General features: G+C 39.4%; 1 protein-coding gene across 1 annotated transcript; it reads right to left on the bottom strand.

Moving 5' to 3' along the window:
• Nucleotides 1-2,879: 2,879 nt before the first annotated feature.
• DMXL1 (Dmx like 1) lies at nt 2,880-93,411 on the bottom strand. Its single transcript, XM_054178766.1, has 46 exons — nt 93,252-93,411; nt 82,459-82,584; nt 74,615-74,692; nt 72,298-72,376; nt 71,171-71,303; nt 68,839-68,905; nt 66,072-66,247; nt 64,470-64,659; nt 59,143-59,311; nt 55,340-55,552; nt 54,425-54,678; nt 53,640-54,324; nt 53,007-53,128; nt 52,351-52,440; nt 51,951-52,050; nt 49,719-49,835; nt 47,602-47,826; nt 45,275-46,975; nt 44,610-44,720; nt 42,404-42,573; nt 41,332-41,429; nt 40,503-40,668; nt 39,531-39,780; nt 36,861-37,933; nt 36,400-36,591; nt 34,757-34,833; nt 34,439-34,566; nt 32,544-32,792; nt 32,072-32,185; nt 24,900-25,063; nt 23,792-23,931; nt 23,378-23,463; nt 21,695-21,896; nt 20,312-20,429; nt 19,014-19,076; nt 17,209-17,295; nt 16,435-16,556; nt 16,181-16,322; nt 11,180-11,230; nt 10,873-10,933; nt 10,174-10,301; nt 9,923-10,015; nt 9,371-9,462; nt 8,386-8,438; nt 4,383-4,600; nt 2,880-3,998 (listed from the first exon to the last, which is right to left on the bottom strand). Exons 1-46 carry the CDS (start codon nt 93,336-93,338, stop codon nt 3,774-3,776), a joined length of 9,285 nt encoding a protein of 3,094 aa, XP_054034741.1. The 5' UTR covers nt 93,339-93,411; the 3' UTR covers nt 2,880-3,773.
• Between the last annotated feature and the right edge of the window lie 24,749 nt (nt 93,412-118,160).

The following is a 118,160-nucleotide window of genomic DNA, read 5'->3' as shown; positions in this document are numbered from 1 at the left end:
CCATCTTCACGCCACTTCTAAAGGTTAAAAGGTTCAGAGCTCCAAGAACGTCACAGGCTTCAAGATAAAATTTACCTCCTGCGTGTTTCAAGGCAGTTGTGGAAGAAAATGACAGCACCAGCAACAGATGAGGCTCATTCCCCTCACAGATTACAACGATTACAAAGATTAAAAAAACCCAAACATATACACAAACCATCAAAAAGCTAGTATAAGAAAACCTAAGGCATGAACACTCAGGCTTGAGAAAAAAAAATAAAAAGGGGGGGCGGGGAAAGTAGTCAGGAAAAGAGAAAGATCAAACCCATGTAGATTTTGGAGCTAGAAATGGAGAGGAATAAGAAACACCAATAAATATGGTAAATCAATCTTTATTTTAGAGAAAGCAGTTTGATCAGTGTGCTGAACCTGCCATTAGAAGTGGGTTTGTTATTTTTAGTAAAAATAAACATTTGAAAAAGTTACCTTAGAGAACATATGGTCTCCAAGTTTTTTTTCCTTTAAATCACTGTTGCTTTTTTTCATATCTGCTGCAACTTATTTAACATTGGGTGCTCTTAACAGGAAGGGAGTGGTACCTAATGTAGGAGATCTCGACAGTTTATTTCCTGTAACTGGTAGTAAGGTTCCTAAAATGCAATAGAACATGTGTAAGCTCGCCTTGTGCCACAGCAGTGTGGTACAAAATCTGCATCTTTCTCCATAAACATCCTGCAACAAAAGCTGTCAGCTGAGAATCTTCTGGCTAGAAGTCACATAGCATTCAAGTTTAAGTACCCTGATGGCCAGAGTTCTAATTCTCACTACTTACTAAAGTAATAGTAAAGAACTTGGATGATACATCTGAGGTAACGGGATCAATCAGCAACACAAGAATGACATTCTCTGATTGCATTACGTATTCCTACACAAACAAATACCAGCCACAACTGCTAGTCTGTGATATTTAAAAGGGACATTGTCAACTACAAGCTAAGTTGTCTTGCCTGGACATGAAATTATTATTTGTTGTGGTAAATGGAAATGTTAAGTTCTATTTGTGCACACGGCTACTTCAAGCCCAGAACTCCAGAACACTGGACAGCCACTATTACCCTTCTCTTTGAATGACTTGCATAGAGACAGGGAGAGAGCTTTACTTGCTGGAGGGTAGAAGTTTGTAGAAGGTGAGAACAACAGCCAGAAGAATTTCAAGTCCTGTTCTTCCCCCAAGGACTAGATTTAAAGTTGAGAGTGCCCCTTTAAAAGTTTCAGACTCAACAGAAGTTGACTCATTTTGATTCCATCATTACAAGAAAGCTACCAATAATCTGATTTACAAAAATTGTTCAATGAACATTCTACAAGTAAACAACTGATTTATAAATGAAGTAGCAGCAGCAGCAACATAGAATTCTAGAAGGTTAAGATTCTGCAGGATTTATTGGGAGGATTACGAGAGTGGAAAATACATTGTGAAGTTACATAATTTAGTTTTGAGAGTAGCTTATGGTCACTTATAAACATTATTGAAAATGCCTGATCACAGTCAGTACTTCTCTGCTATAAGCGTAAGTTTGCCAGAATTATTCATAGTGCAGCTCTACTCAGAAAAATGACAACAGTGTATGTCTTGGCAAATGACCTACAAAATCTGCTCAGTTTGCAGATAAGACACCTTTTTGTGATTGCCAATACAAGAAACTGAGCTTGAAATAAAGCTAATGAGATACAAATACTTAAGGACAAAACATCAGGAACATAATCACGTAATGTTGCCATGATGTTTTTGCACATTCTCCTTTTCTGAATGTAACTGTTAGTTCAGTGGGTGCATAAAACTAATACATGTATATAAACAGCTACAAAGTCAGGAATTCAACTAATTCTCAAGGATTGTGCTACTGTTAACTCCACTTCCCTCCTTTCATAAAAATAAGGAAAACTATAAACTCTGCCTCTGAGCAGCTCACATATGCACTGGGCAACTATTTTAGAAGGTGCTGTCACTTTTAGTCACTCTTCTGGTCCACCACTGCACTTAAACTGTTCTGATATCAATCCCTGTTTCAGTGTGTGTTGTGGAAGAACAACTACAACTGAAACACTGAACAGCTGTTATCTATCTGAAATGCTGTCACATGTTTCTTCATGGCAAAATATTCACATTCTTTTTATTGCACAATTTGAAAATTCAGGTTCTGTGCATAAAAACCTTCATAGTGTTTGCACTGCAACTTGCAAAACATACATTTAAAATGACCTCAAAACATTTTACAAAATCTTTTTTAAACAATTTTATATTCTTAAGATAGAAGCATCCTGAGAATGTTACAAAGTTCATTGTACAAGCCCTTCATATCTGCAATGCTTTATTTATCCCCATAGTTCCTAATTTGACAAGTTGTGTTACAGTTAATATCTTGGTGCTATATTTCACAAAATATCTTTTAGCAAAAAGTACACCATTGGCATTCAAGTAATCCAGCCTTGCATCTAATTTACAAATTAAATCTTTATCAAGCTCTCAAGACAGGAAAACAAACTGAAATACTTACAGAAAAAGAAAAAAAGACATAAAGGCTTTGTGCATTAGTCATTTGGTCAACAATGCAGTTTTTAACATTTTGGCAAAAAAATAATAATCCATCTTTCCAAGTTTTTTTCCTTTCATTTTACATCAAACTTAAACATACAGTACAAAGATTGAGAGTCTTAAAGTACTTTCCTGTTGAACTCTCTTCCTTTTTCCTTCTTAAAAGTACTTAGGAAAAGCAGACAAACAAGAACATAAGTGCTAAGAATGAACTGAATGTCTTTGGGCTAAATAAAAGTCTTACTGGAAAAAAAAAAGTAAAAATAAATTAGGTTGGGGTTTGTTGGTATTTTTCTTCTTTTTTTTTTCCCCACTACAGACATGTAAATAAATAGTCTTTGAAGAAATTCTAGTGCCATATCCTAAAGAGGTATCTTCCTGTATCTTTCTGATCAAGACTAAAGCTTCACACATAATTTTGACTATTTTTCTAGGAAGATATCCATTAATATTTACATATTCTGTAAAGGGAGTGTCCAGGGTCAAAAATATATTTCTTTTTCAAAGGTAAGCCTGCCATCCTGATGGCAGTGAATCAAACCATGAACAGAAGACAAGTTACAGAACATCCTTCAGTTTCTTAATACCCTAGATGAGAGAAAAGAGATCAGGCAACTTAGAGAGGTAAACAGCCTGGATGCCAGGAAAGGAGACAGACAGTGGCTCGTTACATGAATGCTTGCATGGACAGGAGTATCTACTTGTACAGGCTTTGTTTCTCCTCTACACATAGGTATAAATTTTATTGTTGACTGATTAAACAAGTGGAGAAGAGAGACAGTTATGGTTGCTACAGTGAAAGAGTAGTATGATCTAAGGTTTCCATCTGGACTGACCTGCTTTTTAGAAAGCATCCGGGAGTTGAATAAAAGCAGAGGTCATGCCCAGATGGCATGCTCCAGGTGTAACTACCTCAAAACGAAGAGTAAACCACTTCAGCAACATCTTAATAGTACTCTAAGTATATAATTCAGAGTCATGTTTAGCTTTTATTTTAGGCAATGGTCAAAATCTGAAGGATCCTGTTAATCTTTAAGGCATCAGGGACTAAAAGTCCAGGTAATAAATACAGGAGGTGACAAGCAAGCATCTTTATGGCACAAGCTATCATTGTGTATCTGCTTTGTTGGCTAGCTCCAGGAAAAATATTTTCAGGGATGGCAGAAGGGGAACATTATACACTATACTAAGAAAAATATTAGATCATAAGTTTCACATCATTTCTTAACACATCATTTAAAGGACTGAATCTATCAGGCAAAATTCTCATCTTTACTGTTCCATCAGCGCCACAGGACAATATGTGATTTGCTGGTCCTGTCTCAATTTGCATGACTCCTGTCCCAATGTTTCTGAAGAGAGACTGTCGAGCATGCTCATTGATGAAAGTGTGAAGAAGACTGAATGTAGACAGACTCCATACCTGAAAAAGCATTAAACCATGAATCTCTTGTAAAGATAATTGCCATGATTTCAGAATTGACCAGTAACTGGACTGGAGAAATATGACTACAGTTTGCATTCATTTTTCTGACTAACTGCCAAAGAAAAGATATGTGGCAATCTGTAATGAGTTATAGAATATTAACATCAATTTCCTGTAATAAAGGTTACATACAAGGACTAAGGTAAGACTAACTACAAGGAGAACTGCAAGTTAAGACTGACATTTCACAACTAAATTGGCAGTGTTGAGAACAAATGCAGAATGTATGACACATCTGATTATTCCACGCCTATGCACCATTCTTTCTGAATTTACATATCATCACCATATTCACCACTCTTCCCATCCCTTTGTTAATACCTTTATGTTGCCTTCAGCAGATCCTGTGACAAAATACTCTTCTGTAGGATCGACAGCGATGGCTTTGACTGGAGAATCATGACTTTGGAGTAATTGTTGTTGCTGTTTCTGGCGAAGGTCAATTATACCTGTAAAGCCTTTTCTGCCTCCAGATATTAACAGCTGATGTTTTGGAGCATATGCTAGCACAGTTGCTCCACTGTCATGACAGATAAAAGCTGAAAGCCAAAGAAAAGTAATTTAAATAAACATGCAGTACAACCTTCAATTTCATAGTATTAGCTTTAATTTTCCATCAACCTCAAATGGTTCAAGACAAGAGCAACAGTGACTAGGATGTTGCAATCCAACTGACCACTACCAGTGGCCATTTATTGCAGTATCATATACAAGTAAAGTAAACCCAGGTTCATATCACACATCCTTAAGTTGCAGTGTGTTCATATTAAGCAGCTATGATCTGTATGTTCTCTCCCTGTGTAATCATAGAATTGTTAGGGTTGGAAGGGACCTCAAGGATCACCTAGTTCCAAAGCCCCCACCATGGGCAGGGACACCTCATACTAGATCAGGCTTCTCAGAGCCACATCCAGCATGGCCTTAAAAGCCTCCAGGGATGAGGCTTCCACCACCTCCCTGGGCAACCTATTCCAGCATCTCACCACCCTCATGGGGAAGAACTTCTTCCTCACATCCAGTCTGAATCTACCCAGTTCTATTTTTTTTTCCATTCTCCCTAGTCCTATAATTACCTGCCATCCTAAAAAGTCCCTCCCAGCTTTCTTGTAGGCCCCCTTAAGATACTGGAAGGCCACAAGAAAGTCTCCTTGGAGCCTTCTCTTCTCCAGACTGAACAGCCCCAACTCTCTCAGTCTGTCCTCATAGGAGAGGTGCTCCAGCCCTCTAATCATCCTTGTGGCCCTTCTCTGGACACTCCAGCATGTCCAGATCCGTCCTGTAACAGGGGTTCCAGAACTGGATGCAGTACTCCAGGTGGGGTCTCACCAGAGCAGAGTAGAGGGGAAGAATCACCTCTCTCGACCTGCTGGCTATGCTTCTCTTGATACAACTCAGTATGTGATTGGCTTTCTGTGCTGCAAATGCACACTGGTGACTCATGCTGAGCTTCTCATACACCAGCACCCCAAGTCCTTTTCTTCAGGGCTACTCTCAAGCCAGTTGCTGCCCAGCTTATATTGGTGCTTGGGATTGTCCTGACCCTTGCACTTGGTCTTGTTGAACCTCATGCGGTGGCTTGGGCCCACTTTTCCAGCCTGTCAAGGCTGCTCTGGATGCCCTCCCTTCCCTCCAGCATGTCAGCTGTACCACACAGCTTGGTGTCGCCAGCAAACCTGCTGAGGGTGCACTCAATGTCACTGTCCATGTCACCAACAAAAATGTTATACAAGACTGGTCCCAGTACTGATCCCTGAGGGACTTCACTTGTCACTGGCCTCCACTTGGACATGGACCCATTGACAGCCACCCTTTGGATGTGCCCATCAAGCCAGTTCTTTATCTACTGAATGGTCCATCCATCAAACCCATACTGCACCAGCTTGGAGACCAGGATGTCATGCGGGACAGTGTCAAAGGCTTTGCTCAGGTCCGGGTAAATTATGTCAGTTGCTCAGCCTTCATCTATCAATGTTGTGACCTTGTCATAGAAGGCCACCACCTGGCAGGATTTGTCAGGCAGGATTTGCCCTTGGCGAAGCTGTGCTGATTGTGCCCAGTCACCTCTTCATTATTCTTCCACCTCAGCAGTGCCTCCAGGAGGATCTGCTCCATGATCTTACCAGGCACAGAGGTGAGACTGACTGGCCTATAGTTACCTGGGTCATCCTTCTTTCCCTTTTTGAAAATGGGGTTATGTTTCCCCTTTTCCAGTCACTGGGGACCTCCCCAGACTGCTATGACATTTGGAATATAATAGACAGTGGTTAACCACCTCATCCGCCAGTTCCCTGAGCACCCATGGGTGTAACGGATGTCCCATGGACTTTCAGGTTCTTCAGATGGTCATGAACCTGATCTTCACTTACAATGGGAAGTTCCTTCTTCCATTCCCCGACATAATCACAAACTATTAAGCTTTGACCAGAAACAGATTCTTTCAAACTCCCTAATGTCTGTTATTTCAAGGCATGTTTTGCAAAAGAAATGTCCTCCTAAAACCGTTGCCCATGTATCTTTTAAGTTCCCACTGGTTATTTTACTTTTAATGTGCTGATTTGCACATTAGTTTGAGTATGTCTATTTCCCTAAATGAGTGGAAGAAGTGAATGAAGCTTGCAGTTACCAGAACACAGCTATGTCTAAGGCTAGACACTATGAATCCTAACACATGGCATGCAGTATAGGAGTTTAGAGTTCACAGGGTTCTCTAAATTATGTTTAGGAATTCCATATATCTTGCACAATATGCATAAGCATTTGCCATATTTCAGTTACAAGTTCACAAGTCTCTCTGGGCCTATACCTGTATTTCAGACATTGAAATGCATTTCTTTTCCACTGCAACAAAATAAGTTAATGTAATATAGTTAATGAAGCATACTTATGGAAATAAATCCTCTAAAGTGTTTTTGTAATACTGTATGTAGCTATCTGTATATGCACACACAGAGAGAAATAATTTAAAACATTCCACATTATTTGGCACAATAGGCTACACAACTGGTTAATCTTTGGAAGCAAAAAAAGCACTCCTTTGCAAATATAGCATGTAAGTTCATCTTTTAGTTCACCTCTGAAAATCACACAATCATGAGATCTTATTTGTGCATCTGCTTGTTCAATAAGGTAATTTAAAACCCCCAGTATTTTCTAGGAATTTGGTGCATTTATTCATGTATGTATTTTCAGACAACTGCTGTATAACCATGGCTTCCTGAAGAAAAGGATTTTTATCAAGGCAATGAAATACTTAACAGTCCTAAAAAAGCATGTCCTCTTATACTCTCCAAGCAGATAACGTATATGTGAGTGCCTAATGCTGTCTCTATAGTACCACCATTTGGTTAACATTTATGTCCTGGTTTCAGCTAGGACACAGTTAATTTTCTTCCTAGTAGCTGGCACAGTGCTGTATTTTGGATTTAGTGTGAGATAATGTTGATAACACACTGATGTTTTAGTTGTAGCTAAGTAGTGCTTATCCCAAGTGAAAGATTTTTCAGTTTGCCATGTTCTGCCAGCACAGGAGTTTGCAAGGAAGAGTGGTCACGACAGCTAATCCAAACTAGCTAATGTCATGCTCAGTATCCAAGTAGGGGGTGCTGACTGAGAAGGGGGATCCATGACTGCTCCATACTCCTGCTGGACATCATCCAGCAGCTGGTTAGCAATTTAATTGCACATCGCTTGTCTTTTCTTGGCTTTTATCTATTTCTCTCCTCTTGTAATATTCCCTTTTATAACTATTATTATAATCATATTTTATCATTATTATAAACTGTTCTTGTTACCTCTTTCCCCCCGTCCCCAACTGTGAGTTTTGAAGTTACTGCCTTTGAAGTTACCACAACTTACCCTATCAATTTTGGGTGAAGCCTCTGATTTATGAGTTCACAGTCACACAGTGGCTGAGACACAGCCACAAGTACCTTCAAATGAAGGCTGAGGATACACATCCTGCAAACATGTATTTCATAGCTGTGCTAAAAATTTTAGTTCTGACAGTGTTATAGATTCTGTCATTTTAAGACATGACAGTCAACACAAGCAGGAATTGCTCAAAATCTTAAAAAGGAACAGAAATCACAATGTTTGGCTGTCAGGGGTTGCACTTAGGAGTGCTAATCTAGAAGGCACTTATGTCCAAGAAACCAATCATTTATATATGTATCACTACATGATTTCACAAAAACTTATTCCTCTATTTCTGCTGGTGCACTCACACAGAACAGTCAAATACATTTTAATGCTAATATTAAAACAACTTCCCACAATAACTTTCCATGATGACTGACACATGTTTTGCTGGTTGTGTTTTACTTACCATGGACCAAGCTATTTGTAGGTGAAACCAAAGTATCCCAAAGACAAATATTTCTGTAGGAAAAAGAAAAAAAAAAGCTGTTTTAATTCAACAATAAATATTCTAAAGTATTGTGAACACTTAAAAAGTCATCTGAACTTCAAGGAGATCATTTTAGGCATAAAAATGGCACTAAAAACAGAACTTCAGTGATTACTTTTGAGCAGATCCCAAATTACTTTCACAATTACACATATGCTCCAAAAACATGCCCTCTACGTAATTAGTCTACAACTATTTATTATCATACAGGATTTATAATGAGTTACAATCTTCTGTATCTGAATTTATCTGAATATTAAGTTTTTGCTATTTCTTGATCAAAACATAAGAAATAAGTGTGAAATGAAGAACTATGCAAAATTCCTTACATCTCAAAGAACAATTTAAGACAGGCGCATGTGAATAGAATAGACATTAGTTTAGTTGGTAAGGGCATACAAAGATCTTCTAGTACAACTGCATGACTCCTTCAAGGGTCACCAAAAGTTAAAGCTTGTTACTAAGGGCATTGTCCAAATGCCTCTTCAAGAGTGACAGGCGAGGGGCATTGACAGCCTCTCTAGCAAGCCTGTTCCAGTGTTTGGCCAGCCTCACAGTAAAGACGTCCACACATCCACACCTCTCCTGATACATCTTTGAACCATTCCCACACATCCTACCAACGGATACCAGACAAGAGAGATCAGCACCTCCCTCTTCACTTCCCCTTCTCATATGGGACACAAACAGAGGATTTGTGCTTCTCTCTGGAATCCCCTTTAATAGACACATGGAATTTCGCTGCAAGAATTGCCTTTCTCTGCCTCCCAGAAAGAAAAAAGAAAGCAGAAATACATGTTGCTTCTAAACTGCTTAAGGCGAATTATCTAAACAGGGGAGAGAAGGGGAAGAGGGAAAAGCATGGCACCGCTTCCTATTTATGCATTACCACAGCAGTTCTTACCTGTTGTCAGAAGACAATCCTGCTGTGGCTATCAAAGATGATGAACTGATGAAAACAAAGTCATTGGCTGTTTTGTTATGGCACTGCCATGTCTGAAAATTTGCAGTTGAAAAATTATTAATTAAAACAGAAATGCATTTTGTGTAAGCATGAAATCTTAAACTTTCTCAATGAAATAAGCTGTGTCAAAAAAAAATTCAAGGAACACAGGATGCAAAGGCATGTGTGTACCTTCTGATGCATTTAATTTTTCATGGAAATACACTTCCCAGTCCTGCATTATTGACTATTAATCAGCAGTTAATTACTGACAAGTCTCAAAGAACTTTTAAAAATATGTCATACCTTACACTGCATTTTCCAGTGTCAGCTTAGTAAGTATGACTAGCATTTTAGAATTTGTCTGTCACAGAATGGTAACAACATATTATTAAATCTTGGTTAATACTGGTTACAGGCACAATCACTACCTTCTCCTTACTTTTCTGAAACAGGAAGGAAATAAGAGAGCATAACGCAAGTTTATGGAAGTAAATTTAGTTTTCATCTTACCAAATATGGTTTAGGTGAAGTTCCAGTAAGTGGACAACATTTCCAATTTGTTTGGTATAAACTTATATATCCATCAGCATCAACAATTCCAAACTGAAGGAAAAAAAAAGAAAAGTTTAGTTTTAAAAACATCTGCATGTATTGCAGAGAAACTATCCCTAATTCAGAGTAACAGCTTTGGATTTGAAGACTGAAGTTTCTGCTAATTTACAATTCCAGAAATGTAAATACAGAGGCATTCTGTCAGTTACCTTATTTCCTTGGTAATTGAATCTCATTCGAGTTACCCTTGAGTTGCCACCAGACCGAAAACATGTGATTTGCTGCGCATGACCCCACTCAAACATTCTCACACTACCATCTTGCGCACCTGTCAGGTCTGCAACACAAAATATTTACATGACTTTTCACAGGTTCTGTAGCACTGAAGCAGGAAGGTTGCCTGCAAAATTTTAAGCAATCTCACACCAGCTCAAAACACTCTCAGAATAAGTAGTGCCGCCGTATGTGCTATAGAACTTCAGACAGTGCAGGAGTAGTGGGTACCACAGAAATGTAAACCTGTGCTATCCATACTTTAAGGTACTCTTTATTTAAGAGCTGTATTCAGATGGTATTGAAATATGAAGGTATTTACTTGGAGATAGTAATTTATCTATTTCCTACTATCTTTCATCTAAGTTGCAAAAAAAACCAGAAAAAAAATACATACAGTACTTTCTTGCTATCAAAAATAACAAACCACTGTTTCTAAATGCCATTCTATACCCCCCAGTATTACTTTTTTAAAAATGAAAAATAGATTCATCAAAACAGAGCTTATAAGCAACTTTTAAAGCATATACAGATTATTGTGCTAGTACAAAATAGCAGCATATTAAGAAAAAGGACCAATAAGTAAATGCATAATTAGATAACTTTTTGGGGTTTTTTTATGAAACCAAACTTACAATATGGTAATGTTGGATGAGAAGCCATTCTTCTGACATTATTAATAGCCTTCTTGAGCATCTGTACAATATACAAAGTAATATAAAATAATTAACAATGCTACTGAACAAAAAGTTACTGAACTAGAATAATCAGTGATTGCAGAGAGTTGATTCCCATCAAAATTCCTTCTGGGTTTTGAAATTTATTTCCAGATCAGTTCAGATGTTAATACTTTTGCAGCTTTATACATCTAGGCAAATATTAACTTTTTGCTCCAGAGATTTATGGGTCCAAATACAAACACTCCTTAGACTGCAGTCTTACCTCTTTTCTTGCCAATTCCTTTCTGATTCCATTAAATTTATTGGAATATTCCTGAATATTGTAAGATAAGCAAGACAGAGGCAGAAGCATGTAAAGAAAGAGGTAAACAAACTTTAACAGAAGTCAAAGTTAGGAAAGACTATATTTTCAAGTCCAGTTATTCATTGTCATTGATTGAAAATTAATTATTTGTGGCTGTCCAGAACACGCAATATGCCTAGCAACTGGGAAATAAAAGTCTTCCAAAGCATTGATTGTTTTGCAAATACAGATCCAACAGATTTTCAGTAGCACTTTCATTCCTAAATTCCAAACTTTGCTTTGAGCTAGGTACTTTATGAAGGATGCTGTTTTTCTCAGTTGATTAATTCCTAACTGAGAAGAGTTCCATGTAGGAAGGAGACTAGACACATTAAGCAGTTGAGATAAAAACCCCTTATAATTAAATCCACAAGTCCAACCCACAATAGGAAGGGAATTTTTCATTGGGGAAATGCATCTGTACTGTCCTTGCATGTTTCTTCCCTTCTTTTCTATTACTGTGCCTCAAAAAGTAAGTTTTTATTCTTATATCTCCTGTTAGTTTTTCTGAAAAGCATCTGCCTACTTTGGGGACTGTCCTTCCTCAGCCAGTTGTTGGACTCAGTTTGCTCATAGCTGAACATTTGAGAGAAAAGAGGGCCTAAGTTTACTTTACCAGTTTACTTTGCCACTTTGCTCTGGAGTACTGCAGGAAGGACACGGGTCTGAAGGTGCAGGTCCAGAGAAGGGCCATGAAAATGATCAGGGAGTTGGAGCACTTCTGCTACAAAGACAGGCTGAGGGAGCCGGCATTCTTCAGCCTGGAAAACAGAAGGCTCCGGGGAGCCTAACAGTGGTCTTCCAGTACCTGAATGGGGCCTACAAGAAGGATGGAGAGGGACTATTTACAAAGGCCTGTAGGATGAGGCCAATGGCTTGGGGGTGGTGGAACACTGGAATAGGTTGCCCGGGGAGGTGGTTGGGGTCCCATCCCTGGAGATAAGCAAAGTGAGGCTTGACAGTGCTCTGGGCAATCTGATCTAGTTGAGAATGTCCCTGCTTACCGCAGAGGGGGTTGGACTGGATGACCTTCAGAGGTCTTTTCCCACCCAGGCCATTCTGTGATTCTATATCCATGACAGGTGTTGACTTCATACCTTCATGAAGTTTGTTTGGGGTAACATAAACAAAAGTTTGTTGCCAGAGCACTCTCAACACAGCAGTTTACCACTCAGTACACATCAGTAGCAAGCTGGCACTTTCACAGAATCCATTATTGGAAAAGACCTTTAAGATCATCAAGTTAAAACGGGACTTTCAACTGCTGTCATTTTGTACAGTATTTTGCCACTGCTGAAACAGTAGATAGCAAATCAAATGTTTTGACTCTACTCTGCTCTTCTCCTCGGCTTCCAATCATGCCAGGGTGTCAAACTGAAGGAGACATGAATCACAAATACTAACTTGATTCATATTACTAAATATGATCTGAAGAGTTGAAAAGCAAAGTTCTCCACATTTCAGTTTGCAAACAAAAAGGAAGAAAAAATACTTAGAAGGGGAATAATTTCTTTTCTTGATGAAACTTCCTGTAGATTGTGTTAATGGAGTTACTACTTGTAATCCTCTTGATTATATTTTGAAAGTAGTTTACATCTTCCAACTCTCAAAGCTTTATCTGTTGAGAAGGCTTTATGCCTCTCAGTTACCAAGTTTATTTCAAAACACTTTCCTGAAGATAACAAATAAGATATTCAGACACCCTTTTTTCCACCTCCCTCCCTCCAGTTACTTTAATGAGGGGCTGTGTTGAATTTTACAGCTAACTTTTCCCTGAAATCAACAGAAATCACCTTCCTTCATTCAACAGATAAGCATGCATCATGACCTCCTTGCACCTATTGGATTGTCCTTTGTAAAAATGAAAGCTTACAGAAACATGCCTTTGAAATGCTACACTAACATAATCTCTGGTGCTGCATCTGTGATTTAGAAGCCAAGTATCATCATCAAATGCAAATATTTCCACTATCAGTTTCACTGATATTTGACAGTTCTAGTCCTATTTCCTCTTAACAACTGCTGACGCCTAGAACACAAAATTGCTTTGTTGGAGAGTTGAGAGTGCTTTGGGCCTAATGCACAGTAAAGACTGAAGAACAGAAAAAAAATTAAAATCCAACCCACCAACTATTAAGCTGGTGAATATTGGTGTCAGTTCTGCTGGTTTGGAAGACAAGCTGTTATCTGAGTTTCAATGCTGAGAGCATGTGCCGGAACTCTCTTAGAAAGTAAGAACTGTGTCAACACACAGTATGGAAGGATGTGGTGGTAAGCCTCCTTACTTACCTTGTACGAACTCCCTAACAGGAAACAGTGAAGAAGAGTAACAGAAAAACCTTAGAGCTAATAAAACATCATTAACTGCCTGAGTCCAATAGTTTCCCTTGATGAAAGTGAGGCAAAGACAGGGAAGACTGAAAAGCTGGTAATGGTGAACTATATCTACCAAATGGGCTGAAAATTATGGAAAAGCAAAGATGGGAACAAGGATCAAAAACATTATCTGAAGGAACAAAGTAATAAATACTAGCAACAAAATTATTTTTTGTGAAGCTGTTTTTCCTCAAGATTTGAGTCCCTCTAGAGTAACACTGTTTCCTCCCAAGAGTCCCTGTGTGTTCCCTTATTTACTTTGTCCTTCATTCAATACCTTTGTCTCCCCTCTCTGGTGGGCAGGTGTCATTGTGTGCTGTGGGCTGGTTCTCTACTCTGTCACAGTCAAACAGTATGTCAAGAAAAATTTAGGTCCAAAAGTGTAACAGCAAATGTATTCAACACAGGCACAGCTGTCAATCTTTAGGAAACAAAGTATTACTACATATAAACCAGAAGAACTTTAGGTAAGAATAGTTTATATTAATAGACTCTGTAATTACTTAGTTGAGAAATACACAACCACACAAATTTTATACCTACACACACAGATATATATGTATGTATTTACATGAGTACGTATCTCTCTCCAAGGAGGTGAGGCAAAATTGGCAAAGGCATACTCAGAATACTTGCAGAAGAGACCTGAATGTGAGACCAGTTTCAAAACTGGTCACTAGGATCAGTAGTTCCTAAACAGAAGGGAGTGCTGTAGGTACTGACAAAATACCCACTTATATGTGGGGGTAATATTGTTGTTCTTAAAATACTCATTCCTTAATTGGTTATTAGGAAGAATGAATCTTTTCAAACATCAACTACATAGAATGAAAATAACCCTATGTTAATTCACTGTCCTCCGACTTGCTCTGAGCTGTTAAATGCCACAAAGTGCAGCCAAGTCACAAGACTTAATGCATTCAGTTATCCAGGAAAACTGCACATGGATGTGGAGACTGGGAAATACAGGTATCTTATATGATCATTTCAGCCCAGTTAAGTGGCTCCAAATAAGCATCTCCTAGCTAACTAATCAACAGATATGCATTATTAGAGGGGATCTATTTTGCATAGGAACATAGTGTGTCAAGAGACAAACTAGAATTACCATTTTATCTGAATTCAATCTGAGCTAATAGCTTTTTGCTCATGGCCCAGCTTCACTCCAGACACAGAATCTCCTTCTAAGAGATTCTCCTTCTAAGAATCTCCTTCTAAGAGATTCTCCTTCTAAGAATCTCCTTCTAAGAATCTCCTTCTAAGAATCTCCTTCTAAGAATCTCCTTCTAAGAATCTCCTTCTAAGAATCTCCTTCTAAGAATCTCCTTCTAAGAATCTCCTTCTAAGAATCTCCTTCTAAGAATCTCCTTCTAAGAATCTCCTTCTAAGAATCTCCTTCTAAGAATCTCCTTCTAAGAATCTCCTTCTAAGAATCTCCTTCTAAGAATCTCCTTCTAAGAATCTCCTTCTAAGAATCTCCTTCTAAGAATCTCCTTCTAAGAATCTCCTTCTAAGAATCTCCTTCTAAGAATCTCCTTCTAAGAATCTCCTTCTAAGAATCTCCTTCTAAGAATCTCCTTCTAAGAATCTCCTTCTAAGAATCTCCTTCTAAGAATCTCCTTCTAAGAATCTCCTTCTAAGAATCTCCTTCTAAGAATCTCCTTCTAAGAATCTCCTTCTAAGAATCTCCTTCTAAGAATCTCCTTCTAAGAATCTCCTTCTAAGAGATTCTTCTCTTGTGCAGCTGGCACCTCTGTGATACAAAGGATCAATTCGCACATACGGACATAGTCACACTTTATTGGGTGTTCCTCACTCTAGTGTATTTCACAGATGCTGAGGAAGACTGATTATCTCCTCTAATACAGGATCTTCAGAAGTGAGATATTTAATAAGCTACTAGGCAGAGTTAGGGAGACCTTTTACAGTGCTTTAAAGAAGATACAGCTGACAATGGCTTTGCAGCTAAAGTCATACAAGAGTATGAGTAGTAGTTCAAGCTACACATGATATGTGTAGATGGTCTTATTTCTGCAGTCCTGCCTTCCTCATTTTTGTTATGAAACCAAGAAGCCCCATTTTTCCCAGACGGAAGTAGTGTGAAGCTCAGAATGAAACTTGAGATTACACCTAAAATAAAAGCTACATCAGTGTTTCACACAAACATTTCTACCCAATCTTTACAAATTTATGTTCTAAAATCTCCTGAACATAATGCTTTTAAGATACAGTGTGTGGCTTCAAGTCATTCAAGAATGATTTAATCTGCAATTTCTTACCCAAACCCTGGTTCTTTGTTTTTAAATTATGTAGCTTAAGTAAACAAAGCATATATGGCTTGACTAAAAACTTTGCTTGCTTAGTTGGTGCATCTTAAATTCTCTACAGTATTTTAATCTAGTAACCAGATTCCAGCTCATCTTTAAAACACCAAAGTCTACATTTACTTATATGCTAATTGCAAAACATAACCAATTACACTGAATAGAGAAAAGGAGAGAAGCAGACAGAGTACATAAGGCTAATCTTTGACAAGTGACTTACCACAGATGCACCCCTGCCAGTTTGTGTACTGCCAAGCCAAGGCATATTGATAGGTGTGCCGGGATTACTGTGAGTATAAGGAGTTGTTCCCTGAACGTTTACCAGATCATCACGAGCATGTATAACCAAGAAATCATCAGCCCTACAAATGAAACAACATTATGAGTTAGGTTCCAAACAACAGTAAATACCATGTTTTGTTACACTGATTCATACACAGTCCAGCTGTAATATTGGAAATACAGAATATATACCCTTTATTTTCCATTTCCATGTCATCATCAACCCAGGTGTAGATCTGTGTAGCTAAAATCGACGAAACATCTAACTCTTGAATATCATGACTCGACGCTATGGCAATGCAGTTCCGATTCGCCTGGGAAAAAGTAACACAGACAAAGGCATACTCAAACAGGTGCTTTCATTGAATTTACTCTGGTTATAGTACAGCTGTTCACAGAAACATACACTTCTTCAGTTCCAAGACCCAAACATTTACGTCTACAAATCTATATATATCAGCTGACTAAGGCTGCATTTCTCTTTTAAAAGTTTATTTGCATGTGAGGTAGCATTACACACTATTTGTATTTTATCACCCTCGCAAGCAGCTCTAGTTTCTCCTTGCTTTCCTTGGAGGATAAGCAAGAGGTAAGTACACTACAATGTTTGCAACCAAGCTCCTCTCCTCTACCTTTTAAGGCTTAGATACAGAAGAAGTAAAGATGGTTTCTTGGTTGTCTTTGACAGAGAAGGAAAAATACTCCTACACACAAGCTTGTAGAAACAGTAGAGGCCACCTCTCCATTCCCTCAATCCATTACACAATATAAAACTAAGACAATTTGTAGCATAAATGTGTAATTACAAATAAAAATTATGAACTGCTTCAGAGAAGGGAGCCCTAAGTTCAAGCTGTAGCAGGATGGCTGGCAAAGAATACCTTGTTCATTTCACAATGGGACTGCCGCCTATTTATCATGTGGGAGTACAACACAATGAGATTATCCTACCTCCTTTGTACTTACCTTATTGACTGCAAAAGCAGTAATGATGTCAGACTCTTTATGGATTATTCTTGCCTTGCCTCCTGGGTATCCCAGATCTGTTTCTACCTGTATTTAAAAAATAAAGCATATTTAAATGCAAGCTTCTATGCAACACTGCTTTTTGCTGGAAGTACAGAGACCAACACTGGATCGTAACAAATTTCATCTGTTTTTTTCCTCAATTTTAGTTCTACCAAAATTAGACACATATAACCTACAATAATTATAATAGGCCTGTTTTGTGTCTAATAATCTATTTTCCCCATGCCATGTGGAGACTATCACAGCAACACAGAAAGTGTAATTTGTCACAGAAGTCACAGTACTGTTTTTATTCTGAAGTTTTTCAGGGACACTGAAAACCAGTGAGGATATATGAACTCGTAAGGGTGTTTGTTCTTTAAAAAAAAAAAAATCACTGTGTTTCCATGCTCTTAGCATCACTTTTCATCACTGAAACTCATGAAACAGTTCAAAAGAAGATGCAAACAGATACCGAGCAGGAAAAAAACCCTGAACTTTGTCATCATATCTATACGCCACAGTACCACAAAATTTTACTACGACGTTTTCTTTTTTTTTTTTTTCCCTCCTCTTGACATTGTAGGTGAATCTTGTCCACACTTTTGCATTTTAGAAATGCATTCAGGTATCTGCCAGCACCACAATGTTCCTGTTCAAAATTAAAGCGCTCAGAACTGCAAGTATTAAAGGATATATTACAGACTCTGGTTTGGTCTTCCCAAACAAATGCTGACATAAAAATTCAAAGCTGAACTACAAATGTAAAATTTTTTTGTTTTCTTAAAACCACAAAAAAAAAAACCCTATTCCAGAACTACCACTTCCCAGCCTCACCCCTTCAACTTCTTAATTCTCTGGTTTTCACAAGACACAAGTGAGGATATCTTAGCTGAATACCAGTAAGAGAGTGCTGTCAAAGAACTGCAGTTTTTTCAATATCTGAAATAAGTCAGTAGCTATTATATGAAGAGACTATGGTTTTTACAATCAAAATTAAAAACCTGATGATCTGGAGAGCTTATGTATAAAAAAACTGCATAAAACTGCATGTTTTTACCCCAGTCAGTTCATATAACCTACTTGCTAATACCACTTTATCACATTATTAACAATGCAGCCCGAGAACAACACAAGTTGTACTGTTCTCTCACTAGTTTTGTTAAAAAAGGCTGAAGTATATAGTATTTGTTTGCATTTCTAGGCATAGTATTACTTTTTTGGTTTTTTAGTCTCACACCAATCATTCTTGAAAGTTGCTATGAAGTTATAGGTGATAATTTACGTAGCTGTTGTATAGGTGCACTTGAGACTATCTTAAAACCAAGGTTCAGTGGAAACTTTCAGTAGCAAACTAGCATCATGCTAACAAGCTGCTTCTAACTTCAGTTAAACACCTTCACTTAGAGGCAGCTATTCTACCTCGCACTGGTGAAAAGTCCTGTATGTAGTATGTCCCCATAGTACTACTGAATTTTTGTCAGTTGGGCAAATCTCTAACTCAGTTCTTCACTTGGCATAGCTACGAAATTTGATAATGTTGTTCTTATCTGGGTGTTTAATTCAGCTTTTGAAGATCCATTTAATCTCACATAGGCTCTATAACAAGACTAGTTTAACTCAATCTTTTGCAAAACTAGACTTTAGAGTTTATTTGATATGTCAGGGAAAAAAAATAATCAGGGAGATCAGCACTGTATCAAAACAGAGAGAATTTCATGACAATGTAAGATCTAATCAATTTGAGCATTACTGCTGTGTACCTTATTGATGATGTGTGGCTCCCCCATAGAATTTTTCATGGTTTCATTGTGCTCCTCTAGTGACTTCACCAAGAGAAAAAACAACCACAGAACAAAGAGTATAAATACAACGTAACAGGGCAAGGTATCAAGGAAATCCTTAATTCCTGGTTGTTTACTGCAACACAGAACAACTGAGAAACAACATGTTTGCATGCACACAAATATTTTACATAGTAATTACCAATTTTTAAACTCTGTGTTCATTATGGAAGACACTGATATACCTATTCTGTACTGTTAACAGCATCTTGCCCATCTCAAAAGTTACATTTCTTGGAAAATAAACATCTCCACTGACATTTTGTCAGTCACAAGAGGACACAAATTAAAGCCAACACACCCACACTATGTAAGGCTCTCAGTGATTTTATCTGGAAACATATAAAGCTATCTAAAATTGAGCCAAATAGCTTTCAATACAACATAGCAACACAGCTGTATTAACATAAGGCATGGTCCAAAATGGTGCATATTCAAAGTACATGACAAAAAGAATATTTTTTCCTGTTAACTGCAGTCTGTATTAAACACAATTAGGCACAAATCCCCCAACAAGCTAATTTTCTAGTTGTAACAAGACAAAGATTAGCTCATACAGAGCTCTTTACTACCATGGCTTTACTAGTTGTGAATACTCTTTCTGCAACTTTTGTTTGTTTGAATTGCCACACTACTCCATAGTTTTACTAAGCAATTCTTTCAAATTACTGAGAGTAGGGGTAAGAAAGAAAAGGAGCAACTGAACAAGGGGAAAAAAAACCACACCAAAGCTCCATTAGAGAACCACAACTTTAAGATATTTACATGAATTTGGAACCTGGAATCCAGCTAGACACTAAGAATATTAACAGCAGTACAACTGTTGTTCATATTAAAATTGAATCGTAACATGACAGAAACCAGTGGATAAACCCAGGATGATTATGGCAGGGGCAAACTCAAACTCTCAGAACTCTGACCAATTAGGATACTGGTTTTAATCTTCAAAATTTTAAGTTAGTTATTCTTTTGAGGCAGTTTTTATACTAATCTCAACAAAGAGGATGACTGTAGCTAGGTGGTGCTAGTTGTCACCCTGCACTAAGATAGCAATTATTTTTGTTCTCAATGGAACCATGGGCAAAGATTTTTAATAAGAAATACTGTAGATTTGGAATTATTGTGTATTATTCACTCATGCTCTATAAAGTAAAAAAGCCAGCCAAATAAGCAAAAGTTCACAGCCTGATCTGCAACATTTTATGCACCATACCAACCTCATTTAGGCATCGTTTCTTGGTAAAAATATTTCTGATAAAGGTTTCCTGGACTTCATCCTGTTTAACCAAGTACTGCCAGAGTCTCTTCACAGATAGTGCAACATGACTGTTAGATCTACAAAGTTAAAATAAATATTTTCATCATGCTCATACTTACAAGAGACTGCATCATCTCATATTCTGCTCAAACTATAGTCAGAAGAAGTGCTGAAGCAAAACTACATCTCCTTAAACACCAGACAAGATTTATTGGGAATCATTCTGGTATCATCTTTCTGACAAAACCACATGTGAGAAGAAGTGCAAAAGAAGGAAGGAAAAGTCCATGCAGCACTTTCACTTCCCATCTTGGGATAAGTGAGAAAAATCTCTTTAGAAGATTACACAACAATAAGGTCAGCAAACAGAGTATTTACTAGCCCAGTTCACTCTTTACAGCACAGATGACTTCTGTTTATGCTAATGGGTACTTCTACCACATGGGCAATGCATGACTGACACTTATTGCTAGGAACACATCACTTGAGTAACATCTCTGGAATAACCATGACTTTTCAAGAAAACTGGAAGAATTGTAGCATCAGATGATACCTCAAATGTTTATGCTTATGCCTACAAACTCTATGCTCAAGCAAAACTTGCAAAAACAAAGCTGCTGAAGGCAGGCCAAACCCCATCAAATCCTGCGTCACTTTAAATCACAATTTAAAAACAACGTCAGGCAGTAGATACATGTTAAACTGTTGCTTTTAAATAAAGTCATGCTCCTAAAATTAAGTGCAACAATCATGAGATACTTTACAATAAAAAGACAGGCTTTCTGGCGATTCTGCATCCACAGGAGGCAGTAAGATTAAAAGGTGAGAAATCTATTTCAAAAGTGACAATTGAAAAAAAAACCAACAAAGGAACAGCACAATTCTCTGCCTAAACAGAAAATTATGTGAAGTCACAAATAGGTAAATATCATGAACATTAATTATTTCGTCCCTGGTTTAGGAAAAGATACTGGTAAGAACGTATTATTATTGCCCATAAAGGTGGCGTAATTATTTACTTCACTGTCACTCTTCCTTAATTACCTATTCAGGGAAAAATAGTTACTATTTTATTGTCCAACATAGTTGTTTTTTTCTCCAGAGACATGCAACATCAGTATGGTAAGCTTAGAAATTTAAAAATTAGAACCTTTAGACTGTTTTTCCTGATCTTTCTTTGGACCAGAGATGCATGAATGTTTGTACCCACAATTTTACAACAGATTAGAACAAACCTAGAAACTGGCATTATGTAGTTACCAAAGTTATGGTCTATCACATGCACTAACAACATAATGCTTGATGTATATTATGGACAGTATTTATAGAAATTAAGACTTACCTGAATGGAGTGTTTGTAGGCTCAAGTAAAGTTTTATGGCGAAGCAATGCAGGACCAGCAGCTAGGGCATCTTCAGAGGTATGAACTGAAATGTAATGTTGAGGTGGACCTCCATATAGCTCAAGACGTCGAAGAAGAACTTGTTCCCAGCGCTGTAGTGTTTTCAAGACTGCATGGCATATTGGGGAGCTAACTGGAAGCTCTAGAAAGACAAGTGAACATTAAAGCCCTCTTCCTACTCCATTATCACCTCAATGAAAATAATTCCACATGTGGAACCTGAAGTGTATTTCAAATATGTCCAAAAGTGACCTTTGTTCAAACCACAATTTGATAATTGCAAGTATTAAAAGATCAACTGCTTTGTGCTACCCTTGCTAATTACAAAAATGGTCTTCTCCAATACTAACAAAAATTAATTATCGTGGAAGAGATCCTCTTAGAAGCTATGTGAAGGCATATAGATGACAGGCAGGTGATGAGAGAAAGCCAAGATGGCTTCACAAAGGGCAAGTCATGCCTCAGTAATCTGGTGACATTCTATGATAGACTGGTACACTGGTAGGCAAGCGAAGAGCAACTGATGACATCTATTTTTGACTCCTGTAAGGTCTTTGACGCAGTTCCACTCAACACCCTTACCTCTAAATTGGAGTGATATGGATTTAATGGATGGACTATTCTGTGGATAAGGATTTGGCCAAATGACTGCATTCAAAGAGTTGTAGTCAATGGTTCCATGTCTACATGGAGATCAGTAACAAACAGTGTCCCCTAGGGGTACATACTGTCCAAGGTCTTTGATAATGACATAGGGCAGTGGCAGTGAGTGCACAGTCAGCAAGTTTTCAGATGACAACAAGCTGAGTGGTGCAGCTTACTTGGTAGAGAGACAGGATGCAATTCAGAGGAATTTGGACATGCTTGAGGAGTGGGCCCATGCAAATCTACTAGTTATTGTTGAATTTCATGAGAAGGTCTTGCACATGGGTCAGGGCAAACACCAGTATTAATACAAACTGAGGGATGAAGGGATTGAGAGCATCCCTGGGGATAAGAACTTGCAGGTACTGGTGTACAAAAGAATGAACATGAAATGTAATCTTTTGACATTTAAAGTGGACTTATAAGAAAGATGGAGGAAGTATTTTTATCAAGAGTAATGGTTTTGAGCTAAAAGAAATTAGATTTAGATTAGATACAAGGAAGAAACTGTTTACAATGAGGATGATGAGCAATAGAAAAGGTTGCCAGAGCAATTGAGGATGTCCCATCCTTAGAAATATTCAAGATCAGGTTGGATGAGGCTTTGAGCAAAGGATGTCCCTGCCCATGACACGGAGGGGTTTGGACTTGATCATCTTGGAAGGGACCTTCCAACACTAATTATTTCATGTTTCTCTGAAACAAGGAGTAGGAATGATGCAATTTGAATTACAAAAAACTAAATTCTGCCATGAGAGGGAGATATTGTAAACATTCAAACTTCTGCTGACTACTGAGCACTCCTCATCCTGCTTGTTTGCAAATGTACAATAAACAGTATCAGAAAAATTATTTTCAAATTGTGGAAAAATTAAGAACTTTTGAACTAAAAATAAAGCTACTATATATTTTATTTAATACATTACTGATCTTAAATGTGGTTATTAGGTATGAAAAGATAACTCTGCTGCTTATTACCTGAAAGATCATGTCCAGCCAAAGGGTAGAAAATCTTCAAGTTGTGAAGTACCAGCTGAACCATTGCCAATCTCATCAGTGACCAACTAACAAGAAAGCACTAGTAAGTCATTTACTGATATCAATTGTTTTTTTATATTCACAATTAGGATTTAAACTTACAAGTTGTAAATCCTCATTAAAAACTGAAAACTACAAATAGCGTTTTAGAATATTTAAAATACTTTGTATTCAAGAATCACAATACCATGTATTAACAAAATGAGTAAAATAATCATTGTGAAAAATTAAGTCAGTCTAGATAATGCACTGCCTTGAAGTATCAAGTAACCAGTGTATTGTCTGAATAGTAAAAGGCCAGAAATACAAGTCTAGCCAATGCAGAACACCTTTGCATTCTGAAGGGTTACTGACCTGTACGAATTTGAATTGGAATGCTCTTGGTTATGGGAATTCGGTGCAAACACATCTCCATCAATATCTTCATCATCTTCACCACTTTCCTGACTCTCTTCTGAATCATACTCTACTCTACTTTGCGGTGGAAGAAAAGGCTAAAAATTTAAACAACAGTCCTTCAGTATCATCTACCCAACATGTAGTTTTCAATTATCTTTCAGAAAATACATAATTAATGTTTTTTTCAATTAAAAAGTGGGCATACCACCTTTTGCAGTTTAGCACCATTTGGAGTTTGCACCTCACGAAACGGGTAAGAACACTGCACATTTTATTACCTTGTTTTTTACATTATTAGAGTTATGACTCTAATGCTGAAAGTGAAAATATTAACAGTTTTCCAGTTCTTATTTTGCTTGATTTTCATGTCAGATATGTTAAGCCACACACAGGACACTCATGCTTGTTCTGTGCAAGACAGAAGCCAAAACCACCAGCATGTTTTTCACTCTAGTTCTTCCACAGGCTCAAATGACTAAATAAGAAGAAATTCCTGTCATCTGCCTACAGAGCCATCATCTGCCATTAGTGCCCCACTGTGTTATTCAGTATTTGCAAATTTCTTTTTTGTCCTAAAATACTGCTTATGTGTTTCTTTTGCTGGTATGGCTAATATTTGGTACATAAATAAGCCACAAAACTTCATAAAATTATGCAACTTTCTACAAAGACCTGCCACGTCACACTTCACAGAAAGGCACATAATCTGATTTCCAGTAACACACATTAATTTCACCCATTTGAAATTGATGGTAAAAAGCTGTTCGTGGTTCCCTGTTCACCTAAATAGCTGATCCATAAACACCTATATCTTCATATGCTGCAACTGTAAAAAGCAACTGGTTTCATTCACATCTTTATCTCATAATAACAGTTTTCTTAAACTATTACAAATATACCTATAGGCAGTATTTTAGAAAAAGCTAAATATGAATAATAAAAACAGAGAGCTTCTATCATACATCTACATCTATACCTAGAATAAAGACCAAGAGAAAAAGAAAACTACCATTCCAGTGATTTAAAAAAAAAAAATTAGTCAAAATTTTTAGCCAAAAATTACCTTTGCAATGAAATAATCCCAGATGCTAAGCTCAGGAGAAATAAATCTTTCCTTGTAAGATGGAGATCCTTGGTCTACCAATGGCAATGCAGGCAACTGAGAACTGTCTTTTGGAGTGGATTTTGATGAAAGTGTGTAATGTTTATGCTGTTTCTCTCCATCATCTACAGAGGAAGAAAATACAGTATGTTGCTTTAAATTGCTCCACCTCCCTGCTGCTTTTAATACAGGAGTTCCTAACAAAGTAAAAATCTTCATCACTACAGTTTCAGAATTTGATCTTAACATTTCTGTAGCAAATATGCAGAGAATGTTATATCTCAAATAGGCAAAACTAGGCATAACTAGGATGTCAGTACAGAGAACCCCCAGCACAAATAATATTGAACAGTATATACAGCCATAAGCTTTCTTCCTGCAAAGGCAACAACCACTGTTGCTCAAGCGAAAGATACTGTAATAAGCACTACTGAATAATATGCTTGTTTTAAAGACAAGCCAAGACTGTTGTCTTTCAGAATACGTAATGCAATGTTTAAACTTGCCATTCCTGCTCCCAGTAATGGCATACTTAAGAGGAGCCTCACATAAACCACTGATAGCCTGAAATCATTCTAGTTCTTGGTAGCTGAATTGTATTCCCATACAGCCTTTCCACTAGTATTACTGTTTGACGCTATCCCTGAGCAGGAAGTTCTGACTCTCCAGAACACTTGATTCCCTTTCTCCCTTCATCTTCAGATTTGGAGATTTTACACAACACAGTGGTCTTCATTCATTTTCCATTATGGACAAAACAGACTAGAATTCATTTATTACTTGATACTAAAATGTGTTCTTTACTTTCAAGTAGATGTATGTAACGCATGGAGATTAGTTTGTATAGTGGAACAACTGAGTAGGTTCAAGACTTAATCAAAACAAAGCAAGCTAAAACATTAAGCTAAAAAGGAAGCTAATTTTTTGATCTGCATTTTGTAATTACCAAAACTCAAAACATTTTTAACCAAGAACTGAACATTAACATTTTTCTCAAGCATTTTCAAATCTCTCTTTCCCAGTTAAGGTTTGAAAAATGTGACATCATCCAAAGGAATCACAGAACACACTTAAACTCTACCCCACACCTCACTCTCTTTCTTAGACTGGAGGGAAGAAGAGTACAGGAAGAAAAACCAGGTTTTCTGTTTTGCATGGAGCAGTAATGAAATCAGGCAGTGAGTTATAAAAGACAAAAAAGATCTCATCTAAACACCTCTCTAAGAGGAATAATGGGTTGTCTTATTATTTGAGTCTTTGGCTGATGTAACAACAGTAATAGATAGCTCCAAGAAAGCAAATGTGTATGGTAAAAGAGTTGCTCTGTAGACTAGTTATCCCTACTATTGAGTTCAAGCATCAAAATGCTGGACCATACTGAAGGCAAGGATGAACTAATATGAATATCACAAAAGGGTGCTTTATTAACTTTCTTTAGTCTCTTCTGCTATGAGGGGCCCATGAAAATAACTTCAACTGAAGGTTCTGAAATTACTTTCTCCTGTAAATAGTGCTGGGGGTGGCACATAAAGAGCCAGCATGAGACTTTTGAGTCTTGATAGACGCTTGAAAGACTATATCCTTCAAAACTCTTCCAGGTACTCTAAGAACTTGAAAACAGAAAGTCTAACACTGGACAAAAAAAAAACAGCACTGACTTAAGAGCAGTTAAGTTCCATATATAGGAATTACATGCTGAGACAACTGTGAATCCTAAGGGTCTTAAGATTTGACTTTTTCTTTTGTTTTGTTTTTAATTATTTATTTTTTAAACCTCCCAACTATGATTATTTTTTTTTTTAATTACTTTTCTTTTTTTTAATAGGCAAATTCTCTGTATTCACCATGGCTGGTAAATTTTAAGAATAGTTTCTGGTAATTTCTGGACCAGAAAAAAAAAAAGTTTTTCTAAGGATTTTCATAAGCATTTTTACCATATATGAAGACAACCACTGCCACAACAAACAGTCGAACTACAAACCCATTTATATAGATAAGCTAATAAAAGATGAAGGAAACATCTCATCTTACATCCTGAAACTGGGATGTTTCAAAAAATTCTGTTACATTATTAAATCTTTTTTTTTTTTTTTTCCCTCCTCCTGTTATGGATAATATTTGAAATCCACTTACCTGTGCTAAAAGTTGCAAATATAATAGCTGCAGTACAACACATTTTCATTTAATTATTTAAAGCCCATCAGTTAAGTAAGTGCATGCACATGCATCATTATGAATTTTTAGCAATTGCTTAAAAAATAAATTTAATAAGCATGAAATAAGGAGCAAGTGTTGCATGATACAAAAATAAGCAAGTATATGCTTGCAGGTTGTTTTTGTAAGCAGAATTCAAAAAGCAAATGCTTTACTCTAAGACAGAACTTTTTTATTTCCATTCTATTGGATCATTCTTTGTATTTTTAAGAATGCTGCAAGCTAGCTATCGGGGAAAAAAAAATAAATCAATATTTAAGATGAATGAAAGTACCACCATCTTAAACCAGACTGCAACACATACTACTAATGTAAATTTCTTTTTGGCATTCTAAAAATCTTCTAACAAATTAAATTCACTGAAAATCTGACTGTCATTTGGGACTTCAGAGTAGCAATTACATTCACTTTCAAATTTCTCATACATTTCTAGTTAAAACTCATATGCATCTTTTTTTACACAGGAGGTTTCATCTGAAGTGAAGGGAAAACTTCTTTACTTTGAGGGTGAATCACACCTCAAATCATTTCAGTAAGTGTAAAGCCCTATACAGATTTCTGTGATTCTTTAAGAAGCTATGGAAGGCAATCATAATAGTAGCCTAGGGAAAGTATACACTGCTGTGTGTTTCAACTTCATTTGCCTTTTGCAAAGTTACAAATCCTAAAATTTTCAACATGATACTCATGGGCAATAGCTCATGTGGCCAAGGTGATGAATTTTATAAGGGCTCAACAGAGGCAACTGCAATTAAGTTCCACAAGCTGCAGTTTGATTTACTATGTGTGTAGAAGACTGTAAATTCTCTTTTGTATCTGTGCACCATTTATTGGGTAGTGAGTCACTGAAATCCTCAAATTAAGTATATATTAAACTCTCAAATGTTTTTGGAGACACTACTTACATTCTGTGTGTTTCAATAAACAGTGAATGGAAACCCCTCAAAACCTAGGTAAGAACACAAACTTTGCTGACATTTCCTGTTCTGATCATTTCAGACTTCTACTGAGCCATAACTCCCCCATTCACAGTGCAAACACTTCAACACAAACTTGTAATATCTTTTAATGGCTGACTGGACTAAGAATAACATAGTAACAGTGAGGAGACAAAAACTTTAATATGGAATAGAGAGTAATGTAATTACATCACAAGTAATGAAGCCCTCAGCACCCCAGAGTACCATAACAAAGTGCATGCAACATTGCAGTCTCTAACTTCCAGCTGAAACCACACTGATGTCAAAGTTTCCATTACTAACAATATTGCAGAGAACTCTCATTTAAAAAGGTGCAGTTTAACACAGCTGTTGTAGGACCTAACACAAGCTGGAAGGCTTTAAAACTTTCAGAATTTGTGTCCTTTCATCTGCTCTGAGATCAAGTCATTCCTAGACATTCCTCATCCTTGATCACTACATTTCCTCCTGCATCCAGCAAAGAATAGAGATTCCCCTTAGTACTCCTTTGGTTGCTAAAACACTTGTAGAAGCATTTCTTGTTGTCTTGTAACAGCTGAAGCCACAGTAATTGCCAGTTGTGCTTTGGCACTTCTAATTTTCTCCCTGCACAGCCTCATAAAAACTTCATAGTCCTCCTGAGTGTTCTGCCCCTTCTTCCAACAACCATAATCTCTCACTTCTTTCCCTCAGTTGCAACCAAATCTCTCTATTTAGCCAGGCTGGTCTTCTTCCCCAGGGCACATGGGGACAGCCTGCTCCTGCACCTTTAAGACTTCCTTCCTGAAGAATGTCCAGCCTTCCTGGACTCCTTTATCCCTCAAGACTGCCTCCCAAGGGACTCTGTTGATACCAGTCTCCAAAACAGGCCAAAGTCTCCTCAGTGGAAATCCCACGTGGCAGTTCCGCTGTTCTGCTGACCTCCCTCTTTACTTCAACAACTGAGAACTCCATCATATCATAAGCATTGGGCCCAAGACAGTCTTAAAGTGTTACATCACCCACAAGTCCTTCTCTGTTTATGAACAGCAGGTCCAGCAGAGCCCCTTCCCCAGTTGGCTCTCTCACCAGCTGTGTTAGGAAGTTAGCCTCACACACTCTAGGAACCTTCGGGACTGTTCCTTCTCTGCTGAGTTACATTTCCAGCAGACATCAGGGAAGTTGAATTCCCCCAAGAGAACATGGGCTAGCAATTGTGAGACTTCTCCCAGATGCCTAAAGAATATTTCACATATTTTTTTATCCTGATTGGGCGGTCTACAACAGACTGCCACCAGGATATCTGCCTTGTTGGCCTTCCTCCTGATTGTGACCCATAAGCATGCAACCCCTATTGTGATACTGATTAAGCTCAAGGCAAAACTCTCTGCAATATGCAGGGCCACACCACAATCTCTCCTTCCTTGTCTATCACTTCTCTCTGTCCAAGTACACAGAAATAATATTTGCATTAGAAGATCTCTAATTGCTTGGAAAATCAGCAGGAAAAAAAATAACTCATCTTAATGAAATCCAAAATCACAATTTTGAGTCTATAATGTATACTTGTAAAATATTCAAGTTTAGGAAGGAAATTTACTCTTGCAGTATTAACTGGATATATTGAACTAAATTATGGATTTAGAACTGTTCAAACAAGATTCAAACTCTTTGTTAACAATCCTCTAGTTTACCATCTCTTTATAGGCTTAGGTTACACAATAGTTTTCTTGGGCAGTTTTGAAGAGTAGCTGTATCATAAACACAATTCTGAAAAGATTTATTATAATCAACAATAGGGTTATATTTCAGATGTTAATTGCCTCTTTGAAACCAAAACATTCACAATTTTAGGACATAATATAAATACTGCATTGCTAAAACAGTTTGTCATTTGCTTGAACTGTAAAAACAAGAAACATGTCTGGAAAGTATAACATGTCAGGCAGCCGTAAGTAAGTATTCAAACTGCTATGCTTTGTCTGATCTTTATTGTGAAAGTGGCAATAAAATAATAGTTTTTCATAAAATCTGGTTTCTAACAGGTTAGGATTTCACAGGACTACCAAGGACTATTTTATGGTTCCTGTTTTTCAAGTTGTGCTTGAAAGAAAGATCACATTATAGAATGTTATTATCATATGCTCAATTCAACTAAAACACAGAACAGAAAGCACTACCACCTCTAAAAAAATTTTGAAAACTTCAACATTTAGGTTATGTGCTAATGAATTGAGGGGGTAGGGAGGGGCAAGGAGGAGAAGGCATTTTTAGAAGAATTTTTAGTATTAAGAGCTTTTGGCTTTTGATCCCCACCTGAAAACAAAAGCATGTCATAAAAATCTGTGAGTAAATTCAAAGGTATAGTTATGCATAACTAGATGGGAAGCTACACAAAATCTAAATCTTATTATGAATGAACATACCATAGGTGACTTGAACAAGCACTTCAGTCACTTTTCAGTGTTTGTTTACAGATGTCAGAAGAAAATGTAAACGATTACAGTAAAGGCACAAAAATAGTTGATTTTACTACCTCTGCTTCACTAGGAGTCTGGTTTTTTCCATTCCTTTCTCTCTTGTTTGGTAAAAATAAATAAATTTCAAGTAACAGGTAAAGTTGTTTCTCCTATTTTTTTCCCTAGATTTGCTCTAGATAAACATATATTAAAAACAAGCAACGGTCCTATAGAATTCTAGAACTATACAGCCTAGAAGGGAGCTGCCCCAACTCCTCCTTCAGAACAGGGCTGAACCAGGTGACAGCTTAGGAATGATTCAAAAGATGGAGACTACACATCCCCTCTAGATCCCTTATCCAGCGTATTATTATCCCTACAAATGACTATTTCAAAAAGCCGTTGTCCCTTAAATTTTCACTTTCACCTTCTTGATGCTTCCAGCAATAGTTGCCAATCCTACAGGAAGACAGCTACATTCATTTCTACCAGAAATGTGCAGTAGAAAAGTATTACGTGTACATGTCAGAATACATTTCTATGGACAAATTATTTCATAACAGTAGTAGTGGCAGCATTAACACACCTCTGTATACAGTTACCAACACCTGGGAAACAGACCCACCAACAAAAGCCAGCTGTGCCCTTCAAAAATTCGTATTTGCCTTTAGAAAATTATAATAGGAGCTATATATACAATATCACAGAAAAACAATGTCAGATATAGAACAAAAGAACACTTTGATTAAAGATCTCTAGTCTGAAAATACTTTTCATAATGCCTGACAGTTTGTATTTAAATAGAGAATGTCTTCAGCTTTCCTTACATGCAAGGAAAGACATTTTCATATGCAACATACATCGAATATCATTAATATACTATAATAATAAAAAGTATATATCAAAGTTATATTTGTTAATATATATTCATATGTGAAGCACAAAGACACCGTAAGATAATAGGTAGGACTGTTGCTCTTTGCTTTATAGAAGTCCAGTTAAATTACAAAGCATAAATCTGTACCAAAAATAAAAGCATGAGAATTAATTTGGACATCAGGGTAGCCTATGGTCATCTTAATGTAAAATTTGCATGGTGTTTTCTTTCCTAAATGTTCTTAGACTATCAAAATTATGTATAAACAAGACATCTTTACTTTGTAATGTCTAGAAGGCACGCTTAAAAATCCACATGCATAATTATGCTCATATTCAAACAGCAAAACAAGCAGCTCTGCAACAAAGATATGAAACACTTCTGATCCTTTCAAACCATGGTCAAAGTAATTTTTTTACTTGATTTCAAGAGAAGTGTATCAAAAATATAATAGCATTGACATTTATTATATCTTTAAAAGGCCCAATTGAACTGCTTCCTTAATTACAAAACTTAGTTTTACACTTTTGATGTCATGGCTTGCAAACAGAAGTTTTTCTGTCTTTCTACAGATGAAAAAATAAAAATAAAAACCACACATAGCAAACTGCATGTAGAGGCCTAGTACTAAATCTAGTGTCTTGCCTGAATATTTAGTAGGACTATGAGTACTGAAGGCTGTAAGGGATTTGGAAAACCCCACGCATTCCATGGAGAACACAACTACCTGATGTGGGCTAGGCATTGGAAAGTGCCTACCTGCCAAAGAGAAAAAAAAAACAACTGTATTTGTAAAATGGGAAGATATTTCTGTTATGAGAAAACTGGACAGATTTAAAAATAACATTAAAAGCTAGGTTGGAACAGTATCAAAAATCTTCTCCATAAAATGAACTTAACCCAGTTGTGCTACATGGAAACCTCATTTTAGTAACATTCACTTTTGCTTCCCATTCTCTTCTACATAGTATCTATGGCAATAATTTTAGATCCTTGTGTTTCTCTGCAGATCTAAAAACATAGTAGGAAATCAATATTTAAAACAGTTACTCATAAGCTTTCAGCTTTTTTCTGTAAAAGCCTGGAAGGAAAACATAAGTGAAACAATAGCACTAACCAGTTTTTGTCTTTAATTGCTGTTGTCCTCTGCTTGGTATATGAGCTCCTCCTCCAAAGATAGCAGACCACATTGTGTTGTTAAGTGGATGAGCCATAATTCTGTACAACTCATTGCTAGAATGTGTTGCTAGGCCGTGGATGAACAGACTTAGATAGACTGCAGTTAGAATTTCACAAAGTAAAACTGTGAGACCTGGCTGGGCCTCCTCACCAGCAGAATTCAATAGACGTATTAGAGCTGTTATTCCTGTTTATAATGGAAAAAGAGAAAGAAAACACATGTTATGTGTGTGCAAACATATTCTGGATTATCATGGGTATTTTGACTAGCAACCTACTTTATTTAGTACCTTTTAAGTGGAGAAAAATTTTAAGTTATAGAGGAAATTGAAAACTCAAGGAGAAAATGGAATGCTATTTATTTTTAATGGCTTTCTGGTTCATGTTTTGGACTCACACCTAAGGAAATACAAAGCAAGTTTTCAAGAATAAGAGAAAAAATAATCAAAAAAACCCACTTGAATTTTGGGATATATCTTCAATAAAACACTTGCAGGTTCAATTCAGCTCCCTCGTACTGAAACCCTATCATTCAACTTTTAGCAAAATCACTTACATTAATCTTTCTTCCCTCCATGTCTCAAACTCTCTTTTCTCACCTGTCAATTCTTTCAGCAAAGGGTTCTCTCTTTATTCTCTACTTTTAATCTAGTACCTCACAGTATATTCAATACACATCATTCAAATCTTCATATAAAAATTACTAATCTGCTCATTGACTTTCCTGTGGTGCTTGTTTCAACAGTTAGACTTGCAACTCCAGAGTAACATTAAATTGAAAAGCTGTGTTCTCACTTTCCAGTGTTAAAACCAACCAAAACTCATGGGACTCAACCTGAACTATGCACAATGTCACAAGTGTTCTCTTATTCAAGTACTAAATATCTTGTGGGGGTTTTATGCTCCCACAAAAAGTTGTAGCATTTTAGAGGTGGCTCCCACGGTGCCACTTTATGCACGTAGGTGAAAATACAAATAGCAGTGGCCTAAAAAGCCTGCCTTGTGTCACACTCTCCCCTTCATTAGAAATTTAACTCTGCAATGAATTAAATAAGGAGAAAACAGACAACAACCTGATTTCTCTCCAAAATCTGTAGATTCAGTAACAGAATATATTGCCATAAGAAAACCCCCAAACAGTATAGCATCAAATAGAAAGACTGCTTAAAGTTCTCCAATGAATTCTTGTTATGTGAATTTTTCTTTTACTAGAAAAACAAATCCCGTAATATGAAACTGTATTTCTTGGCTATGCTTACATTAAAGCTAGTGCTGTAAACTGAAGCTCATACAAATGCATACTACATAGCACACACTCTCTCTTGGGTGAGCAGTGTAGCTCCATTTGCACAGATCCCAGCATATGTTAAGAATTACCAGAAGCTCCACAGAGGTTTTAGAGCTACAGAAATGCATAATTCATTATGAACTTCCCATTGTCAATACTTTCACGTTAGTTCAAATATTGTACACAACCTACAATCTATGATAGCCTTTCAAGTCCTGTTCAATAGGAGTAACAGTGAGACTGATCTATTCCCTGAAGTGGGAGCAAGTAAAGCACAAAACAACACTACTTCTCTTTTACTTGCCCTTTGCCAGAGCTCCCACTAATATTTTTTTAAGCAAGAGAAAGCAATATAAACCAGCCTGACTTAGTGAATGACCAGAATTACTAGCTTACAGCTTTTGAAAAAAGCAAAGAAAAAATGTTACCGTAAGAACTCATTTTAATCATGCAGCTGTTAGAAATACCACGAGAAAGATCAGAGCATAGCTAAATGCTCCAGACCATTTAGTTTTCCTTGAAAGAAACAAAGCAACTCTCGATACCTGGCCACTGGGCAGGTGATGTATTGGGAGTCACTGTTTCCTCTAAACTTGTTGTTCTTGAAGAATGGCGCTGAGTCAATAGCACTGTCTGATACACTGTTCCAGTGAATTGATTTGCTTGAAATGAACTGTGAAACACAAAAGTGGGACGATGGATTTATATATAATAAAAAATAGTTATGTCTGAAACTATGCATGGGATAGCCATTTCTAGATGTAGGAAGGCGTGAGCACTGCCTTCTGCTGCTTATTATATCATCACTACAGCAAGACTGTGTGTTGAGCATTCTCCACAAAGTCCTTTTCTTAGACGTTTACCTGTAGCTGTGGCCATCACAAAGGCATTGGTAGATGCAAGCAGAGAGTGATGCTGCCAAGGTATGCATTACATATATCTGTAAGACAAAGTTTTACAGCATCCATTACACTCCAGATGAAGAGTTATTAGACTCAGCTTTTCATGCATGCAGATTTGGAACAGTGGACCAAGCACGGAAAATGGAAAGTATAAGCTCTTGTGGGAAAAAAAAAATCACTTAGAAAGACACCTTCTCAGAATTTAGTTCAGATAGATCAATTTGCAATTAAAGGGATGGGGAAACACTTGCTCACTCAAGAAACTCAGAATCACAGATCAGCTCATTTTAAAACTTGCTACAACAGTCATAAGTGATTATACCCTAGGATAGTAGCAATATGCTGGTCCACATCAGAAAGGTTTTACTTCAGAATGAAAACAACACCATTTATTCAGTATCACACTGTCCACAGTTTTTATCATAGCTGATATTTTCCTTTATGTACCACAAAACACACATAAGGAGATAGAGACTATCTATTGATTGAAAAGATTCATTTAAAAACACAAAACCCACAACAACAAAAAAACCCACCCACCCCACAAAACACCCACACATTTATTGTGCTTATTTGTCTGTTCCCTTTGAAACAAAGCATAGAACAGGTACTCAGCATCTCTTCAGCACTCTCTAGAAATCTACAGCAAAAAGAAAGATGATTTGGGACCTAAAACATACAAAACTTCGGCAAAGATTTAACCTAACAGTTTAAGCTTAGTTTCCATCCAAGAAGAAATCCTACAGAAACATTACTTTAAACAGATTGCGTTTTACTGGATAAACATACAAACTGCTTCTCAAAAAGTCTAAAGTGACTGTACTTCATTACAAGTCACAGTATCACAGTATCACAGTATAACTAAGGTTGGAAGAGACCCCAAGGATCATCAAGTCCAACCTGTTCCAACAGACCTCACAACTAGATCATAGCACCAAGTGCCACGTCCAATCTCCTCTTGAACACCTCCAGGGACGGTGACTCCACCACCTCCCTGGGCAGCACATTCCAATGACGAATGACTCGCTCAGTGAAGAACTTTTTCCTCACCTCGAGTCTAAACCTCCCCTGACACAACTTGAGACTGTGTCCCCTTGTTCTGGTGCTGGTTGCCTGGGAGAAGAGACCAACCCCCTCCTGTCTACAACCACCCTTCAGGTAGTTGTAGAGGGCAATGAGGTCGCCTCTGATCCTTCTCTTCTCCAGGCTAAGTCATTGTACTACATTACATTTTTAGACTTACATGTAGATTTTACCAATATTATAACAGAAGTAATGATTATACTGTCACATGTGACAATAATATGTGACGCTGCTAGAGTAGCACAACATGTTTTCCATAACAGACATCATCTTGGACAGCTATCCAGTCCTGAGAGAGGCTGGACTTACTTCAGCTTGTTGAACCACATGCTCAGCACCTCAAGTGGACATTATTTTAGCCCATGTTGGTACTGCAGAAAATATTTATCTTACACAGTGTTATTACTTGTCACTGATAGGCACACTAGGAAGTTTTCATGCTGTCAGAAAAAGATTCATGGCTTCATCAACCTGGACAATGACACCAAACCAAGAATAACTGCAAAGAAAAAATTACACACCTTGTTGTTCTGTGAATCTGGATGAGGTGGTGAATCAAGGTCTATTATGGCATGTAATATATCATGAGTTAAGTTACCAAGATGCAGCAATGGATTAGCCACCACTGTTTTGGCACTAGCCGTGCAAGCAAACAGAAGAGGTATGGAGCTTGGCTCTGGCAGAGGGCTGGAAGGTATCTGTATTGACTGCTCCTAAAACCAAGCAAAAAACAGACACCAAGTGGCAGTACCGCTTCCTAAATGGAACACAAACTTTTGAAAGAGAAGGAGGGGATTCTAAACCACAAAAGAGAACCATAACCTACAGAAAAAAACAGAAATGTATCACTCTCTGAAACACGTTATAAAACAGGTGCATGCTGTAGTAGGAAACCATCCACAATACTATGAACCAACAATAATATGAAAAATCTAGAATAAACCTGAAGCAGAGAAAACACAAACTAAGCTCTGCCACATACCTGTTGAGATTCCTGCAACAGCAAAATTAATTCCATTCGGACAGATGCCAAACCTCCACCATGTGAGCCATGAAGTATACAGTAACTGAGGAACATTCTTAGGAGAGACTGGTATTTCAGAAGCCACTGACGTCTTTTTTGGAGGTTTTTTTGTTGGTCAGCTAAATCTTCAGTGTTTTCATGCACCATAGCTTCCTCTGGCATAACACTAATTCCCGACTGTAGATCTTCCACTTCAACACTATAATCACAGGTCTTTTGAAGAGCTATCACTTCTCTTTCAAGCCACTGATAAAGCTGATACCTCAGTTTCCCTCCATCTACCTCATAACCAGTTGACAGTGTACGAAGCTCCACAGTAAGAATTTTCAGACATGCTCTAAACTTCAGCTGTGCTGAAATGATATCTTCTGAGGGACTTAGGATATCATCGTCATCAACTCCACTGAAAGATTCTGCGTAGCTATAACTTGTTTCGTGTAATTTTTCAGTCTTATTCAGAGACTTTAAATCTTTCATTGCCAGGGAGGAATCTTCACTGTCATCACTTTCATCGCTGTCTGACTGTAGTTTCAAGGGTTCATCGTGGAATACTACACTTGGCTGGCTCCAGTCAAATGAAAGAGTTGAACTTGAATTTTTTCCTGATGAACAGTCTGAAGGTGAACCCAGACCGTTCAATACTGGCTGTGACCAATCATAACTGGAAGCTTGGTCTTTTGTTTCCAATTCTCTAACTGGAGAAGATGGTGAGAAATCTTTACTAGCATCCATTAAACTAGGGGATCTATGGAATGACTTTGACTTCTTGACAACTTTGGGCATCTTTGTTAACACTTCTAAGGCCAACATAGGACAACCAGCTTTTAGATGAGCATACGCAGTGGTGAAAAACAGACGTCTTTCACTTAGGTTGATTTTGTCAGCTAATCCATTTTCTCCTGTTAAGCAAACGTGTGTGGAAGATGTATAAGAAGAGCCAAAATGTCGCCTCAACAGAAGAGGATGTGTTCTTAAGTAGTTATAGAAGTTAAACACTGCAGGGTTACAACTTGGTGGGCCATCTCCTTCATCTGAAAAGATATTGCATCATGAGGAGAATCTATCATTCTGTATGAAATAACTAATCTGCAAAGTTTTGAGTTCATCAAAAGGCTATTAGATCCTAACATTGTTTACTTCATTGTACCCCCCTTTTCCTTTGCATCTTTATCATATGAATATCTTGAGAGGGAAGATGTTGATAAACCTGAACAGCACCAAAAAGACAAACTTCAGTGATAGAACAGGTAAGACCTTTAATTTAAAACAGCTGCCATTTCTTTCCTTTTTAATTAGGCAAGTTCTGCTGAAGGTAAAAAAGACCACATTCCTGTTCAGTTTAGATTTCTGAAATCTCCATTACTGAGTTATAAAAGATGTAACATCTTACTAAAGATACTTATTAAAAAAAAAAAAGAAAGAAAAGGTGGAGGGCAGTTTGAAAAAAAGGTTTTGATTAGTGTTTGTTATATGTTGTTTATTTCTTTTCAAAAATGCAACTTACAATAAAACTAGGAAGCCCCTAATATTTATACATATTGCTATCAGTATTACATACAAATAAACAAACTTTACAGGAAATTTGTTTTCATGTCCAAAACCAAAACATGAAAAACCCTGAAAAGAGACAAAGATCAGCTTAAGACAATTTGCACACCTTTCAAAGGCTTTGTCTGTCAGGATTTACAGAACAACTAAATGCAAATAAGAGGTATGCAGAAATGCAGAAGGAGGTATGTATAAGAGAACCTTTAAATAAGAAAAGAAATGCACCACAGAATCACTGAACTAATTACAGAAGTAGCAGCAAAAATTAAAAATTGTTTTATACAGTATGGGACCACCATGTAAACAACTGAGCATTTATACATAATACATCCCTTATTTGCTCAAAATTATCCTGAGGTGTGTAGCTTCTACAGAAACAAGGTTTTAACATTAGTTACACAACTCCAGGGATTCAAGTCCTGGTTTATTCCCATCAAGTTTCTTTCAGCAGCCAAGACTAAAACCAGCTAGCTGGCTATTTCCTAGGGACTGAAAACACTTAACTATTTTGAGAACACTAATTGTAGGAAATGACACAGCTGATTACTGGAAGGCCTATAAAGCTAGTGAGTGAACAGGGAAAAGAGACTTATGTACTATTTCAGCATCACTTGTGCTTCCTTGTATCACAGAAAACATGCAAATCTTTTCTATGACAGTTTATCATTGAGGTCAACTAGTGTTCCCAAGGACGAAAAGCACCAAAACACCATGCCTTCCAGACTCTACCACGTAACTGCAATCAGACTTTTTTTTTCCTAGGTTGTGATGGAGTCTAACTAAGGAAGTTAATTTGCTTCTTCATCTTTAAACTGCTTCTGGAAAAATGTCTGCAACATTGCAGACCTCTTTTTGCTGCTAATCCCACACTTAGATACATTAAGTATCCATTCATGAGATAACAACACAGTCACCACATTTACTAGAAAAGCCACAGATACTGCTGCAGCAAGCTACTTAGCAGCAACAGTGAGCAGCTGAACAGTACCTGATCTTGTTTAGACTGTTCATTTAAATAGTAGATTTTTAAAGCATAAATTGTTAAGAGCAACTTAATAGGCAAAATATTAATGTTCTTACCTCCATCTTCAACAGAATGTTTAATTAAAGTCTCAAGAGCCTTGCTATAATCTTCCAAAATCCAGTAAGCCATACTTCGCAGAAAAGGGTCACAGTGCATGTTTCCAGAGCTTTCTTTTCCAGCAAATGCACTTCCCAAAATCCTCTTCTGCAGTATGGATTTGTAAGTACTAGATACTTCAAACTCCGATTCATAAAGTCTTGATATTACAAGAGCCAACTGAATATCATTAAGTTTTTCAAGGCAGACCTAATTGAAAATAAACATGTTGACAAACATTGTAGTTTCTCCTCTGGTTAAAATGATCACAAGACAGGAAGTGCTACAGATATGTTCAGACTGAGATAAGTAAGTGTATATATTCCATAAAAAACTAGCAGGAGTTAAGCAGAAGAGCTGTGGTCTATTATATGCAAGATCTGATTTGCAGTTTCTTCAGTTTAAGCCTGACACAACAATAGATTTTTGAAATTCATCAGTTTCAACAAATCATTGTCAGCGTGCATGTCGTCTCAAAGCTACACATTCTGGTTATAAAGCTTTACAAAAATCCTTTGTTACCAAAGACATCTATTTGCTCTCTGTAATTCAAACAGAACCAGGAAATAATTCCTTTGTGAAACAGTATCTAGAAGCCAAGCCATATGTCAAAAGGTCTTCATTTTCTTAGTAACAAGCTATGTTGTCTTCATATATGAAAGGGCAGACAAGTTTAAAGTAACTTAATGGTTGTTAGCTTCTTAACATTATCACAGAGAATTAACTATGGGACTTTTTTAGTATCACTTATATGAGAACTAAAACAAAAGTCAAACTGTAAAAAGTAAGGATTTGTATTTGTCATTCATTTGGGGGGAAACGAAAGGGAAAAGAGCACTAACAAATCTGAATCTTTAGGGGCCACATTCAATATATTTCTAATTTTGTGACAATGTCATAAAAGATTTTTAAAAAGTTTATTATTTTATTACCTCCACTGCATCTTTTAAGTGTCCTGCCAACAAGAAAAACGCTGCAGAATGTTCGAAGCGCTGTTTGCCAAGCAATGAAAATGCATTTTTTAACGCTGCTTTACGCCATCTGTCCTCGGTGAAGTTGTTTCCAAAAAACTGCATCATTTTAGTATCTTTCTGGGACCTGTATATTGAACATAATCAACAAAAATATTATGTATTTCACTAGATGTCTGATGGTTCTACCTTTCCTCAGATGCCAGTAGAATTTTACACAGGTCTTTTGTTTTTAGGAAATGCAGAGGCTCTCAACACTGGCAGTATTAGGAGGTTTCATATTTACACATATCTGAAACTGAAGTAAACAGGAAAAATAACACTGTTTTCAGTTAACCTGATATGAATACAGAAACAATCATTTTTTTCCAGGTAAACTCTTAAGAGTGAGAATGGAAACTATTATTTTAAAAGTTTGCAGCACTGAACATCATATTATGAAAACATCGGTTTGGAAGACAGAATTAATTCAGTCCTCTGAACTTATGGTAAAATTTGCAAGAGCATTCCACACACTACACTGTTAGTCCTCAAAGACAAATCAGAAATAAACAGTGATTGAAATTACAGTTGATTTGAGAGTAAAATTGAAGCATTTACCTTCAGAAACTGCAACTAAATTACCTCTATAAACACAGGAAGCTTGAAAACATCTATTCAATGTAGTGACTACTTTAGAAATCAAATGGTAATAACTGTGCTTCTTTTGGACTACCATCATATTCAGCTTGGTTTCCAAAACTACAAAAGACAGTATGAAACTTCATGTAAAAGCTTGCATGTCACCTACCTGTATAATCCCCAAATCACAGCCTTCTTTTTCATTGCAAGGTAAAAAATGGCTGCATCAAGTGGGTCATTGTTTCGCTGAAAGGCTGCTTTAGCCACCTGTTAAGACAGTTCAACAGGAACAAAACAAAAACAAACAAACAAAAATCACTCATTAATTCTGGTATCCCATGCCTCACAATGCTTGGAAATTCTCTTTAACATAGGATGTCTCCTTTCATTATGGATCAAACACATTTAGCTACTGCTTTTTCAGTTTTGGCAGATCAAATGCCTACATCTGAAATCAGTTTATGAAATCAAAACAATTTTAATTTATTAGTTGGTCTGGTAATCAAAGGACAGTTGGAGCCTTGAAGAACAAACTGGGACTAGTCACACCATAAGATGTTTACTAGAGATTATGTTTGGAGGTTGGAAAAGAAACAGGAGTAAGTGGCAGCAGGAGTAGTCCAAAACCCAGATAAGCTAACCTTAAACGCAGGACCAGAGGTTAAGCTTACATCTGATGATTCAAATACATAGTAATAGGAAAAACAAAACAAAAACAAAACACCACACCACAAAACCAAAACCATCTAAGAAAAAAAAAAAAAAAAAAAAGAAAAAAAGAAATCCAAGGCAGAACAAATCAGTCAAAGGTTTTGTTATGATAGAAATGTATCTGTTTTCAAGACAGATGCACAGTAACTTAGCTGACTCCATTTTTGAGAGGCTTGTTAGGAGAACCTTTTCCCCTAACTTATTCCCTAATTTTGCTATAAAAAACAACTCTATGCTCTCTTTGCATCTTTAGCATCCACAATAAACTGCCACCTACAAAATGGAATATATAAAAGGTCAAATGTACTTCACACTGCAATTTTAAACCTAATGTACTAAAAAAAAAAAAATCAACCAACCAAAAGTTCGTACTCATACAATAAACCACATGTACAAAAAATACAGCAGGAAACATTCAGAAACACTGAACACATCTGAAAAATTAAACACACATAAATGAGAAAGTAAATACAAGAGGACAGCTGCTTGAAAAAAAGTTTGGTAATAGTGTTTCAGAATGCTGTTTTTACCTTTTCTATGCATTTCCGCAGGCTATGGATATTCCGAACCCACCATCCTATACCCATAGCTCTGAGTTCTGACCATGTTGGATCTCCTTTCTGCACTGCAGGCAGCATGCTCAGCAATTCTTCTTCCGCTACTGAATGAAATGCCCAGGCAAAATGACTAGTAGATAAGCCTACATAATAAACACACAAACAAAGGGGAGGGGGGGAAACAGAAAAAGATTCACTAATAATCCAAAATCTTAAGTTCTGGAGTAGGAAAGGAATAAGCAGAAGAATGTTGAGTTGCCTATTTTGGACTGCTGAGCGAAAAGAAATTTAAGAGTACTTGTAAGGACTGTATACCACTTAAAGAAAGCTCATACGGATGAAAATATCTTTTAACCTGCAAACTCTTTATGCAAGTTTGCAAAGAACAATTACTGACTGAAGCCCAAAAATACACTTCTAGTGGGTGGTGTTAAAATTAGCCATGATACAAAGTGCAAGATACTGATCAAAAGTTTTCAGAGTTTTGAAAAGTAGTTTCATTGTTTTGACTTAGAAAATGCAAAGTTTCAGACAATCAGCAGAAAATAGGTTTGAGGATGGAGATACAGAAGAAAAATGGGAAAAGAAAAAAAAAGGAGGAAGATAGAAATCAGATAGCAGCAGCATAGCAAGCCATGGATAATTACAGCTCTAATTAGGGAGAGAAGATGCTTCTCTCTCTGCACAGAGGCACATTCAACTGCACCTCTGCAAATGCCTTGGAGGCATTGTTGACTCGCACCAATTTCTGGGCTTAGAAGAAGCAGAAGTATCTCAATTAGAGGTATTCCAACAGAGAGAGAAATCAGCAGTACTCTGCTGTGGCAGTCCTGGCAAATTCCAGTCCTGGATGCTCCTGAGGGATCACAAGCCATAAGACTGCAAATATCATCAACAGTCATGATGACTACTGAAAGGATAAAGAAGCAACCACTGGCATTAATTTAGATTTGATTAGGGCTAATCAAATTGTGGTGGTTTGAAAGGAAAGGCTCTGCTTTCCCTCCCCCACTGAGAAAGTGACCACGGTTAAACCCAGTCGGAGAAATGAGATTCTATTTTACAAGGAAACAGATTCTATGTAACACAACAAATACAGGTATTTTACAATATATACAGGAATATACAGCAAATGAACTCAACCAGAAACCAGACCCCCCACACAGGGTGCTTCCCCCTGTGCCCCCCCCTTCACCCCCCTACCTCCCTTCTCCCCCAAAAGAGGTAGAAATGAGATGTGGACGGTTAACAGGGCAGGAAAGGAAGAAAGGCCTGGCACAGGAGTTAGTATCTTATCTTAGTTGGCCAGAATCCCAGAAGCAGATCCAGCCGAGAGGGACAGCGAAGGAAGGAAGACTGAGAGAAAGTTCCAGCTACCCTGGGTCTAACAATCTCACCTCCCACAATCCTACCAATGAAATTTGTTTAGAATACCAAAATATTTTACAAACATTTAGCCAGTGTGCCCCTTTCTTAAAGGCACAGCGTCAAACGGTCACACAAATCCATTTCATTCTATCATTACATTAGCAGGTTGGATTTACTCAAAACTATAGCAAAGAAAACTATTTGAAATAGTTCATTGGTTAAGCACATGAAAAAACATCTAAACATTTGAAATCTGAGTATACTGTAAGAATTTTTTTCTCAAGAATGTACTAAAAAACTGAAGTAAATACATGCTTTACTTTATACTGCATTATTTCTGCAGAAGGTTACTGTAACAACACAGTAGTAGAAGAACAGAAAAGACAGTTCTTCTGAGAAAAACAAAACCAAAAACACCACCAAGCAAAACCACTACAAAATTGTTCAGAAAATAATTACTTAAAAAACAACACAAAACCAAATAAACGAAAAAAAAAACCACACACCACCACCACACCCACCCACCCCAAACACAACTCTCCACACTTCAGTTCCAGGACCACTATCTAAAATAAAACAGACTCTCTACCTAAAATAAAACAGACTGCTCTGACACATATCTGTGTTGAACAATATTAAAAACCAACCAAACGAAAAACCACTCACCCCCGCCCAACAAACGTAAAACCTTACAACACAAGCAGACACCCCCACCCCCCCCCCAAGCAGCAGAGGCATACCAAAAGCACAGAAATCATATGTACAGCTATGTCACTAATATTGATCTCCTCTAAGAAAGCACAACAGTTACCTTGGTGAAGCAGCTGAGCTCGATGTAAAGGTGGAAGTGAAGTTGTTAGAAATGTGTGGAGCCGAACAGCCAATAAAAATTTCAAACCACACTCATCAAGAGTTTCTCCACCTGGAATTAAATATTTTTATGGACACTTTAGAGAACTACTAAAAGCGGCTATTAAGTGTCTTAAGAGAAGAAACACTTCACAATTCTGGGACTACTAATGCCTTAGATTCATCAATAAAACAGCTTAATTAATAATTCTTCCCTTGAAGGAATGGAAAAGAAGAGAATTTCAAATACAAGAAGTTTTGAACTTGTTTGTTCTTAATATGTATTTTTCAATTTCTCTGCTCAGTGTAACAAAGGTTGATGAAAAAAGATGTCTCTTTGCAAATGAATTAGGAATAAAAATAATAGTGGCATAAAGAACAGTAGAAAGTCTGATTTTATGGAAATCTGAAGCCTTGAAACCTTAAACAGTAAATAGAATCACAGAATTGGTTTTGGTGGGAAAAGACCTTTAAGATCTGTGATGGCACAGTACATAATACAAGCTTCACTACGAAACAGAACTATGATGTGCTTTTGTAAGCCACAATAATATTCCAGAATAGGAAGAAGTCCCAAAAATGTTTCTGAAGCACAGCAGTACATTTAACTTGGAAGAGACAGCTTACCCTGATTTCTGTCTCTGCTTTCTCCAATGTCCGTACTGGTAGTAGCAATCGTGTCTGCTAAGGCCATCAGTGACATTTGCTCCATCCTAGTCAGACCTGGCAAGCTTGAGTGAAGCAAGTGACGAGAAAGAACTTGAGCATGCTCTGGTCCAAAGTAAGTTGGGCTATACTGAGAAAGATCAATGACTTCTGGTTTTGAACTGTCTTCATCTGCATCAAATGTAACAAGTTCATCTGTACTTATAACAGTATTTTGAAAGAGATCGTCGTAATTGTCATTGGGCATATCTTTCTTATTTTGGCTGTTTTGATTATTAGACTTCTCTGAAGACAAGTAAGATGAATCATCATCTGCAGCAAGCAGAGCATACAAAGGCAATGGTGGAACAGAGTCTATTTCAATATAGTCTGTAGTCTCAGTTTTGCTGAATGTTTTGGGATCTCTTGCAGTACTTCCACTAGCACTGATGGTCAGGGATCTGAGCCTCTTATCATGATTAGATTCTGATTCATTTATAGCAACAACTTCTCCAGCAATGCACTTCACCAGATGGGACAGAATGGCTTTTGCTCTACGTACTTTACCAAGATCCATGAGTTCCAACAGCTGATACGGATGATATTGAGGTAAAGTGGGAGATAACATATGAGCTGCTTCAAAAAGTCCAGAATCTTCCATTTCTGTAGACAGATCACAGGCAGATCTCTTCCCACTAAGCTTCTGTGCGAGGCTAGTCAAAGATCTGGTCAAGGTTCGCTTTGGTGGGTGCAGACCTGAAGCAGCTGACTGGCTTTGTTTCATTATGTTATTTATACATGATATACTTCCACTGTAAGAATCAGTACTAACTAGTTCCTGCTTGGAAGGAGACTGCCACTGGGAATAAACATGCATTTCACAATCCATTCCAACTACAAGAATGCCATCACGCACCCAAGACAATGAGACTGGAAAAGGAGATGACCCCTCTACAGAGGAAACCAAGTCGACACAACGCAGCATAACAAACCTAGTAAGGGCTGTAGCTTTTGTACTGCCACTATGACAAATAGATACAATCTCCTTACCATTTTGTTCTTGCATTTTCCCAGAGAGTTGACCAAACATAAAAAGTTTTGATCCAATCCCCACTGTTAAAATATGTGAACCATCTTCCCTAGACATCCAGTCTAAGTGTACCAAGTGCTTAGTGTTAGGCAGAGTATTCCCACTGTGAAACAGAGAAATGTCTTGTTGGTTATATGCCAGTGAACTATTATCAATACCAACACCAGCACCTAACATGGTATCCATCTCATCTAAGTGAAGTGTCTGTTCTAGAACCCAGGAAGAACCTCCTGTAGATTCACATTCAAAAATACTAACATGCATTATAAAATCTTGGGACAGCTGATTTGGTTTAGATGTCACTTGCTTATACGCTACTGCTAATCTATTAGTGTGTGCACAGCTAACTTCAGTTGGCCTTCCTGGGACATTAATAGCACTACTACTACTAACAAGTCCACCCTCAATCAATAATGGCCATTCTTCCCACACATATGTAACATCACTGTGTGCACTATCTTCTGGCACAGGAGGAGTGGATGATTCAGTGGTAACCCTACATCTCCAGAATCGCACTTTTCCATCAGAGCATGAAGTAGCCAGCAGATATGGTGCACGACAAACAGGATATATGGAAGAAGAACTCAGATGTCCTAAAATTAAATGTTAGAAATACACTATCAGTGTGGGAAATACTAAAATTACTGATTTATTGAGTTATTTTATTGATTTATATTATATTATTGATTTATTATTTATTATTATTGATATGATATTATTTATATTATTGATTTATTGAGTTATTTTATTATTAAAAAAAACCCAAACCCCATCACTTCTTCACACAGATACTATGAAACCATTTTCCCTTTGTTTCCACTTCATGCTTTAGAGAGAAATCAAATTATATGACTTTACCCTAAACATGACAAAATATTTTTGAGAGACTGATGCAAGCTTCAAAATTTAAGTGCAGTACCTACAAAAAAATTCATGCATGACTTCAAAAAATAGTCATTCTATAATTCTTGTTTTGCAAAAATCTGGAATATTATGTATTGTAACTTAACTAAAAACTTTATTTAGTTTTAGTTCCCAGACAGAGATACAAAAAGCCAGTGGAGCACATTCTAGCAAATTTTTGGATCCATCTGCAGGTACGTTAATTCTAATAACAAATACCAAAGTTACCATTACTTACATTTTAAGACCAGAGTCAGAAAAGCAAGGACTGCTATTTTCATCTTAAGAAAAAAAGAAAAGTAAAACAATTACAAACCTGCTGATGGCTTTACACTTATTATCTCTACTCCTTCTGGCAAATTCAGCTCTTGACTATACACCATTTTGGAAGACAGAGTAAGCCAGCTGGTGCTCTGAAGGTTTGCTCTGCAGGCCTGATACTTTTGACTGAAAGGTGACTGGATCTTGTCTGGATCTGGCGAAGAATACATTTCCTCTGTTTGCATCACTGTTTCTGGAGTACTTGAATCTATCTTTTCACCTAAAAAAACCCAAAACATTGTTATTTTAAAATAACCAACGATTTCTCTTAACCTAAAAATTAATTTTACATACCTTAACAATTCCAGACAGATAAAATATAACTTAGAATTTGGCTTTCATTTCCAAGAAAAGAGTTTGCACATTCAGATTTAAGAAGAAATGCTAGCTAGCACACCTCAGATTAAATACTTCTGAAACTCAAAAACAGCTGAGAAGTTATAGCTTTAAACTCTTCAGACTTGTACCAACCAGATTGTAATAAGAAGTGCCAAAACTGCAGATGAAAGAGGTATGTATACAGTTATCCACAGAAATTAATGCTTCATCAAGCATAAAAACTGCCTGCAGCTAGAGAAAATGAAGTATCTCCATGTTTTACCTCAGAAATTGTGGTAGGCTATTTTTCAGAAAAAAAGTAAATATTTGCTTAAAATGTAGGACCTCAGATATTATGTCATATGAGTGCTTCATTAGTTTTATTTAAACAACAAAAAAGGAAAGAAAAAAAAACTGCAAAACAAAACAGAAGTTGAAGTATGAATTTGATTGATTTGGAAGAAGAAAACTGCCAACAGGTGTCTGAAAGGCCCTATCAGTAATGCCCTGCCATAACTAGAGCAGAAAATTTGTATCTTTAGTCCTGTCATTAACTTATATACTAATGGCAGTAATACTTCAAGTAATTGAAGAAATTCTGTCTTTGAAAGCAACTGTAAGACAAATACCAAGTTGGTTTAAATCATAGAATCATAGAATCAATAAGGTTGGAAAAGACCTCAAAGATCATCAAGTCCAACCTATTACCCAGCACCATCTGATCAACTAAACCATGGCTCCAAGTGCCACATCCAAGCCATTTTTTAACACCTCCAGGGATGAGGACTCCACCACCTCCCTGGGCAGCACATTCCAATGGCCAGTTTTGGAAAGAACTTTCTCCTCACCTCGAGCCTGAACTTTCCCTGGCACAGCTTGAGACTGTGTCCTCTTGTTCTGGGGCTGCTTGCCTGGGAGAGGAGACCAACCCCCACCTGGCTACAACCTCCCTTCAGGTAGTTGTAGAGAGCAATGAGGTCTCCCCTGAGCCTCCCCTTCCCCAGGCTAAACAATCCCAGCTCCCTCAGCCTCTCCTCACAGGGCTGTGCTCCAGACCCCTCCCCAGCCTTGTTGCCCTTCTCTGGACACCTTCAAGTCTCTCAATGTCCTTCTTAAACTGAGGAGCCCAGAACTGGACACAGGACTCAAGATGTGGCCTAACCAGTGCTGAGCACAGGAGGAGAACGACCTCCCTGCTCCTGCTGGCCACACTGTTCCTGATGCAGGCCAGGATGCCATTGAAAAACCAACAAACAAAATCCAAAAAACCCAAACCAACCATGCTTTGTAACAGATTCCTCTGGTATGTGGTAAATGCCAGATTTATGTTCTCTTAATAGCAGAGAACTACTGAAGTATATCTTAGCTTACTTAAAATTATTTTATAGTTTTTGTGGTAATTTAGTAGTCTGAAAGAGAACCAGGAGATTTCAGAACTTCCAAATTATTCCTAATTGTAATTATAGCCTGATGTTTCAGTGCCTCAGACTACAGTCCAGTCTAGAACTTGTGTAAACTTGATTTCTGAGAATGAAAACAACTAAACTGTTAGTCTGTATTAAACCAAGAAAAATCTATTTGCTCTTATCTTAGAATGCACATAAACTACCAAACTGAATTTTGGCTCAGATTGAACTCAAAAATTTCAGCCTTCTCAAGTAATGAAGAAAGAACAGGTTGTCATGAAAGCTTGTAACCAAAGAATTGCAGGAGCTTTTCAAAGATATTGAAATACAACTTAAATACACTCAGTACTTTTTGCTTTAAACAGAAAACTACAAGAAAGAGGCTTACCTACTGAGACAGGAATTGACTTCAAATGTAAATGCCACATATGCAGTAAGGACTGGTTTTCAGTATACTCTATCACTATTAAGTAGAATTTTTCAGAGAATCCATTCTGCTGGTTCCCTGATGAAATTCAGAACAGAAAGATCTTAGGTGTTATTCACCTGAAAGCAGAACTAAATTTTGCTGGCTAGCAAATAATCATATTAAACATATAATCAATAAACTAATACTGTAATGTAATGATCAGTCTACATCCAACCTTGTTGTTAGCTTTCCTACTATTCTATCACACGCCATAGCCACTACAATTATAGGTACGCACATGAAGAACAGTCAGTGTTTTCTTTTAGAGAGGATAATGTATTTTCCTGAATTTTCTGTGTTTAAAGTTAAATGTCCAAACATTCTAGGCTCTACACCTTTGTCTTTTACATGCTTGTCTCTTATGGTTTCCCAGCTATCCATTACATGCAACCGTAATGGTTTAAGACACTGAGCTAGACAGCGGGTTGGCCTTCAATGAACAGAATGTATACAAATCACATCTACATAATAAATGAGGTATCAGTGGCTTGGAAAGTCACAGCCTGGTCCAATGGGTAGGTTCAATGATCACAACCCAGTCAGACTACATAGTCTGCAACACACAAGAGGTACAATGCTTCTTCCTAGGAAATCAGTTGCTAAAGTTTCGCCCACAGAAAAGACAACACAAGTTGCAATACCAGGAGTCAGTTTTGGGGGGAAAAGGTGGCGGGGGGGACGGGACAGTTCACCTGGCCACTCATTCCTTAGCACTGAAGTAAATCCATTAGGACCAAGAAGAAACAGCTAGTTTAACAAACACCTTTCTTCTTCAACCCTTTAAGTGTGCATCTACATAAAACATGATCAAGAACAAGCTGTATTTGCCCTGTAGGTTTAACACTGGGCTTCTTATGGTACTGTAGAAAAAAACAAATCAAGTGAATTTTTTTAAAAACAAATTGAGCTAAATACTTTAATCAAGAGCAAAGAGTGGGAGTTTTGAAAACTAAAGAGCTTTAAAGCACTAGAAAATACTCTCAGATAAGTGTATGCAAATGATACACTTCTAATTTGCAGTTTTTCAGAGTCCATCTAGCCCAACTTCTTACACATCAGCAACCCATACAGACCTTCAGAACCCAGAACAGATGCATAAAGCAGCCCTTTAAAAATCAAACAGATTCCATATTTCTTTTAAAGCCCTTTTTGTATGTCATATTCAATATGCAAATGTATAGCAAATTCATGCTGTACAGTAATACTTCCTTCTGCTCTCTATTTTGTTCCTGATTTTCCACACTCCATTTGAGCTTTTTGCCACTCCACCACTCAGCGAAGGTCATTTTCATACATTATCTCCACTGCTCCCAGTTTCCTCAGACAGAATGAGATAATTCAGAACTGATCACTAATGTTCTTACGGTTCAAAAAAAATATTTCCCTAGGTGTCTCCCTTTTTTCTAATAAAAATAAGCTCTGTGTACCACATTATTAAGCAGTATTTTGACACTGTTCCACAACTTCACTTCCTTTTATTCAGCATTCCCTCTGCAGGTGACTTAGTATAACAAACACCTCTGACTCTTTTTGTCCCCAAGTTATTTCACTGAAACAGAACAAAACAAAACAGAGATGCCCATACAAAAGTATCAATAACCCACTCCAGCAAGAAAACCTGTTCATTTATTCCAGAGCAATTCATATCTGCTCCAATACTTACAAATGCCCACACTACTCAGAACATGGCATTTTATAGTTGTGTTTCAGGGCATTTGTTAACCTGTTATTTACTATACCAAGCAAGGCTTGAGCACCAGTATTTAGGTGATGTCAAGATCAACATCCATGACAAAAGGATGTAGTAAGCTTTGTCTGTGTCACAGCCTAAACATACAAGCGCTACATTTAAAACCTTTTCCCCCCGATGTAAGAAAAGGATTGGCAACAGAATGCTTAATACAGCCAGTGAGGGGTATTTCATGATTTAAGCTAGTTAGTGTAAAATTTGGTTGCATACTACTACTCCTGAAGGAAATAAAACACCCATGAGTTTCACCAGATTAAATTTTCTTCTTTGGTATATAGAGATCTGAAATAAAGTAAGGTCTTAAAATGCTTAAAGCTCCATAAAAAGTTCTCTTTTCTCTATGGAATGAAACATACACTGGTTTGTCTTCAGTGTTTCATTAAAAAAAAAAAGTTCTTTACCAGAGTCTGATAAACTGTTGTTTTCAAGCATTTCCTTCTCCTTGTTATTTAAAATGAAGTCTTCTTGAAAAACATGCAGTAACTGTGTTTTCCTGCCATGCTAAGAAAGTAAAAGCACAAAAGTAGTGAACAGCACAAAGTTTACTAAGATTGCTCTCTAACATGAGAGCTTTTAACTTGCTAAGTTATACACATCAACAGATTTCTCAAGAAAATTAACCTTCATTACTCAAATTACTTTCATTTGCTGGCACTATGAAACCAGAAGCAGGTATATGTCAGAATCAAATTTTAAATACCTCAGCTTTACTTCATGAAGAGCTACACATATAGTCTTCATTATTAATACTTTTAAAACAAGATGATTACAGTATAAAATTACTACAGAAGATGATCTTACAAGCTCTGTGATGGCATCCAGTTCAATGATGCATCCTGGGCGAGCTGTAGATTGTTGACTTACGATGTTAAAAACTTCGCCAACGTATTTCTGTTTAAAAAAGTTAGAGGGATGGTGGTGTTAACTCAGTTTTGTGCATTTCTCTCACACAGCCTGCTAGGTAGGCACAACGTCATCGAATAAATTTTAACTAAAGCATTACACATACACTGGTTGCAATCCTCCAAGAAAACATTGGCAGGTACTCTTATCAAGAGTCACATTGTTTTTGATGGCTGAAAGGTGGAAAGAACACCAGAAAAGCCTCACATTCAGCAGTGAATTGTACTTTCCCCAAGATGCACAGTCATCTCAAAATTTACTTACAATGGAAACTGTTGCTCTGCTTTTTACCCCTTGTGGTGCCCACATTTCAAAGGTATTTCCCACTAAGCATTGACTTACCTCAATATGCAAAGTTTAGAGATTAAGGGGATGCAGTACAGCTACAATTCCAAAACACTTTATAACATTTAATGCTCGAAAACAAACAGAACAAAACTAGCATAATGTGTGAAGTCCTCAGCAACCAGCTTGGTCAGCTACCAAGACCACCAAAACTAGTGCTACTGAATAAAGTTCAAGCTTCCAAGAATTTGAGATAGCTTTTCACTTACAGAAATTTCTGGATTGGAGAGCTCACACAGAAGTTTCTTAGCATCTATTACAGCTTGATATAATCTCAAATGGTGTCCATCACTAGCCACAAAGCAGGCACTTGGAGAATTACAGTATGTACCTGAAAAATAAGAATGCAAAAAGTAATCAAGTATTCAAACAACAACTTGCCTTTTTTTTTGAAAGAGATGATTTTGAGATTATGAAAGAAAACAATATAGCATAAGAAAAATTATCTTATTAATTTCTGTTGACAAGCAAGAACTACAAGGTTTAACGCTCTGCTCAGCAATCAAAGTATATGGAAGTACATGAGAAGCAAACCAGATTAAAAGATACTCCTGTTTGAGTGTTCAACATGCTCTGAAGTATGCACTAGCATCTCAGCACTATAATGCATCATCTTCTGAAATACCAAATACATAAAATACTGCAGAAGAATATAGCAATCCTCAATAGGAAAAAAAACAATTTCTAGGTAGCAGGAGCTGGGAAAGTTGTGAAATAAAGGAGCCATGCTTAACATTTTTTCCAATGTGTTCAAATACATCTACATTATCTATTTAAATAGAATTGTTAGGTTATATTCCTTTTATTCTAGAATACTTCACAAATCAGGAAATGAAACTCACCAAGGCAGTAGCTGGGTATAAGTGTGGGCAGCCATGCAACGTTAGAAAATGCTGAAACATGAAGAGAATTGATCCGAGCAAGTTCAGAAACTCCACCAGAAAAGGACAGAGGCCCAACAGGGTCAACTCTCCAAAGAATAAGTTCACTGTAAACTGCATTTAGATCCTGGGATGTTACATCAGCATTGCCTCTACTCTGAAGTCTTACTGGTGACTCCCGAGACTTCAAGGAATCATTTTCCTGTTTTGCATTCTCAACATCTGGTGAAATTAAAGCATTGTGATGTGAAGTTGTAAGCAGCAGGGGTAATACTGAGTGGCAAGCCAAGTCATTAAGATGAAAACGGTGACCACAGTATCGGGATTTATGTGAAATACTGAGTACTGTTGAAAAAGCAGATTCCTCAGCAAAACTCACTAGCCACTGGTTCAATGACCCATCTGCATGTTTAGAAATCATCATAACATTAGGTGTGAAGATACTCAGTTTTAAACTGTTGGTTGATTTACTGTGTCCAGAGCAGATAAGCATAGATGAAGATCGTGTAAGGCCAGAAGGCTTTTGCTTGCCTTGTTGAATGGCTAAGTCAACATTTTTGGTACAAGCATACATCACTATACTTCTGCAAAGGGAGTTTGCATCACCCGTTGGAAATGCAACAGGAATTCTTGAGACAAATGACACCTAGAATTTTAAGAAAAGGAAAAAGAGCAAGTGTTAAAGTTATTTTCTTATCACACTCCTCAATAAATAACAAGGCATAATCAGAAAAAAAATAAAGTACCTGCACCTGGCGAAACATGCCAGGTTGGTATTCATCTAGCCAGTCCACATGCCACACCAGCAGTGAACCATCCATAGGATGTATACTGAATAGCATGTCAGCGTTTTTATTCCATTCAGAAAGTAGTACTTCAATTTCATGATCAATAATAGCAGAAGATAAGGGAACAAGGCTTGAATTTGAAGTAGTTTTCTCATCACTGAGCTCCTTCTTTTCTTGGTTTCCTTTATGCTCATCTCCATTTTCATCAACTTCTACAACACACACACATACATATACTAAGTTTAAAAGCAGAAGTAGAACTAGAGAACATTTCAGGCCTTTTTAAAGTAATTTATAGTGACTTCATTTGACAACGACAATTTTGATCAGAAATGCATTAGTGGACCTCAGTCAATGACTAACAAACCAAAATAGTTCATATTGGATCTTGAAATACTTTTATTCTACCTTGGTTTACATTTTTGCATGCACAGACAAAACAAAAGCATCCATCTCCAAATAGTATATATTCAAATCAAATAGCTGTGTCATTGAATAAAGGTACTTAAATTAGGTGTACACTAATATGTAAAAAAGCAAGTTAATCCTATGAGTGTATTATTTAAAAAAATTTTAAGGAGTAAGTACAACATCATGCAAAGGCTCCCTCAAGGTTAGCCTAATTAAATAATAAGGGTTTTCAGCATAACTAACCCAAAATATTTGCAACAGCCATAAACAAATTCAGAACTTCTAGACACAGATTTTTGAAAGCAACTTAGGTACTTCCAGCATAAAGGAAGGAAACACAAAGAAATGTTACTGTAGTCTGTCTGTACCCTTTACATGTCAAGTTGCCCATCACTTACTTTCCTGTAAAGAACATAATTACTTTATAAAATGAAAACCATTTCTCTGTGATGAGATTATTACCTTCTTCTGATTTACCATCTATTTGATTAGATTCCTCAGTGTTAATCTCTGGCGAATGATGTTCAAAACTCTTTTTAAGCTGTTGTAAAAACACTTCCATAGACAAGGTAAAATGAAGTTCTTTGTTGTTCAGCCAGTGCACAACAAAAGGTCCACTTTTTTCTTCGTTTTCACCAAGACTCAGAGATGAGATAGAAGGGAGTAGAGGAATATCTACCAAACAATAAAAAAGAAGTGTTGACCTTTTTACAAATCAAGCATTTTGTTTAAAAAAAAAATAAAAATAAAAAATTAAAGGCACTGGGTTTAGGCAGAAACCCCACCATGAAAAGAATACATTAACTGCATTGCCAGTTTGCGTTCTTAGAATCATAGAATCAACAAGGTTGGAAAAGACCTCAAGAATCATAAGGTCCAACCTGTCACCCAAGACCTCATGCCTACCAGACCATGGCACCAAGTGCCATGTCCAATCCCCTCTTGAACACATCCAGGGACGGTGACTCCACCACCTCTCTGGGCAGCCCATTCCAATGGTTAACAACTCTCTCTGTGAAGAACTTTCTCCCCACCTCGAGCCTAAAATTCCCCTGGCGCAGCTTGAGACTGTGTCCTCTTGTTCTGGTGCTGGTTGCCTGGGAGAAGAGACCAACCCCCACCTGGCTACAACCACATTTCAGGTAGTTGTAGACAGCAACAAGGTCTCCCCTGAGCCTCCTCTTCTCCAAGCTAAACAATCCCAGCTCCCTCAGGCTCTCCTCAAAAGCTTGTGCTCGAGGCCTCTCCCCAGCCTCGTTGCTCTTCTCTGGACACGTTCAAGTGTCTCAATGTCCTTCTTAAACTGAGGGGCCCAGAGCTGGACACAGTACTCAAGGTGTGGCCTAACCAGTACAGAGTACAGGGGCAAAATGACTTCCCTGCTCCTGCTGGCCACACTATTTCTGATGCAGGCCAGGAAGCCATTGGTCTTCTTAGCCACCTGGGCACACTGCTGGCTCATGTTCAGTCAGCTGTTAATCAGTACCCCAGGTCCCTTTCTGTTTGGCAGCTCTTCAGCCACTCCAACCCCAGTCTGTAGCTATGCATGGCATTGTTGTGGCCACAGTGCATCACCCGTCACTTAGACTTGTTGAATGCCATCATGTTGCACTCTGCCCATCTGTCCAGCTGGTCGACATCCCTCTGGAGAGCCCTTCTACCCTCTAACTGATCAACACCTGCTTCCAACTTAGTGTCATCCGCAAATTTACTGATGACTGACTCAACCACCAACATCTTCCACCAACATCATCTACTTCCAGTATTAAATTAACTTCTACCATTAGAGTTGTTCCACAGGGAAGCAATTTCATATGCTTACAGTAGGATAACAGGATGGCCCTTCACCGCTACATCTTCACGACGTAATAATGTACAGGTTAATTTGCATTATATTTTGCTACTACTGCTCAGTACAAACCAAATTAGCTAAATAATTTCCCAACACTTAGCTCACAATGGAAGCTCAATTAATTATATACTGTAATAAAGGATTATGTATGACAGGGTTACACTAGCAAAAACCAGTACAGTGACCAGCTGATGTCCTTCCTAACATCATCACATAAATACAGCAGGACTATCAGCAATTTTGTTGTGGGGAAGAGATGCATTAGAGGAAACAGACAAGAGGAGCACAGAGTATGTAAGAAACAATCTGTCTTCCTAAAAAGACCAGTTACTGTCAGTCTCAAAAATATCATAATAGATTTGACAAAAACAGAACTTAGAAGGAAGAATTATGTTGACCTCCCTTTGGAAGAAAAGATTACAGTAAACATGAATAGGAAAGTGAACTAGAAAGACTACAAATCTATGTACTGTGATTACACATCAAAAGATCACTAAACAAACCACTTTCTTCCCCATCCTCCTACCTCAAAACTGCCAAGTTCTAACTGACGCTTAAGTCTGGACAAAATCCTTACTGAATTTTATTTGCTTCATAAATCACAATCACTCTTCCCAGAAAAGCCCTAGGGAATTGGATTCAATACCTTTTTCTAGATTTGCCTAGAGATAATTTTGCCCTAACAATCACTGCTTACTCCTTTCCCTGCACACCACTTAGACTGAATATCAGCTTCAGTAACACACTTAATATATGAGAAGGTCTCAATAATTTTGTTGCTGAAAGAAGATTAGCTTAAAATATAACAATAGAACACAAATACGATAAAAATATGCTATTATTCCTTATATATATGACAGTATTATTCTTTATAAAGCAAAGTGAAATAAAACTGGCCCTTGCTTTTATCAGGTACTCAATGTTGTAATAAGGACAAATTTTCAAGTGAGAGATCATAAACTGATTTCGTTTAAATTAAATGAAAGAAAATACAATTAAGTTGAGAGACTAAATTTAATTTCAAAAGGGCAAACTAAAAGGACTATTTAAGAGAATCCGGTTAGACTGAGGTACTTTAGGACTTGACTGTGAAGGAGAACAGCTATTTCTTCAAATTAAGATTTAAGATGTGAGTTACTTCAAACAGAGGTTCTACAGCAAAGAGAAACCCGTTATCTTTCAATCTACTGAGTTAAAGACCAAGTGATCCTAGCCACTAATAACACCACGCATTGCTAAGAGCAATGCAAGATTAAAAAGGTCAAAGACAAGTATTAAGCATCTAAGAAACTTTTCTACTACTCTTTTCCAAAATTATTTTTAATCCTATTCCAAGACTTGGCTTTTTGGCACATTTACATTGCAAAGACTGCTAAAGGCAAAATTAAAGTTTACTTGGTTATGTACAGCCCAGAAGTTTCCTTCTGCTAGGCTCAGTGTGTTTCTAATCGTATCTGTGAAAAGAAACGTAGACCAATACTAAAAAAGGTGCAGACTAACTCTTATCTTAGAGGAGAAGGTATTTACAGTGTACTTAATCCAGCAATTTTAATGGAAACCGATAGGTTTTTTATAATCATACCAAAGACTGTACAGCTTCAAATACGTACTTATCATTAGGGCCTCCAGGTCAAAACTGACCTTTCAAACAAGAGTCAGTAGGAAAAAACAAACAGTTTAAAAATACTATCTATAAGACTGCGTTTAACTAGTTTATGAAAAGGATTACATAATGGTTGTTCATTAAGTCTGGATACAGGAAATCACTTCAGAGCAACAAAATCTTAAGGCATCACCATTTAATATTGCATTTCTATTCACTTTTTCTGTAAGCAAACATATATTTAATTTTCAGCAAATGCCAGTAATTATGAAAAGTTTCAGCAAATTAGGGGATATTCCTTAATGCCCATCAACATATCGCTGGAGGGCAAGAGAATGTTAAAGGTTATGGCACGTGAAATGAAGGTTTGTTTTGCTGGGTTCGGAGATAAAAACATACAGAGATGCATGGTTACTTCAGACACTAAGTGTCAGGTACTCGTTTTTAAGAAGCCTAGACATTTTTATCAGTGTGTTCCTACTATGATACACCATTCCCAGCAGATGTATAATTCCAGTTACAAACACTTATCCTTCTGCATTTCAGACCACTGTGAATCTCAGTTAAAAGACAACTAAATATGAAAGACAGGATTACTGTAGAGGGAATTTATGCACATAATTTCATTACTGCAGAAAAAGGCTCTTTCATGCATTAAAAAAATAACAAATTAAACCCCCAAGATGTTAGCAATTCTGCATGATCATGTCAATTCCGTACAAATACATTCAAGCCAATTAAACTCACACAGACAACACAAACCTTACAGAAATTCTAGCTCAGCCTGTAGCAAGGATCTGCCACACTCACCTGTGGCTGGATTGATGCTGGCAGCAATATGGAAGTGACAAAGTGCATTTGCATGAGGAGGGATATTCCTGTGGACTTCATGTGGATCTTGCTGATGTGGAGCATATCCAGTATGCGCAACAACAGCACCTGACCTCCTCCTTCCTCGTCGGAAGTGCCTCAGATTTAACTGCATGAAGAATAAGGTGTCATTTAAATTCTTTTCAAAAAGAGAAAGCAGATTTCATCTGTAAGTGATTTCTAGATACTAGTAAATTTTTTTTTTCAGTTTAAAAGGCACTTGAAATCATCAGTGGAGTTTCTTGCCAAAATTACACTGTTCAGCTCAGCTTGTGTCTACAACAGAGATACCAGTGCCCTTTGAGTCATTTATGAAGACACAGAAGTACCTTGACATAGCAACTGCTTCACAGTTCAGTGTACAGAAAATGTTCATACAGTTTTTATACTGAAATAGAAAATACTGCTGTTTCCAAATGTATATACCAAGCTTCATCAAGAACCTGAAGACAAAGCAGCACATCTAAATGATCCACTTTCAGAGACTCAAAAACTGGATCATTACTTTGGATCCAATTAGAACAGTACTTCCAAGCCCATCATAGGGGTTCAGCGTTAAGGTCTTCCTCCTTTAATGCAGATACATGCTTACAAGGGAAAAATAATATTCCATTTTTAAAATTGACTGTGCCAGTATTTAAAAAGTTTCACTGTGATACTGTGATACTCCACATACTGTAAAGTTCAAGTCCATTGTGCTGTAGATAGCCAGACAGGCATCAAAAGGTACAAGTATAGTATTTATATTAAAGATGGTATTTACACTTTGTCATTCCTTGTCACTTGCTATCCTTTGCACCTTACCACAACAGGTTCATGTCAAATAGTTTTTTCCTCAATTTTAACATAATTGGTATTTCTGATTGCTGATGTTGACTTTATTTTCAACAGGAACACAGATCTGTCTCCAAATTCTTTCACCCTCCACTTTTGAATATTTTTTCTTTGCTGTTTTGTGTCTTTCAGCCTGTCTTATGTTTCATCTATGCTGTGGCCGTTTGACTCTTTCTGATGAATCTGCAGTTGTGGGACAACACAAGATTCAGGACATTAAATTGCCGGTTGCTTCTCAGACTCTGCATCACAGACAATACAGAACCAACCGTGACTCTTTGTTGCCCATTCAGAATCTGATTCGTCAGCTGGAGAGTCAGAAAGTCATCAGCAAAACTCATTCACCTTTCAACAGCCCGGTGTGGCCTGTGCGAAAGCCGAATGGAGACTGGCGTCTGACAGTGGACTACCGAGCCCTGAATGAAGTAACTCCGCCTATGAGTGCAGCAGTACCAGACATGATGGAACTCCAGTATGAGCTGGAATCCAAAGAGGCCAAATGGTATGCTACCATAGACATTGCTAATGCATTCTTCTCTATTCCCATAGCAGAGGAATGCAGGCCTCAGTTTGCTTTCACCTGGAGAGGAATCCAGTACACTTTCAACAGACTGCCGATGGGCTGGATCCACAGCTCCAGCATCTGTCATGCAGTAATCCACGATGCTCTGGAGGAAGGTGGTGCTCCAGAACACATCCAGTTCATCGATGATATCATCGTCTGGGGTAAAACTGCTGAGGAAGTCTTTGAGAAAGGCAACAAAATCATGGACATTCTTCTGAATGCAGGTTTTGCCATCAAGAGAGACAAGGTGAAAGGTCCTACCACAGAGATCCAGTTTCTGGGAGTGCAGTGGCAGGATGGACGCCGACACATTCCAGTGGATGTGGTAAATAGAGTCTCTACCATGGCAAATCCCACGAACAAGCAAGAAACTCTACGTTTCTTGGGGATAGTGGGATTTTGGAGACTACACATCCCTGGATACAGTCAGATTGTGAAACCTCTGTATGATGTGACTCGAAAGAGGAACAGTTTCCACTGGGGACCTGAACAACAAGCAGCCTTTGACCAGATAAAGCAAGAAGTGGTACAAGCAGTGGGTCTGGGACCTGTCCGAGATGGTCCAGACATTAAGAACATTTTGTACACGGCTGCAGGTGACAATGGTCCAACCTGGTGCTTGTGGCAAAAAGCTCCAGGTGAGACACGTGGACGACCTCTTGGTTTCTGGAGTCGAGGTTACAGAGGTTCAGAGGCTAATTACACTCCAACAGAGAAAGAGATTCTAGCTGCCTATGAAGGAGTGAAAGCAGCTTCTGAAGTGATTGGAACTGAATCACAACTTCTCTTAGCTCCCAGATTGCCAGTTTTGAATTGGATGTTCAAAGGCAAGGGTTCCACACCACATCATGCTACAGATTCCACCTGGTCTAAGTGGATGGCTCTGATAACACAGAGAGCTCGAATGGGAAATCTTGAAAGACCTGGTCTGGTGGAGGTGATCTCAAGTTGGCCTGAAGGTACCAACTGTGCTAAACCTCCGGAGGAGAGAGTAACTCGTGCTGAGGAAGCTCCTCCTTACAATGACCTTTCAGATGATGAGAAGAAATATGCTTTGTTCACAGACGGTTCCTGTTGTCTCGTCGGGAACAAGCGAAGGTGGAAGTCTGCAGTGTGGAGTCCAACACGCCGAGTTGCAGAGGCGAAGGATGGAGAAGGAGAATCCAGTCAGTTTGCAGAGGTAAAAGCTGTCCAGCTAGCTCTCAACGTAGCTGAACGGGAGAGATGGCCAAAGCTCTATCTCTACACCAACTCATGGATGGTAGCCAATGCTCTATGGGGTTGGCTAAAGAACTGGAGAAAGAATGGCTGGCAGAGGAAAGGAAAACCCATCTGGGCAGCCGACCTGTGGCAAGACATTGCTGATCGAATCAAGAGAATTCCAGTGAAAGTGAGACACATTGATGCTCACATTCCTAAGAGCAAAGCTACTGAGGAACAGCAGCACAACCATCAGGCAGATTTAGCTGCAAGAGTTTCTCAAGTAGACAAGGACTCTGAACTTGATCTCGACTGGAAACACCGAGGTGAGATATTCTTAGCTCGGTGGGCTCACGATTCATCAGGACATCAAGGCAGAGATGCAACATACCAATGGGCTCGTGACAGATCCATAGACATTTCTATGGATGCTATCACACAAGTCATCCATGACTGTGACATTTGTGCTGCTATTAAGCAGGCAAAACGAATTAAGCCCTTGTGGTATGGTGACAGATGGTCCAAGTACAGATATGGTGAAGCTTGGCAGATTGACTACATCACTCTACCACGTTCTCGTTCTGGTAAGCAGTACGTGCTTACTATGGTAGAGGTGAACACTGGATGGCTGGAAACTTATGCAGTTCCACATGCAACTGCACGCAACACCATTCTCGGTCTGGAGAGACAGATCCTGTGGAGACACGGAACTCCAGAGAGGATTGAGTCAGACAACGGAACTCATTTCAAGAACAACCTTGTAAGGAGCTGGGCAAAAGAGCACGGTATTGAGTGGATTTTCCATATTCCTTACTATGCACCAGCTGCAGGGAAGATTGAACGCTACAACGGTTTGTTGAAGACCACTCTCAAAGCCATGGGAGGTGGATCTTTGAAAAACTGGGAGAAACATTTAGCACAAGCAACCTGGCTGGTGAATAGTAGAGGTTCAGTGAACCGAGCTGGACCGGCACATTCAGATCTGCTACGGAGAGTAGAAGGTGATAGAGTTCCTGTTGTTAGAGAAAAGAATCTATTAGGTAAAACTGTTTGGGTATTTTCACCCTCAGGAGAGGCTAAACCTGTCCGAGGGGTGGTTTCAGCAGAAGGTCCGGGTCACACTTATTGGGTAATGCAGGAGAATGGTGAAATTCAGTGTATTCCACAAAGAAATTTAACTTTAGCTGAAAGAGCTTAATTTCAGACTGTTGTACAGCTACAACGCGCCCAAAGGAAGAATCCCTGAGGAATCTACCGTGCACGAACCCTGAGAGCCCTGAGTCAACTGAGAGTCCCTGTGTGGCTGTTTGCTTTTTCTTCACTTCGTCTACGGAGAGACAAGCCGGTTTCCATTTTCTTATTTCCTGACTTTTTGGACTTCTGAATCATCTACATCTGAGTATAGCCGGAACGGACTATGAACTTTACTCACAAACTGTAAATATTGTTTCCGATTGGATGGACAGTGCGAACGACCAATGAAATTGTTTAGAAGGGGTGGATTGTGGCCGTTTGACGCTGTGCCTTTAAGGAAGGGGCACACTGGCTAAATGTTTGTAAAATATTTTGGTTTTCTAAACGAATTTCATTGGTAGGATTGTGGGAAGAGAGATTGGACCCAGGGGAGTTGGGAACTTTCTCTCAGTCTTCCCTCCTTCGCTGTCCCTTTCGGCTGGATCTGCTTCTGGGATTCTGGCCAACTAAGATAAGATACTAACTCCCTGTGCAAGGCCTTTATTCTTTTCCTGCCCTGTTAACTGTCCTCGTCTCTTCTTCTACCTCTTTTGGGGGAGAAGGGAGGTAGGGGGCTGAAGGGGGCACAGGGGGAAGCCCCCTCTGTGGGGGGTCTGATTTCTGGTTGAGTTCATTTGCTGTATATTCCTGTATATACTGTAAAATACCTGTGTTTGTTGTGTTGCATCTAATCTGTTTCCTTGTAAAATATAATCTCATTTTCTCCGACTGGGTTTAGCCGTGGTCTCTTTCTCAGTGGGGGAGGCAAAGCAGAGCCTTTCCTTTCAAACCACCACATATGCCTTGTGCCATGAAAGAGTTGTGAGCATACTCCATTAAAATAGCAAAATGCCCACATCTGGTACACAGTTTTGGAGGAGACCACTAATGCTTCACCTTCCCCCTGCTTCCCAGTGGTTGGGAAACACTATCTGGTGAGTATCATTTCTCTTATAGACACAGTTTAGGAGCACTCTCCTTTACTTGAGGACTAGAGTGGAAAGGCTATCTTTCTTTACTCCATATTATCACTGTTTTTTCCAGTTGTAGAAGCCAGAACACCCCACAACTTCAAAGATAACGAGTAAGCCCCTACTGTTTATTTTAAGGAAACATCATTAGTGGGTTTTGAACATAACGTTCCTAGGCCTTTGAACTATATACTGTAAAGCATCTCCCTCCAGTCACCAGAGCAAAAGAGGCAGTAGCAACAAAAGAAGTGCGTCTTTAAATATGAAAACTCAGTAGGATGGGTATCAGCTTAGCATTCCCATGAAAGATTTAAAGCAAATTCACTCTTTTAGAACATTTGGTGCACATCTATGGTATAATGAATTTCACCTTAGGATACATGGTCTAATTACTAGTTAGAATCCTGTCTAAAATTACATGTGCGTGCATGCATGCAGTTTCACTGTTCAATTTCACTTCTTACCTCTAAAGCATTTTGCACTTTCTCCTTACTTGAAGTGTTTCTCTTGAAGTTACTTGTGAAGTTCACTGCTTCACTCCAATTGTTGTATCCTCCACCGTACAACAGACTGTCATTGGGTAACAAAGTCTCTGCCCAGAGACGACAAACATTATCCTTACAGCAAGTCAGGAGAACGTTGCAGACAGCCCCACTAACAAGAGAGAATTTAAGGTATGAAGGAGCTGCTTACTATCACATAGCATCAAAATAAAGCAAGTTTTCCATTATCAGTTTTCAGAATTGCACCAAGTAACTCAAAGATACTATGGAAAAATACCTCTCAACAGTACGTTCTTAGGAAAAAAATTATCTATGAAAGACATCCATACCTCTTCAAGTATCTGAATTACTTCAAACTTCATTACACACTATGCAACAACAACAAATAAGGGATGCCAATTTGCAGAATTAGTTACAGCAAAATCTATATTTTATTTTTTAAAGTCTTTCACATAGAAAGCTAATCATATTCTGGGTACCTGTCCCCAGTACCCCAGATCTTACTGCTACAGAGTAATTTCAAAATTACATCTCTAAAACAGCAAAAGCAAGGTAACATCAGGAAACACAGTCAATGGAAAACTAAAATCTTTTCTTAATGACAGTTTTTTTCCAAATGCAATTTCTGTTACATAAATACCCAATTAACCTAAGATAGGCACTAAAATACACAGGTGTCAAGTTCATCTAAGTTCACAACTTGATTTAGCTAAAACTACATGGACATCTGACTGGAATGTGCAGCAGCAAACTCCCTTAGGAATCACAGAGTAGGTGAATTTCCAAAATTGACTTAAGAACTACACTATGTCAATGGCTTTATGAAGAGTATTGTATCTGAAGGCTGGCATAAAAAAAATAAATAAAATCATAAACTTGGCTCACACACACAAAGGTACACAGCGTTCAAATATCTTATCTGGAATAATCAAAGAGACTGGTGCAGGACACAAAACTAACAGCACTTCACTCTGAGATTGCAATTACTGGTGGAAAGCAGAAACAGATCACTTAGGAATCATCAGAATACAAGCAAAGAAAAAAAGAATAATAAAATCCAAAATATCAATTCCAAATGATCATTTTAATTCCATTTCCAGATACTCTTTCTGACAAAGGTCTAAGTTTGTACTAGGTAGAAAATAAAAGAAATATTTGAGTGAGAAAAATTACATAGGACAGGACTTTAGAATCGCTCTGACTCCATCAGGACAGAGAAGAACAAGCTCAGACCAAATGCCTGAATGGTCACTTAAGGCAGCTCAATAAAAAAAAATCATGCAAAGCAAGGTAATTTTGCAACAGCAGATCTTATCTTTAGTCTGATCTCTAAGCCAGTCTGTGGAAATTCCTTTCCCTCTTTCCAGGTCCTTCCCAGATAAAAGCATACTTACCATCCTCTCAAGAACTTCATTGTGAAGGAATTACACAATCACATAGAAGGTATGCAAACTTAACTGAAGTAAACTGTGTAACTTGTGTGACAACTGTATAGCTGGGAAGACTCTTCAGTTTGGGGGGGGGTTGGGCAATTTACAAACGTCAGTTAATAGAACTACTGACCGTGGCATGAATTTACTGGTCTTCCTCCATGAAAATGCATTTACTGATCGAGGATGAGCCAAATAAACAAATGAAAAATCAGCTTCCTTTGGTTGTTTTTCTGGACTGGCACCAGGGGGAGTTATGGTTGACCGCCAGCTGTCTGTATTGTACCATACTTTCACAAGACAATCATCCTGGGGAAAATAAAAAAGTAAAGAATATGATGCACATCAAGTACTTCTGGATATGTCTCCTGGGGTTTTGTTTCTATGTAAAATACTTTTCTGGTGATAAAAAGTTATTTTGGCAAACAGAAAAATCACTAAATATCCCATCTTAAAGGAAACACAGTAGCAGTGCTTCCTTTTAATCTCTCATGCTATTGCAAACATGGATTTAATTGTGCTCCTTCTGTTTAGCTGACAGTTTTTAACCACAGAAATGCATGTGTACTGGCTTGAGCTGGTATTCAAATGTTAATATTTTTGACACAAATTCCCCAAACCCTATGAACACAAACATAAGTATTAGGAATACAAAGACGTGTCATAAACAGCATTTCAAAAAATCAAGCCCAGTACAGTTCAGCCTGCTTTTCTTAGATAAGCACATACATGAACTGAAAAAAAAAACACATGTTGCTAATGGCCTTATGCCTTTAAGAGGCAGACAAAATAATCTGGATCTGGATTTGTAAATTATTGAGCAACTATTAAACATGAATGGTACTGAAATATTGTATTAACTCTGGTATACTTAACAAGACCCTACTGGAGGTTGTTTTGCTGACCAGTGTCTTCTCTCATAAAAAATTAACAGAAACAAAGGTGCATTTTCAAGACCCTGTAAGCAATTAACTTAGTGATTCATGGTTAAAAATGCCTTTTTTTTTTCTCTCCTACCTAGCAATTTTGCCTACTGATTCCTGCTAAACTAGTAATTCTGGTATGCAGTTTGCAATGTAAAATAACACAATAGATCATAAGATTCCAGTTAAACGCTCCACAAGGACATTAATCTGAAAATGGCTTCTATAGGGGTGATTTCTTTTTCCAAAATTCAATCATATATTATCATTAACATCCACTAAAATGTTACTTTTTAAAAAAATATTAACTTTGACCCAAAAAGAAAGTGAAATACATATAGTATATATACTACAGATACAATGACAAATCTTTTTTTTTCCCCTTTATAAATGAAACCTGTACTCAAATTTTTGTAAAGTGACAGTTATCCTAAATGTCTGTGGTAGTTTTAGGCTATGCCTTTAAAATTTAGCTTCAGATTTCAAGCAGAAAAGTAGAAAAATATAAATAAATCACTATTGGGTGTAAAAAGGACAACAAAAGATTGTTCTAATCAAATTCATTGGATAAATGTCTGGGGTAAAAGAAGCTGTACCATAACAATTCTTGACTTTTCATTCCTTTTCTCTTCTCCTATGATCTTGGCTGCTCTGCTTTGCCCAGAAGTTAACGTGCTGCTTCTGGCTGACACTGAGATAAGCATAACCCACTACTTTTCTCTTCACTCCTCAGTACTTCTCTTTACTCTCTCAGTACAGGGGGGTCTGGGAGGTTTGGGGGCAGGGGTGACAGTGGAGTAGCTTCCCTGGTCTTTTTTTTGACCAGGGGGTTTCATGTTGTTTGCTAGTTGTAAATATCTGTATAATATTGTAAATGCTGTATATTTTGTACATATTCATTGCATTCCATTGTAGAGTGTAGTTTTTGCTTGTAAATACAGCTTCATTTGTTTCTAACTGAGTTAGTCTGGCTAAAAGTTAATGCTGGGGGAAACTTCAACCCACCACAACATGACTGGAATAACTCTCCTTTTAGCCAGTAGATGGCTAAAGATGTCACAGAGCATACAGCAAGCAATATGATACCTCAAACAAGTGAAGCAAGGAGTGTGGGAACTTCTTGTTTTGTCTTTAAACAGATTGTAGTTTATCATAACAAAAGTTTAGTATTTCACTTCACATGTCAACTAATCTGCTGGAACATAGTTTACCTAGAAAAAGAAATCTGAATTATTCTGCAGATTTGTTACATCTCTGTATTTTCCTTACAGAGAGCAAATGCATTAGAAGCTAGGCTTCCAATAAAGCATAGTGATCTGAAATGCGAACTTTAGAGGGAAAAACAAACACCTATAACTGGGCAAAATGTGTGTTACTCAGTGATAATTTGCTTTAATTTTTTTTGCTTGTTTTGCATGGGTTTTATTGATTTTGCAGATAAACTGCTCAAAGCAGAGCAGACAGAACTAACCTCTAAGCTGGCCACAAACACTGACATTCACTACATGCAAATATGCTGTGGAGGGGAACATAAATTTTCTTCTATGCATGGAAATAGGTATACAGACACATTTACACAAAAATATGTGTTTCTGATTAGTGGGGTTAGAATAACAATGAGATACTGAGTATTTCCTCACTAGGACATCTGGCACTGAGCTCATCCATAGATGTCTCCCATTCCCTGAAACTCTTCTCTTGCTGAGGTCTCATAATTTTGTACTGATTTAAAAATGTATTTTAACAAAGTTGTGAATAGCTGATGGGTTCCACTCTCCCAGACTACTTTTCTCCAAAATTCTTATTTACTAAAATGTAGAGATGCATAGAGGCATTACTGGAAGCAATGCACTAAAAGTAAGCACAATAAAAACAGTAGGAAAAAATTTAAAATATTTAAAAAAAAAAAAAGGTGTACTTTTGTTTGCTTTAACAGCTTATCTGAATTAGCACAAAACAATGGGACAAAATGCTTACCTTTCCAGCAGTAGCAAAAAACTCCCCATCTGGTGAAAACTTCATTAAACACACTTGAGAAGCAGTTCTATGAAATACAGACAATGGAAAACAGAAAGTACGTTTTAAGAACTTTTTCAGAACATTAGATTTTTTTTCCCCCCCTTGAACTTATGAATATTTGTTTCATTCTTATATGCAAGTGTCAATTTTATTGTATGAAATAAATGTGTGAGCAAAGTCTGGAGGACTTAAGCTGTAAACTTTTGTGCCTCTCCTGGGTGTAGTCATACAGCAAAACCAGGAAACTGAGGGTTCAATTCAGAGGTGGCTGGCAGCGCTACAATATCAAGTATTCCAAACTATGAGAGAAACAGCTGCTGTTTTGATTGAACATATGATTAAATGCACACAGGCTCTACTTCCACCTCACACTGACACAGATTTCAAATTGATATCTGCTCTTCCAACTTATCTAAAAGACATCACCATGTCTCTTAATTCCTACAGCTGTAACTCAAGAAAACAAAAAGATCTAAAAAGGAAAACGTAGTTAAGAAGTATCTGAAAGTAATTTTTACATTACTTACTCTGGTAAAAGATGGCACACTAAAATAATTTAAACATAAGTATGTGGTTCATTTTTGCTGCACTTTCACTGGAAACAGAAATAAATGAGCTGCTTTTACAGGTTTTGAAGCACTGAGCTACTGCCTAAGCAACAGGTTTATTAATAGCAACAAGAACATACAATAATTTAATTGTGCAGCACAAGTAGGATGTACATTTCTATCCTTACTAGACATGTAGAACACATTGTAAGGCCTAACTTTCAGAAGCACTGAGTTAGCCATCTGGTCAACAAAAGCATGATATATTTGCTGTTTGCAGTAACAATAGCAAGTCCATTTAAAAAGTTGTGCATCAAAGAAAGTCGATTTCCATACAGGTTGAGGCAACATTTTCCAGGTAGGGTCAATATTAGGTCATTTGCAAATACCTCATTCTTACATTAAAAATCATTTTAACAAAGGGTACTACTGCAAAATCATTATCTTGCAAACTTCTTAAAAAAACCCCAACTATTCTACATCTAACTGAAATACAAATGCCAGCATGAAGGTGAACTGACAAAGCAAGTTCTATTGAGTCTTTTCAGGACCTAACTAGTTCCAGGGACATAACACCCAGCTTCTCTCCTCCACAAAACAGTTTAAAACAGGGAAACAGTTAGAGAGCTATGAAAACTTTTAAGGATTATGACATAAATGCAAAACACATGACTGAAGGGACAGAGGAAAAACACTACCTGTATGACCTTGACTACTGTTACCCCAACCTCAGATTCTAAAGCCATAGCCATTGCATTCTACCTACAGCCTGACTCATGCTCTTACTAAGCTGAGACATGAGGGCTCAAAGGTGTCTCAAATTGAGTAAGGCTTCAACTTGTTTTTTATCTGTAACGTTCATTATACACAAACATAAGTTTTTAAGTTGTCATTTGCATCATCTTGGATTTTAAACACATCCTTGATGAAAGTTAGAAAATACACACAAAAAGAAACAAATGAAGGATAAGAAAAAGTACATTCAGGGAACTACTGAATGATAAGTGTATCACAAAGAATAATTTCAAGTAGGTCCAGCCAGCCACTTTGGGAGATTTAACTTTAAGAAGGCTGCCATATGGTATGATAGTCCTGGGTGAGCAAAGCCCTTAATGTATTAGAAAAGTCTTCCTGTGGCAGGAAGGAATGTGATTTAAATTCTTATAAATGCAAGTACTAAACTAGAACTCCCCTGAACATATCAATACACAGACATAAATATCAAAATCATGAATACAGAAAGAGCATTCAGAGATGCAACAAGATGGAATGCATCCATCTTTGCATGTCTGTTCCAAATGTTGAGAACAAACACAGAAAAAGGAAAAGGTGAGTGAAAGGGGGATATGCAAGAAGAAAGGAAAGGTGCAGTACACTGAACATAGAACTAAGTATATTTTAATCAGTCCTGCAAGCATGGTAATTTTCAAATTACCTTCCATCTTAGTTCTTGTACAAGAAGAAGTCTACTGGGACAGTCTCAATAGCAGTCTTCCCTCAGGATATTACTAATGTTCAATGTAACTGAATAACTAGTTAGGAACACAAATTTCCCCCAAATAATTACATCTAATCTTGTAGGAAGTGTCACATATTCAAGACAAATATGATTCATGTTTACACATATAATTTATCTAATAACAGTATGCATCAAGATATCACTGAACTACATAAAGTATTTCATCTGGAAGGCAAGAATCCACAAGGAAAAAGAATTACTTGTCTTTAAATGAGTCTCTTACTTGCACTGCCAGATACACCTCCATTCTCCAAGCTGAGTGTGAATTCTTTCAGTATTGCCATGGTCAGAAGGGTTTTCCAAAGGAACATTGGACCAAAGCTGAAGAGAACTGGATCCAGTCAAAAGGCGTGTGCCTAAACCAAATATTTACAACAGTGTAACTAAAAAACAAATAGCAAAACACAGAGATCTATTAAGAGGAAAAGCCACAGGTTTGCAAGCCGAAACTGCAGAACAAAATGTGCCAGATATTATCTTAATTGCTTTTTGACAGCAGAGTTACTACAATGGCAGTGTGCTTTTCACACGTTCCCCTTTTAAACAGACAGAGATTAGGTCAGTCCTACAAGATATTCTCACATATTATAAAATACATGTCTTTTGATTTGAGTGTCTACAGTTCAAATAGCAAAAATTACTTTAATTTCTAAGTAGTTATTCTCTGAAAGAAACACATAGAGACATCCTTCTTTCACAAAGACCTACCATTCAATGTTTTCAAATGTTAGACACTGCTGAGACTGGGATAATCAAGTAAGATTACACTAATGCACCTAACATTTTGATTTTCCTACAAGTGAGGGGTTTGGAACACAAGCCCTAAGAGGAGAGGTTGAGGGAGCTGGGGTTGCTTAGCCTGGAGAAGAAAAGACTCAGGGGGGACCTTATTGCTCTCTACAACTACCTTAAGGGAGGTTGTAGACAGGCGGATGTTGGTCTCTTCTCCCAGGCAGCCAGCACCAGAACAAGAGGACACAGTCTCAGGCTGCACCAGGGGAGGTTTAGGCTGGATGTTAGGAAGAAGTTCTACACAGAGAGAGTGATTGCCCATTGGAATGGGCTGCCCAGGGAGGTGGTGGAGTCACCGTCATTGGAGGTGTTCAGGAGGAGACTTGATGGGGTGCTTGGTGCCATGGCTTAGTTGATTAGGTGGGTTGGATTAGTTGATAGGTTGGACGCAATGATCTTGAAGGTCTCATCCAACCTGGTCTATTCTATTCTATTCTATTCTCCATCATGTTAGGAGAAAATAAAAATCTCTTCCTTGTTCCCAAAGAAAGGTAACATTAAATCAAAAGTTATTTTGTAGAATCAAATAGAAAGCTGTTTCTCTTACTCTGTTCTTACCTGTGGGATCCCATGTTAGATTATGTGCTATGGTCTCCAGTAAGATTTGAGCATTCTTCTGCCACTGATAATGTAACGTCTGAAATGTTAAGTATTCACAAACGTTAGCATGAAAATACTTCCTTACCTTCCCCTTTTATCATAGACATTATATGTTTTCACCACACTCTCCAACTTTTACATGTTTAAAATTACTGCTTATCTAATAAAAATAGATTTATTCTAAATTTTAAACAAAACACCTTTCCAATATTTTTATCATACAAATAGAAGTTTCCAACTGCTTATTTAAAAAACATAGCTTGAAAAAAAATCTCAGTATGTAAAATCATCATAAGAAACTGACATTTTTGAAGGGTAGTCATAAAAATGAAAACACACTCAATGACCCTGGTGTCTAATACCAGTAGTATTGATGAATCGAAGGAATTCAGTAAGGTCAAGACAACACATACGAGATTTTCCCTTTTTGTTAACATATACAACAAGAGTCAACTATCTTCAGATTTTGCATCATTACTTCATGCACCGGAAAAAGCTGAGGATGAAATTCACAGAAACATTTATCTTCCTTCATAACATGTTGCAAAGTTTTGAAACTCTGAATTACAAACTCAAATCAAGCTGTACCAGGGGAAGCTTAGGGTCGAGGTGAGGAGGAAGTTCTTCACTGAGAGAGTCATTAGCCATTGGAATGGGCTGCCCAGGGAGGTGGTGCAGTCACCATGCCTGGAGGCATTCAAGAGGGGACTGGACGTGGTACTTGGTGCTATGGTTTAGTCATGAGGTCTGTGTTGACAGGTTGGACTTGATGACCTTTGAGGTCTCTTCCAACCTTGGTGATTCTGTGATCATTACTGAGATGATATGAAGAGCCAATAGGCTTTTTTCTTAATTCACAAAGGCACACATTTAAAAAGTAATCATCCCCCACTCCAAAAAAAAAAATAAAACCAGAAGACATGAAAGTTAAAATATAACAATTATATCTTTCAGAAGTTCATTACAAATGTTTGTCTGGCTGGTGTTTTGTTGCTGTTTTGGTTTAGTTTTGTTGGTTTGGGTTTTTAGGATTTGGTTGGTTGGTTTTGTTTCTTTAGTTTGGGTTTGGTTTTTTTCCTTTCTATCCCAACCAAAAGTAAAGAGACATTCTTAAAACAACCTAAGTATGATGGAAATTATTGAATAGAGGTTAATTGTGCAAAAGTAACATTATTTCTTCAATTATAAATATTTGAGAGCAAATCATGGCTGGACAGTGCTTCCTCTACTGCTTACAGTTACTACACTAACTTTGAAATTTCAGGATGGATTCAACAGCTCCAACGGCCAACAAAAGAGAAGAGTACTTCTGAAAGGTTCATATGAACATAAGAAGTCACATTTTACCACTACTTCATTCCACTGCTTTCCAGTGATGACAATTTTTAAACTTTTTCAATACCAGCTATTTAATTAATATATATAGAAACACCAAGTACCATATAACTGAGCTGCTTAGTATAAAATAGGAAATACAATACATGGCCATATAAAACAATGTATTAACATAAACGAAGACCAAAGCCCTGAAGAGAGACAGAATCAACTTGAGCAACTGCTGTCAAAGCTTTCATATTGTCAAATGGACTTTAATTAGACTCCAATGCTTCTAAGGTAATCCTCTCCATGTAAGAAATATAGTTACATCACAACTTGCTCTAAATCACTTTATTAGTTAGAAATTAAGATTCTGGCTGCCAATTCACTAAATCACTGTCATCAAAACTAAGCCATGCTATCAAGAGAATAAGTATCATGCTTATCTCCCACTGTTATAACACTGAAGTATAAGCATTCAGCCAGATATTTTGAAAAAGCCATAGACTTCCTGAAACTATTGCAGATTTGACCAAAAATCATTTAGTTCCATATACCATATTTAATATTCCATATTTAGTTAAAATAAGAATTGTAAAACATGTCTGGACATACAGGATAAACAGGATAGTTCAAAGAATTCCTATTGTAACAACCATGCTTTCTGGAGAATGGGCTTGTGCCCATCATTTTGCATTCTGGAATATTTCAGTTACAAATTGTAGGGGAAGACAGATCGGCAGTATGAAGCATTACAGTAAAACTTGTATTTATTTTTTTAATAACATGTCTCTGCCCTTCTCCTACCATTTTTGCTTCCCAAGGATTATTTTATGTCTCAATTTTATACTAATGTTAAAAGAAGATATCAAAGAAATCTTCATCTTTAAAGCAAACCAGAAATATGGGTCAGGCATTATAACTGAGTCAATAAATCAAGGAATGATAAATTACTTACATTATGATGACTGCTGTTCTCCTTCAAGAGGCTAACTGGCTCAAAGACAGAAACCACCTTTCCATAAGAAGCTGCAATCTAAAAACAATTTATATATACATAAACACACACAGAAGAAACAAGCTACAGAAGAAATAAGAATAAAATGCAGATTGTTGATTCTGTTTATCCTTGCAGATAAATCTGAAGCTCACTTCCATACTCCCTTCCAATAACAGAAAAACAACATCTAACAAGAATAATGAACACTGATAATAATGAAATTACTGCTCTTTTCTTACACATTAGCACTGATGAAACACAGAGTACAGGTGGCCGTGAGCATTGTAATGTTATTTTTTCTTTTAAATCAAATCTATTGTCAATGTTCTTTCCACATTAAATTAGGTAGACACTCAAAGGAGTCTGCAGACTACACATTCTCAGAAATAGAGCTATCATCATTTCAGGGTATTTTGGGGACTTCCCTAGCATGAGAACATGCCACATTATAAAATGTTCATTCAGAAGACTCAAGCTACACAAGCTAAACAACCAATGAGAAACACTGCAAACCAGAGAACTACTAAATGCTGACACAAAATAGTTCAAAGAAGTTGCAGTGTGGTCAGCTTTCACTGGTATTCCATAGTCACATTCCATCAGTGGGATCAGCCACCCCAAATTTGCATTAATACAAAATTAAGAGTGTTTCATCTCAAGAGATCTGTATAAAAGCAAGAGTAAAAGACTTGCTAAGAAGGGCCAAAACAAACAAAGTGTAGGTTAAAGACCTCAGGCATAGAGTCTGAGAAAGCCACTGCAAGGCAATGTTGCCTAAAACTGCTCAGAAATACAGACTTTAAAAAAATGAAGGAGGTTGCATAGGTCATGCATAAAGGACATTCAGCCTTCTGATTTGATGCTGGATGATAAAGTGAGCACATCCATGGTGCTGATAGACCGCACCAGTCAGTTTCCTGTTTCTGTGAAATTCTGTTTCAGAAAGCTTCTGTTTTCTTTTAACAAGGTTAAACTCAGAGCCACTTTATAAAATACATTCTTATTCCAGTATCAGCCATAAGAGATCTAAGGGGAAAAAAATCCAAACAAAACACACTATTGTCATATCTAAACTGGTTACTATTTACAGGTCTGTTAATTACAGATGTACATGACGTACAGGTGTACAAACACACGGGTCTGTACAGATTCTACAATCCATGCCTTCAGGAGAAATCTTCTGCATTAGAAAGAACAGTTAAGTAAATTTCTTTCACAGTAACAACCAAAACATCAGCCTGACCCAAAAATGCCAAAAATAATTTTGTCAGTTACAAAATGCCCAAAGAACATTTTCCCTAACATCTCAGACTAGTATTTGCCCTCTCTAATTCTCTTTAGCTACCTCATTCGCTTTATTATCGTAATTCTGTTCTACAATCCAACAAGAAGTTTATACTATATTGTATTTTTAGGTTAGATTTTTAATTTTTTTCCAAGTGTGGACAGTTCTTCCTTTTTTTTTTTCTACTTAGTTTTGGGGTTTTTTGAAGATAAACTAACACTAGCACAAGCCAATCACATCCAGAGCCATTGTTACCCCTTGCAAATTTCCACAGGTTTCCTTAATGATACACTTAGACTAGTCCTCACTGAGTACCATGCCACCAAAATGAATAATGCAAATTCCCATGTTGAAGAATTTTCCAAACTACCACAACAATCACCCAAACATCAGCTAATCATGTCTTGCTATGAGATGCACAGAGAAGTGCTGCTGGCATTGGAAAAGAGGTGACAGTAATTCCTAATAATAGACAGAAGTAGTGAAGACACTCGGCAAGTTTGCACGTGACACTAAGCTGAGTGGTGCAGTTGATTTGAAAGAGGGAAGGAATGCCATCCAGAGGGACTTCAACAAGCTTAATGAGTGGGGCCATGGGAACCTGGGTCAGGGTAATCTCTGGTATCAATACAAGGGATTGAGAGCAGCCCTACAGAAAAGTCCTTGCATGTAACTAGTAAATTAAAAACTGAACATGAGATGACAATATGTGCTTGCAGTCTGGAAGGCCAACCATGTCCTGAACTGTGCAAAAAGCACAATAGCCAGTATGGCAAAGGAGGCGATAGTCCCACACTTGCAAGACTCTACCTGGAGTGCTACATTCAGCAAAGCATGCCCAGCACCAAAGAGACACAAGCACATTAGAGCAGGTGCAGGTCTGGAACACCTCTCCTATAAAGGCAGGTTGTGAGAGTTGGGGTTGTTCAGCCTGGAAAAGAGAAGGCTCCTAGGAAACTTTATTGCAACTTTTCAATATCTAAAGACTTCTAGGAAAGAGGGGGCAAGATTTATTTTTTTTTTTTACCAGGACCTGTAGTGACTAGACAAAGGCTAATGGTTTTAAATTGAAAGAGGGTAGATTTAGACCCTGATAATATAAGGATAAATTTTATTTACAAGATGGTGAGACACTGGAACAAGAAAGCACTGAAAGGCTGTAGATACCCCATCCCTGGAAAGATCCAAAGTCAGGCTGAATCCTGATCTAATTAAAGATGTCCCTGTGTCAGGGGGTTGAACTATATCTCAAATCCAAACCATTCTTGCATCACCATATAAGAATAAAGCATTAGTCTCTGGGGCACCAACTCTGTCCAGCCTCACTACATTGTCCAAAGTAGGAATATAGATGCAAGAATGACGTCCACTTGGACATCAAGCCCCTGACCACAACTCTTTGAGCACTGATTGGGACAGTGCCCCTCTGTCAAATCCATGTCTCTTCAATCTAGAGACAACAATGCATGTGGAACAGTAACAAAAGGCCTGGTCCAAGACCAGGTGGATGATGTCAGTTGCTCTTCTTTAACCACCAACACTGTACCACCACCATAGGTGGGCACCAAATCTAACAGGCACTATTTGCCCTTACTGAACCATGGTGGCTGTCACCAATTACCTTCTTATTAACCATGTGCCTTAGTATAGTTTCTAGAAGGATCTGCAGCATGATCTTGCAGGGCACTGAGATGAGACTGGTCTCCCTGTTTTTTCCCTTTTTTATAGATGGGGGCTATGCTTCCTCTTTTCCAGTCACTGCTACTTTCCACTTCAACAGGTTGCCATGTCTTCTCAAATATGATGGATAAGGCTTCAAAACTTCATTTGACAGTTAGAATACATAGAATACACCAGGTTGGAAGAGACTTTCAAGATTGTGTCCAGCCCATCAACCAATCCAACACCACCTAAACAACTAACCCATGGCACCAAGCACCCCATCAAGTCTTCTCCTGAAAACCTCCAATGATGGCGACTCCACCACCTCCCCAGGCAGCCCATTCCAATGGGCAATCACTCTTTCTGTATAGAACTTTTTCCTAACATCTAGCCTGAACCTCCCCTGGCACAGCCTCCCTCAAGAGCCCTGGATGCATCTCATCAGGTCCCACAGACTCATGCACATTCAGGTTCCTCAGATGGTCTCAAATCTGATCTCCTACAGCGGGCGATTCTTCGTTCTCACAGTCCCTGTCTTTGCCTTCTGCAGCTGGAGTGGTGTAGCTGGTAACCAGGTTTCCCACTTCCTTCTGGAGAGAGTCCATATATTCTCTGTTCTTCCTTTCTTCACCAATATACCTATAGAAGCTTTTCTTGTTACCTTTGAAGTCCCTGGCCAGACCTTTCCTGCTCTGAACCCTGGCTGCTCAGATAATTTCTTTGTATTCCCCCCAGTCCACTTGTCTTTGCTTTAACCTTCTGTAGGCTGCCTGTGTGTCTGAATTTGTCAATGTGCTCCTTGTTCATCCACAAAGGCCCCCTGAAATTGGGATGCACTGCTCCTGAGCTTGGAGGAGATAATTGCTGAATATTAACCAGCTTTCTTGGCTCCTTTTTCCTTCCAGGGCTTTATGCCATTGTACTACACCAACTAGACCCCTGAGGAGGCCTAAATCTGCTATTTTGAAGTCCAGGATAGTGATTTTGCTGTGCACACTCCTCACTGCACCAGGGATCTGTAACTCCACCCTTTCATGGCCTCTGTAGCCAAGGCTGCCCTTGAGCTTCCCACTTCTAACCAGCCCCTTCTTGTTGGTGAGAACAAGGTCCATTGTAGTAACTCTCCCTGTTGATTCTTCTATCACTTGAAGAAAGAAGTTATCATTAACACATCCCAGAAACCACCTGAATTGCTTATGCCCTGCTATGCTGTCCAACAGATACCAGGATGGCTGAAGTCCTCCATGGCTCATGAAACTGATCCTGTTTGTTCATAGAGGGCCTTGCTCACTTGGTCTTCCTGGTGAGGTGGCCTGTAGCAGATTCCCAGAATGATATGATCTGTCCATGCCCTCCCATTAATCCTGACTCACAAGCTTTCAGTCTAATTCTCATCCATGCCCAGGTGGAGCTCCACATACTCCAGCTGGTCACTGACATAGGAACAACACTCCATCCTAGTCTCCTGTCTGTCCTTCCCAAAGAGCCTGCATCCTTTCATTCCAACACTCCAGTCACAGGATGCACCCCACCATATCGCTGTGATGCCAAGATCATAGCCCTGCAGGTGTGTCCATGTCTCAAATTCCTCTTTTTTATTCCCCACACTATGGGAGTGTGCTTAGAGGATTACACTAACTTAATGTCTGCAGGGAGAGTGAATTCCTTTGTGCTCTTAAGGTGCTCTGCTGACCTGTGATCACTCTTCCAGGCTCTTGGCATCTCCTGCTGGCCCTGGCATCAAACTAGTAGGAGTGGGATGCATTGAAGCTCCCTTTCCCTAGCAACTTTAGCTTAAAGGCCTCTTCACCAGCTTGGCAAGACTATGACTGAAAGCGCTCTTCCCCTTCTCTGACAGATGGATGCTGTCAGTTCTCAGCAGACCAGGTTTCTCAAAAGGAGAAAGTTAAGTATAAGTAGTTGAACCCCTGGCTGTGGTACCAGTCCCGTAATCATTTATTGATTCACTAGATTCAACCGTCCCTTTCTGGCAGCATCTAGTTCTCATTCTATAAAGCATCAAATTCTCATATCAAAGTTTTTTGTATAATCCAAATAGTTTCTTGATGCATGTTTCTCTCTACCAGGTCTTCATATCACATAGAAGCCCTCACCATTTTTCTCGTTCATCAAAAGGTCTGTAACTCATACCAAGTTACTCTGTCACTCACTACCAAACAGCAGAAAATAAAACCAATCATAGTTCCTTTGAAAAGAACCCATAAACTGCCTGTTAAAAAATACAAGGAAAAAAAACAACAAACCAAAAACAACAACAACAAAACCCCACTGTTTTATAGCTTCCAATAAACTAGAATGAGATTTAGGCATCCAGAAGGTAGTGGTCAATGGCTCGATGCCTAGACAGGTGACAAGCAGTGTGCCTCAGGGGAACATACCGGGACCAGTGCTGTTTAATATCTTTATCAATGATACAGGCAGTGGGATTGAGTGCACCCTCAGCAAGTTTGTAGATGACACCAAGGTGAAAGGTGTGGTTGATATGCCAGAGGGATGTGATGTCATCCATATAGGCCTGGAGAAGATGAAGAAGCAGGCCCATGTGAACCTCATGAGGTTCAGGGTCAGGACAATCATCAGCATCAATACAGACTAAGGGATGATGTGATAGTGTGCCTGTGTAAAAAGATTGGGGGTACTGGTGGATGAAAAGCTACATGAGCCAACAGTGTACACCTGCAGCCCAGAAGGCAAATCACATCCTGGGCTGCATCAAAAAGAAGCCTGGCCAGCAGACTGAAAGAGGTGTTTCTGCCACTCTGCTCTGCTATGGTGAGACCTCATCTGGAGTACTGTGTCCAGCTCTGGGGTCCTCAAAAGGACATGGACCTGATGGACAGATCCAGAGGAGGGCCACAGCAATGATCAGAGGACTGGAGCACTTCTGTGAAATAAGGCTGAGAAAGTTTGGGTTGTTAAGCCAGGAGAAGAAAAGGCTCTGTGGAGTCCTCATAGTGGCCTCCCAGTCCCTGAAGCAGGTCTACAAGAAAGCTGGGGAGGGACTGTTTACAAGGGGATGGAGCACTAGGACAAGGCACAATTGTTTTCAACTAGAGCAAGACAGATTTAGATTGGACATTAGGAAAAAGTTCTTTACTATGACAGTGGTGGAACACTGGAACAGGTTGCCCAGGGAGGTAGTGGAGGCCCCATGCCCAGAGACATTCAGTATTAGGTTTGATGAGGCTCTGAGCAACCTGATCTAATTGGAGATGTCCCTGCCTACTTTTGAAGGCCCCTTCCAACCCAGAACATTCTATGATTCCATTCTGCAATAATTTGTAAAGTACAAATCATTTTCAATACTGCAACCTAAATAAGCTACATTATTTGCATTCTGCTTCTTCCTATAGATTTTAAAACAAACTAACAAGCAAAAAAGTCATTTGGAGATAAACTGAAGTGAAATCTGTGTGTAAATACTGATGAAGAAGCTGTAAAAAGAAATTCCACCCTTCAAACAGTGATCTGGAAATATATTGATTAGTCTGGCCAATAATTAGATTCCCAGCCATTCACTGCTCAGTATTTCAGCACTCATGCATCCAGTCTAACTGCCAACGGCAAACAGCACCATCTTGCTGAATCAAAATGACTACACAGACCTACTTCAGATATGAAATTTTTTTAAAGCTTAGTAACCTTGATAGTTTGATATATTCATGTATGTTGATTTGCAGTTCAAGGACAATTAGTCATTGAAATCCATGCAGAACTGTTACTATGCAGCCAAGATGACCTTGCAAACTTTCAGGGAAAAGACAAAGATTACTGTGATATGTGACCTGCAAGCATATTCCACCATCTGTTAAAATACATTCAGTGAACCCCAAAAAAACTTTCTAGTTTGCAGTGTAAATTGGAGAGGCACATGCAGTCTTTAGGACTGTAAGGTACCTACCAGAGACAGGGGAGAACATTTCCTCATTTTGATCTATCCTCCTTCACAACCATTACAAGAGGCAAATCTTAAAAAGCAGGAGCAGATGGTAGCTGGGGATCATCACAGACTTCACATGTAAATGTGAACTGGTTTCTGTGAAGAGCGTGTCCTAAGATGGGCACCAGAATCTAACCAAAGCTCACATCATTCCACACATCACTGCAAGCCTTATAAGTTGATCATGTAATCTCCTCACTATGAGCTTCAGGAAAGTAACGAAGTAAAAGTACCCTCTTATATGAGCCAGCAAGTATCAGACACAGTTCATAATGACTGGTAAATAGCTTAATCACACTGTGACATTGGGCTTCTTGGCTAATTTTTGTTTTGCTTTTCAGGGGGAGTTTTTGGGTTTTTTACAGTGACAGACCTCTGTTAAAAAGGACTTGAAACCTAGTAATGTCAACATTTCCAATCCAGTCTACCAACATAAAAAAGAAAAGATGAGAATTCAAGAAAGCAAAACCCTGGCCAAGAGAAATTCTGCACCTTGAAAGAGATTTTTTTCTAGATGACCTAACAGTGATTTCTGTAGAAGCATTCATGTGCTGCCAGCCACTAACACATCAAAGCATGTCAACGACATGCCAAATAATGTGCAGCCATAGCAAATCAAATACCTTTGCTATGATCTTATTCGCCTTTAAGACAAATTCTTGCTCTCTCTTCTATACAGCCTTCTGTGTATCTGTATCTTCCTATACTTCCCTAAGTATCTTCTACATTCTCACACTTATGGTTACTATTTCACTTCCACTGTGTTCCTTACCACACAAAGACATGAAGCACCTGGCCATTTTACAGTTTGCTCTTGTTCATTCACCTTTATTTGCAAGTACTGAGTCTTGCTTAACATGATGTTGCCAGAACATCAGAAACTGTTCTACATACCTTGCCTTGTTGCATTGAACAGTCCACACACCCCACTTGAATGTTTCCATGTTTTACTCCAGGGATTATCTGTAATCTTTCAAAGTCAGTTCCCAGTACCACAATATCACATCCTGATGCATATGCCTAAAAAAAAAAAAAAAAAATTAAGCAGAACTTTAGCTACTTACAGCATATCTATGCAGAGAAGTGCATCACAACACTTGAATAACAAGCAAACAGAGGTTTGAGACAGAAGATGCAAAAAAGAAAAGACAGGAGTTACAGAGACATCTAAGAGAAAAGAAAAAACATGAAGTGTAAAGTTGATGCAAAGTAGGAAAAGGTAGCATTTCATAGACTGGTGACAGAAGCATTTTAAAATATTTGTTTTTTGAGTGGGGAAAAGAACTGAGGAGCAAAAGCATTTAATAAGAAACTTAAAGGAAAACTTCGAAAGGTAACAGAATGAAGCTTAGTTATAGAGACACAAAACACTTGCTTTCCAACTTCTTGAGTCTCCTGTTACTGGCATTCCATAGATAAATTTTACTTTCTCTTGAATTTATAGTCACTAACTGATTTGATATATCTAACACAGAGCCAGCTGAGTATTGCAATGTCCAAGTCAAAATTTCTTCCTCTCTTAATTCAAGGTTTGTCAGAAACTAACCACAGGTTAACATGTAAAGAAAGATTAAACAATGGAGAAACTTGTGGAAACAATAGTGAACAGAACAAGCCTGAGACCATAGCATTCAAGGATCAAAGGAATGCACATCCATTCAAAAGTTAGGCCAGCAACAAACTTAAAACCAGAAACACTAGTATTGTTAGAGGAGAGAACAACAACAGGGCCAAAAATGTCATTTTATGGCCAAAGATTCACAAGCACAAAAGTCTGTAATAACCGCAGACGGAAGATTTCCATGTATTGATATAAATGATCATGCCTTATACAAGAAACTGGTGAGGGTTGGGTATATTAACTAAAAATAATTTTTACTTGAAAAAAAAACAATTAAAACTGGAATGCTAGATTTACAGACTTGAAATTTGATGATCATGTTTCAGGTGTTTCATGCAAAACAGTACTTCTACCAAAACCTGACCAAGACTATCATACGTTACTTACATTAAAATTAATTAAATAAAATTAAAAATGCAGAGATTTCTGTCCAAAGACAGATTTCCACACAAAGACTTCAGTGGTATTTCAGAAAACCACCTCACCCAGAAGACTTGCAGTCCCCATCCTCAGTTGATGTTCATTTACTGCTCTCCATCCAGCAGACCACCAGCCACCCTTAAAATAACTTGATAACTGAAAACCATCTATAATGCTTCTTCAGACTAAATGTAACTATACATTTATTTATGACCCCTTATTTTTGGTCAAGTTGTTGAGCTCCTTCTTGTCTTGACTCCTCTTAGCTTCACAAAGAGGTTCAAAGAGTGCAATTCCTCTTGTCAAAAGAGCAGTATTTACAACAAATCGACATAATAAACCACAGGCTCCTAAGCTGTCTAATTTAAAACTCATTACAAAAGAACAGACTGAGTAATATTTTTTGTTCAAATAGTAACATGATTATTTTAATATCACAATGACATGAACTTTGGACCTGTTCCTCACAGAATATTTTCTTTAGGTAAAAACCATCTCACCTGGTGACTCACTGATAAAGTCCATAGTTCACTTGATAAAGGTTAGTTAGAAGTACCATATAAACAATTTTTCTCCCAAATGCATTTCGTAGAATTTGGTGTTCCATATGGAGGCAATTTTAAGGAGGGACAGGGGAGTGTCAAAGACAGTATGAAGCCCATCTGCTCTTTCATAATCTGTTCTAGGGCTCATCAGCATATTATTGACTTACTACATTTTCTCCTGTCTGGTTCTCTCCAATTCTAGCTTCAAAAGGAAGCCTAAGATCATGCAGACATAACACTGCAGTATTTCCATGATGGTGAGCAAGAACTTCTCTATACAGTAACACATACCATCAGCAGCTATCCTAAAGTTCTTTGCTTTAATGAGATGAAGAATTCAACCAGTTTTAAGATAGAGTAAGTCCTGAGTACCCTTGATGTTTTGTACCAGAAGAGCTCTAAAGTAACTACCAAACACTACATACTGGAACCTTTGGGAACTCATGTATTCATCAATGTATCAGGAATAAAGACTTCAAACAGTATCAGAACTCTTGTCATCTCCTGCTAGCCCAGGCTTGTGTTGTACAGCAGTAGCTCAAACACATGTGCCTAGACTTGCTGTTTCCTGATAACATACTTTTATGAATACAAACCCAAGAGCTATATGCCTCCTCTCTTCAGCTATGCTTCAATATGCCTATTATTTTATGTTTAACACTAATTTCTTGCCCAACTTAAGTGTTGCATGTTTTTAGAAAGTTTGTCACTGAGGGGTGAATTTTCTGAAGAACAGCTGGGGAATATCTTCTCATCCTAATGGTTTTCAGTTCTAAAATTAAGTGCACTCCTAAGAATCCAGACCAGGATGAGGCAAGAGGAGTGCCCTCTGAAATCTTAGTCATGAAAAAAAAAAATCAGAGCAGAGCAGATCAGAGGAGGTTGGAAAAGACCCTTGAGATCATCACATCCAACCCACCATCCAACAGTACCTAATCAACTAAACCATGTCACCAAGCACCCCATCCAGTCTCTTCCTAAACACCTCCAGTGATGGTGACTCCACCATCTCCCTGGCAGCCCATTCCAATGGCCAGTCACTCTTTCTATGAAGAACTTCTTCCAAACATCCAGCCCAAACCTCCCTTGGTGCAGCTTGAGACTGTATCCTCTTGTTCTGGTGCTGGCTGCCTGGGAGAAGAGACCAATCCCCACCTGGCTACAACCTCCCTTCAGGTAGCTGCAGTCAGCAATAAGGTCTCCTCAGAGCCTCCTCCTCTCCAGGCTAAGCAACCCCAGCTCCCTCAGCCTCTCCTCATAGGGCTTGTGCTCCAAAGCCCTCAACAGCTTTGTTGCCCTTCTCTGGACACGTTCCAGCAACTCAACATCTTTCCTAAACTGAGGGGCCCAGAACTGGACACAGTAAAGTCACTCTATCCTTATGTTCTGGTAATTCTCCACATTGTCTGAAAGAAATTGACATTCAAGGAAAAAAAGAATCACTTCTGACATCAGCCTGCTCAAATGGATTAGATCATACTTGGTCATAGTAGCTTCCTAATCCCCAATAAAATGCAGAAACATTGACTAGCTGTTAAGCCTACACAGCTGATCTGCCCCTTGAGAGGCAGGGGTTGGGGTAGAAGGCACAAAAAAACTTCAAACAAAACAAAATCACCACAAAATAATTTAAATAAATAAATAAATCCACAAAACCCAACACAAACAACAAACACACACTACACCACCAAAATATTTTCAAAGACCTTCCAAATATACCTACTGCCAAGCAGAAGTTTGATGACTTGGAGGCTATTTTTGATGTCCAGTCAGTGGTTGCCTGTAGGAGAACTACAATTTCAAAGGCAAGGGCTATAGAGGGGAAAGAAACTATATACTTCAAAGAAATGAAATGTCTGAATATCACAGAATATATCTGGTTGGAAGAGACCTTCAAGATCATCCAGACCACCTTTGACCCAATACTGCAAGGTCAAGACTAAACCATGTCCTTATGCACAGTCCACACTCTGCTTAAACACATCCAGGGATGGTGACTCCACCACTGCCCTGGGCAGACCATTCCAATGCTTGATAACCCTGCCATGGAAGTATTTCCCAATAGCCTCCCCTTCTGCAGCTTGTATCCATTTCCTCTACTCCTGTTGCTTGTCACCAGGGAAAAGAGTCTGGCCCCTTCCTCACTTCAACCTCCTTCCAGGTAGTTGTAGAGAGCAATAAGGCCTTCCTCTTCCCCAAACTGAACAATACCAGCTCCCTCAAGCCACTCAACAGAATATAACAAAGCTGTTTGGCAAATCCAGCTGCAACAGGTTCCCTTTTCTACTGCTGATTATCATCCCAAACCCATTACTTCTCACACTGAAAATGCACTTTGAGAGGGAAGCTTGATAGTTCTCCTACAGTGTCCTGTCTTTGGCTCTCTGCTGTCCTTACTGCAACTCATCCGTTAGACTGTCTCTGGGCAGAGAAATCCTCATATGCACTCACTGCAACTCAGATGCCAGTTCTGAATGTGGTTTCCAACCAGCAGAACCTTATAAAGACACTGCTCTAAAAAACAAGGGCACAAAACTAATTTTACACTTACATTTCTTTCAACTCAGCAAACTGTATTAAATATTTTGGCATAATATAATGGAAAGTCTGTAATTGAAAGTAAGGAATACTTTATACATCCTAAGGTCTCTCAGACACAGTACAAATTAATTCTGCCTACCAGTCAATGTCATCTACTTTCCACTGCAAGACCTTGTCCACAATAGTTTGCATGTCACTCATTTCATTTGATGGAAGCTGCTGAGATGGCATTTTTATGTACACAACACAAGAAAAAATGTTAAATCAAGTGTTCATCATGTGTATGGCAAGAAGCAACTTCAGAGTATAAGGATTTCTTGTATCTATACCCTTGTCTACATTGCCTAGTCCTTGGGGAGGCACTGATAGGAGAAGGGAGAAAACATATCTAGTAAAGAATTCCTAAACACCAACTAATTTTACAATAACAATAAAACCCTAAGATGCCTTTTTAAAGCAAGTGAAGCCTCCAATTCTGATAATAGAATAGAATAGAATAGACCAGACCAGGTTGGAAGAGACCTTCAAGATCATGGTGTCCAACCCATCAACCAATCCAACCCACCTAAACAACTAAACCATGGCAATTTTGGCAAGCCATTAAAGCCTTTCACCTTAAAAATGTCCTAGAACAGTTATATGAAAGTTGTATTTTGCACAATGGGTCAAGCAGACAATGTTGACATTATCACATTCTTGGAATGTTTATTAAACAATGCTTTGTTCTTCTGTTACACAAATAAACAAGATAAAACTGGTTCATGCTGCATGAATGCGGATTTCACTAGCTGTTGACACAGCAAAACAAGCCTGAAATTAGGAAGTGAAAGATGTTTCAGACCTGTAAAAATAAATATGATTTTGCATGCAGTACTGGATTTTCACACGATTTCTACCTATTCTTTTAATCAGATGTCGGGTTTTATTTCTAAAACCTGTTTTGGTGGGGAATATTAACAGATGTTTGACCAGAACAGTGACTTAATGCATAATACTTTTAACAAAAAAACAGAATACACAGTTACATGAACCATCTTCATTTCTTCCTAGAGTGAAAGCCCAATGCAGTTTTAAAAACAGAGAATGATACTGACAAACCAGACTCTACTGTCAACAGAAAAAAGCAAATGAGCAGAGAGGTCTTGAGCACTTACACAGCACCTTTACAGCAATTATTTTTCCTTTATACTTAACCCTCTTTATCTGTTTCTTCTACATACTGACAAAAGTTTGCCAAAGTTTCTGCTACAGTTACATCTGGACTGATGTATTGTCTTGCACAACTTGCACAAACTTTATTTAACCTACATCTCTTACATGTAGGGCACAGGTACACCTACCATAAATTGCCAGCTATTATCCACAAGTGAATGCATTAGCATGTGTGCACACCTACACATTTATAAAGTTATATAAACACAAGCAAATGTATATGAGACAAATACAAAGACTACAAAGACAAAGCAGAACAACTCTGCACTGGCCCCAAGGTCATACAGAACTACTTATCTGAAGTGCATATAGGACCGTATTTAACAGTACACAGTAACCTACTGAGAAACGTTCCCTTCTCATCATAGCTACACTGAAATCTTACCAGTATAGCTGTCACATCTTCTTTTGTTTCACAACTGATTTGCTTACTGTATCAAGAGTTAATTCTCAAGTCACAGCATGACCATTTCTACCACTGATGGGTTTCAGGGGTTCTTACCTCCCCTGCAAATGGAACAAAGCAAGTCACAAAAGAAAGCCAAGACTCACTATCAAATTGACCGATTAAAAGGTTTTACTGAAAATCTACAAGAGCTGAATGATATTTCTGTGTCATGTTTGAAAGTGGAAGTTTACAACAGGTGTTTTTATGACTTTTACAACCACAAAAAGAGCTATTTCCATGAAAGAGTAGACTGCAAACCAAAGTTCACATACAAAACAAACACACACACCCCGAAACAAACAAAACTACACAGAAAACCAGAAAACCTCACTTTAATTAATTATATTTGGTACCTGTTCATTCTTCTGAACTAAGCACACTAAAAAAAATACATTCAGAGCCTCGTGGACTAAATACTGTTTATATACAACAGAAATAGGCACAGTAGGCACATGTGGGACAGTATTATTTACTTGTGTCTCATGTCTATTACTTTTACCCCCCTTCCTCACCAGTTCCTCAGAAAAATTTACACTGCAAGTAATTCTTAGGAAAAGAAAAAAAAAATCAAAGGCAAATAAATCTTTTAAGCAGGTGATACTCCAATAAGGTCTGCTTTTCTCCTTTGTACAAAATGGTCAACATAAAAAAAGTACAGTCACACTAACCCACATGGTATCTCTCTGAATTTAACAAAGTATTTCTTTCACTAAGAAGATTAATTAAATGCAAGAAATACTCCATCGTGCTTGGACAAACAAACAAAAACACCCACACATTCTAATCTACCAAAAGTACTTAAACTAATATACATCTCCAAGTAGCAAATTGATTTGCCACACATTTAGAATCAAGTCTCACAGAACTGCACTTTTCATTGAAGTGCAGAGATTTTGTCTTTGTGATTTTGTCTTCTTGTGATTTGGGGGGGGGGGGGGGGGGGGGGGGGGGGGGGGGGGGGGGGGGGGGGGGGGGGGGGGGGGGGGGGGGGGGGAGGGGGGGGGGGGGGTGGGGGTTGTGGTGGTTTCTCTTTAGACTAATTCCATTTAAAAAATAATTCCTTTCCTAAGTTCAGAATAAGCTAGCTGGAACATGGAGAAGAAAAAAGAAAAGAAAAAAAATTCAAGTAATTTCCTCTCCTTTTCTTAATCATAATCAAGAAACAGGTGTAAACAGTGTCATAGGTACTTTTCTTGACTATAGATATGGAGTTCTAAATACAAAGATAAATACACAGAAAATTCTGCGTATTTTCTAGACAGATAGTGACAATTTTATTGAGTCACAGAATCTACTTTTATTTATTAAAAAACTGTTAAGCTGGAAAATCTTCATATTTCAATATTCTCAGAAAATTCATTGTGGCCTTTACCAACTGTCCAAACACATTATCTTCCAAGTGCTCTTCAACTTAACACTTAAAGTTCACAGCTTTATCATCATGCAAAGCAAGTCTTAAGTTCAGGAGGAGTTTAATCACACACAGATAGGAAATCTGTCCAGAAAAGACTTTAGTTGCATTGACATAAATCTTCACATGTATCTTCCTTGCTATTTTCCCACCTATAAGTCACTGATTTGTGACCTCCATTACAGTCTAGAGATTTGTGCTTGTGAAGTTGCTGCTGTTCACAGCGATTATTTTTTTTCCCTTCTTATGCTACTTGGGAAAAAAGCACAGAAGCAGAACCAAACAAACAAAAATGCACAAAGCCAACCAGCACAAAAGTGGTCTCTGTGCTGGCTTAGCTAGTAACTTAAATACTACTCTGCAGCCGTGATGTGATGAACTCCATGAACACAGTAAATAAATTGGTTTTCACTCAATTGAAAGGATGTATTCCACTGTGAACAAGTACACGGAAACAAAACTATTTCAAGAGAAGCACATAGAGAGGAAATAGTTAAATTCTGACTTCTGAGGGCCAAGTTCTCATTCATTTAACACAACATGCACCCTCAGAGATAAATAACAGACATGCTTCTTGTGTTATCTTGACACTTATGAGCCTTTTTTTGTACATAATAAAAGACATGCCAAACCCTCTTTATCAGTATTCTCGCCAAGGAAGCTCATGCTCCACCTGACATTTCACATCCTAAAAAAAACGTAAGGCCAGAAGAACAAACATGCACAATATTGGTACAGGTATCTCAATACCAGCTTAAATAGACCTACAAATATTCCAAAAGCTACATGCCATTCAGTGGGCATGGGCACGTCTAATTTTGCTGTTTAGCGGAAGAATCTGTTAATTTCATCTTAAAAATGTAATGTTTAAGTACTTTTACATATTATATAAAATATAATATGTAATATATATTATTTGTATATATTATATACAAAATATATATATATATATATATATATATAACTTACATATTCAGTACATCAGACAACATTCTGAACCATATTGTATCCAAAACAATCAAGGTACTGCAGATCAAGTTGTCTTGTCAGGCAAAGGTAACTCACTCCACCTATACAGCACATAATCCTGAAACACCAAGTCCTATGTGTTCTCAACCATGAAAACCAGAAGCATGCAAGTTTGCTGAGACATGTTTTAGGTTGTTTTCCATATCTAAGGTATCTTTCACGATATTAACACTGAAAACCAACACTTACATCTTGTGCTTGTATCACAACTTCAAACACAGGAAATAACTCTCCATTTTCCTTGCTGGATTTTCTAAGTCCAATATTGCTTTATAAAATGGCAGAAATTAACTTTGGCATGCTTCACGTTCTGAGCAATCTTGTGAACTTGACATAGCATTATAAAATGAATAACATCCACAAAAAAACCACCACCCTGACACAGTTAAGGATCTTTCTGTCAGCAATTTTAAACTGGAGAAAAAGAAATCCATTGTAACCTTCTGGGAAAGGACAAAACAAAGGAAGATGAATGTGCCTTTAGGAAACATTGTTACTATATTTATGTTAAAATAGCTCTTGTGAAACAGAGACCATAGAAACAGTTACTGAAAACTGCACTTCCCAGCCACTCCTACCTTACAGATTCTTGCTCTTCTTAGCCATTAGGGAGCTCTAACACTTTTGAGAAGTTAGATTGTAACAGGCAGGGAGCAGTTCTGTGACATTAATAACTCGATTTTCCTCACAAAAGAATAAAGCCAAAATGGGAAACTTATGAGAACATACTTTAAAAGCTTACTAGCGTTTAACTGTAAAGCATCCTACCAGATTGGTTTCCCACCACTGATGGGTCTTTAATATTGCTGGATATGCAAAATCAGAAAGTTTGGCACAGCTGAAATTTGAAGTCTCAAGTGCTGGAGCTTAAGAACTCTCCCAACATGAACTTCATTTTTGTTTGTTTGTTTTGTTTGGGTGGGTTGGTTTTTTGTTTTACATAGAATACATAGAATAGAATACATAGAATAGAATACATAGAATAGAATACATAGAATAGAATACATAGAATAAACCAGGTTGGAAGAGACCTTCAAGATCACCACGTCCAACCCATCAACCAATCAAACACCACCCAAACAACTAGCCCATGGCACCAAGCACCCCATCAAGTCTCCTCCTGAAAACCTCCAGTGATGGCGACTCCACCACCTCCCCAGGCAGCCCATTCCAATGGGCAATCACTCTTTCTGTATAGAACTTTTTCCTAACATCTAGCCTGAACCTCCCCTGGCGCAGCCTGAGACTGTGTCCTCTTGTTCTGGTACTGGCTGCCTGGGAGAAGAGACCAACATCCGTCTGTCTACAACCTCCCTTCAGGTAGTTGTAGAGAGTAATAAGGTCACCCCTCAGTCTCCTCTTCTCCAGGCTAAGGTTTTGTTTGTTTGTTTTTTGTAAGCAGCACATCACCAGACCAAACTGCAAATAAGGGAGTCCCCAAAGCCTCCCTAAAACTGGGGAAGCAGTTCTAGGATACTTTGCACAGTGACTGTACCCTACCATCAGTACCAGCACCTCACTACTGCTGCAGAGCCAAGTTGCAAGCAGCTGAACTTAACCATGTAGCCCAGATGGACAGGAAAAAGTAATCTTGCATTTCTACCTATCATTCTCCTGAAAAACTCAAAATTACCCTGTGCGTAATCAGGGGCAGCTAAGAACGGTAAGGTTAAAAACGCCCACGCGTGGCACACTCAGAAACTTTGCTGTGTCTTATTACATTCTTCTTCAGCCCAAAAGGGAAGGCAGTAAGGGTATGTTTTGGAAGGAAGGGGGAAAGAAAAACACCACAGAAGCCTGTTTACACAACACAAGGGAAAGGGAGGAAAATGACCGCTAATAAAAGGCTTTAGCCTTTACTAAACAGTGCCAAGTCTTTTTAATCCCCAGTGCAAACACCGACAGGGTGCTCAAAAACGGTTTTACAATCTTAACGCGGCATTTCCAGACCTTTTTAAGCCACAGTCAGGAAGGATTTTAGCGACATGCCCGACTGAGGGCGAGACCTGGAATTCCCTTCCACAGAAAGTCGCACGTCCCAGCTGCCGTTTATGTCATCTTCTCCCAAAGCCACGACACCCTGGCACTGACAAACCCCGCCACGGTGTCCGTGCAGGGCACCGCACTCGCCCCGCGATCCTTCCATCCCTGCCCGGCCGGAGCGGCCGCCCGCACCCTGGAGCTCGGGAACGGCGGCCAGCCTGGGAAAGTTTCGCACGTCCCGCGTCCCCCACCCTGCTCCGAGCAGGTGCCGCAGGCCCTTCGGGGGAGCCCTCCCACGGAGGCTGGCAGCGCTGCTACCAACCGACGGCATTACGGGGGGCGAGAGGCCCCGCTCCAAGGGCCGGCTGCTGCCACCGTGCCTGACGCAGCCGCTTTCGGCGGCGGCTCGGGCGCCGGGAAGCGCGGCGCTAGAGGGGCGGGCCCGGCGGAGGCGCCAGGGCCCCGGCGACGACTCACCGTGAAGGGCTGGTCGTGCAGGCTCCCCACGGAGAAGCAGTTGTCCCCGGGGTTCACAGCCCCCGTGAGCACCTGGTGCAGGTTCATGACGAAAACGCGCCGCCAGCGCGCCTGCCCCTGCCGCAGTTCGGCCGCCACTCGTCCCGCGGGCGGCGGAGGCGGCGGCGGTGGCGGCGGCTCATACTGCGGGGCGGAGCCGAGCAGGGCGGGGCGGGGCGCGGGGGTGCGGCGCCCCCTGACACCGGCCTCGCCGCCTGCCCGCGCCCTGCCGCCGCCCCGCCCAGCTGCCGCGCCGGTCCAGCTCTCGCGAGAGCGTGATGCGGAGTCAGCGCCACTGTCGCCGCTACTGTCAGCGCCGTCCTGGCCCCCCGACGCTACCGACTGCTTCCCTTGGGCCTGGCCAGCAGGTCGGCTGATCCCAGCCGCGGCGGACGGGCAGGGGATGAGCGAGGAGCCGGGTCCTGCGGATGTACCCCGCCGGCAGGCTGTGGCCGAGTCGGCTCTTTTGCGTAGTCCAGAATTGCGCGGGGCCACTCGGGCACCTTGTGTGGTGGCTTGATGAACTTAACATTCAAATGGCCTCGGAAAGTGCTGCCTCTGTAAGAAATGCTGCAGTGGGGCCGATGCAGCTGAGCTGGGGCTGAAGGAGGACTCGAAAGTTGTCATCCTGCCGCTCCTGAAGCCTGGCTTCAGCAGCCCGTGAGGGCACCTCACCGTCACCGCTGAATAGACGTCCAGACTGAGGCTTCTCCTAGCTGTGAGAAGGAGCAACCCTTCCCTCTGCTGCATCGAGGATACTTTTGTGCCTCGTTACTTTCACATCGTTCCACTGCAACTAGTTTTTCTTACTCCATCAGTGGCTCACAGAAACTTCCATTGCTTGTGTTTTCCTTCACAGACCACAGCTCCCACGTTTACTTTTCATTCTTACCCTACTTCAGTATAGAATACTAAAGCCGCTTTCTGTCCTTCAGTTGTTCTAAGAAATAATACAAAATCAAAATGATTTCACGATGTGTGGGCATGAGGCATAACTTCGTGTCATGCCCCACAATATTTATAATGGGATACTATGCATCTGCATGCAATGCCTTGTCCTCTTGTGTTACTTTTCCAGCCATTGTGCAAAGTCAAGCTCCTACCCTTACAGGTACAGTGTCTCACGTTTCATTTTAGGAAATACAAGATTTAAATCCTTTGACAAGCAGATAGAAAAGCATTTTGCTGTAACACTGACTGTTGCAATAATTTATGCAAATAATAAGATTTCTCCTATTGTCTAAAGTCTTCTGATGTGAGAAAAATCCATCAAATTTGGCATTGCATACATTCCTTCAAATAACTGTGTTTTTCTCATGCTGGCTATGACCTGCTGTCACATTAATCACCTTTGGTTTGCAAATCATCAAAAAGTTTATCATATTACCCTAGTAAGTTACCTTATTCTTCTATCCAGCTTTCCTTCAGTTTGATGACCTTTCTCACTTGTCTTGCAACATCTAGGACAAGAGGAAATGGTCTCAAATTGCACCAAGGGAGGTTTAGGTTGGGTATTACAAAAAACTTCTTGACTGAAAGGGTTCTTAAACACTGGAACAGGTGGTGGAATCCCCATCCCTGGAAGTGTTTAAAGACACAGATGTGGTGCTGAGTGACATGGTTTAGGACCAGACTTGGTATTTAGGTAATGGTTGGACTTCATGATTTTAAAGGTCTTTTCCAGATGAAACGTTTCTATGATACTATCTGTGAAATCGGCCACAGACAAGTTACATATGTACATTTTATTGTTGGGCACTGACAAATTTCAGCTCTGGCCTGCATGGTTTCATACTGCACACAATTATGTTTTTTTTAAAAGAAGCTTAAAATGGTTCAATACAATTTAAAATGTTTTCATGCATCATGTTATTGACAAAAGCATACAGGATAGTTTTGCTCAGAATTTCACAACTTGACAGGCATCAGAAGGTAAAAACAAATCTCAGAAAGTTCATAACCACCACAAAACGTTTCCTCTGCTTTTTTTTTTTTTCCCCATTTTGCATATCTTTCTCACCTCAGTAACCACTTTTTCCAAACAGCCCTTTGTTTCACCTTTCACTCGGAAGTATCTGACAGAAAAGGCGTTGAGTTTGCCCTGCAGGATTACAGTATGCCGTCACAAGCTCCTTTCTGCTGTTTTGTCCCATAACCTCAGTACATCTTCCTTCTTTGAGTCTTTCAGAGGCTGTAAATCTTCTCACAAGTTGCTGACTCCTGTCACTCACAACTGCTGCTAAACATGCTCCATCAGTCCTTGCTTCTGGCTTTTTAAAGGGGCACTAAACAAAATATCCTCAATACCAGACTAGCAGAAGACAGGAAACACTATCACTTCCCAGTGCTTTAACATACAGTGACTGTTCCAACTGACTGCTAGAACCTCATCATCTGTGCATGCATAGGAAGGCTTGGAAGTGAATGATGTACTGGGTTTTGGATATTGACCAAAGGTTTACTTTTTCAGTAACAATGAGGCCTTTGAGAGCTCCAAAAAGCAATACAAAGTATATATATGTGTATTTTTCATTAGTGAAACCCACTTGTATTTCCCTAATAATGTCCAAGGAAAGTACAAATGAGAATTTTAGATTGTCCACCCGAAAGTCTCCTTTGAAGTTCCAAATTGCACCTCTGGAAAGCAAATCCATATTAACGACATGCTCCAGTGTAATGCAGTATAAATTTGATGTATGCTTGTAAATTCTTTCACTTAAACAAGGACAATTATATACTTCGTGTTCTTTTTGTACAATAAACACCCATGAGTCACTTATTAACTGCAGTGAGCTCACTTGTGTCAATGATACACAGGCAGCTTTGAAAGAAGTTGGTATTTTGAAAGTGGCATATTTAGAGTTTGTCTACAGCAATGTCTGGAAATTGTTGTTTCCTTTCCTGATTTCTTAATATAAGCTACAGGCACTTAATACTCCTTTTTTTCTTTCTATATTTTTTTCCCCCTCTGAAATAATTTATTATATGAAATTCATTATATTTTAACTTGCTTCTACAAAAACAATGGACTGCAGCCAGGAAAAACTGTTCCACCTCATATACTCTTTGACCTTGTCTTTGTTGCCCTTGACCTTTCTGCAGGACTTCTTTGGTTTATGAATTCCCAAGGGAATATCTGACCTTAGTGAGATCAAGAGAAAAATACTCTTACTGATCTCCTCAAGATCTGGAGTTCCCCTCTGTGCCCACATTAGGAATCAGTTGAAGAAGTACCTGATTCTCTTCTTAAGCTTTGAAGACTTCTGTCTGTGTAAAAAGAGTCAAAACACAGTGTAGCATCTTGGGGAAACATGAAATGCATAAACACAATAGAGTCCTGAACAGTTGATAACTTTGTGAAAGCTTTCTTTGCAAAATGCTTGCTTTGCTCATGTCTTTAGTATCCCAAGTTTTATTATCTGTAGCCTGCAGGATAGAGTGATTTTATATTTATTTATTTATTTATTTATTTTTAACCTGTTTTCAGTTGGTGAAAGACATTTTGTAACAGCTTATCTTACTGACACATCTCTTAAAAGGTACAGTGCAGTACATTCTCTTTAACTTCAGTGATTTTGATGGATGAAGGAGATGTAACCTGACTGGTATGCTTTCTTGCAGGACATTAGTAAAGATGTTTTGGGTTATTCAGTTCATCTTTTATTTGGCTTTTGGTGCTACTGCTATTTTACAAGCTCAGAGTATCTTCAGTATTTTCCAAGGTAAAAGCCAACCATTGTTTCAGGCACTTCAGGCTTGCAAATTAACAGTTAACGATCTTTCAAAATTATCAGGCATATTCAGAGCTGTACATTCATTCCACAGACTGAGATTAAAGCTGCTTTTGAAGAGAACCATTAAAGGGATCCTGGATAATACATTACATTACCATTTATCTAGAAAATATTCTGTGGTCATTGACAGTGAAGGATGCTAGGCTGATCTTCATCTTGAGCCAGGGCAGCAGAGTGGCCCTAGGGAAGCTGCTTATAGATCACTCCCTTATGGCTTCCCCAGAAGGCTACTGCCAGGCCATGGGGCAGTACAGCAGCAGGGCTGTGAGAGTCAAGCAGGCTGCTTCAGCATGGAGCCACTGTGCAAAATAACCTGCTGGTGGACTCTGTGGTGCATGGCTGAGAAGACCTTGCATAGCACATAGGAGTCCAGCCCTAGTGCAAATGCTAAACAGTGCCAGTTTCCAGAGGCATCAGTCAGATTTTAAATGTCATCAGTCTCACCAGGGACAGGCTACTTTTTGTGCAATAGTCAGTATTCTGGAAATTACTGAGCCAGGCTTCCTCCACCCATACAAAGAAGCCCTTTCAGCTGGTTTGTTCTTTGTTTACCTGGGAAACTATCTAGCCTTGAAGAAGTTGCTCTGACTGCTCACATGCTGAACTCAAGGCTGCTCATGTATAATCCTGTTCCTTCAAACTCACATGAGAGGCCACTGAAATACACATTATGCAGTGCTATGTACCAAAGTCTGTTTGTCCTTTTTATGTAAAAATGAAATATTCATTAAATCTAGTATTTTTTGAGATCCTGCCAATTTCAGGTTGAGCTCAGTACTAAATTTTCTGCTGTTGTTGTTTACTATGAACTATTAAATATGTAAATAAATAGATAGGCTCCAGGTTAATCTAATGAATATGCTATCCATACAGCCAGTCTTTTCTAATAAAGAATATTCCATCATATATTCTGAACTTTCATACATGCTTTCCATATCATAAGAGTGACAACCTTTATAAGCATCCCCAAAAAATTCCTTTCATGTTTGGATCAAGTGTTTGGATGCATATGTTCCCAAACTGATTGTCAGAATAGCTCCACAAATCTATTCCATAGGGATGTTTGTATTTAGGCCTCTAAAATGGCTTAGGATTCTCAAGGGCTAGCCTGGGAAAAAAAACCCAAACAACCAAAACAAACCAAAAAAACCCTCACCCAATTATTTTTCAACATTTTGCCTCTTTAAGGTTCTTCATTGTTAGATTTTATCCTTTTGAGAGGGTGGTGTGAGCGTGTGACAGGGGAGTGGTTATTTGGGAGGGTGGTGTGAGCGTGTGACAGGGGAGTGGTTATTACCCATATCTATATAAAAATGTAGGCCGACAGCTGTTCACATACAAACCACACTAGCCTGCTGTTCTATCCTGTTGCAGTGCAACTGAAGTATAACCTATTTTCCCCACAAATGTGTACACTCCCTCTTATCTCACAGCGACTTTGTGAGGTAGTTTTCATTCTTTTGCCAGTAGTTTTAGTGGTATGCTGTGAAAGCTCACAAGCTGTTCCTTTTCTGCTTGCTACAGTTCAACAATGGAGCTACGTTCCGCTGCTCAGGAGTTTATATACACCTATGCAGGATGCCTGACCAGCCAGGTATAGTTGCCTTTTTAATACTAATATTACCTTTTTTTTATGTTGTTTTTACCCCTCAAAGTAAAGAAGAGAAAGCAAGAGCAAACAAATGAAGGAGAGCTTGTCTTTGTGTTACAAAAGTGCCTTCCACTCTTCGTAGCTCAGTAAAAAACATAAACCCAAAGGTGCTCAGACTAACAAAACCAACATTTCAGCCTGGTGATTGATTTGCAGCTGACTGCTATATGCTGAGTGGCACTGTAGTTACTGATTATCAGTGTAACTAACCACTCTTAAAAGAGCTTGAAAGGAGATATCAAACATGCTGTCTTTCTCATCACTTAGTCACCGGTATGTCAACTGTTTAACTGCTAATAACGTGTTTGGTGTTTTTATAGGGGTGAATTATATTGAAACATCTTCCATTTATAAAAAATTGTAAGACTTTCTAAAACAGTTGCTGACAGGATCTTAAATGCACATTTTAAGACATATTTAAAGGTGGTGGCTGGTCTGTCAGTACCAGCCTGTTTTGCAACTAAAGAAAATTACTTTTCAATTAGATTAAAACACATACAGGCACATACACACACAAAAGTACAAACAAACAAGCAAAAAACCACCACAATTTCCTTGGTTCAATTTTCCTGTGAATATAATGTGTCACTGTGTTTTATGAAGACTGTGACTTTCCTGAAACAGCACGTGGTTTTTGTGATGTAAACTGCTTAATATACCCAAGAGTAATAATTCTTTCTTGTGACTTTTCCTCCACCACGTATTGTACACTCCACCTCAATGGACTGATTTTATTTACTGTTGAGTCAATATTTACCACTTTGCTACTGCCTGCGCTAGTTTTAATCCCTGTCTGAGCAACTGAATGGTACCATGATCTTTGTAAAGCATTTAGGTCTTAATCCTGTCATATTCAGTGAGTTTCTAGTGAAAGTTGAGGGTATTCAAAACGCCAAAGTATTGACATGGAAGTCTAATTGCAAAAACCATGTGTAACAGAGCAGATCTAAGAAATACCATCTAGTTTTCCATTTTGATTCTTCTTGTAGCATACCATTATTTGTTTGTACATGGATTTTAAAATTTCATTGCAGAGGCTTATCAGGAAATATTTTTTCTCTATGAAATGCTTGATTTCACTGATGGCAGTTGGCACGGGCAATGGCAGGGTTTCCTCATCTCTTGTAGCTTCTGTTAGTAGGAAGGATTGTAAAACAGGAGGGGGCGAGGGACTACACAGAGTAACTATGGAAAAGAATTATCTCAGGTGCTTTGATAAGATAAAGGACTCTGGTATTGCTGATAATCACACACCAATGTTTGGTGGAGTAAGCAGCAGCATCACTGGAAAGGGGAAAATACACTGTGTGGCAGCTCATGTGGAGTGACAGCAGGGAAGTTTTTACTGTCATACATATGGATGGTGGCTGAGAAGGATGCTGGTGAGATCTTTTTGCCTAGGCCTTGGTTTATTAACTGCATTGCAATAGCTCTTCAGGACTTGATCAAGCAATGGGGAAACACTGTGAGGCAGGCGAAATAAAATACCTGGAAGGTGCATTTTCCAGTGTTGCTCTCCTGCTACAGAGCAAAAAAATGGGAGTCTTTCCATGCATGTGTGAACAGAAAGAAGCCTACTCTGCTGGAATCACACACCTGAGAATGACCTAAACCTAAGAGAACATGAGAGAGAGGTGAAATAACAACAGCCATCAAGAAGCTGGTGTCCTGCTTTGCTCTGATACACTAAATACATTTGTAAATACAGGCTCAGATCCAGGCAATGCTATTTCACTCTTCCACATTAGGTTGTTTGGGGTTTTTTGGTTGTGAGATTTTGTTTGTTTGTTTGTTTTGGTGGTGGTGGTGGTTTGTTTGGGGTTGTTGGGTTTTTTTGGTAAGCAGTTTACTATGCAAGGTTTTGGGGCAATGATATAAAACCACAAAAAGTGCTTGAACCATACAGGTGTTAAAATGCAAAAGAAAAGGCAAAGGCAAAAACAGCTATGTAAAGCTTTATTCAATAAATACAGTTAGCTCATATGTAAAAAACTGAAACCTGCTGGGGTAGACTGTCTGCTGTATTGTAGAGACTAAGCCTTTAAACACATTTTGGAGGAAGAGAAAGTAAGTTCTCTTCTGCAATTTCAGTGTCGTCTTTTGTATGTTAAATACTGAATTTCCTTTGTAAAGGCCACTGTGATTCAGTGGTACTGGTAAATAAACTGTAGTGTTTTAAGCAATACTAATGTTTATAAGGAATTTTTGTTTGAACTTTTACTCAAATGTATTATCTGTTTTTCCTGGGGGTCATTGCAAAGAAACAAGTAGCAAATACAGTTGCAAGGCAAAAGTGAAGTGAGATGTGCATTTTGTGTTTGCTTTTACAGCTTACTCTGTCTTCTTAAATAAAAACAGACAGACTCAGCCTCACCCCAGGAGGATAATAGTAATCAGATATAATCTGTAATTAGATTCTGTGTTTAAATGTATCAGTTCAGAGAGGAAAATAACTAACTAAATAAAATAATCAGCACTCAACAGCATAAAACTGGCAGTTCAGTCAAGAAAATTGTTTCCTGCCTTTGATTTCCATGTAAATATGAAACAGTTCTGCTCATCTTCTTGGGTGTCTGTATGCATGTCGTTATGTGTGCGCTTCTGTGTGAGAGAATCGGGCTATGAATCATTACTGTGCATGCTACTTGGCATATTTTCAGAATGCACAGCAATCCGTAATGATTGCTTGAAATATGAAGAAATATGACATTTCTAATTATTTTGTTGCTGAATTATTCAACCACAAGCTCTTCCCTCTTTGGTTTAGAAGATTCTAAGAATTCATAGTGTTTTCATATTACATAAGAAGTACTGTCTAATACTGAGTGGATTTTTTTCCCTAGGTGTAGCACTACAGTTTTTGCATTGGCATCATGTGACTATTTGACAAATCAATATTTCATTATTTGAATGTGCTACCTAGTAAGCCACAGAAAATATAAAACAACATATCAAAACCAGTAAAATCACCAGTTTGGCAAATTTGTTGTGACAACTGAAATTTTGCATTGAATTGTTAGTACATATGTAATTAAAAATAACTATCCTCAGGGAAGTGCCAGTGAACTATTATATATTGGGTTCAGTGCTGCTTACATAGTTTTAAAGCTGTCATCTTCAGTAACTTCACAGAATTGTAGAACATTAGGGGTTGGAAGAGACCTCAAAAGATCATCTAGTCAAACCCCTCTGCCAGAGCAGGATCACCCAGAGTAGGTCACAGAAAACTCTAAGCAAAAGAAGGCTCAAAAAAACCCAACCCAACCCAACCCAACCCAACAACAAAAACCCCACACCAAACCAACCAACAACAACAAAAAATCCCAAACAAAACCAAACATCCACAACCAAAACAAAAAAAGACCCAAACCTAGAACTCTTCAATAAAGTAATGTACCCACTTTACCAAACAATAGACACATTTCTCAGGGGAAGAATCAAGATGTTCAGATTTCATAATCTTTCACTTAAGATGTTAATTCCAAACTGATCTTAGCTATAAAAACTTTGAATTTATGAAATTCCAAATTAAATACTATCACCGTATTCTCCTTTTTTTCCCCCTTTTTAAATGAAGATCTGTTGCATAAGTAACACAAATGCATTTTAGATTTGGGAAATAGTAATAACTGTAAGGTCACTTTGCATAATACTCTATTAAATATAGGGATTGAATTGGAAGAAATTTACTGCTTCATAAAATAAGGAAAAATGAACAGACTTGCTGCAAAATTGTTTATTGTTCACTGGTCAGAAGGAGAATGGAAATTAAAGTGCAAGGCAAATCATGTATTAAATGTATGGGGGAAATCTAATGAGAAAAATGTCCACAAATGATTTCAGTCCTTCCTAAGGCTAGAGACCTAAGAAAGGAACTGATAGATGGACTTGGGAATTTTCCAAACTCTTTCACAGACACTGAATATACACGGAATAAGAATATGCTCCCTTTCCGTGTAAATCAGATGAGTGACACCTGACTTAGGGAGTGACGCTGACCAATGCGGAGGAATACAAACACAGGTGAAACACATTGGGAATCCACCACTGGGGCAGGGTGAGAAACTCACTAGTGCTCTCTAAAGATGGTATTTGTCAACCATCTCTGGCAAACACTTGACAATAGCCCCAGTCGGGACTATTACAGGGCGCAGTAGACAGGAATAAATCAACAGAGTAAAAAGGGAATTGTGCCTCTGCCATTGCCCTTGTTAAGTGAACTGTGTGGGCTTTTGGCCTCGGATGGCTGGGACACCAATTTATTCCCAGGTGCTGTTACTAAAGTGCAAGTTTATTCAAATATACCTTCCCCTGCTTTGCTGTCAGGCCCCACTGCGTCAGCAGCATCAACCTGCCTGTCACGTCTGTTCAGGCTCATAGGCAGCTCCCTTTGTTGCTGCTTTCCATCTCCTCACAAATGGGCTGTGGGCACAGGACAAACCAGGTGATGTACAGCTCAATGTGAACTAGGTTCTATTGCAGTTAGCTGCTCTCCATTAAAAGCTGCCTACGCTTCTCTGCCTCTGCATAAAGCAGTTTATTCAGTGTCGTGCACATGCTGAGCAACTGAAGGTGGTGTGAATGCATGTTCCAAACAATTTTATGTACCCATTTCTATGCCTTTCTGACTCTGCAGTGCACACATGGCACCAACCAAGCTCCTGTGGCACTCTAGTAAACAAGCTGTCTGCAAATCAAGGTAATCTGAAGATTAACCCTTTACAAGCTACCCATGCATCTATCACCTTTATCCGTATACAAGCACAGATTTTTTAATACAGAGGCTGCTTTATGCATTTTGCACCTGAGAAGGGCAGACAAAATTGACATACTGCAACTATTTTTCTCTATTTTCCATAACTTTAGGTGGCAGCACCACAACAAAGACCTGTGATGCACATGATCACACTGATATGCAACAGAAAAATCAATGTCAGATGCAGCTCAAACTACAGAAAACTCTAAAATGTGTGGCTCTGCATAATGTTGTGGTGGAGTCTCAAGCCGCACTCACTGCAACACTTGTGTGGCTGGTAAGCACCTTTTCTTTCAGCATGGCATAGCCACAGTGCTGTAGCTTTTGGGGACTTTTTTTTTTTTTCATGTGGATGTCACCTTAGATGGCCTTGAACATGCAGGAGCTTTATTCCTTCCAGCCTATTTCCCACTCTTCACTGACGTGCATGCTGAATTTTCTTACTGATCCCAGTGCGCTGAGCCATATTTTCCTATTATCTCACAGCAGTTCTCACAGTGCTCTGTGGTCCACAGCGCTGTTGCATGGGACCTTCAATTCCTCTGTGCTCCAGAACATACTTGTCATGGGAAATGATAGGCTGTGATTATTTTATGTCAGTTCAGCAAGGTGCTTGCAAGGCCTCAAATACAAGTCTATCTATGCATGGAATTAATACTAAAAATAATAATAATTAAATAAAATTACAGCTGTCTAAATTACTTTTATCCTTTGGATTTTCTTTTCTTCACAAAACTTTTGGCATTTACAAGGGGAATATGGGGATGTTTCAGGCTTCTTAAAGAAGCAGATGCATAGCTGGATTCACAGTTCCAGTGTGTGGTAGAGGACACAGTCTCAGGCTGTGCCAGGGGAGGTTCAGGCTGGATGTTAGGAAAAAGTTCTATACAGAAAGAGTGATTGCACATTGGAATGGGCTGCCTGGGGAGGTGGTGGAGTCGCCATCACTGGAGGTTTTCAGGAGAAGACTTGATGGGGTGCTTGGTGCCGTGGGTTAGTTGTTTGGGTGGTGTTGGATTGGTTGATGGGTTGGACGCGATGATCTTGAAGGTCTCTTCCAACCTGGTTTATTCTATGTATTCTATGTGGGTTGAAATTTCCCCAACATTAACTTTGCCAGACCAGCCCCACTGGAAGCAAATGAAAGCTGTATTTACAAGCAAAGCTACAATCTACAATGAAATGCAATGAATAGGTACAAAATACACAGTATTTACAATATTTACAGGTATGTACAATTAACAAACAGCACAAGGACAGAAGCTACTAGCTTCTCTTTTCTGCCTACCCAGACCCCCCTGTACAAAAGAAGGGAGAAAGAAGCAGAGGAAGCTGCTGTTAGACTTAACCAAAATAATGCAGCCAAGGTCAAGCAGAAGCAAGTTAGTATCTCTCCAGAGCCAAGAAGAGAAGAAAATTGTTTTGGTATAACCAGATTAAGTTCCTTATCTCTCCAATGGAATTGTTTAGAATTACCACAGCATCACAGTATCACAGTATCGCCAACGTTGGAAGAGACCTTGAAGATCATCGAGTCCAACCTGACACCACAAACTCCATGACTAGACCATGGCACCAAGTGCCACGTCCAATCTCCTCTTGAAGACCTCAAGGGATGGTGGCTCCACCACCTCCCTGGGCAGCCCATTCCAATGACGAATGACTCTCTTAGTGAAGAACTTTCTCCTCACCTCGAGCCTAAACTTCCCCTGGCACAGCTTGAGACTGTGTCCCTTTGTTCTGGTTCTGGTGGCCTGGGAGAAGAGACCAACCCCCTCCTGGCTACAACTACCTTTCAGGCAGTTGTAGGGGGCAATGAGTCACTCTGAGCCTCCTCTTCTCCAGGCTAAACAATCCCAGCTCCCTCAGCTCTCCTCATAGGGCTTGTGCTCAAGGCCTCTCACCAGCCTTGTTGCCCTTCTCTGGACACGTTCAAGTGTCTCGATGTCCTTCTTAAACTGAGGGGCCCAGAACTGGACACAGTACTCAAGGTGTGGCCTAACCAATGCAGAGTACAGGGGCACAATGACCTCCCTGCTCCTGCTGGCCACACTGTTCCTAATGCAGGCCAGGATGCCATTGGCCTTCTTGGCCACCTGGGCATGCTGCTGGCTCATGTTCAGGCGGCTGTCAATCAGTACCCCCACGTCCCTCTCCGTTTGGCACTCTGACCCCAGCCTGTAGCTCTGCATGGCGTTGCCATGGCCAAAGTGCAGCACCCGACACTTGGACTTGTTAAATGCCATTCCATTGGACTCTGCCCATTTGTCCAGTCAGTCGAGGTCCCTCTGCAGAGCCCTTCCATCCTCTAACTGACTAACATCTGTTCCTAACTTGGTGTCATCTGCAAATTTGCTGATGACTGACTCAATCCCCTCATCCAGATCATCAATGAAGATGTTAAAGAGAATGGGGCCCAGCACTCTGTTGGTGCTCCTCCCTATCTCCCTGCATATTGAAAACTTCACTATCTCATGGTCACTGCACCCTAGGCAGCCTCCTATGATCACATCTCCCACCAGCCCTTCTCTGTTGGAGAACAGCAAGTCAAGCAGAGCTTGTCCCCTGGTAGGCTCACTTAACAGCTGCATCAGGAAGCAGTCCTCCCTTCGCTCCAGGAATCTTCTGGACTGCCTCCTCTCTGATGAATTAAGTTCCCAGCAGATATCTGGCAGGTTGAAGTCACCCACAAGGACAAGATCTGATGATCTTGAGACTGCCTCCAATTGCTTGTAGAATAATTCGTCAGCCTCCTCATCCTGGTTGGGTGGTCTATAACAGACTCCAACCAGGATGTCAGATTTGTTAGGCTGCCCTCTGATTCTAACCCACAGGCTCTCAACTCTCTCATTTTCCACCTCAAGTTCTGTGGCAGAGAGTGACTCCCTGATATACAGAGCCACCCCTCCTCCTCTTCTCCCTCGCCTGTCTCTCCTAAAGAGCCTGTAACCCCCCAGTGCACCACTCCAATCGTGCGTGTTGTCCCACCAAGTTTCTGAGATGGCGACTATATCATAGTCACCCTGGTGGGCCAGGACCTCCAGCTCCTCTTGCTTATTGCCCATGCTGCGTGCATTGGTGTACATGCACTTCAGCTGGGCTCCCAACTTCTCAATTGACCCTACCTTGTGCCCTACTCTTTCCTCTGCAGAGGGACCGATATCCTCACCCACCCCCTTTAGACCTAGTTTAAAGCCCTCCTAATGAGCCCTGCCAACTTTGTTTTCCCTTTTACACCCAGTAGTGATTTATTCACCTTTTTACTGCTTTTCTCCTCAAGATCTGTGAAAATTTTTTAAGGCATTGCCTAAAACTACCACACAATGTAACTGAGCACACTACAGCAGATGAGACAGAATCCATGATCACAGCCTATGTAGGACACACTGTCATGTTTCCAGCCTGCTCCAGCACTGCACACAGGAGCTGGAGCATTAATGCTTGCTCAGCCTGGACAACACTCAGAAGAAACTGTGAGATGCTCACATTTTACATACTGGCAGTGTTAATTTCTTGTTCTTTACAAGAACTTTCAGCTGTGCCTCTTGTACTACTGCTATAACCTGAGGCTTTTACTCCATTTTGTGGAGACTTGTCTAGGAGACTGTTTATAGAACCAGAAAAACAGTTCTTAAGGAATGTAGTGTACATATGTTCTGTGAAGCTGCCCTAACTAAGAAACGGCAAGATGTTGCTAAACATGTGAGCATGACTAGTTGCCTGACACTTCCCCTCTGCATTGTCCTGTTTTCCAAATGACCAAAACCTCTTGGGTACTGAGAGTACAATACTTCTCCTTTTTGGAGATGCGTTCTTGTAGCCAAGAATAAATCACGATGGTCTGTTGGTTGAATATACCATTCTGATAGAAGAAACAGTGAACAGCTGAACGTTGCATTGCAAGACAGGAACAGTCTGCACTTCTCTTCATTCTTCAGGCTTTTTGCTTGTTTGTTAAGACCACAAGTAATCCAGCTGCGCTTATTGCAGGACGTGAGTTAATGAATAGGGAGCAATTTCCACATTTGTGGAGCCTGCCACCTTGGACTACCTAGGGTTGGGCATACCATTACTGACACTGGAGCAGAAAACACTAAAGAAATACTGTAGTTATGATGCTTGATGAAATCCCCAACAGAGGTTTGTAAAACATACTGAGGTGATATTTTTGCTACAACTTTGAAATGGCTTCCTAAATGCAAAGCTTCTACAGTGAATGGAAAAAAAAGGGCTTACAAGGGAAAAAGGACTTACACAGCATACAAAGAACCAACTATACTTGGATCTATGCAATGCATAGATTTTGATTTTTCAATCTGATTTTAGGCAAGGATTTTCAATTGAGCATGAAGTTCTCAGTTACCTCTTACTGCAATGTGCTCTGGGTCATCAAGGTTGCAGTTACAGGTTTAGCAATTTGAATTACCTCTGTTATTAGCCTAGTACCATGAGTGTCAGTCAGAAGCCTTGTTACCGAACTTTCAGATCAGCAATGAAAAGACTGTGTTTGAAAATGGTATTACATTTTAAGAATGTTTACCTTTTTTCTTTCATAAAAGAAGTGAAGGAAAGTCAATGATCTGACCCATGATGCATTTCATTTAGCTTGGATGTTTGGGCCTAAGGTGGTTTCAAAAGAGAGATGACACTTGACGTGACCTTGTGAAAGCACCTTTATGAAATTGTATGTGAGTGCTTTATGTAAAATACAAGATCTACTTCCCACAGATAAAACCAAAAGCAATTGAGAAGACAGTTTTTACAAACATAATCAGACTCATAAATCAACTTTGGCAACCAAAACAGTTCTGGTATTCTGCTCTCTTCCACATCTTTGCAACTAACCACTAAGAGCAAAATGAGGGAACAAAATGAGGAATCAAGCACATAGAGGTTTACTAAATCATGGAAACACAGGACTCTGTGATGTGGCGTGCTGGCAGGCAGCGCAGCTTGATCAGCAGGCTGGCATGTTGCTTCACAGCAAACATTGCATGGACAAGATGAATGCTGCTGCTGCAGCAGAGCAACAGGAAAGGAAAAGTGACATCTCTTAAAAAGAAGGGTGAGAGAAAGAAAGACAAGGGAAGGTGCCACAAAGAGTTATTTTTAGCTGGTATTACTTAGATACATTGCCATTTGCCGTTTCAGCAGATGATGACTGTACCCCGCATGGGGCTGGCCCACACCAAGACAATGACTGGAGACTGAGGCCAGCCCGTGCAGGCCAGCACATGCCCAGGAGAGCAGTAATTTTTTCCCCCTGGCATTTTTATTTTTACTGGTGTGTTACTTTTTTACTGACACTAGAGAACAGAATGGAAGGATTGATTTTTTTTTCCTCCTCCTCATTCCTCCTTTCAGCATGCTTATGCTACACTAGAGCCTGGCTTGCCACAATAAACCGGGCTGGTCTGTCTGAGAATAAACAAGTGGAAGAATCTTGCAGGGTGGTTGTGTGGGCACGTGATGACTCATGTTAGCACCAGGGGAGATGGGGAGTGTAGGAAGAAAAGCAAGACCATCACCTTCAGCAGCAGTGACAACTCCTGCAAATTATTTGTCATGTTTAGAAATATGCTGTGACTTTAAAAGTTTGCCAAATATTCTTGGCTTGAACAACACACTTATTTGAGTTTGATGGAAATTACATGGAGGCAGGCTGCAACAGCACCGTCTAACACTTGTTACTCTGCTGGCACTCACCAGTTTCTGAGCAGGAACAAGGAAAGAATATTTTATGAGAACTAGGTATGTGCATGTTTGTTGATAGTTCTCATTTGGAGAAGGGATCACTTATCTACCATTAAAAGTGGCTGCCTTCTCAAGCACAAATATCTGCAGAGTCATTGGCATCTGCCCACTAAATGCAGAACTCCAGGCACAGAGAGACTACCAACAGCAGTATTTATTAATCCATGTGGAGGAGCTTCTTGTCTAATTAGTAACATTTTATAGTAACAAATGCAACTAAAATGCTCAACACCTGCCTCTCAACATCTGCTTGCATAACTGTCTATGCCAGAGGCTTTGGGCTCTGCTAGTACACCTGTGATAGCTAGAATGCATTTGCAAGTGATAAGTAATGCCTGCCAAAGTATGTAGTTCAGACCAAACTTCAGCCTCCTACAGGATTCTGTCTTCAAAATGGAACAAAACTATCTAAGCCGCTTAGACTATCCCGGATGATACTTCAAAAGCAAAGCAGTCTGTTCAGGATCTGTCCTGCCCCAGTACTTTCCATCTTCTTGGAAGAAAAATGCTACAACATAAACACCTTTATGTCATTTTGTTTAAATTGTTTCTATGCAGATTACCAAAAACATTTGAGTGTTCTGAAACATAGTAAAGAAATATTGTTCTACTCCTAGCATGTACAGTTGTACTATTACTGTTTCACAATGGCATGTAATTATCCTTAAGTGAAAGGGAGCAAGAGGAAGAACACTTCCTGGTATTCACAGCATGTGGAAACATGGACACTGACAATTCTGCGATGCAATAGTCACCTTGCAAAGTCACGCCCTCACTATTTCATGGTAAATCATTTCCAGAGTTATGACAAAAACCATTAAATTAAAAAGTATATATATACAGGAGTTAGCATGAGGCAGCTGGAACTGAAGTCATTTTTAGCTATTTTCTCACATGGAAATAGTTCTTAACTGTTTTTCCTTACAGGGTATGCACAAGCTGTGGGGAGAGGGTAAAAAAAAAGGTTTTAATAGATGAACATTCCAGTGATTCTGAGAAAATGGGAAGTACCTTTCTTTCGGCAAACACTGCAGAAGAGAGGTGATAAGAATAGTTAGTTCTGCAGAACAATTTTAGTCAGACAGAATAAAGGCAGAATCACTGCCACAAAGCATTTTGGACACGATTGCTCAAAGTTTAGTCTTTATGTCAATGGAAAAGATATGCAGATGAAGATTAAGCAACAAACAGGATGTTTCTGTCACTAAACTCCAGTTTATGTAAAGGACATTTTCCACCACCTAGTAGTGACTAAGATACCAGAAATTAATTTTGTGCTTTCCAAGTCACTTGTCAGTTTTCACAAAGCACTAAGTTATGAATTAACAGACAAATCCAAAGACTTTAAGTAGAATGGGTAATGTCCGAAGCCCACAGCTTCAACCAATTAGGAGACAATATTGCACACTGTTATTGTCACACTGTTCTTAACATGCAATTTTCAGTACTGTATGGCTAAATCCTTTCTACTGGTTTTTTTGAGAGGAGGAGGGAGGGTACATTTCCACCCCTCCAAACGGGTCTTGGTTGGAAAAGACCTCTAAGATCATTGAGTCGAACCATCAACTGAACACCACCATGGCCATTAAACCACACCCCAAAGTGCCATCCCACACATTTCTCAAACACCTCCAGGAACAGTGACTCCACCACCTCCCTGGGCAACTTATTCCAATGCCTGACCACTTTTTCAGTAAAATTTTTTTTTCCTAATATCCAATCTAAACTTCCTCTGGCATAATTTCAGGTCATTTCCTCTTGTTCTATCACCTGATACTAGAGAGAAGAGACCAACCCCCACCTCAGTACAACCTGCTTTCAAGTAGCTGTAAAGAATAATAATGCCTCTCCTTAGCCTCCTCATCCCCACACCAAACAATCCCAGTTCCCTCAGCCGCTCCTCCTAAGACTTGTTCTCTAGACCATTCACCAGCTTTGTTGCCCTTCTCTGGACATGCTCCTGCAACTCAATGTCTTTCTTGTAGTGAGGGGCCCAAAGCTGAACACAATATTCAAGGTGCAGCATCACCAGTGGACTTTTCATACTACAATGAGTCTATGTCTAGTCACTAAATATGTGATCATTCATCATCTCCAAAAGGGAACAGAGCAGTGTACTGATGAGTATTAAATGCAGTTAAGAATCTCCCACTTATGCCATCTTAGATCTATAAATTTTAAAATAGCAAACATTGGTCCCAAGAGATGCTGGGAGTTCCTCAGATTTCCAATATGATGGGGGAGGTTTTAATCTGGATTTAACCATGCACATCAAATACTCAGGGTATTTATACATTAAATAGTGTGGGCATCTCTACTAGCCTGCAAATACCAAGATCTGCCATAAAAACTACTTTACTTTTTGCCTCAGTCTTCAATATCCTGGTATTTCTCCTCTCAACTTTTTTCCAGGACAAGAAATCATGCTTGCAATTTTGTTAAATGAGTATTTGGTGTTATATATGTGTTTTGCTGGTCTGTAGCAAACCAAATTGCTGGTCTGTTAAACTCTGGAACAACATGTATATAGAAAATACTAGCTCTGTTCCAAAAAAAAATGCTCAAGTTGAGCTGGCTCCCAATCACTTCTGCATTTGCTGGTTATCCAGAGCAGCAATATTCTGAGTAACAGGAACACTCTCCCTTCAACCTGAGATTTCAGTCACAGGCAGTTTACCCTAACCTGATCTTGTGCTGTTTTCCCTTAGCTTAAACTGCTCTCTTTGCTCTTCAGATGTTTATATACAGGGAAAGACTATAATGCTCTGCCTAGCTCCCTGCTATTCCATTACATTTGCTTCTTCCTTTGACAATAAACTTACTTTGTGTCGTCATTCCTGTATTTCAGGCATCTACCTAAGATCAATTTTCTTCTTCTATGTAGCCAGACTTGAACAGTCTACAATGGTTTACTTTCAAGATTATGACTGAAGCCAATTACTGTTGCTAGACCAGATAAAACCTCACTTTGATGCCTCATGGGAAGCTGTGGAGGCACATCCTGGTTCCTGTCAGTAGCATTCTGTGCAGACTCTTTGCAGTAGGGTGGAAGCAGAAAGCTGACCCCAGACTAAGTGATCAGTACTTCCCCTGTCCACTACAATGACATTAGTTCTAATAATCAGCCTCAATAAGGTCTTTTTAGTTTAAACCAACTCATCCTGTGAGGAGGCTTTCAGGTTGGTAACAAAATTCCCCACTTGTCTCTTCTGGTTCCCATGTCCTAGATTAGGTGATATATAATATTAGCAATCAAAAACTTCAGAGTTTGCATGGTACTATTTTCCTTATCTCTCTTTTTGCATTTACACTATGCATTTACAGCCTGCTTCAGAATCATCAGTCCTTGTATTTTCTTCATCTTGAGTAAAACACATTCCAGAAGCTAGGTAAGAAAATGAACGCATTTGTAGCTCAAGCTACAGACACACAACTGCAGTACAAAAAGACAAAACATCTTAATATTGTGCATGCATCCAGCAGCAGCAGAACTTGATTACATCAAATGGCTCTGAAGACTGTAAATATGTAAATACAATGCAATGTATTTGGGTGCAGAACTCAGGAAATAAGACAACCAGTCAGCTGATCTGCAGATGCTCATTTCACAAAAGGACCTCTTTTCTGGAGGTGAACTGGTTCCTGTATTTCAGTAGATTTCTAAGGCAAACTGCAACACTCTTGCAGCTGAATTTCATTTGACTGTAGATTCCAATAAACTTTGTTATGTAATTACAAGCAGTGTTTCATTTGCAAACAAATCCCAGTCTGTTATCTGTAATTTATTTCTTAGGAGCAGGTACTATCGAGGATGCATAAGACAGTCAGAGCTTATCTGTTTCTTATTTGCCACTGCCTACCCTGTGCTGCAAGCTCTCTCTCCCTCCTGGAGTTGTGCGCACTCAAGGAAGAGTGTAAAGGACCCCTAGAGAGAGACCCAAACACCTCCTCTGAAGCACTTCAAGTCAAGCATCCATTGAAATGGCCAGATACGTCCTTAATGAGCAGCAATGAATTGTTCTTCATAAAAGAGTAGCGATGTCAAGCCCCAGCACCACTGTCAGCAGCACCAGGACCCCGTGTCCTGCAAGAACACGATCACGCACACACACTCGGCAGGAAGCCGCTGCCCCAAGTTCTTGGCTGGGTTTTTGGCCACCTGGTCGCTTGCGGGGCAGGCGACATCCCCACGGGCGCCCAGACAGACTCGCCGTACCGCAGCCTGCTTCCCGCCCCGGCACTGATCGAAAGGGCAGCAGAGCATGGGTTGAGCAGCAATGGAGCGCCGAGACCCTGCAGCCGGATCCGGGCGGTGCGGCGGGCAAGGCCGCGGCCTGCCAGACCAACCACTGTGAGACGCGGGCCTCTAGCACACTGCTTTCGCCACCTGCTGGCGCCCACAGCCACGCAAGGACAGGTGCAGCTCCGCCTCCACGGACCTCAGCCTCCCACCACGCCGCTGCGCGTCTCCGCTTCAGCACGCACAGCCCGGACCTAGTGAGGGAGAACCAGGCCCCGTCCGCCACACGTGGCAACAGCACCCCCTGCCTCTCCGCGCCCTGATTGGATAAACCTTCTTCAGGGCTCCCCGCGCCCCGATTGGATGAACTCCCGCGAAGGGGCAGGGGTGCCTCACGTGAGCGGGGACGGCAGTATCTCCTGCCCTCCGGAGCCCCCTGGCGGCTGCCGGCATTTGGTGCCGCGCTGGCATGGAGCGCAGTTGTGCAGCGGTCGGCAGCGGGGCCGCCCCAGCGCGCTAGGGTTTCGCGGGCCTGTGAGATCTGTCCCTGGAGCGCAGCAAACCGGGAACGGAGTGGGCGCGCGCGCTGCAGGCGGCACCCCCGATCGAGCTGCTCCGGAATCGCTAGGCCCGGAGGCCCTCCATCCCTTCGCCCCCAGTCCCCACCCCTCGCTTCCCCCCGGCCGTTCCTCCCCTTCCGCCTTCTCCCCTCGCCCCCCTCACTCCCGAGCTGGTGGAGGCTGTGCTGAGGCCCGGTGATGGGGTCAGGTTGGGTACAAGCGGGCTGGGCAGGGCAGGGTCAGAGCAGAGGACAAAGGAGCCGCGGGCAGGGGCAGCAGCTGGGGCTTGGCTGAGCGCTGGCGCGTTTCTATGTGAGATGGGCTGTGTGTGGCAGAAGACACGCAGGACTCGGCGAGACGCGTGTCCGTCCCTCGGCAGCGGAGCTGGTGGCAGACGAGAGTTCCGGGCACTCGTTGGCAGTTGTCCCGAAGCGACCCCCTGTGCGTTCGGCGGGGCGGTGCAAGCGTTTCGGCAGCGCTTGGCGGGGATGATGGTTGGCAGCGGGCAGGTGGGGAGTGCTTGGGGGTAGCTTGCGGAGGCAGCAATGAGGTGGCGTAAAGTTGTGGGGCTTGGGGTTTTTGCTAAGTGTCTGGATGTCAGCAGGCGTGTGAATGTAGCCTCGCTGGGTTTGAGCTCAAGCCTCTCTTTACAAGGCCAGCTTGCCTCTGTGGCACCTGGACAAGGTCTGAAATGCTCACAGGATCAGTGTGAGAAACGAGCTCACTGCTAAATTTTAAATACAGTTTATTATAAAATAAAGGCAAACCGCGCTGGGCGCACAACAGATTCGCTGAAGACGCGCCATAACAAAATGAGCTTATATAGACGTCAGACATACATATTAATGAATGTCCCCACAAATCCTTTACATTTTCCAAGCACGCCCCCCTCGCCCCCACTCCCAGTCCCGCCTGTTGGCTGCAGTCGTCAGGGCTGGTAGTGGTTGCGCTCTGGACGTCGTTGCTCCCGGCCACTCTCCGATGTCTGGACTGCTCTCTCCCCGCCTCCCTTTCTTTTCCAATACATATCCTGCACAACGCAGATTACAACCAGCCAATCAGCGTGAGGATCGAACCCCGCGGCCCCCAGCAACGCCCAGCACCCACCTTCCCTTTGCAAAATACAGCTATTTCTCACAATCCCTCCCCTTCTTTCTACTACATTGGCTTGAGTCATAATAACTTAAGAAGTCCTCCCAACAGGATTTCTTTTAGTCGCCAAATCTCCACCACCCCCATCCCCCTCCCTCCCCCCGCCCCAAGTTCCACCATTTCACCTGTTTCAAAGGTGGGGGGAGAACTTGCATAACCTGGCTAACAATTCTGTAACAAGCATGACTTCCCGGTAAAAGGAGTGGGATAACAACTGATGTTTCTTGCCTGCTCCCTTAGTTTAATATGTACCATATGCAATGAATGTCTGGGTGACAACTTTCTCCCTCTGAGTGGTTTGTAATTCTGGGAATTAGGAGTCTGGTTTGACTTGCAATGTCACTCACATGACCTGTGGGGTTGCTGCCCACAGCCATGGTACTAGATCTTTGTGACAATTACAGAAGTCTACCCAGTCTTGCCTCCTTCAATCCCCACCAATGCTCTGCTTGGATTATGTTCCCCTTCCCTTGTCCAGGGATGTTTTATCAATTTCTTTTTCCAACTTCTTTCTCGTTTGTTATGTTTTCAGGCAAGGACCATTACCACTCCTATTTTGATACCATAACGCATCTCATGATCATCTTTAGGTCCTCTGTTAGGGGTACCACAGTCCTTTTGGTGGGTGGATCCATGGGCCCTTTAACTCTCGTTGTGTGTGTCCATCTTTTCTTAGCCATCCATACTGCTTTGGCACAGAGGAGATGTCATCCTTGTTGGCTGTGCTGTCCTTTGCTGGAGGAGGGGAGGGAGAGATCCCAAAGTCCAAGCCCAAGTTGTTCTCTAAGCAGCCTCTTCAGCTCCATGAGTTGCAGCAGGCAGAACTTAGGACATGGAGAGATGGTTCTTCCTGGTCTGCTCTTTCCAGGCTAGATGATGATGTCTTTTCTCCTGTGTCTGTCCTTTTGTCTCCTTGTATTTTCTTCTCTGTTTTCCTTCTCCTGAGCAGGTATTGCTGAGGTCTTTTATACATTTTTTTAGTCACAAGTTTTTTTAGGTATGTGTCCAGGTGGTGAATCCATTGTCCTTTTCACCATCCTCCCTTTCTGGGGTAGCTGATGGGTGGAGATGGTCTTGTCTATGCACATTCCAGAGAGTCATCATCCAGTGGATGCAAGGAGCAAAGACGATTTTATCTTTGTTGATTCACATCAAGAGAGAAGAGATTTAGTCTCTTACAATCTGCCCAGAGCCTTCTCTTTTGCAGGCTGAACAACTCCAGCTCCCTCAGCCTGTCTTCATAGCAGAAGTGTTCCAACCCCCTGATCATTTTCATGGCCCTCCTCTGGACCTGCTCCATCAGATCCATGTTCTTCCTGTATTGAAGGTTCCAGACCTGCAGGCAATATTCCAGCTGTGTTCTCACCAGAGCAAAGTGACAGAATAACCTCACTTGATGTGCTGGCCATGCATCTTTTGATGCAGCCCAGGATGTGATTTGCCTTCTGGGCTGCAAGTGCACACTGTTCATTTCCAGCTTCTCGTCCATCAGCACCCCTGAGTCCTTTTCCACAGGGCTGCTTTAGTCAACTTTATGTAATTTCTACACTGATGAGGTTTGAGATTCATTGCTGTATATGTTTTTCCTTTAATAGTTTCAAACAACGTATCCATAATCCTTGGTGGAATACTGTATTGATTTTAGCTGGATGTTGATGTGGAGGCACCCACAAAACAGGCATAGCCACTGAAAACTGTGGATTTATTGCAATTAATTTGCTCTCCTGACACAATAAAATTCAGATTCAGATGACAGCTGGGAAAATACGGAAGCAGTTCCTCCTGGCACACTGACTGCTGGTGCTGGCTGGATGTTCAAAGGAAAAGCCTCCTCTACCCACCATGTACCTGATGGCACATGGAGTAAATGGATCACTTTTATAACATGATGTGCTCAAATAGAGAGTCCTAACCACCTGGGAATCTTAGAAGTCATCACAAACTGGCCAGAAGGCAGAGATTTTGGGATGTCACCAGAGGAAATGGAGGTGACACATCCAGAAGAGGCCCTACCATAAAACAAAGTATCAGATAATGAAAAGCATATGCCATGTTCGCTGATGGGTCCTGCTGTATTGTGGGAAAACAAGGTGAAAGGCCACTGTGTGGAGGCTTACATGACAGGTTGCAGAAGCTGCTGAGGGAGAAGGTGAATTGAGTAAATTCGCAGAGGTGAAAGCCATCCAACTAGCTGTAGATACTGCTGAGTGAGAAAGATGGCAAGTGCTCTGTACAGACTCATGGATGGTGGCAAGTGCTTTGTGGGGCTGGCTTCAGCAATGAAAGGAAAACAATTGGCAGTGTAGAGGTAAACCCATCCTTCTTTGTTATATACCTTAAAAGCAACATCTTACAGTATCCCCTAAAAGTTTTAGAACAACTTACTGAACTTGGTGGCTGGGGGGATAAATAAAATAGTCTGTAGTCAGTAAAAGCCAACATCTTTCAGTGAAGCATAATAACTCTTTGAAGTTTAATAACAGGTGTTCTTTTAAAGATTACATCATTGAAGCATTATTTGAAGAGACCAGTTGGCTGCTTTTTAATAAAATTGGGATCAGAGTTGGAGTCTGACAGCAATGTCTGCTATTCAGAGACAGGACGCTAGAGTGTAGTGCAGCATTTGTAGCGCTCTTACAGCTAAGCCACATCAGGATGCTTGGTCTGTGTTTCTGGGAGAATGCTGTGGATGTAACTTAATCTAGCTTCAAATCAAAACTGAAAAACTTCATAAGCTGTGACATGGAAACTTAATGTTAGAAGTCCATATTTTTCTAAGGTTACCCTTAATGAGAACTTGTAATTTTTTATCATAAAACCAACAATAATGAAACAGCAATGCATGAAGCTTTTACACAATTTAACTTTGTATTTGTAGACCACGTTTACAGAGTTTCAGTTGCTGTTTAAACCACTGAATGCAACTGAAAGGTGCTGTCACTACTCCAGCTAGCAGCGTCTTA

This window comes from Dryobates pubescens, chromosome Z (assembly GCF_014839835.1).
Source record: "Dryobates pubescens isolate bDryPub1 chromosome Z, bDryPub1.pri, whole genome shotgun sequence".
Lineage (NCBI taxonomy): Eukaryota > Metazoa > Chordata > Aves > Piciformes > Picidae > Dryobates > Dryobates pubescens.
The sequence above is the reverse complement of the archived record's forward strand: the minus strand, read 5'-3'. Positions and strand labels throughout refer to the sequence as shown.

What these genes read in the sequence shown, in the direction of transcription:
- DMXL1 (XM_054178766.1), bottom strand. Translation starts at nt 93,338, where the DNA reads ATGAACCTGCACCAGGTGCTCACGGGGGCTGTGAACCCCGGGGACAAC. An exon ending in AAGCAGAGACAGAAATCAGG is followed by an intron (nt 44,721 to 45,274) that starts GTAAGCTGTCTC and finishes ATTTAATTCCAG; the next exon opens with GTGGAGAAACTCTTGATGAG. An exon ending in CAGATTCACAGAACAACAAG is followed by an intron (nt 34,834 to 36,399) that starts GTGTGTAATTTT and finishes TTTGTCTTACAG; the next exon opens with ATATATGTAATGCATACCTT.